Source organism: Notechis scutatus, chromosome 4, assembly GCF_049901735.1.
Source record: "Notechis scutatus isolate UNSWTSFEM ecotype Mainland chromosome 4, rNotScu1.2, whole genome shotgun sequence".
Lineage (NCBI taxonomy): Eukaryota > Metazoa > Chordata > Lepidosauria > Squamata > Elapidae > Notechis > Notechis scutatus.
Genome location: NC_142012.1, coordinates 101,212,854 through 101,357,032, shown reverse-complemented (window position 1 = coordinate 101,357,032; position 144,179 = coordinate 101,212,854). Strand labels below are relative to the sequence as shown.

Below are 144,179 nucleotides of genomic sequence, written 5' to 3'. Positions count from 1 at the left end.
TCTCGTCGATGTTGCCAAATTCCATTTTGTGCAGGGTCTTCTTCACAAATTGTACCATGCGTTCTGCACGTCCATTCGCCGCAGGGTGCGCGGGCAAGGTTAGCGCATGGCGGATGCCCCGATCAGCAAGATATTGTTCAAAGGGCAATGCAGTGAACTGTGGACCGTTGTCCGAGACCAACACGTCCGGAAACCCGTGTGGCAAATAGTCTGTTTAATTTATTAATAACTGAGTCAGTTGTAGTTGTGTGCATTCGATGAATCTCGAGCCAGTTAGAATAGGCGTAGACAGTAATCAAGAAAGTGTGACCTTTGGTAGGCCCCGCAAAGTCAATATGAATACGGGACCACGGTCCCCTCGGTGTTTCCCATTCGGTTGGGCTTGCTTTAGGTGGGGCGTTGCTGAGCTCCTGGCAATGTTGGCACGTAGCGACCCAGGCCTCGATTCTTTTGTCGATTCCCGGCCACGAAGCATAGCTGCGTGCGAGTGATTTCATCCGCACAATGCCCGGATGTCCCTCATGCAATACCGCCAACAAAGTCTGTTGCAATTTGTCAGGGATTACTACTCGATCGCCCCACAAGATACAGCCTTTTTGGGAAAACAGCTTGGTTTGGCGGGCTTTGAAGGGCGCCCATTCAGGTGCAATTTGGTCCGTCGGCCACCCCCTTTCAACCCAGCGTAGTATGTGTTGCAGAACTGGGTCACGTTTCGTTTCAAAAGCAATGTCTCTAGCCGTCAAGGGTGGTGCCTGTAGAGCTTCAATCTGTAGTGTTGAGAGGGTTGGGGCTGGATCCACAACAGCGTCTGGGAGCGGTGCTCTGCTCAATGCATCGGCGTGGAGAATTGATTTCCCCGGGCGGTGTTGCAAGGTGTAGTTGTAGGCCGCCAGGAATTCAGACCAACGGGTCATTCTGGGGGACAATATATACGGGGTTGGTTTATTACCCGCAATGATCCCCAGTAGCGGTTTATGATCAGTGATTATTGTAAACGCACGGCCATAAACATATTCGTGAAATCTTTTAACTGCAGCAACAATAGCTAAAGCTTCTTTGTCCAGCTGACTATAATTTCGTTCAGCTTTAGCTAAGGTTCGCGAAAAAAACACGATGGGGGCCTCCGCTCTGTTTGGTAACACGTGGGCCAGAATTGCCCCAACCCCAAAAGGTGATGCATCACACGTGATAGTGAGTGGCAGAGTCTCGTTGTACTGCATAAGTACTGAATCAGAAGTTAGCAATTTCTTTATTTGTTGGAAAGCATGTTGTTCCCGTTGTCCCCAAACCCACGTTGCTTTTTTGTCTAATAGTCTATGCAATGGTTCAGCTACTGTTGCTTTGTGGGGTAAAAACACATTATAGAAATTGATAAGTCCAAGGAACGCCTGTAGGTCTGCCTTGTTCCTAGGAGTGGGTGCCTTTTTAATTGCTCGTAATTTGTCTTCGGTGGGATGAATTCCTTGGCTGTCCAGGAGGTATCCCAAAAATTCTACTTTTTCGGTACATAAGTGGCATTTATCTTTTTTTACTCTGAGGCCTGCATTTTGGAATCTTCGTAAAACCTCTCTGAGTCGTTTTTCTAGGATGTCTTTGTTAGGTGCGGCGATGAGTACATCGTCGAAATATGGGACAACGCCTTTTATCCCTTGTAACAACCTTTCCATTAAACTCTGGAAGATTCCAGGGGCGACGCTTACTCCGAATTGGAGCCGGTTGCATTTAAATGCGCCCCTATGTGTTACGATTGTTTGCGCCTCGGCTGTGGTTGGGTCTACAGGCAATTGTTGATACGCCTGGGCTAAATCTAGTTTGGCGAAAACTTTCCCGCCGCCCAGAGAATGGAGTAAGTGTTGCACTACTGGTACTGGATAAGCACTTTGCTGCAGTGTGTGGTTTAATGTGGCCCGGTAGTCTCCGCAAATTCTTAGGGACCCATCAGGCTTGATAGGCGTTACTATCGGGGTTTCCCAACGGGCGTGGTCGGTGGGTTCCAGTACGCCCTGCGCTATCAGCTTATCGAGTTGTTCGTCGATTTTAGGCTTTAGAGCAACGGCACCCGACGCGGCTTAAGGCGGATGGGTGCTATTTCAGGGTTCAAGTTAAACGAGATTGGGGTCCCCTTATACTTGCCTAGTCCGTTCGCGAAAACGTCTTGGAATTCTTGCACGAGCGCTTCCTCCCAATCGATGCTTTCGGCCTTGTGGACTCTGGCTACAGTGATTCCAAGCGGCCTGAACCATTGCAGGCCTAGAAGACTAGGCCTGTCTCGATCCACGACAGTCAGTGGTAGTGCGACGGTGCGGTCCTTGAATGAGACCTGGAACCTGCGGGACCCGACGACGGGAATTCGGTTGCCCTGATAGTCTTTGAGTATAACCCTCTGAGGGTTAAGGTCTTGGCGGCGAATCGTTGGAATAAGCTGTTGGAGCGTTTTCCACGACACCATCGAGAGGGAAGATCCCGAGTCTACCTCCATCACGCAAGGTTTGTTTTCGATGGCGACTTTTACTCGGATTTTCCCGGCATCAAGGGATGTAGCGTGGCCTATGGTGATTGTTTGGTGGGTCTCTTCCCGCCTGGTTTCCTCACGCCTGGTGGAAGTGGTGGATGGTTTGTTTCTGTAGGAGTGGTTACTTTTTCTCGGTGTGTGCCAAGAATCCGGAAGACTGGAATTCGCCTGTCGGGGTTTGGAGTTCTGTTTGCTTCTGCAAACCTTTGCGATATGACGCGTCTCCGCAATGGCGGCAAAGTGCGTCAAGGAATTTGCAGCCGGATCGTGGGTGATTTGCTCCACAGCCGGCACACGGTCGAAATGAGTGTTGTGAGGACTGGTCTCTCTCCGTTCGAAGTCGGTTGACCTCTTCCTCATCGCTGTCGGACGGGGACTCTAGGTCTTCGTGGTGAGTTGATACCGGGTGTCTCTCTGAGCGAGGCGAGGTATCAGTGGCGAGTTTACGTTGCGGTGCGTTGGTGCGGCGCATTTGGGCTGCCGACTTCTTTGTCACCTCTGCTGCCGAGGCTTCTTTAAGGGCATTGGTGAGGCTGATGTGGGCCAACCGTGCCATAATTTTGCTCTGGATAGCGCCGTCTTCTAGGCCCAGAACCAGGCGGTCCCAGAGGGCTTCTTCCAAGTCGGCGAACCCGCAGAGGCCTCCTAGGTTCCGGAGGTCCGCGATGTAATTGGCAAGGCTTTCGCCCTTCCGTTGATCCCTCTGGTAATATTCGTGTCTTCTTACTAGGGTTGGTATGGAGGGCGCGTAGTGAGCCCGTAGTAACGGCTCGAGGACGTCCCAGTCCATTTCTTTTACCTCTGCTGGCTTGGCAAGCGACTTTGCCATTTTAAACACGGTTGGCCCACAATGCGTTAGAAAGATAGCTCTTTTTTTGCCGGTTGTTGCATCTTTCAAATTGTTAGTTTCCAGAAACATCTGGAACCGATCCATGTAGGCCTCCCAGTCTTCGGTCTCTGGATTGAATGGAGCGGGTGGTACGGCACCGCTGGCCATGTTGCCGTTGATGGTGTGTGTTTGACCACGTGCTCTGTAGGTTGCTCTGTAGGTTTAGTCAGCTCTTCGGTCTCCGCATTCCATCCTCGTCGCCAGTGTTAAGTTTGGAGAATAAGGAGACCAGACATCTGACCAGTGACTTCAACTCTTTAATAGTAACAGGAATCAGAATGGAACAGAGCAATGCTATGGGCAGCAGTAACCCTTTTATAGGGTTAGCTGCTGCCTTATTAACCAATGAAAATGTGCAACAAGTTCAAACCACTGACCAATAAGGACAGTCCCAAAAGTGGCCAATCAGGGACTGGTTCTGGCCCAATCCCAAGTTGTTGTATAAGGACCAATCAAGTGTGCAGATTTTCAACCCCTAATTTGCATTTAGGTTATTCACTTTTATTGATTCACAACAAGAAGCATATAAGTACAGTGTTTTTCCAATTTGGCAACTTTAAGATGGGTAGATTTCAACTCTCAGAAGTCTCCAGCCACCATGTTGGTTGGAGAACTCTGGGAGTTGAAATCCACCCATCTTAAAGTTGCCAGATATGACAAATTATATATAGTTTTATTGTAGCTCCAGTTAATATTTCTTTATGGGAGCTACTGTGTTGCTTAGGAGGGGAAAATAGCTCTTTTCAAGTATGATTGCCAGCAACAGAAATAAAATGTAGAATAAAAGCTTCCAATTACAAGTGAAAGCAAAGGAAAAAGGTAACCGTTTGTTGACGTTTTTCTTCCTTCAACTGTGGAAGAAACATTTTAAGGTCAAACATCTTCATTTCATGAATTAATCAAGTTAGAATTAACTCAGGATTTCAAACGGGCTCTGAAAGGAGACAAATCAAAGCCCAGCAGTGAGTGACAGCGAAAGTACATTTATGTAAAACGACTAGCTTGGGCTTCAGTATGAAAGCTGAGAAATGGGATCTGTCTTCCTTTGATTGCAATGCACAGAAGAGTTACCCAAACCCCAACTGCAAAACGATGGAGCCATGTTGGAGCACCCAACATCTGTTCTGCACAGCTGGAGTCTGACTAAAGGCAACCATTGTGCATTCCTTTGCCTGGTGTTCAAAATGCAACTTTGAAGAGGTTTCAGAGTGGCTGCATAGGCAGAAATTATTTATATAATTGGGTTATGTGTAGGACAGAGATAAATAGTCATGGGGGAAGGTCAGAGAAGAATAACAATGATACGTCACTTTACCCAGACTAAACTGTAGGCAGCCTCTTTTGCAGGGCGTGGACTCAGAAGAGTATTTTATGTTTCAGCTTGTCATTGTACTTCAGCCTGCAGGGAGAAAGTTGCGATTCAGTGAGAGACTATATATGCTTTGATTGCAAAATCAGGCAAAATGCCTGATCTTGACAGGCACCATCTTGTAGGATTGGAGAGGTCCTGGAATTGAACCTTTCAAAATGACCGTTGATGTTACAATTTGGTGTTCCTCAAACTTGGCAACATAGAGACGTGTGGATTCCAACTGCCAGAATTCCCCAGCGAAGGGAATTCTGGGAGTTGAAGTCCACACATCTTAAACTTGCCAAATTTGAGGCACGCTGCTGTAATTGAATGGGCCAGCGGACTGAGTAAACATAAAGCATTTCCTACCTTTGGTTCCTCTGGAAGAAAGCTTTTGCGAATACAGTTAAAGCAGACCCTGTAAGTACAAAGGGCATGAGGGACTGAATCCCCAAATCCTACAGGTTCATATTTGTGAGCTGAGCTTTGTGGTGGGATGGTGGAAGAAAAAGGAGAGCAGACTCTTGGGATCCAAGTGGAGGGGGAGAGGATGGATTCTATGTGTTCCATCCTATGTAGTCTTTCAGTGTGGTCTCCATTTTGGCAAATATCTGGGCCTGATGGTGAGAGGGGCATATCCAGGCATGAGAAAATTGGGGCAAGAGAAAATTGTCTATATTTGTAAACCCATTTTGTGATTTATGTATCAAAGAGTCTCACAAACCAGGTGAAGCTTCAAACTTTTTTTTGATTCTGAGGTCTCTTTTCCCCTTCTCCTATCTTGTATCAATGGAATACTTTTCCTGTTTTTTTCTTCCTGTGTGGGGTGTTTGTCCAATGAGAATAAACAGGTCAGCAAGAAAGTGTGTGACAGACACCAGATTCTGAAATAACATACCTTGTAAGGTTACTTTTACTTATTTTTATTTATTTGTATCCCACCTTTATTATTATTTTTATGAACAACTCAAGGCAGCAAACATATCTGATACACCTTCCTCCTCCTATTTTACTCACAATCTACCCTGTGAGATGTGTTAGGCTGAGAGAGACTGCCTGGCTCAAAGTCAACCAGCTGTCTAAGGTTGGACTTGAACTCATGGTCTTCCACTTTTAAGCCTGGTACGTAACTGCTACACCAAACAGGCTCTGTAAGGTTATATTTATTTATTGCCTTGATACCAAGCCATCCATTTGCAAATACTTAACCTATTTTAGGAAGGACCTAGAAAAAAAACCCTTCTCCAAAGAGACTATTGAGAAGCAGAGAAAAAGAGATTGATTACAGCAAAAGACTACTCTAATTATACTATACTACAGTATATACTATAATATAATATACCAAAATATAATATATGGAAAAGGACTACTATAATATACTCAAATCTCTGGCATCTCTAGTTAAATCTTGCCATTTGAAATGCTAGAAAGCAAATCGTGTTTGAGGTCCAAAGTTAATGGCACTGACTCTTTAACATCGCATGACCTACTAACCGCAAGGGGACAGGTTATATAGCTAGGGATATAGCTAAGTGAATTAAGGCCTTGGTCTTCCTTACTTTGCCTTTTCTTTTGTCTATGAAATTGCTAATCTGGGGTTATTTCCTTCTGCTTTTATTCCCAGCTGCTCTTGTGACTCAATTCCTGGCTGGGTGTAGCTAATTAGGTGTTAGCCTTTGCCTTTCCCTATAATGTAATTCCTGGAAATACATTTCCTTTCTGTTGCAGTTAGATCTGCTTCGTTGACCTTTGCCCAGGTCACATCCCAGCTGTCAGAAACCCTTAGAGAGAACTTTTCAAGCTGCAACAAATCGATATAGAAAATAAAGGACAGAGGGTAAAATAGTCTGGTTCGATAATAGAAGGCAGTGGTTTAAGCCACTCCCTTCTGCCATCTCTCTGGATTGGTCTGCCCTCTTGAAGTAGTTCCCAAGAACAAGCTTGGGATTTTAGCTCCTGGAATGGGCTGTTGGTGGGAAATTCTAAAAAAACAACAACCCTGTGTTCTAAATACATTTGAATGGTCCTGAGATGAGAATGATTGAGATAAATTAATATTCAATTTCAGCCGGAAGGAATATTGCCCAGTGACAGATATGGACTGACTAGGATGATTTATAGAAGAAAAGAACAAACCCGGCAACATTGTCTTTAAGGAAAGTGTGGAAGAACAATGGCATAGCGATCCCAGAGAGGTGTAACATTTAACACATGGTGGGCAACTTCCATGTTGGAGCTTGTGCAGAGGGCAGAGAAGAGCGAGAAAGGTGATTAGGGGATTGGAGGCTGAAACAAATGAAGAACAGTTGCAGGAATCGGGTATGTGATGTCTAGCTTAATGAAAAGAAGGACTAGAATAGAACAGAATACTTTATTGGCCAAGTGGGGTTGGATACACAAGGAATTTGTCTTGGTGTAAATACTCTCTGTATACATAAAAGAAAAGATACATTGTCAGGAGTCGAGAATCATAAGGTACTTAATGATAGTCATAGGGTACAATAAGCAATCAATCATACTAGGAAACAGTCAATATAAATCGTAAAGAAACCATTAGAGAGCATTTCACCGAGGCAGCCGACATCGGTGCCATCTGGGCACTAAAGGTGACATGATAGCAGTGTTCTAATACTTAAGGGGCTGCCACAGAGAAGAGGGGGGTCAACCTATTCACCGAAGGACCTGAAAGCAGGACAAGAAGCAATGGGTGGAAACTAATCAAGGAGAGAAGCAACTTAGAACTAAGAAGAAATTTCATGGCAATAAAAACAATTAGCCAGTGGAACAACTTGCCTCCAGAAGTTGTGGGTGCTCTAACACTGAGGGCAAGAAGATTTGTTAGGAATGATAGTCACCTAACAGTTGGGTTGGAAATATATAAACCAGGATAGTAATTTAATACTGTATCTTTAAGAGAATGCTGTAATTGTGATTGGCTGAGGTTCCTCCAACAGCCATAAGATGGAGCCAGAAACCTGGTTTCTTTCTCCTTGCATTTCCTGTTTTGCAGTATTGCCTGATCATTGTTCTGCTCGTATTGCTGTTAGCAAACTCCGCTTACTGAACTTTGTTTATGATACTTGACTTCATTTTTTGGATTATCCCTGAACTGATTGTATTGAATACTACCTGCTTTAACCATGTATGATTTGGACTGTTTGTTGGACTTTGTTTACCCGTTTAAGGAAGTAAAACCTACATTTTACTATTCAGTGAATCTGTATGCTGGTTGTGTGTTATTCCTCATCACTCTCACTACATTTCCCTGAGTGCGCTCATTTTCCTAACGGGGAATACCACAACAAGATTGGAGAACCATTTGTCTGAAATGGTATAGGGTCTTCTGTGAGAAGAGAGGTGAACTGCTAGAAGGCTTTCAGGAGCTCTTCCAACTCTGCTTTCTGTTTATGTAGTAAACAGATCTGGCCTGTAGAAATGTTGGATTTCTTTATTCCTTTGCTTCCATCTGGTGGTCATTTCATATTTTTTAAAAAAGACCAGCTATTGTTGTGTCTGCGCAGCCACAAACACAGAATAACCTGCCGTTAGTAGAGCGGGAAAATACAGTTATTTAATTGGCTAATGGCATAGCAGGCAACCGCTATATAAGGGAGCCCGCCCTTGTGGTGTTGCAGTTGGAATTAAGTACTTAGCAGTAAAACGTTGATTGCGGATCCATTGTCTCTGGCTCCTTCTTTCCCACAACTCAATAGCTATGATAGTTCTACTTAGTACCTACTAGGTTATATGCCTCTCCCAAACTTTTCAAAACCCCTTTTAATTCAAAATTAGTTTGGAAGCCACAATGCAAACTCTCAAACCCTAGCTTTGTTCCTATGTAAAATAATATATGTGGACCCTATGCAGTAGGAACTTTTAGAAATAATACTGATGAGTGTTGCATCACCTTAGCGATTTTTATTTTGTTTTGCACGTGCCCAGAAGTAAAAAAAATGGGAAAGATAAACTGGAATGATGGAGAGCCTGAAAAACATCTCTACTAATGAGTATATATGGCTGGCCATAATCCACATGACTGCCATTTTGTAAAATTGCTTACAATCTGTTATTATTGGCCAAAAATATTAAATACTTTTAACATAATGGCTAAATAGGAGCAACATGAGGATAGCAAGAAATATAGCAAGACAGTTACTTGCTTATTCTTTTTCTGAGGCTTCCTTAAACAAACCTCTGCTATAATTATATAGTTGAGAATTATTACACAGCATCAATTTTTTTTAACCAGCAAAGCCAAGGTTAATAAGGAGAACCCATATGATTGTCTACAAGAAGTAATTCGCAAACTGCTTTTGTGGAAACTTACTCAAATAGTTTAAAAGAAAAACAACTTGGGGTAGCAAGAATGACATCCCAAGTGTTTTGATTAGGCTTTAGCTCGTCTGTCCTGAATCAAAAAAAAGAAAAGAGATGCTTTCCTTATAGCCACTAGATTTCTGCAAACTGAATGAATAAAGCAAGCAACATTTCATTCACATCTTGTATCCTAGCAATGAGAAGGAGGATGTGTGCGTTCAATTAATTTTTAAAATGCAATAGCTTAAACAAGCTTAATTTCTTTTTATAAAGCTAGGAAGTTCTTGAAGGCTCACAATGTTTTCCCTTTTATTATCCTTCCTTCCTTTCTCCCCCACTTCTTTTCTTTTCAGCTTAACCAGGGAGAGAGTTCAAAGGGGATTTAAGTGTAAAGTTCTATCCTCATCTGTACAATCTTCAACTCCTTCCTTTCTGAACAGGTTCAGCTCTAGTTTTTCATTAACATCCTCCAAAGGAATGGATTTATAGACTCTCCAAACAGCTAATTAGACTCCTGCATTGTTCTAAGTGGAGTGAGTGGAATGGGCCCACATTTCAGAGACATTTAAAACCCCTCTGCTGTATCCTCCTCCTCTTCCTCCTCCTTCCCCCTTTCAATTTATTTATTTATTTATTTATTTATTTGATTTGCCAATTGTTTACAAGATAATAAGTATAAATGTATACATAGTTGTGAATACATGAAATGGTTACATATAAGAAAAATAAAAGAATAAGAGAAACAATAGGACAGGGACGGTAGGCACGTTGGTGCGCTTATGCACGCCCCTACAGACCTCTTAGGAAAGGGGTGAGGTCAATAGTAGACAGTCTAAGGTTAAAGTTTTTGGGGTTTGGGAAGAAACTACAGAGTCGGGTAGAGTATTCCAGACATTGACCACTCTATTGCTGAAGTCGTATTTCCTGCAATCAAGTTTGGTGCGGTTTACTTTGAGTTTGTATCTATTGTGTGCTCTTGTGTTGTTATGGTTGAAGCTGAAGTATTCATTGACAGGTAGGACATTGCAATGTATGATTTTGTATACCATGCTTAAGTCAGACCGAAGAGGCGCGTAATTCAAGGTTTTCTAGTTCTAGAATTTCAAGTCTGGTGGCATAAGGTATTCTACAGCGAGTAGAGGAGTGGAGAACTCTTCTTGTGAAATATTTCTGGACTTTCTCAATTGTGCTAATATCAGATACGTAGTGTGGGTTCCAGACTGATGAACTGTATTCGAGTATTGGTCTAGCAAATGTTTTGTATGCTCTGGTTAGTAGTGTGATATTACCAGAGAAAAAGCTACGTAGGATTAGGTTAACAACTCTTAATGCCTTTTTGGCTATGTAGTTGCAGTGTGCTCTAGCACTTAGATCATTAGAGGTGAGTATTCCAAGGTCCTTTACAGAGCTTGGGTCATCAACAAGATCTTGACTATTCAGCTTGTATTTTTATTTTCTGATTTTTTTTGCCAATATGTAAGACAGAGCATTTATTTGTTGAGATTTGAAGTTGCCATTTGTTTGACCATTCGGATACATAGTCAAGATCTTTTTGTAGGGTAGCAGTATTGTCTGTGGTATTGAACAGCTTTACATCATCAGCGAAGAGAACGCAATTGCTCTTAATATGATCACAGAGGTCGTTTATGTAGAGTATGAAGAGAGTTGGTCCTAGAACACTGCCTTGGGGAACACCACTATTGACAGGTACTGGATTTGATAGGACGCTCCCGATTTTGACCATTTGTTGTCTGTTTGACAGGAATGCTTCTATCCAGTTATTCAGTTGTCCAGAGATACCATAGGATTTTATTTTTAGGAGTAGTTTGTCGTGTACCACTGAATCAAAGGCTTTACAGAAGTCTATGTAGATTGCGTCTATTGTTTTGCCCTGGTCGAGTTGTGTCGTCCATATGTTTTGCAGTGTAAGAGTTGCAGATTACAGGATAGTTTTTCCTGAAACCAAATTGTTTATTGGAGAGTAGGTTATTTGTCTCTAAGTGAAGGATGATGGATTGGTTAATAATTGATTCCATGACTTTACAGGTGACGCAGCATAAGGAGATTGGCCTGTAGTTTTCAACTAGGCTTGGGTCTCCCTTTTTGAAGATGGGGATGACTGTGGCTTGTGACCATAGGTTAGGCAAGGAGCTGGTTCTGAAAGATTTTTCAAAGATTATGCTTAGAGGTTTGGCTATGGCAGTGGATAGCTTTCTTAAGAAGTAGGCACATATTCCATCCGGTCCAATAGATAGAGATGGTTTTAGGTTGCGTATTGCTTTTTCAACATTGTCTTCTGTGAAATCGATATGTATTAGATCATTGTTGTTATCTGTGAGTACGGCTAGGAAATATTGGGCATGATCCATTGCTGTTTACAAATACTGAGCGAAGAATGTGTTAAAGATGTTGGCTTTAATGGTGTCGTCGTTGCAGTCTTTACCATCAGGTCCTATCAAGGGAGGGATGGACCTTGAGTCTTTAGTTTGTTGTTTACAAAATTGTAAAAAGCGCGGTGGAATTGGTGCTTAGAAGGTTTTCCTCTTGTTTAATGTGATAATTGGTGCATTCGGTCTTTATCTGGTGGCATAGATTTTTGTATCGGTTTTTGAAATTGGCAACGTGACCAGATTTGTTTTTCCGCCAGAGTGATCTCTTTTTGGATTGAAATTTCCTTATTGATATGGGTAATCTGCTTTTTGTTTTGTTTTGGGAGTTGTTGTTGGTACATATAGTTTGATGACTCTTTTGACTTCAAGTAAAAATATGTTATAATGGTCTTCAACGGTATTGCATCCAGTGAATAGAGATTGCCAATCAAGGGATGAGAGATCGTTGTCTATAAGATCATAGTTGCCTTTTTGAAGTTACAATAGGGATTACATCATTGTGGTGATTTTTGTGTGGATGTATGTTGAGACAAAAGTCGATCATATTGTGGTCACTACTGGAAAAGGGTTCTTTAGATTGTATTCCGTAGATTAGGTTCAAACTGTTGCAGAAGATGAGATCGAGGCAGTTGTTTAGTCTAGTGTTGTTGGTTACTAGTTGTTCCAGTCCCAGATTTGTAATAGCATTGTAGAAGGTTGTGTGTATGATTTCAGTTGTACAATCATTTAGGGTCCAGTTAATATGAGGTAGATTGAAATCACCAAGAAGGATAAAAGGGTATGGGCAGGATGCAGCCCATGTTAGTAATGTATTTAGCTTGTTTACATGTTCGATGTCATAATCAGGTGCTCTGTAACATAGTAAGAATCAAATTGTGATATTTGAGGATAGTTCACAGATGATGGTTTCAGGAAGGGCAAACTCCTGGGTAACTTGGATATTTTTTAGATGTAAGGATTTTTATAGAATATAGCAACTCCACCTCCTCGACGATTTTCACGATCTGATCTGTAAACATGATAGTCTCTTACTGTGGTAATGGAGTCGGGAGAGATGCATTGAGCCATGTTTCACAGACAAATATAATGTCGAAGTTAGCCATATTTAGGAGGAAGAGAAATTCAGGTATTTTATTCACGAGGCTTCTTGCATTGAGTAGTTTGCATTTAAGGCCGGCAGTAGTTGGAATTGAGGTAGTTGGGGGCGTGCGTACCTAGTCTTGGGTGATGGTGGATGGGTTGAGGTAGGGTTGTGGTTGAGGGTAAAAGCTGAGTATTGGGTTGAGTGGTTTACTTTTGATACAGTCAGCATGGTAGTCAATGTACAGGTCCTTCTCTCCATTGTCTAGACGGTTTTTGAGTTCGATGCGGAGTGCACGGGGCGGGCACGTTGCTGTATGGTTAGGTCAGGCGGCGCGGAGGTTCTTATGGATGGTGTTGGTTTTGGCGAGTGAGTTTATAGTATAAATGAATTTACGTTTGCTTGATTCATTTTTGCAAATGACCCTGCACAAGCGTGGGGCCACAGAGCCATCTCTATTTTTGAGCTCTCGGTCAATGCGGAAATGTCAAGTATTTCATCAGCGGAGATGGTTGATGCTTGATAATTTCTGATGATGTTTCGGACAGTTGTGATGTCATCATTGACATTGATGTCTTCTAGACCAAATAAGATGGCGTTTGGGCGTTTCCGTTCACGCCAACGGCTTCTCTGATGAGAATTGGGATATCAATATTTGTCTGGGTTGTGTTTATTTGTGGATTGGGTTGTGGATTGGATTGTGGTTGATTGGTAGAGATGTGGTTAGTAGCTATTGGATGTTCAGGTTTTTGCGTTGTGTCCTTTTTTTCAAGGTTGGATATTCTTTCTTTTACGGCGTCCAGGGATGCTACTATGATGTTGAGGGATGTTGTAATGGTTTCGATGGTAGGGGATGTTTCAATGGTTTCAATGGTATCAACTCTTTCAGACAGATCCAGTTTGGGTCTGCATGATTTGCAGATATGTGGAAACTCATTGGATGATTTTAGGTATTGAATCATCTGCTCAGGTAATCCCAAGCAGTCATGATGAGTGTATTTTTTACACAGAGAACATTTGATGGAGTTTTCATTATCCTTTAGATCCTTTAGATTCAGTCCTGTCTTTTGGTAGTTGCACCTGAAAAATACCCTGCAGTTTTCTTGGCAACATTTTTTGGAAATGGTTTGCCATTGCCTCCCTCTTAGGGCTGAAAGAGAGTTACTGGCCCAAGATCACCCAGCTGGTTTTATGCCTGAGGTGGAACTAGAACCTAAAGTCTCAGAGTTTTTAGCTGGTGCCTTTAACTGCTACATCAAACTGATTCTCAGAATGAATGTAGTTTCCTGGTTTCTAGCTTGGTGCTTTAAAGCAGGGGTCCCCAACCACCGGGCCGCGGACCGGTACCGGGCCGTGGAGCACTCTCTACCGGGCCGCAAAGAATTTTTTTTTAAAAAATGGCGGCTTTCTTCACCTTCGGTGAATGCTGCTGGGATCGGGATCAAGGACACAAATGAAAGAAGGGAAGGGAGGAAGCAACCAAGCCTGTCCTTCTCTCTGGGTCAGCTCTCTCAGTCGCTCTCTCGCTCCTCCACCAGCCCAGGAAGAAACTGCTTCAAAGAAGCGGGGGCTTTTCCTGTCGCCGCAGCGCTCCGAGCGCCCGTTTCTCCCCACCCCACCCGTCCGCCCGCCCGCCCGCCCGCGCCCGCGTGCCACGGGGTTCAACCCAGTGCTCCGTTCTGCCTGCCTGCCTGCCTTCGTTAATGGTTGAATCGGAACAGCTTCGGCTGAGTAAAAGAGGCGAATAGTTATTATTCTCAGCCGAAGCTGCTCCCAAACAAGACCCCCCCGGTCCTTGCAAAAATTTTCTGCTTGAAACCGGTCCCTGGTACAAAAAAGGTTGGGGACCACTGCTTTAAAGCACCGGATCCAACCAGCTGTCATTATGAAATATATTTTGGGGAAGCTATTACCTCATGCAGGGAAAGGTTTAACTTCTCCAGCTTCACTCTCTGATTCAATCAGACATCATTCAGAATAGAGCTGGAAGGAATCTTGGAGATCTTCTAGTCCAGGGTTCCCCAACGTTTCCGGGTTGGTGGCCCGGAGCAATGGGGGGGAAAGAGGAGATGGTTTTATGGGAGGGGCAGGTGTGTGTTCATGCGTGCGTAAGAACTCAATGCTCATGTGAGTGGGGCCAAGAGCGCCTGTGACACTCTTGTGATTGGGGCCCGGGGGCACGCAACACTTCTATGAGGCCCCCAGCACCTGCAACTCATGTGACCCAGTGGCGAATAGGCTGCAGACTAGTAATGGGCCACGGCCCACAGATTGGGGCCCCCTGTACTAGTCCAACCACCTGCTCAAGCAGGAGAACCTATACCATTTTAGATAGGTGGTTGTCCAGTCTTTCCTTAAAAGCCTCCAGTGATGAAGCACCTACAACTTCTGAAGGCAAACTGTTCCACTGGTTAATTGTCCTCACTTAGGAAGGACAGTTAGAAAGGACAAGTTAGGAAGTTTGTCCTGAATTCCAGGTTGCTTCTCTCCTTGATTCGTTTCTATCCATTGCTTCTTGTCTAAATTCTCATTTAGTTTTTGTGCTAGAAAAGTTCGAACTGCAGATTCCCCCCCAAGTCATTTTGTCATAGACTAAAGCTCAAAATTTCATATCACTAGTGGGTACTGTGACATTATTGGGGAATCTACTTAGGACTTTATCTTGCTAGGTGGAAAAATGCACAGGAATGGTGATGAAATAAAGAGGTATATGCTGTTGTGAAAAAGGTAGTGACAAATCTAGAACAAATGTGCAGAGAGCTCACACTGGCAACCAAAATACATACAGTATTGTTTCCCCAACAATACAGTATTATTTCCCCATGAACATGCCATTGAAGCAGGATAATTGTGAAGATTGAAGAAAAACATATTCCTTTGAACTCTGTTATTGGAGAAGATTATTGAGAATTATTTAGGGCTGAAGAAAAATGTTCAGTACTGAATGAAGTAAATTCAGAATGATTACCAGAGATATTTTGGAGATACAACGCAAGGGCCAGAGTCATTGGAGAAGACCCAATACTTGGAAAAAATGAAGGCAATCAAAAAAAGATTTGCCTAAAACAAAACAGGAAGGTATTGCTGATGTCAGCAACAGACTTCTTCTATTAACAAGAAGTTAATAACAGATAGTTGAAACAAGAAGATGTCCATTCAATTATGGAGAGTTGGAAGCAACTGAAAGACTAACCAGAAAGAAATAATCTCTTTCGAGGCTCAACGGTTCTGCGATGACGTGGGGTGTGACACAAAAATAATACAGTCACAAAAGTAGAATAAATTCCCTTTAATGCCTTCAACTTGGGTCTCAATGTCCAAGTATGCTCGACTTGATATCAAACTCTTCCAAAAACAGTCTGCGAAGAGAGTAAATGAAGTCCAAACCAAGAGTAAAAATAATTAGAAATTAAAAAAAAACCAATACAAACCATACTGGAGTCATTAACACGGCAGGCCAGGATGATAAATTGCAGACTTCCACAAGATAACGCAGCAACCACACTTGGGAAGACGCCAAAACCCAAATAAGCCTTGAACCAAGATAAAGCACACTTTGCTTCCAGCAAAGAGCTATTTAAAATGCCCCACTTGTATTCTGTTCTCCCAGCTGCAACTAATGAAAAGGATCAGGGCTTTTCCTCTCCCATAAGACACGTTGCTCCCTTCTCCGTTCCTCCCTGCGTGCCCTAGGATGAAGAGGGGATGGCCCTGGGTCTTCCTCTGAATGCTCAGCCGGACTGTGTTTCTTCCACAGCCACTGGAGCCACACTCCCACTCCCTGTCAGCTCCTCAATCTCCCCCCCAGAATCAAATTCCAACAAGGGCATGACAAGTTCTACAAATGTGATCAAAAGACAAAATTAACTCCTATTAGAAGTTCTCTCATCTGAACTATATCCAACACATACATAAAGAGAGAGAGAGAGAGAGAGAGACAGAGACAGAGACAGAGACAGAGAGACAGAGAGACAGAGAGACAGAGACAGAGACAGAGACAGACAGAGACAAACAGACAGACAGACATCTTTTTAAAAAATGGAATCACTTTAACAGAGCTATTGGGACACAGAGATTACAATTATGTAGAACCTTCTGAGACACAGCAGGGTACCATTCTGATCAAAGAAAAAATATGTAAAATTAACCCATCCACACATTTTCAAGAAACGGGCGTTGTGCATATGAAGTGGATGGCTTGATTTAGGGATATGTATGACATTTACCAGCTCTACTTTACCGTGTTTTGGAAGAGCAATCGGTCTTCACACTTATGACCATCCCCAGTCGTGATCAAAATTTGGGCACTTGGCACCAGCATGTATTTAGAATGGCTGACGTGATCTCGGTCACGGCGATCATCATTTTGACCTTCCCAGCTGGCTTCCGACAAGCCAAGTCAATGGGGAAAATCAGATTCATTTCATGACTGTGTGATTAACCAGAGTGATTGCTTAACAACTGTGGCAAAAAATTATATCAAAGTGGGCATGACTCACTCATCAATGACTTCTCTCAGCAATGGAAATTCTGGTCCTGATTATGGTTGTAACTCAAAGTCTATCTGTAGGTGACGAAGGCTGCCAAACATCTCCTTAGACCAGAGGTCTCCAAACTTGGCAACTTTAAGACTTGTGGACTTCAGCTGCCAGAATTCTGTGGCTGTTAAGTGAATCACTGCCGTTGTTAAGTTAGTGAGCCAGTTGTTAGGTGAATCTGTTGTTCCCATTTACTTTGCGTGTCACAAAAAGTGATCACATGACCCCAGGACACTGCAAGCGTCATTAAGTTGAAAAATGTTCATAATTCACTTTTCAGTGCTATTGTAACTTTGAACGGTCACTAAATGAACTGTTGTAAGTCCAGAACCACCTGTATACTAAGAGTAGTTTTAGTATAGAAGATTTACTAAAGGCAATCTGCTACTATTTATATTTGTAAGCAGGTTGTTGTAGGCCTTGATGTAGAGATCTCCAAACTTGGCAACTTTAAGATTGGGGACTTAAGCTCCCAGAATTCTCTAGCCAGAATTGTGCACTTCAGCTCCCAGAATTGTGGACTTCAACTCCCAGAATTGTGGACTTCAGCCCCCAGAATTGTGGACTTAAAGTCCCAGAATTGTGGACTTAAACTCCCAGAATTCTCCAAGCCAGAATTGTGGACTTCAACTGCCAGAATTCTCTAACCAGAATTGTGGACTTCAGCTCCCAGAACTGTGGACTTCAACTCCCAGAATTCTCCAGGCAGAATTGTGGACTTCAGCTCCCAGAATTGTGGACTTCAACTCCCAGAATTCTCCAGGCAGAATTGTGGACTTCAACTCCCAGAATTCTCCAGGCAGAATTGTGGACTTCAACTTCTAGAATTCTCCAGGCAGAATTGTGGACTTCAACTCCCAGAATTCTCCAGGCAGAATTGTGGACTTCAACTCCCAGAATTGTGGACTTTAGCTCCCAGAATTGTGGACATAACTCTTAAATTGCCAAGTGTGGGGATTCCTGCCTTAGATCAAGCTCAGGAAGTACATTGTATCATCTTTACATAGAAGTTCAGATAGTCCTTGACTTATAGGGAGTTCATTTCGTGACCGTTTGAAGTTACAATGGCACTCAAAAAAGTGACTTAGGATAATTTTTCACACTTACGACCATTGCGGCATCCCCATGGTTACGCGATCCAAATTCAGACACTTGGCACTTGGTTCATATTTATGACTGTTGCTGTGGTCCTAGGGGTCATGTGATTGACTTTTGCGATCTTCTGACAAGCAAAATCAACGGGAAAGCCAGATTCACTCAACAACCGTATTACTAACTTAACAACTGCAGCAATCCACTGAACAACTGTGGCAGGAAAAGTCGTAAAATGGGGCAAAACTCATGGATTTCTCACTTAACCACATAAATTCTGGCCTCAGTTGTGATCGTAAGTTAAGGACTATTTGTAATGTGACAGCTCAATCATCCAACTTAGAATGTGTCTTGGAATGAAAATATTTATTATTAATATTAATTAATAATAATAATTAAATATTATTTTTTTTACTATTGGGATGATATGATTTAATGAAAGAATAGCCTAATGCCCTGATGGCGAACCTATGGCACACGTGCCAGAAGTGGCACGCAGAGCCATTACTGTTGGCATGTGAGACCTCACCCAGAGCAGGTCTACTGCACATGCACATGTGCCACCCGCCCAACAGCTGATTGTCAGCTATCTGGTGCACATGCGTGGGGGGTGGGGGGGTGATGCGGGAGATGCTCACGCATTGCAGAGATATACGGTGCACACGGGGTGGTTTTGCATGCATGCGCAGGGGCGTGCCTCCCCATGTGCATTGCCTTCTGGGTGCTGGCATGAAAGCGCATGCACAATTTTTGGCACAGGAGCCCCAAAAGGTTAGCCACTACTGGCCTAATAGCAATAGCACTTAGACTTATATACCACTTTATAGTGCTTTTACAGCCCTCTCTAAGCAGTTTTACAGAGTCAGTCTACAGCCCCTGGCAATCTGGGTCCTCATTTTACCCACCTCGGAAGGATAGAAGGCTGAGTCAACCTTGAGCCTGGTGGGATTTTTTAATGCAAACTGTATTGGATAAAACCAATATTCTACCAGTTCACACCTATTTGCTAGAACCAGTTGTTAACATTCTAAGCAGTTTGGAGAACCGGTTGTTAGAAAAAATTACTGGCCTAATCCTGTAAGGAAGGCAGGAAGGAAACATTCTGGTGTTGCTTACAGAAACTGCCTCTCTGTTAACCCTTATTACATTCTTGGCAGGACTAGACTTCCTGTCTCAGGAACTTCTCTGGAGTTTTATTCCCCTCCTTTGCTGGTACTTGGCTTGTGGGGAGTGACCATTCAAAGTTATAATGGCACTAAAAAAAGTGACTTATGACCCTTTTTCACACTTACGACTGTTGCAGCATCCCCACAGTCATGAGAGGCCAGGCGAGGAGATGCGTGCCTCGATGTGAGTGATATTGAGTTGGCCACACCCAGCCAATAACATGACCACCAAGCCATGTCCACCCAGTCACATGACCACCAAGCCATGCCCACCAACTAAGCCACACCCACAGAACCGGTTGTTAAAAAATTTGAATCCCACCCCTGATAAAACCGTAAAACCGGCTATGATCATTACATCTAACCCGCATTGAAGTATTCTTCTTCTTCTTCTTCTTCAATTTTTCAGTCTAGTGATGAAAACAGAACAATTAATTTGAACTGAAGTAAACTTCTCACCAAGGCATGCTGAAATTATTTAATATATGAAGCGCTAAGGAAAGTCAACAACTGGGGACGGCAAACAGAAAAAAACATACATCAATTCTGACCCACCAGACTCTTTTATTAAGAATTGATTCCTTGGTAACTTTCTGCACATTTGCACTCACCGGATTATTTAAACTAATCACCGACTGAGCAGGAAATGCTACTGTGGGAACTCTCGCAAGCCGTGGGATAGAAGCTCAGAAGTTAAAACTGGTTCGGAGAATTGGATTAAAATTCAATCTAAAGGATTTAGACTTGAAGGAAAAATGAGGCAAGCACAGTTCTGCTAAATATAATAGACTTCTCACTGACACTAGTCAGTTGTTAAAAAGAACTTATTCTCTCAAAAGTTTCTTGGAATTGCTGTGGAAGTAAATGGGTGAAGGCTCTTTTGATAAACCAGACTGATATACCAGTAATCCATCTAGACAGCATTCTTTGGAAGGTTAATTTCAGGGGAAAATACCAAAATAATTTAAAAAGATTTTTTTCACCAATGTACAAAAGCTTTATACAGCTTTGTATTGCTGTACCAGACAGAGCAGTGATGGCTAACCTTTTCAGCACTGAGTGCCCAAAGCATATATGCGTGCACATGCCCAAAATGCAATGCAAGTGCATCTCCTGCGCATGCACCCCACCCTGCACACATGTCCCCTGCGCATGCACCCCACCCCCTGCATGCACCCTGCCCCCCACGCATGAGCACAGAGACCTGAAGACCAGCTGGCCGGTGGGAAGCATGCCCGCGAATGTGTGGCAAAGCTGAGCGGGGGCAACAGTTCGCATGCCCACAGAGAGGGCTCTGGGTGCCACTTTTGGCAGCATGCCATAGGTTCACCATCACGAAAATAGGGCAATAGTGGCCATTGGCATGCCAAATCTTGGGAGTGCCTTAAACAGTTGGAAGCATTGTTACCGTACTGCGCTAAAAAGAGTTGGAAATCAATGCTTCTGTGATGACCTGTGGCGTGGTACAAAAGCAATAAAGTCACAAAAGTAGGTAAAGTCCCTTTAATTCCTCCAACTTGGCCCCCAATGTCCAGTTATCATCGGCTGGAGAAAAAACTCTTCCAAGAACACTTTTTAAAGGGAAGAAATTCAGTCTGAACCCAAAGTTCAGATAAATTATAAATAAAAACCAATACAACCCATGCTGCAGCAATTAATGAGACTGGGCAGGATAAGGAATTGCAGAATTCAAAAGATACCGAAACACACACAGTTGGGAGGACGCCAGAACCCAGATAAGACTTGACAAACAAAGATAATGCACACTTTGCTTCCAGTAAGGTGCTGTGCGCAAACACCCTTTATATCCTGTTTTCCCAGCTGAAGGGAATCAGGGCCTTTTTCTCCCCGTAACCCAGGTTGCTCCCTTATCCGTTCCTCCCTACGTACCCTAGGATGAAGAGGGGGTGGGCCTGGATCTTTCTCTGAATGCCCAGTTGGACTGCACCCTTCCCCAGTTTCCTCTACAGCCACCGGAGCCACACTCCCACTCCCTGTCAGCTGTCCGACCTCCCCTTTGGAATCAGATTCCAACAGAGGCATGACAGTTTTTCTCTCCTCCCCTTTTCTTTACACTTCTTTCTTTCTCCTCCCCACTCCCCCCCCATTTCCCCACTATTTTCATTTTCATTTGTATTTCATACTTTGATAACTTTAACACAATTAGTAAAAGAAAAACAATTGCAGGGCTGTATTCTGGAAGCATTGTAGAAAACACAGCTATCGGGAGCCCTCGACTTAGGAACACGATTGAGCCCCAAATATATGTCATTACGTGCGGCGTTTCTGAAGTGAATTTTTGCCCCATCTTATGACCTTTCAAGCCACAGTTGCTAAGTGAAGCATTGCGGTTGTTAAGTTAGTAACACGCCTGTTAAGTGATTCTGGCTTCCCCATTGAGTTGGTTCATCAGAAGGTCACAAAAGCTGTTCGCGTGACCCCAGGACACTGCAAACGTCGTAAATATGAAACCACTTGCCAATCATCCAAATGTCTACAGAGATTCTCAGTTGTCCAGGTCAACAAGAAAATCCAGTTGCCTCTTGGGAAAAAAAGCACCTTTGGGACAAAGCATTTTGATCACATGACCACGGGAATGCTCCAAGAGTCATAAATGTGATAAATGGTCATAAGTCACTTTTTTCCAGTGGCTTATGTAACCCTGAACTGTCACTACATGAACTGTTGTAAGTTGAGGACTACCTGTACAATAATAGAGCGAGATCACAAAGCAGCAATGGTAGTTCCTATCCACGGTTTCATTGCCCACCACTAAGTAATCGCAACCATTGCAAGAAGTCCTCGACTTAAGACTACAAGTGAGACATTTGTTAAGTTAGTTTTGTTATTAAGCTAGTAAGAAGGTTGTGAAGTGAATCCAGCTTCTTCATTGAGTTTGCATTGAGTCAGAAGGTCACAAAAGGGATCACGTAACCCCAGGACATCCGCAACTGTCATAAATAGGAGCCAGTTGCCAAGCGTCTGAATTTTGATCACACGACCGTAGGGATGGCTGCCATGGTTGTAAGTGTGAGGAACAGTCGTAAGGCACTTTCTTCTTGAATGAGAAGCGAAACGTCTTTGAAGAAAAACCGGAAAGTCCAGTTTGCCTCTTGAAGAAAATAGCACCTTATGATTCTGGATGACTGAGAATCTCCATAGACTTTCTTCAGTGCTGTCGTAACTTCGAAGAGTCACTAAATGAAGTGTTGTAAGTCAAGGACTACCTGTATTCATGGCTGGCACCGGTCAACCTACAGCACGGCTGCACTGTGTCACAGGACCAGAGTCCCTTTTATGTGATCACCGGAGCTAATATTTCCTTGGCTTTTCCCTATCTCTACCTTCTGGACATGTTGAATTTTAATTCCTGTTATTCCTACCTATTGTAGCCAAAAGGACAATGGTAGCCAAGCTCTAATCTTTCTGGCGGGTAGTATTTCTGAAGTTAGGAGAAATTGCCATCGTTCCTACTGTTTTGAGACATAATAGCTTTGACTCTGCCTCAGGCATGGGCTACGTTTCCTGGCAGCTGAGCAATGCTTTTTGCCCAGAAAGTAGGTTGCTTCAAATGAGATGTGCAACAACTGCAGTCATAATTACCAGGTAGTTCTAATAGCTAACACATAGGCTCAGTATAATAGCCATTGGTGACAGCTCCCTGGGAACAATGTTGTCTCAGTTATTAATTATAATTATTAGGGACCATAAGCTGCTGATTCAGTTCTACAGGGGAACTATTGAGTCTGTCATTTGCACCTCTATAACTGGTCTGGTTTGGCTCTGCAATCAAACAAGACAAACACAGACTTCAACGGATCATTAGAACTGCAGAAAAAGCAACTGCTACCAACCTGTATACTGTTGAGGACCTGTATACTGTACGAGTCAAAAAGAGGACTGTGAAAATATCTACAGACCCCTTGCATCCTGGACATAAATTGTTTCAACTTTTACCCTCAAAATGATATTATAGAGCATTGCATATCAAAACAACTAGACACAAAGAGTTTTGTCCCGCATGCTACCATTCTGCTAAACCACTAATTCCCATAACAGTCAAATTATTTACTAAGACTGTATACATTATTCTTCTCATCCTTCCTATTAATTATCTCCTTTGCTATAACCTTGTTGCTTGTATCTTTACAAGTTATATTGCTTTATTTAGTTTCCTAGTATGATTTGATTGCTTATTTAGTATCCCATGGCTATCACCAAGTGTTGTATCTTATGATTCTTGATGAGCATATTTTTTATGTAGAGAGAGTTTATGCACCAAAAACACATCCCTTGTGTGTCCAATCACACTTGACCAATAAAGAATTCTATTCTATTCTATTCTATTCTATTCTATTCTATTCTGTTCTGTTCTGTTCTGTTCTGTTCTGTTCTAACTACGAGGGACAAATAAGAAAAAATAAAGATTACAGTAATTTTAAATACTGCTGATCAGAAAAAGAAAATTCAAGACAATGCAGCCAACAATTATTGGATGAAATTCAGAAAGTATGAGGACCAATGCAGTGTAATTGCTTATTTTATTTTAAAAAAAAAACAGAATCAAGAAAGTAATCACACTTAAACAAGTAACGAACTACCAAATGGATCGTGTCATTGTATTCATTCTCTGCTTATGAGATTGTTATAGATTTCTTGGTGGATTTCTTTTTTTTGGCCCAGAAAGAAACAAGATGCTAGGCTAGAAAAAAGTTTTGATTGTTCTAGGAAGACTCCTATGTTCAATGGAAAAGCAGAAAACAAAGGGCTACAATCCAGCTATCCCAATCAATAAATAGGAATGCTCCAATCATATACCAAAAGACGACAAGGTGGTTCATGGGAAGGGATCTATCACAAGAGTTTTGCTTGACACTTTAGCAGTACAGGGTAATAAAGCCAACAATCTTAGCTGCGTAGTTCAGTGCAAAACTGCATCAAAATGATTTAGCATGTAGAAGGTGGGTTCGGGATACCAACACCAGGAGATCCAAAGTTCAAAACTTCCTCAGCAGTGAAGCTCAAGGGATGAGGTTACGTTTTAGAGTAGCTACTCAACAGGTGGTGGTGGGAAGTTTTTCTGCCCCAATGGCTCTCAGATCCTGTTTCTCGATTAAATGCCTAAATTTGAGATGTTTTATGAGGAGCTTCGGATGAAAACAGCCATCTACATATAAGTGATATTCAGCTTCATTTTCTTTTTCCTCTAATACCAGGGAAACATTGGACAAATGTCTGAAAAACAGATGTCTGAAAAACAATTTTGAGGTCGATGTGTTCACACAAACAGAGGCACAGCCCAGATAATAGAAGTTTTGTAATAGGGGAAACCTGAAGGAGCAAAACTGATGCGGGATGCAATTACAAACAGGGGTTCCATGTGCTCTGTACTTTCAGGAGGAGCTCAGATACTCTTATTAATCAGGAATCTGCCTTAGCATCTTCAATTAATTCACTGCTGGGCCTTATTTGGAAAAAAAGCAAATCCTGAACAACAGACTCAAAGTAGAGGAAGGAGCCATTTTGGTAATCATAAAACAATTTATAAATGTTTTTTTTTTATTACCAACTGGAAATCTTTTCTGGACTTTTTGCTGAAAACATAAAAAAAAACCTGGATTTGGTTTTTAGAAAGGGTAAAATATGAGAAGGGAAAAATGGATGATAAATGTATTTGTAACTGCTGTAAAGAAAATTGTAAGCTGCTTATTTATACATTCGCCTTTTTCCTTTCTTTATCTATTGTCTTTATTCTTTTTCATCTTTTTAAAAATTTGTACTGCTTTTATTATTGTGTAAAATTCTTCAGTAAAAATTAATGCAAACTGCTTTGTCAAAATGAAGATACATTATGTTTACAGTTTTTCACAGTCCACACAAAAATATATCCAATAATGGAAATGGTATCGGGTAACTCAGCAAGAGCTGTTCTTGAGCAATCCATGTTGAATTCTATTAACCACTGTAGTGTTTTCAAGATGATTTATCACCAATCACTTTATGTCTGGCTCTAGAGACTTCCTAAGTGCTGTCAAACTGTGATTCACCAATTCTTCTTCCTCTCCCTCTGAAGAGAACTGGCTTATTCTTTTCTTCTTCTTCTATGTGTCTGTTTTGATTTTCAGAACATTGTGTTTTTTGTGCAATTACATTGGTTTCTGCTATCTTTTATTTATTTTTTTGTCATTCAAAACCTTGCTACCTTTTTGTTGTTAAATTATTTGCTATTGTACATTTGGTACTTTTTTTAAAAAAATCCCATCCATTTTGAGATCTTTTTTCCAGTGGATCTCCTGCCATGGGGTCCTATTATCATTACATTACTAAAATTTGCTTTTTGAAGTTCAACATAAACTTCAAATGTTAGTTTTCTTTAAAGCATTATACAGTCAGTGGTGTGGCGTGGCTTGGTGGGCATGGCAGGGGAAGGATACTGTAAAATCCCCATTTCCATTCCACTCCAGGGGAAGGATACTGCAAAGTCTCCATTCCCTCCCCACCCCACTAACCTGCTTTCCAGCTCTGTTCTTCTGTGCAAGGCAACCAAAGAAGACCCAGCCGATCAGCTGGGACTCGGGAGGCAGAGAATAGATGGGGGTGGGGCCAGTCAGAGATGGTATTTGCCGGTTCTCTGAACTACTCAAAATTTTTGCTACCAGTTCTCCAGAACCTATCAGGACTGGCTGAATACCACCTCTGCCTTTAATAGAATAAAAGAGCAGGGAACCACATACCATTTCCAACAAATGGCTGTCCATTTTCCTTAAAAGTATTACCATTTTTATTTTCTAGTCTACTTGTTGGGAACAGATCAAGAACAACTGGTCCATTTATGCCTTTCTCCATTTTTGAACTACAAAATATCAGGGAACCAACTCAGGAATTTATTGGACACCCCATTCTTTGTAATGTTTTTTCCCCCTAGCAGATTCTGAGGCAGGGGGAAATTCTGAGGTTGAATGGCTTTACAGGCTGCATTCTACTTCTAGTATACAGTACGTTATATTTGAAGGATTTAGCTCTGATTTTCAGGATTAAGTTTAAATCCTTTCTGTTCATTTGAACAAACACATTCTTCCCAGTCCTTGTGAGATGCAATCCGGTTATATACAGTTTAACTGTTATAATGTTGTTTGTAGAACTTATTTAAAAGACAATTCAGGACCTTCATTGGTACCAAATTCCACTGTTTGCTTACTCTGAAGATCAAACTATCTAACACAAATTTTGCATCATCTGTATTGGCTGTATTTCTGGAGCCAAGTAAACTACAACTTATTTATTTTTATTTACTAGGCTTATATCCTAGTCAGGACATAATAAATTTGAGTGGACTTCAAAAATTAAATTTAAAACGTAAGCACATTTAACCATGTCTTGGGATTAGGGTTTTTTTTTTTTTTTTTGAAGGACTGCCTGTAATTACATGAACCTGCCTGGGTTTAAGAAAGGCAATTAAAAATCTGGTCAGGGGTCTTTTGGTGAGATCTTTTAGGCTGGAAGCCACAAGGACCCCCTCTTTCTGGACTTTTCCACCACAGGCTAAGGGAATGGCTTTAAAGGATTCTTTAAATGCCTGTATGTTCCCCTATAGTTCAATGTCATTAGATATTCATGTTCATTTTAAAAGTCTCACCAATGCTTTAAAATTCTACGCAGTGCTTCAAGTTTTTCTAAAACAAGGGTGTCAAACTGGTTGCCTCTGGGCTGGATGTGTCACGCAAAGGCCACGCCCACCCCAGCTCCGTGAGTGGGAAAAATGTCACGAAACATCATGTCACGGCAATGAGATGCAGCAAGTTTGACACCCGTGTTTTATTTACCGCATTAAGGAGATTTTGCCAGGAACAGTAATACAGAAATATTTTTGATTAGAAAAATATAAAGTTTATCTAGCAAAATGATACTTGCGACAAATCTGATGTGCTGCAACTTAACTAGAGCCTCTGAATGTACACAGTATAAAGAGATTGTAAGTTGCATGATTGATCAAAGTGTATACTGGAAAAGGTACTATGGACTCTTTGTGGGTTCTAGGTTCTATTTTGTATGTGTTCTCTACAGAGAGTTCCAACCAAGTTCTTTTGGTTCAGAGGCATTTTGTTAAATAAAGATAATAATAATGCTGATTAATTACTTTGCAGCATGACAGCTTCCATTTTAATTTAAGCTATCAATTAATGAAAATAATACTTTAATAGGATATATATATATATATATAGACTCATATCTCCAAAGTATCTTTTGTTGCACTGCAGTGCACTCTTTATCTGTAATGTAACAATCTCATATCTCTAAGTGAGGCATCTTTGTTCTTATTTATAACAAAGTATATCAACGGGTTCAAATTATAAGAATAGCAATTTCAAATAAGTACAGGTAGTCCTTGACTTACGAGCACAATGAGCCCAAAATTTCTGTTGCTAAGCAAGACATTTGCTGTTAGGTGAGTTTTGCCCCATTTTATGACCTTTCTTGACACATTTGTTAAGTGAATCACTGCAGTTGCTAAGTTAGTAACAAAGTTGTTAAGTGAATCTGGATTCTCCATTGTCTTTGCTTGTCAGAAGTTCACAATAGGTGATCACATGACCCCGAGGTATTGCAATCATCATAAATATGAACCAGTTGTCAAGTGTCCAAATTTTGATCATGTGACCTTGGGCATGTTGCAATGGTTGTAAGTGTGAAAAATTGTCATTAGTCACTTTTTCAGTGCCATTGTAACTTTGAACAGTCACTAAATGAACTGTTGTAAGTCGAGGATTACCTATGTTTAAAACATATTTAAAACCTATATTTAAAATATTGACATTACAAGCTGTTTAAATATTTCAGAGGTCTTTCGTGTGTTTCAGTTTTTAAAGGACCGTCTAGAATAGATAGCCATCCATCAAGGATACTACAAAACTGAATTTTCTACATTGACTGGGGATTGACTATGTGAGTGTTAAAGTATTTCTAACGACAATTTTATGCCCTGCAAGAAATTAGCATCCTCTTGCCTGCTTGGATGCTAACCAAACATCTTCATTTGCCAACAATGTGTGATAGTGATATGTGTTTATACCTCAATCTAAAAAAAACCCAGAGGCAGCAAATATGAGAAGCAGAGATGATTGTTACATTATCCAGTAAAAATGTATTATAAACAAATCCTAATGCATCCATGTAGATTTTATAGTTTTATAGATAAATCAGAAACCCATACTTGATTATTTTGAATATTGTGTGTATAGTATACAGTACCACATGAAGTTACTATGCACTTGAATACATCTGGTCTTCAAATAGATATTACAAAAATTAATCCACGCTTTGGAGAGCAGGCATTTTTTTTCTCATAAATGTGCCAAATTAACACTATTAATTAATAAACTTTTGGAACAAGTGATTACAAAATACAAACAAGACTAATAATTATGCATTTATGAAGGGTGGCTCATACAATTTATATGATTAATCATCTAATCATAATTTATATGATTATATGATTACATAATTGATATGTCTAAGAATACAGCTTAAAAATTCCTGATGTCTACTCTGTATAATGTGTTACTTTAGAGTCTTCTTGTTTCAATTGGGAATATTAAAACCTTAATAATTGTTTTTTTTAAAAAACCTATGTGAATAATAACTGTGTTACCGATTACAAATATTCCTACATAGAGGGACCCATAACATAAACCAAAACTGTTTAAACTCACTTTTGATATTTAAATGGCATATACTTTACAGCTATAATTTCACTGAATAAATAAAATGATATAATGGAACCACTAAGTCATCTTTTCTTCTAATATATAATTATCTTACAGTATGAAAAAATCTAAAAATCAGTCCCACTGTCATGGAGCTGGATAGAAAAATAACAGCAGCCAACAAAACCTGTAAGTAGAATAATAACATTTCAGCTATATGTTCTTAAAGCGTCAATTAAAGTGGTTTTCTGCTAAGCTTCTTTTGTTCGTAAAACTGAATAGAAACAGACAATGTAAGTGTAGTTCTGACATAACTCCACTGAGGTTGGGGGACTTAAGCTGGTGCAAAGTTCATTCCAGTAATTAAAAGCCAAAGTTAAGCCTATCTTCCTTGAGCACGTTAATGCACGCCTAGACTCTCTCAGGGAGGAAAATAATCATCTTCTTATCAAAATGAATGTAACCCGGAATTTAAGAGGAAGAACTTGAAAATAATTTATCCAAGGACTGTTTACAAGGAAACCCTTTTCTTCAAAATCGGAGTTACTAATGCCAGTCAAAAGAATGATTAATCATTCTATAAAATTTCTCGTTGTGCTCTCTGAAGTAGGAGTAAAGTTGTCCTAAGACCGTACTGTTGACCACAGGATGCGGGCGCCCTTTGGATTCATGCAAACATCTTTCTCTTCCATCGCTCCTAATGCAATAGAAGCCCTTGGTCTGGTTAAAATAAAAATTTGAAGACAAAATTTTGGAAGGCAGGTTAAGGAATCTTTCCACTTTTTGCAATTCAGGAAGAGGGTCTCTGATCAAGGTATTCCCATCAACTATGTGAATCTGATCCAAGTGGAAATATTTAAGCCATCTCCCCATATGGACGTCATACAGACTTCTCTGGATAGCCTTGTATTTGGTATTAAGGGCTCCGTTTTTTATAACAATGTCTTCAAAGGGCTGAACAGGCTTGTGGTTTTCCAGCCTATTGTAATAGACTTGGGTGTAATCAGAGATAACTCTCTCTGTGGGGTCTCTTAGAATAAGCAGCAGTTTAATAGAGCTATTCATATCGTGAATCCTTTCAGGAGCCTGTGGCGAGGTAAAATAGCCTGGCGTTTTTTCAATAGTTATTTGATTTTCATATGAAAATGGCATCAGGCTTCTATACCAGTCTATGCCTTTCACGTAGTTTTCATCCCAGTCAAAAAAATGGACTTCAGTAGCTGCTACCACAATGTTTGGGTGAACATCCAACATTTCAAGTAAGGCCCTGGTCCCTCCTTTACGCACGCCGATGATAATTGTCTGAGGTATTTGTCTGCTTGTGCCAGGAGGTCTCACTTGTGCTAAATAGTGTTCACTCTTATTGCTGAGTAGGACTTGCGATGTCAGTGTCTCCATGACAGCCCCATTCTCAACTGGAGCTGCCTGAGCAGGGGTCAGCAGAAGGTATGCTGACACTAGTAGAAAGGCCATGTGGAGAGGAAGGAGCAATCAGTGCAAAATGCTGTTGTGCTTGGCTGATGAAACATTCCCTGTGGAGGAAGCAGATGTTGGAGCTGGGACCAAAACAACAGTGGATTTCTCGGGCATCTGGAGGGTTAGGAAAAACAGAAGGACAATAAAGTTATTAGTAGTGGTATCCATTTGCCTCTTCATCTTAGCTGAAGACTTAAGATACAAAAATCTCCTATATCTTGGAACAAAGTAACAGGGGAAAACTGTAGAACTAATTAAGTTATTCATCTGCAAGGTTTCAAAGCAAATGAGATTTTAATTTTAATTCCGTTTCTAAACTGAGTCACCTAATGGAAAACAAGCCAGTGCCTCAAATTGTATCTCTGTCTCCCTCCCCTCTCCCTGCCCCTCATACATACACAAACACCCCCTCTCAGGAAATAAGCCCAACCAAATGCCAACAGATATTATCAATTATTTATTGGAAATATATGCATATATGAATACCCCTCATCTATTCCTTTTTGGAGTAAGCAATTCTGCAAAGCATAGAAAAAATATAAGAAACGTAAAAATAAATTAGAACACAAAGAGAAAAAAGAGAGAAAAAAAAACCCCTTACTAAGTCTATTTATTGCAACACCATCAGCAATACTTTTTTTTATCCTTCCAAACCATCATCTTTTCCATTATGTCCATACATAATCTGTTAGCTTTCATGTTGTCAAAAGATAACAACCTTTTGTACACTAGACTGGTACCAAATCCAGAAACAGACATATAAAATACATATCCCCTTCAAAAGATGTTGTTCTTCATATAAAACCAGTAAGAGAAAGAAGTACAAGAAATCTGAATATCGGTCATTATATACAAAGCTTGTACTTGATACCCAGCAGTCACTCAAATTCTTTTAAGAATTCTTTTTAAAAGCTTCTTAGCTTTTCTGTAATAAAACTACCTTATCAAAAGTTCTTGGATCTTCTATGCTTATTTAATTAGCCTGTTGGGAGAAGTCTGGTACAATACATTTTTTTCTTTGTTAAGCTTCCTACCTCTTTCTTACTGTGGATCTTATCAGCTTCACCCAACCACAGTTGATTCAACTTCCCCTTCCTTTCCCATTCAACTCACTTCCTTTATGTATTTGTTTTGCACTTTGATCCCCATTTAATTATCTCTGTGTGATTCAAATGCCACAATAGAATTCTTTCACACTGGTTTTTCTAGGCAAAAGCATATTTTTATATGTAGATATTTTCACATATTTTGAAGGAAAAAAACAACATTTCCACAGGACCCACTGTCTTTCTAACAGCATGTGTATGTTTTAAAATTTCTCCATTTTTAATGAATGCTAGTTGTTCTTGGTACTTAGGCATACATAATTTGCAAATTCTCACTTATTGATAAATAGCTTAAATATATTAATTTTCAGATCCATGCTCCTCAAGGCATCATACAATCTATTTAACAGTCTCTACAAATCATTTGGGTTCTCTGCTAACAACACAGCCTCATCTGCGTAAAATGTAGCTAAACATTCATATTCCTGAATTACATCTCATTCTACTGCCCTAGATTCCACATTCCATAATCAACCTTCAACTCCATATTGCTACAAAATAGTCAATGCTCAGGCTATATTTTGCGATTTTGCTAAGTAAACAGATGCACATTAAACTTTCTTTCTATAGTCATATATTTTCGAATAACTGTTGAAGACAAAACTCCTGAGTGCAACTTTTACTTACCATAAGATCACAATACTTGTGGCAAATAAATTTAATAAACAAACAAGCAAATATACTTCCCAAATATTTTCCATTAATTCTTTTACACTATCATAAATTTCAGCAGGAAAATCTCAGGCATAATAATGCGCTTAATTTAAGCTAATGCCCTTATTTTCTTTTGCATTTAGTCTTGTGGTACCTTTCTATTTTTATAGGGGAACAATAAGAGAATTCATCCAATTATCAGGCACAATTAGTCTTCACATGCTAAGCTATTGTAGAATACTTTGCAAGTACACCACATCTCAAATTGTATCACTACACCTGTGGCGGCTTTGCCATTTTTTTTTTCAAGATTGTGAGAGAAATTATGATTTCAACATTTTTTCTTGTTTACTAATGTTATAATTTTAGTCCACCCTTGACATACCACTGCTACTCCCAAACATCTTACACTTACCATTAATATACACTCAACATATTTCTGTGATATTTTGTATCATAATTCTTTTCCCTCTGTTCTGAGTAGCTCCCATATTCTATGATGATGGTGCAGTGGCTAGAAGGTAGTACTGCAGGTTATTCACTCTAGAGTTCGATCCTGACTGGCTCAAGGTTGACTCTGCCTTCCATCCTTCCGAGGTCAGTAAAATGAGGACCCAGATTGTTGGGGGCAATATACTGACTCTGTAAACTGCTTAGAGTAAAGCATTGTGAAGCGGTATATAAGTCTAAGTGCTTATTGCTATTTCCTTGTGTTCACTTTCCATTCATTCTATTGGAAAAGTAGTCTATCTATTTGCATACTGTACAGGATTTGTATATTCTTTTTCTATAGTTCTACTTGTATGCTTGTTTCTTGTTTCTTCTATGTCCATTTCCCCAATATCTTTTTATTTTTATAATTTTATTCATAAACATTATGAACCCCCCCCCCAAGATCTTTATACTACAAAATAACAATGTGTTGGTCATCCAGAAAGCCTCATCACCTTTGAATTTTACACTTACTTTCTAAATCTTGACCATTAAAATAAAATCAGACATGCTTTTCGGTTCATTCTGTCACAGATAACCATGTAAACCAGTGGCCCCAACCTTTTGGGCACAAGGCACCGGTTTTGTGGAGAGGTTTTTCTGTGGACCGGAAGGGGTGTGGTTTTGTGTGCTGCCTGCATCTTGCAGATGGGACTTTGCTTGTTTGCGTGGCCCAGTTTCTGGTATGCTGCGGCCTAGTACTGGCCCAGGAACTGAGGGCTGGGGACCTCTGATGTAAACCATATACTTAAGCTGCAGGCTTTTCCTAAGCAGATGCTGACTAGTCACCAAGACTCCTGACACACAAGACATGATCAAGAATTCTCAGCTTCCTTTCTAATTAAAGAGCTTTTCACTTTCCATAATGAATTTTTATCCTTGTAGTTTTGAAAGCATTTATTGTGTGGCATGAGGGGATGGCTGCTCTTCAGATTAACTGTTCTGTTGCAAAGAAGCAAGTTATGTTGTTCTTTGAACCCCACCAAGAATTTGCAAATGCATTGTTTATATAATTGATCATGAATGTAACCTAATCTTGGGGCATTTGAACCTTTCCTAGATTCACTTGTTTTCTAATTGTATCATTATTTTATTGTACTGTCAATTATGTTTGATGCTTTTGCAGGTCTTGTGAGTTTGACTTGTAAAGTTTTGAACAGTTTGAATGTCAAAACAACAGTCTTAAGTTATTTACAGCTGTGCCTCTCTGTTCATTTATTCTATTATTTTCAACCTTTGTGATCATTAAAATTAACACTACAAGTGAAGATCAACGGATCTAGGACCCCACTGGGAGAATATAATTATTACTGGTATTGCATGTGGGTAGCTTGTAGAATTTCTGCATGTGTTAGGTCACAGGCTTAAAGAAAAAGCCCTAAACAAGATGTCAATGTAGTGAGTCCCCCATTTATTATTTGGGGAAGGTTACCTTTTCAATTTCAGTAGGTCATGTTGAAACTGAAGCTCTGTTAATGGTGTGAAGCAAACAATAAAATAGCAGTAGGTAAAAGTTAACTTGGTTTCAACCACCTGAACAATAGTGTATAGATAATGTCAACTTGTCAAAAAGGAAATCTTTTGTCACTGCAGCTTGAAAAATGTGATTATTTATGGAAAAATAAAAGGGCGTATTTGAAATGAAACAGAAGTTGTGTACATATATGTGCATTTTAAATGACAATTTTCTAAAGAAGGATGAAAATGTTCCAGAAAAAAAATGTTCAGGCATTGATTTTAACTATAAATAAGATCTAATATCAAGATGATTCACAAGTTTTAATTAACAATATATAGTTACATATAAGAAAACAGTTCCTTTTCAACATATGGCATTACGAAAACAACCAATTATTCAAATCATTACTTTTTTCACTACAATAAAGAATATTTTAAATTCAGTTCACAGGACAACGTGCATTTTAGCAATTGAAAGAATTACATATTACTATGAATGTTAATGCAAAATGTTGTCCAGTCATCATAAGAAAGTACAGTTGACTGGCAAATACTATATAAATATTCTTTAAAATAATACTTGATCTTTACTAAAATTTCTCTTCACATGCACCCAAAGTTTCTGATGTGATGAAGTCACAAAACTTGACAACATCAGAGAAAGCTAGAAAGGGCAAGTTATACGGGCCTCTTCCCCTACTTCCTAATATCAACATTATAAAGATTCTTACAGTTTCAATATTGAATGTCTACAATAGTTCACACTCATCTTATATAGTACCACATAATTATATTCCAATGAAGTTTCTCTTATGTTGATTACTAATGTTTAATGATTCTAGGAGAACCAGGGTAGTGTAATGATTAAAGCAAGAATGTCCAACTTTGGCAAATTTAAGATTTCTGGGCTTCAACTCCCAGAATTCCTCAGCCAACATGGCTGGCTGGGGAATTCTGGGAGCTGAAGTCTACAGGTCTTAAAGTTGCCAAGGTTGGACATCCCTGGATTAAAGTGTTAGATTTTGACAGAAAATAGCTCTTGACTCTAGAGAGACTTCAGGCCGGTTCTCTTTCTCAGCAGTGTTACTGTTGTGAAGAGAAAATCAGGGAGATTTTTATGTATGTACTTTTGACCTGCAGGAGAAAAGATGGCAATAAACAACATTATAAATAAATAATAAATAAAACACTTACATTTTTCTCCCTAAAGCCCTGCATATCCTTTCCATGAATTAAGTTGGATTGCATTTTCCATAGCTTAAAAAGTCTGCCTTTTGACTCTTGCTCCTAAGATAATAGACTTCACATCAAAAAAGGCAGTAAATCTCAACTCTTCAGACACTTAGCTACATGCCCAGAATCTTTCTTCTCAGAAGTCTCACAGACACAGCACAGCTAGATTAGTTTTTTTATTGCAACATAGAATGTAACCAAATTCACGCAGAGGTCCTTTCTATTTGAATATTCATTCCTTTGACAAATTTATGTAGCTGCCTACATAAAGAACCCTAGGCAGCTAATAAACTCACAAATAATAAAAATACAAGCGTAAAACTTTAAAAGCATCAACACCATGACAGTACCTCTCTCTCTCTCTCTCTCAAAAAAAAAGCAAACAAACAAAAAAGTTCACAAAAATGCTGGCTCAGTTGCCATCTTGACCCAATGCCTTTGAGAAGAGTCAGATTTTAATGGATTTCTGGAAGGAAAAGAAGTTAAGGCCTTTATATTTCAAGGGGAAGTTAAGACAGTTCTGGCCAAATTGATCTTATATCATGTTTAACTTCATAGTATACAGTCATCAAACTGTAAAGATGCTGTATGTGCTCGAACGTTTACATTTTTGCACTTCTTTCTTCCATGTTTCTAAGTCAATGGATAAAGGACAGCAGCTATGAACAAGTAATTTTGTAATGGCTGCATTTACAATCTTTGCAAGTTTGAAAAGCAAAAGAAAGGTGAATTAAGATGGTTAAGCATAGCTGTGGCTTCATTTAGCGTCTGCTTTCCGTAACAGCTGAATTGCCAGTCCCAATTGTAGTTGCTAAATGAGAAATACCTGTAATTTTTTTTAAGGCTGTGGAAAATATCTGATTTGTGTGCATATAACTACTCTTGATCCTAGTTATTGCTAGTTCTTGCTCTCCAGCTCCATTCCTAATACACGGCTTTCATTTTTTGTGTGCCACCTTGTAAATAATTAGTTTTTTAACAGTTACATCCAGCTGTAAGCAGATACCATATACCATCATAAATACCTAGGATGCTCACAGTGCAACATTCCTTCTTCATAATAGTATATCCACCTTTTCTTCATCCCATTAAAGCTTCTTTTAACTCTGCTACTTAGCATGCTTTAGCACTTAATTGACACTTGGATCTTTCGTTGGCCATTTATTTTTACTGGTCCTCCAAATACAAAGCACAAGCCTCTCCAAAATGAATAGGAGAAACTAAAAAGGCAATTTCACTCCTAGTGATTACCTATGAGAGAAATGAAGATCTGAAGTTTGAATATAAACTGTTCAGACTAAGAACAAATGTATTCCTACTTAAACAGTCTACCACTCCAGTTGATTGTGCAACTATCAGCATCTAGCATCTGTACTGATAGCTGCAAGTGACATGTTTACAAAATAACATAATACAACTGTAGGCTCAAGGGTAGGAACCCCTAATCAAATTGAATATTTTGATGAATCCCTAAATGACCTGAAGCTGACATAACTGCTACATGGTATGAAAGTAAACATGACAAAAATCAGTTTGGCCAGGGCTGCCTACACTTTGTATGTAGCTATACAAAATGTATTTTCAAAACACTAGATTTCTCCCAGTCCCTGACCTCCACAACTCCATTATATTAGACTGCAGCTGAATGAACACACAAATCTCCATCCATTTTCATGGTTACTTATGCCTCTTCACTCTCCAGCTCATCCTTAGTACATTTCTCTTCTCTTTCTAGAATAGATTCAAGTGTAGGAAGAACACCCATCTCATCCCTTGACCTGACCGCCAAAATGTTCTACTTAGTTCTCTTTCCCATTCTGGGTATTCACATTTTCAATAACCCTACAGACTGTGTATCAGCATGTATAATTTAACTAAAAAGTAAGATTCCTAATTCCTGCTTATATGTGTTAACCATGAAAGAGAGAGAGAGTATGTGTGTTTAGATAGATAGATAGAGATAGATAGAGACAGAGATACCTTATGCCACCAGACTTGAAATTCTAGAACTAGAAAACCTTGAATTACGCCGTCTTCGGTCTGATTTAAGCATGGTATATAAAATCATACATTGCAATGTCCTACCTGTCAATGAATACTTCAGCTTCAACCATAACAACACAAGAGCACACAATAGATACAAACTCAAAGTAAACCGCACCAAACTTGATTGCAGGAAATACGACTTCAGCAATAGAGTGGTCAATGTCTGGAATACTCTACCCGACTCTGTAGTCTCTTCCCCAAACCCCAAAAACTTTAACCTTAGACTGTCTACTATTGACCTCACCCCTTTCCTAAGAGGTCTGTAAGGGGCGTGCATAAGCGCACCAACGTGCCTACCGTCCCTGTCCTATTGTTTCTCTTATTCTTTTATTTTTCTTATATGTACCCATTTCATGTATTCACAACTATGTATACACTTATACTTATTATCTTGTAAACAATTGGCAAATCAAATAAATAAAATAAATAGATAGATAGATATAGAGATACATGTCTCTGTCTCTGTGTATACTTGTTGCTCTAGATAAATCCAGTACATTTGCAGAATTGTTGATGGTTCTATATGGCAGAAGTTTCTACCAAAATAAAATGTTGCCCAGAAATATATTACAAAGGATAATCAGATTCAAAATGCATTATAAAATTGAAGTCTAAATGTATCAAAGTTGCTTTAGGGAGCAATTCTACTGGAGGAACATTCCAAGTTTAGTCTAAGAAACTGATTGATTTTGATGAAGCTTGGATTGTTAGCACATATGGTTATGCTATAATTGGTCAATAAAGCTAAAGAGGGTTTAAATGATGCACAGAGTAGATCATTGGGAAGTATTATCTAAATAATATCTGCATTTTGCTATCTTTGTGGAATTAAATGCACACATTTAGAAACATCACGAACAACTTTGCATAATGAAACTATGGATCTGAAATTGCAACACTTCATTTTTCCTATCTCATAGAACATTTGCAATAGCTTCACGGTGCATAATTTAAAAATTAGTTCTGTTCTTTCTTCCACAACTCCCCTGTACGGCATCAAAATTATAGCATCCTATTACAAGTTATGTGTTTTTATTATTTGGCCATGTTGGTTGCTGGGTAACGAAATGATATGGCATGCATTAGACAAAAAGAAAAAAAACCCAGCAGCTTGTTAGAAAATTGAGGCTTCTGAATAAAGATTCTAAAGTTATTTTAAACAATAGCCAAATTTGACTCAAAATATTTATAAGAATAGTCTAAGAAGTGATCTTAACTTATTTAATATTACAGACTAGTTTTGTGTTTAAACATATTCTGGAAGACAGTCTGGAATATATTATAACTTTTACTGTTTCAGGTCAAAATTTGTTGATCTCTAATTTATTGGTACTTTTTTTGCTTATCAGCTGTCTGCCTGAATAAAGTCAAAAAGCACTGGTTACAAATTGGACAAATATGCCAATTTTTAACAGTATTATCTGAATTCTCCTTCTTTGAATGTTATCTCTGTTAATTGGAGACACAATGTTATAGATCTTGGTGTCTTATCTGCATTCATAATTAGTACTCACACATGGTTCACAACACTAGATTTAATCACTGCTCCTAACTTTCTTTTTCACTTTAGGTACAACCCCCCACCCCACCCCCAAATATAGTTTGGATACTTTACAAGTAATCCTTGACTTACAACAGTTCATTTAGTGACTGTTCAAGTTACAACAGCACTGATAAAGTGAGTTATGTCAATTTTTCAGTTATGACCTTTGTAGCATTTCCCATGATCACGTGATCAAAATTCAGATGCTTAGCAACTGGTTCATACGTATGATCATTGTTGTGTCCCAAGGACATGTGATCATCTTTTGCGACTTGAACAGCAAAATCAATGGGGAATTCAGATTTACTTAACAACCGGGTTACGAACTTATCAATTACAGTGATTCACTTAACAACTATGGCAAGAAAGGTTGTAAAATGAGGTAAAACTCACTTAACAAATGTCTCACTTAACAACAGAAATTTTGGGCTCAATTGTGGTCATAAATCAAGGACTATTAATTAAGATTTTTGCTTATTTAACAAATACTAAGTTGTTAGACAAGACTGTCTGTCTGTCTGTCTGTCTGTCTGTCTGTCTGTCTGTCTGTCTATCTATCTATCTATCTATCTATCTATCTATCTATCTATCTATCTATCTATCTATCTTCCATTAATCTTTTTAACTGTGCCGGTCTTTGACTGTAATAGATATTCTGTATCTGAATCATCCATCCAACCATCCATCCATCCACGGAGAGAAATCAACATGTTGTCCAACAAGCTGACCGAGTCAATTTCTGGGGTGGTCCCTAGCAGCAGAGGGAGTGTCATCAAAGTTTTGACAGACTCAGTCCAGTCACAGGCAGAGACTGATCACCCAATCCTGAATGCTATCTCCACCACAATGGAGAACTTTGGGTTTTTTTACCCAGTGCCAAGGCCAATCAATTATACCTAGAATTGAGGACTATTTCTGATGTGAAGCAAAGGGGCTCTCCATTAGCAAACAAAGGAGCTGTGGGGAGCCCTGAGCAAGGCTGGCATTATGTTTTTATACCTCAGAACACAGGAAATTCAAAACAGCAATACAATGATTGGTTACAATTTTATTATTGTCATTAAAATAGCACATGTACAAGTCAAGCTGTTCAGCTTGGAATAGCACATGTACAAATAGTGCTGTTCAGCTCTTCCTAGTATGACCTTTACGACCTAGACGTCAACCCAAGCTGTAATAAAACTTCTAGGTACAGTCCTAACTGCATCCTGCAGAGTTAAGTATAATACCTTACTTTGGTTTAGCAAAGTGTTTGGTAGTTCACCTGCTTCTGTGCAGACAGGTGAAGTGGAGCAAAAGCAGTGGGGGAAAGAGTCTGTCTAAGAGGCAGAAGTTTGGCTTGCTTCTTAGATCTTAATTCATAGGGTTTCTGAGTAGCCTTGCACGCAGGCTCACCATGTATAGGAGGATTTGGACTATTCAGTAAGTCATCAAATCCAACCAATTCAATCAAATTCTCTTCTCACCTATAATACAAGCAGCTGCACCTCAAGAGCCACCTTCGGGACCATCATTGGTGGCTGATAGGGAAGGAGCCAAACCTTCCCATCAGCTTCAAAAACAGCCTGACTTTTCTGCATCATCAAAATCTTACAATATTCTGCAAATCTGGACATCTAGTCAAAGTCATCAATAATTCAACATACATGTGTTCTGACTATTTGCCAGTTATTTTACAAAACAACAACTGCAATATCACATTGCTATTTAAACTCCCTTCTGGTGGTCACCTTACTTGATCTTATAGGGGATATTGAGGCAAATCATCCCTCAAAAAGATAAATCAATTTCCTTTTAATAAATGGATCACCCCCAATTAATTCCCTGAAGTTCTTAAAAACACAGCTCAAAGGGGTCATTGTCCAAGGTTTTGCTAGGACCTATTGCCATCATCTATGGCTGTAACCTATAACCACTGGAGCTAGACCGGTTTACCAGCAATACCTCTTAAGGGGCCTCATTAACAAGAGGGTTCTTAGGGATTTCCATCAACACCTCCCTCCCTGAGACTCAACCCTTGAGACCCTGCAGCTGTTGTGGTCCGCTGGTGGCCTGTGGAGCTGGCAGCAGAGTCAGACAGTGGGGAGGAACATGGGCCAGTCCTGAAGTCTGGGGAGAGCTTGGACGAGGGATTTGCGTCTGACAAAGAAATTGGGGCCAAGGCCATCTGAGAGTTATGTGCGGACTCCGGAGCCTCCAGAATCTGACATCAGCGAGGCAGAGGAACAGAGGGAGCCTGTTCCCAATGCGCGCTTGTGCAGAACTGCCAGAAGGCAAGAACAGTTAAGACAAAAGAGGCGGCTCAGGAGTAAGGCCTGGAGATGATTGGCTCCTTCCATAAGACATAAATGAGGAGCAGGAAGCAACTTTGTTCGTTCTGGTCAGTTTAAAAGCTGAAGCTCCGTGTTGACTTTGTGTGCTCCGTTTGACTTTCTACAGCTAATTGGCAATTTAGTCATTGGCAGCACTTCAAGGGAGATAAAGGTGGGTGCTTATCAGCCTTATTCCGAAAGACTCTGGCAGACTTCTGTTTGACTATTCATAAACTGTTTGGGACTCATTACGGGCTGTGAATGCATATAATTCACAGCTGTTGAAATAAAACAAAAAGGGTTTTGGGAACAGTGTGTGATTGTTACTGTCTCAGGAAACCTTGGTCAGAACACTTAAGGGACTCAAGTCCCTATTGACTTTTCTTCACAGGGGGAATAGGAACCAAATTTATGCAATGAGTATCCAACAAGGGCTTTTGGGCACCTCAAGTGGACATTATGGGGAATTTCAGAACTGATTTACACTTATCCCTGCCGACTTGGGCTCTGAAGTTCTTGGAGAGTCTTGATTCCATATCATCAAGTTTTTTCTGTTATTTGACCGTCAACTTTGAGCTCAGGACAATTTGAGGCACAAGACCATGAGAATGATTCTACTGAAATCAGCAGGGTATGTGAGAGCGTAGTGGCTCAGGTGGTTAGGGCATTGGTTTGGAAGTAAGCAAGCCTGCATTTGAGACTCAAGTGCTGCTACGTGGCAGGGTGAGCTCCCATTATTCACTTCAGCTTTTTGACACGGACATGAAAGGAGTCTCACAGGCAATCTCCTGGCAATGGTGATGTCACCAGCTAATCCTTTCAACCCAGATGTGCCTTAAATGGTGCCTCCGACATGAATGGGATGGGGAGCTGGGTGTACTTAACCAGCCTCTGTGATTCTGTGTTTCTCAAGAAGTCACCTTGAAGCCAAGTGGAGGATATTGGTGGAGTCGCTATTGATGGGCAAGAGCCAATCTGTGGTTCATTTACGTGGCACAATCAATTATACAGAGTCAAGGAAAGTGAAAATTTGTCACTTTCTTCCTGATCAGAAGCAAAGGGGCTCTCCATAACCAAGCTGCTGGGAGGAGCCCTGAGCAAGATTGGCATTTTATTTTGATACCTCAGGATACAGGAAATTCAAAATAGCAATATAATGATTGGTTACAAATTTCTTATCATCATTAAAATAGCACGTGTACAAGTACTGCTTTTCAGCTGTTCCTAGCGTGACCTATTCAACTAGACTTCGATTCAAGCTGCAACAAGCTTCTAGGTACTGTTCTAACTACATCCTGCAGAGCTAAGTATAATTTCTTGCTTTGGTTTAGCAAAGAGTTTAGCAGTTTCCTGTTTTATGTTTCTGTGCAGACAGGATGAAGTGGAGCAAAAGCAGTGTGGAAAGAAAAATAGAGGCTTCTGTAAAAGATGAGGTTTGGGGTCCCAGGCCTTCAGTTAAGGGAAAAAATGCTGCAATATGTTGAGCAAGTAATAGTATTAAATAATATTCAATAACATTGAAAGGGTAGCTTCCTGATGTAAGAGAGTTCGTATTTCTCTCTGATCTAATTCTGCCTGCTCAATCTTGCCTCTCTTGGTCTTGCTCTTGCCTCTTTTGACATGGAAGAAATCCAATGTGGTCTTAGATTATTAATCTTATGAGAAATATAATTTAATTTAATAATTTAATTTGTTTGATCCAGATTCCTGAGGGTTGAACGGTTATACCAAAATTTGTCCACTGAGTTCACTGATATAGGTATTGAAAAGGGCAGTTTGAGGGATGGAGAGAGGTAACCTCTCTTGATTGAGATAGCTGCTGATTATAAAACAATGTGGGAGGAGGAAAGGAAGTGGGAGTAAACATGCTTGTATTTCTTTGCTAAAAACTGCAGGATGGGACACTAATCCACAGTTGATTTGCCCTCCCTATCATAGGCTTGTTCATCAATCAGGAACTTCTGTTCTAGTCAATCCAGAAGCTTATAAAACAGAAAGAAATCTTTCCTTGGAATGTATAGGAGACTAACTGGATGGTAATTGGAAAAGTCCACCCTTGTAATAGTATATGGCAGTGATGGCTAACCTTTCTGTCCTCGTGTGCCAAAAATGCATGCGTGCACATGCGCGCATGCATGCATGCCAGCACCCATAAGGCAATGCATGCGGGGCCCCTGTGCATGCACGCATGACCCCCCCCCCGTGCGCACAGCTTGCGTCTCCGTCTCTGTGCATGAACGCATGACCCCATGCACACTGTGCATCTCTGTGCATGCGTGTGCAACCCCCCATGCACGCCGTGCGTCTCTGTGCATGGGTGCATCTCCTTCGCGCCCCCCCACATGCACGGCAGCTACCCGACAATCAGCTGTTGGGAGGGTAGCGCTCGCATGCCATAGGTTCCCCATCATGGATATGAGGGAATGGCCTTGGGAGATCCAGCAAAGATGCCGCCTAGAGTCCTTGCAGAACATGCAAGAGTTTATTAATGTAACTTTATAATAAAGTAAAAGTAGGTTATCTGGCTTTGTTTCCTATGTGGTCTGCCTGCTAAGGATGTCATCAATCTTGCAAGTCTGCAAGTATAATTCTTCTGCACCACTCTTACAGTTCAATAATTTAGGGAGGGTCCCTCAACGAGTCTCTTGCTCTGCTCTGCTCACTATGCAGCTTTGGGCTGTGCTCTCTCTTAACCCGACTGTTCCCTAGGCAGCATTTCTTTGCCAGGTCATCCAAGGTCGTTTCCATATACCTTTATATCTCTTTCTTAAAAAGTGTGACAGTAATAGAACAATTCCAGTCTTTAGGCAATTGGAATGTCTTATTAGTATCTGTAAACAAAAGGTCAGAGGAGGATCCTACCAATTGTTTAATAATTTAGTAGGCATTAGATCAATGTTGGAGGCATTCCAGTTTTTTTAAAACTGATTGATTATTTTGATAATTTGCAAATGAGAAACTGTTGATCAGGGAGGAATACTGTTTAAAATGTAGGTTGAGGCAAAAGGTTGGTAAGAGAGAGCTTGTACAGCTTACCATAAAACTGTTCTCACCTCTTGGGAAAGATCTTAGTTTCTGGCAGGTCCTTCCTATTGCTTTGGGAGATGCTTGTAGTTATCTTCCTACAGAGAAAGATTCTTCTTTTCTTTGTGGCTTAAAGCAATCACTCCTCATTGGCTCATGGAAATGTTTTTAAGCGTTAATTTTATAATGCAGGTAGTCCTCGGCTTACGACCACAATTGAACCCAACACTTCCGTTATTAAGTGAGACATTTGCCAAGTGAGTTTTGCCCCATTTTATGATATTTCTTGCCACAGTGGTTAAGTGAATCACTGCAGTTGATAATTTAGTAACCCGGTTGTTAAGTGAACCTGGCTTCCCCACTTATTTTGCTTGTCAGAAGGTTGCAAAAGGAGATCACATGATCCCTGGGACACAGCAAAGGCATAAATGTGAACCAGTTGGCAAGCATCTGAATTTGGATAACATGAGCATGGGGATGCTGCAAAGGTTGTAACTGTGAAAAATAGTCATAAGCCAGTTTTTTTCAGTGCCGTTGTAACTTTGAATGGTCACTTAATGAACTGTTACAAGTCGAGGACTACCTATATAAAATAACTAATTCTTAATAATGGAATAATTGCTAGATTTTAAAAGTCGACGCTAAATGTGACTTGGCTTGCATACAACCCTTGTCAACTTGGCTTGCATACAACCCCCTAACACAGGTTGCACTGTCCAAAGAGGTCAGCTGGTGAGTGGCTGTTATCCAACTTTAAATTCAACTAGCAGATTTAAAAGGCCATATAAGGTTGAGACACAATAGCTTTTCACTGACCGCTCTATAGGTGAGTTCAGAGTTAAGGTTACTGTTTGCTACTCCAATTAATATACAGAGTCTACATTTTCCAGTGTTGGACATTAAGGGTCAACCTCCTAGGTTAATACCCTGATCCTTGCAGTAATGCGGGTAACCTTGAGGGTGGTTTTTAAGAAGGGAAATATGACTGTTAGAATCAGAAGAGAAAGCCTTATTGCTAGTTTCAAGTCTGATACTAAAGTTGCCAGCTGGTATAAGACCAGCATTTGGAATAGACAATCTTCCAGTTTATTCCATCCAACATTAATTAAAGAAAGCAACCTGCAAAGGGGAAGGTAGAGATTTATAATTAAAACTTTAGTCTAGCTAAATTGAGCCTGGAAACTAATGCTGTGGGCTCACATGGCTTCAGCCGTGTGATTCGAAGCAGTAGATTATTTTATATGAATTTATAAATGCCTCCTTCGATCCCATTTCTGGTAGTGCAAAGACACCATAATGGGAGTGACATTTTTTTTAACCTAACCTGGTGTTTCTCAACCTTGGCAGCTTTCAGACATGTGGAATTCAAGTCCATGCTCTTGCCATGCTTCAGTCTTGCAAGAGTCTCTTAATCCATTTCTGAATCGACAAACAATTAACACAAGCCTAATACCCAGGCATCATTAAAGCAAATCTGAGGAACAGCATCATGAAGCAAGTATTTGCAGCTACAGTAGCTGGAAAGACATAGAAAAAAAAGTTCTCTTTGGATCTGGCACAGCTCCCATGCCTTTGTATAATTTAAGCATTTCTAAATAATTTTGAGAGGTGTGCAAAATGTTCCATTCCAGAGAAAATGAACCCTGCCATAGACCAGAGTTTCTCAAGCATGGCTGGCTAAGGAATTTTGGGAGTTGAAGTTTACACATCTGAAAGTTGTCAAGGTTGAGACACATTGATCTAACATGTTTCAATGATGTGATTTCATGTTAGGTCTAATACTTCTCATACCGACCAAAATGCAATTGGAAATTCTAGCATATGATATCATAAATGGAATTATGGTCACTTTGAAAATAAAATGAATTGAGAGTCCTGGATCTATAATCACCTAACAATCAGAACATTTCAAAACAGAATTCTCTATACAACTGTTTTGGTTGAGAATATTAGCCTCTGAAAATAATTTAAACTAGGCTTTATTACTACTCAGCTAAAATGTCCAGAATGGTTGTGAATCAGAGAACACATCTAATGGAGAAAGCAACAAATGATTTCAATTGTTTACATATAGATTGAATAAATGCACATAATTTTCATGACAAAACAGTAAAATCTTTAGATACTTTTATAATTCAGGACAGTCATTTAGGTCATGAAACTGACCCAAGGAGAGTGACCGCCAATTTAATTTTAGGTAGCACCTAAAATGTGTGTGCAGTTAACTCAATTAGAAACAAAATACCCACAATTGATGATGTACAGGACTAATGAAATGGAAGATAAAATGAAAAGTAAAAATGGCAATGACACCAAAAAAGATTTATTCACCTTTATGGCTAATAAACAGTGAAAAGAAAACTGCTGGAGAAATGAGGACAAAATCCAATGCAGTGAAACAATTAAAGATTTTGATAGCATAATTAATAATACTAAGAACAACATAAATAATTATTTTATAAATACATTTTAAGTAAGAAGAAACCTACCAGGAATGACAGGGTAATTAGCTAAAGAGACTGCAGAGAAGTAAATGAATTATTTGAATTCTGCGTCTGAAGGGAATTTTAAACAGCTAAGGTAAATAGAAAATAAAATGACTGGATCTAGGTAATCTGGACATTCTTACTCAAATTTAACATCATCTAAACTCAGTCTCTCACTTCCAAAGGCCAATATAATGGCAAGAGATTCGGGATATAACAGATTAGTTAGCTTAATTCTGGTTCTAGAAAATGGAAGGAAAATGTTCCTAAATAAGTTTCAAAGATATTGAAAGGCAAGGTAGCTGTATTAAAGCAAATCAGGCAAATAAGTTAAGATGTTAGATTGAGGCTGAGAAGACCCACGTTCAAATCCATACTTAGCTATAGAATTTTCTGGAAATCTCAAGCCCAACTGATGTTATAGCATTGCTGTTAATGGAATAAAATAGGGTTCGCCATATTTACTGCCTTGAACTCCTGGAGAAAGGCAAGATGTAATTTCAAGAAATCTAATTTACATTTTGGAACATTCCAAGGAAAGTTTTGAGAAAGAAAAACAAGAAGACCTGTATCACTTTAGACCACTGGTGCTGAACTTTGGCAACTTGAGGAGGTGTGGACTTCAACCTGGCTGTGCAATTCTAGGAGTTGAAGTCCACACCTCTTCAAGTTGCAAGGTTGAGAAACCCTGCCTTAAGATAATTTTATTATAACATTAACTTTTTGGATCACAGTCCATTTCATTGAATATATGGAATATACCCTGAAGGAAGAATATGTTTTAAATACAAAGTTATTAGAAGAGAAAAACAGAATGTTTAGGAGAAAGTCAAAAGACACAATTACTTTAAAGATGGGAACAATAATAAAACTTTTGTTTTCTGGGAAATAGCCATGTCAGCCTATTGCAGCAAAAACCAAGAATCCTATGGAATTTCAGAGATCAATAAATCTTTTTTTACTTAAGCATATCATCTGGAGAAACAAGTAATTTTTTTGCTACAAAAGAAGAATGGAAGTGGTAAAACAAAAAACATAAACATCTGATGTTATATATAGATGGTCTTGAATAATCTACAGGTGTAGTTTTAATAAGGAGCCTTGTTCTATGTCAAATCCACGGGAAATGATTTTGAAGCTTTTAATGAATTTCTGCTTAATCTTTAAGTGAATTAATTCATCTTTGTAATTTTTCCAAATAATGCCATCTTATTTCTTTGTTAAATTTCTATTATGTCTTTCTTCTGCTCCCCTGATTTTGCAGATGATGCTGAACATTTATGGAGGCCATTTAAAAAAGATACAATAAATACACAGGAGCATATACATCATTCCAGACATTATTATGTGGAACTTCAAGATACATAGGACAGAATACATAACACCACAGGGAAAATAAAATGGTAAACTTCAGCAGAAAATGTTTCCTGCGAAGTTACTAGGCTAATGCTTGTGTTAATGAAGAAGCAGTTTCATTTCCATTAAGGAAGTTGGAGTCATGAACTTCAAGAAACAAAAAGAAATTGGGGAGGAAAAGCATACCAGCTACTAGAGGTCTACAAAAATGAGTAATAAAGCAATTGCTTTGGCCTCAGGCTGTCTTCCTACCTGGTACACAGAAAAGGATAGATTAAAAAGCAATGCTATGGAAGGTTAACATAAACTGTAAGTATATTAAATGGTTGGCAGGTGATATATCTAGATAGGCATTTTCAAAAAGATTATTTTGCCATGGCTAGAATTACTTTTTTTCTAATTCTTATTTCTAATAACTTTAGTAGAAAATTCTCTGATCAAAGTATGGCTTTGAGGTGTATTTCTTCATTCTTTCTACCACCTCTCTCAAAATGTGTATGTGTACCCAAAGTTATGCAGACAACTCCTTACAACATGCGCATATCTATCAGATTATTTTGCAAACATATTATTAAAATCAAACCATTATCGTAATTGTTTGAACATGGAACTTCTTTTATACTAATAATATTCTAATAAAGCTAAACCAGGAGATTAAATCCTGTAAATGGTATCAGTTTTCAGAGTTTTGGCTGTTACCATATTCCCACAGTCACACGATCATTTCTGACAGTCCCTTCTGGGTTCCCACAAGAAAAGTCAGAGGGGAAGCTGGCAGGAAATCCAAAGCTACCATCATGAGAGGTCCTCACTTAATGACCTATGTTAGGATGGCAATTGGGACTGCTGGAATTGACATCTCTAAGTGATGTGATCCTGTGCCATTGTACTTTAGGTTGTTGCTTAGCGATGGAAATTACAGCCCCAATAACCTCAGGTCCATAACCTGAGACACTGGTATCCTTTCCTTTCATTTAACCTCTCATATGTAGGCAACAGTACAGGTAGTTCTTGACTTACAACCGTTCATTTAGACCGTTCAAAGTTGACAGTGACTTATGACTGTTTTTCACACTTACGATCGTGGCAGCATCCCCATGATCATGTGATCAAAATTCAGATGCTTGGCAGCTGACTCATCTTTATGACAATTGCAATGTCTGGGGTCACGTGGTCCCTTTCTGAGACCTTCTGACAAACAAAGTCAATGGGGAAGCCGGATTCACTTAACAACTATGTGAGTAACTTAATAAGGGCAGTGATTCACTTAACAACTGTGGCAAGCAAGCTTGTAAAATGGGGCAAAATTCACTTAACAAATGTCTTATTTAGCAACAGAAATTTTGGGCTCAATTGTGGTCATAAGTCAAGGACTACCTGTACAGCAGACTCTTCACCAATTTCAGTTCATTGAGATACCATTGCCTACAAATCCACACAGCATAATTAGTGGTCAGGGATGGTACTATTCTAGGTAATTCTTGGATGTTTATAAACTGGAGAAAGCAAAATTGGAACCCATTTTCCCTGGAAGAAATTGTCCAAACTCAACTATTTAGCATATCCTCAAAAAGAAGTCCTTCTAATCGCGTTATATCATTTTTTTACTTGGATGATTTGCTGACCATCTACTTAAACATATTGGCTTTCTTAATTATAATGATTAGAAATGGCGTTTTTTCCAGCAAAGAGGGGAAAATGTCTAGACAAAATCAGGCTGAACACTGATAATTTGAAAATTAGTCATAGATATTTTGATCCATTTATTTTTGTACATGTTTTCAGTTTAGTAAGTAAAATGAACAGATGGATAAGAGGATGCATAAAAAACAAAATAAAATTTATATCTGGTGTAATTATGTGGGTGCATTTCTATCTTTGACAGCAAGGTGCTTTACCCTAAAACAATATAAAGCTGATGGTTTTAGTTTACAGATTCCATTCAGCATCCAATTTTCTGCTTACTATCTATTTTCTACTATAATTAAAATGAACAGATGTGTACATACGATAGAAAGGTTATTTTTATAACCACTGTGGTATAAACTCTGGCAGAGTTTAGTCATTAATATGGCTACAGGTTTTAGAAACATTATATATATCATTCAATTTGGAATATGTTAAGTGTAGAAGGTTAAGATGAAAATAATATAAATATATATGAAAATAATATATGAAAATAAACTCAGCATCCTGAAAGTAGTGTAAAGAAAGCCACTGCTGCTGCCAATAAATCACATTTAAAAGTATGCTTAACTCTCTTCTTCATTTTTAAAATTATTTTTCTTAATCACATTTTCAAAAGAGTCGAAACTATTCTATGCACTATATCTTATAATTATTAGCAGACTTGACTATAGATCAAGGGTCTTCAAACTTGGCAAGTTTAAGACTTGTGGACTTCAACTCCCAAAATTCCTGAGCTAACATGACTGAAGGAGGAATTCTGGGAGTTGAAGTCCATAAGTCTTAAAGCTGTCAAGTTTGAAGACCCCTGCAGATAGTCCTTGACTTACGACCATAATTGAACTTGGCAATTATGCTCATAAGTCATGACGATAGTAAAGTGGTTCACTCATATGACCGACCTGATTTTATGACCTTTTTTCCGGTGGTCGGTAAGTGAATCCACGGTTTGCTATGGTATATTTTTGCTGGAAATGACAAGTAAATGCTGGTTTGCAGCAAAACTATCATAATTTATGATCATGTGATTGCAGGATGCAACCAATGGTTGTAAAAATGCAGGCTGGTTGCAGCCATGTGACTGCAGAGAAGGGGCCCTGTTTTAGAACTTCAGGCCTAGTTGTAAGTACCTTTGCCTGCAGGTGTTTTGTTACTATTACCACAGAAAATTAGTTTGTTATAACTTCATATGGTTGCTAAGTGAACAGCAGTAAGTTAAGGACCTTCTGTATAATGGCCTGTTCTAGCAAACTGAGTTGACAGTTACATAGTTCAAGCAAATAATAATAATAATAATAATAATAATAATAATAATAATAATAATAATAATCATACAATTTATTGATATCGCTTTACCAGGAGACACCAGAGTCGAAGAAACAGATCTGGAAAAAAATCACGAAATATCACAACCTGGCCATTGAAACCACGCAATTATGGATGAAATATTTAACAGTGATACCCATTGTCATTGGGGCACTTGGCACTATGTCCAAGAATTTTGCAAAACACATCAAGAAATTGGATCTTCCTGCAATAACACCAGTGGAACTGCAAAAAACTGCACTACTCAAAACATTGTACATTTTAAGAAGATACTTGGATACTGGGAGCAACCCGTATCAACCACCAACACCAGTCAATATTTGTGTTACATTTTTAAATGTTCAGTTGACTGAGTTTCATGTGTAATGAATAAAAGAGATAATGATGATGATGATGTGACTTCAAAGATAGAGGGGAAAATGATGTTGGTTCTCAGCTACTTTAGTTTTCAACACGATTCCTACAATCCAGATTTCTTTAAGCCCAAAGGTGAAGCCAGCATAGTACTGTTGACTTGACCTATCTTTATTACTTGGTGATGGATGGACACCTCACTCCTTTCTCTAATGAGATCCATGGACTATTGGCAAACCTTTACATTTATGCTCCATGAAATTGCTTGGAATAACATTTCTTTCTTAAACTAGACTTGATGTTTCCACAGAGATTTTGCTGATTGGATTTTTCTCTGAGGAGAACTCTTGTCTATCAGTCAGCTGTCAGCTTTAACTGACTAAGATTAAGTAGTTGCTGAGTTGCGGATACATACCACATAGAGTGTAACTGAATGGACAAAAGGATACATGAGATTTTAAAAATAAAATCCAAATATTTTTGATACAGTGCCATTAACCATAAATCTCTCTGCTGGAGGAAAACAAGAGGGAAGAAATAGAGTTTTGTGTTGAGTTGCTTCAAGTAGCATATGGCCTGATCCATCATTAGAATATATAATTACTTTTTAAAGTATGCAAATAGTGAAAGCACTGTGAATCATATCTATAGCTTATATTGTACATGGTGTTATGAAAATGAGATGCATGATATTGAAGAAACAGTTTTTAACATATTTTTCTGGCTTGGTTCACATTTTGGGCAGCAACAGTATAGTGCTTCGACTTAATTGGATTTAGTCTAAAGTATAAATTAAGCCAACATGGTTTCTTGAACAGATCATAATTAAAACCTAAGACTAATAAAACCTAGGACTAATACAGTATTGCTATTACCAGACTTCAGTAATGATGATGATTTATTTATTTAGGATGTGACAGATCATACATGGACTAGCAATATAAATTAACATTTTAACTAGATTAGTAGAACCCAATAAAATATAAATGTCAAAAACATCTATGTTCAAATATTAATGTTTAGGCCATCTAACCATTGAAGTGCAGCATTGTTTATATTAAAAAAAATCAGATACCAGACCGGTATATGCCCTCAGCTTACAGCTGGTCACAATGTGATCTACAGTTTGAAATCATATTGAGGGGAGGATATGCCCCATTTATGCAGAGAGTCCCAGCAGATGTTTTGTGAGGTGCGAATCCTATTCAGGATTGTCTATTGTTGCTGCTGATGGTAACAATTGTCTACAAGCAAACAACCAAGTTCAGAGAGCACCAAGAACTCCGTAAAATGAGGTATGGATTAGAATATTAATTTTTAATTTAAGCATTTTATAATGTTTGTTTGAATACCATTAAAAACAGAAGTCATATTTGTATGCCCTTTAAATGTGGGGTATCAAATGCTTAATTTCTCAGAATATTCATGTTAAAATGCAAAACTGGTTGGGAGAAATGAAGTATGATGTCAAGATTTCAAAACTAATGCTAAAAAGCAATTCTTCTAATATGGCACATTTCCCATCTGTTGATCTACAACTTCTAAAACCTACATGATCGTTGCCTGAGGATGATATGAATTGGAATCCAACATATATGGAAAGTTGTTACACTGGAAAAATGTATGTTAAGGAAAAAAAATCCACCAGATTCTGTAATTATTTACACATGAATTTATAGACATTGTAGGAAGATGACAAATTCTATTAAAAGGCAAAGGCTTTCATGAGCTGCAACCCCCTAAATCAGCTGTAATCAGTCTAGCTACTTTATGCATTGCATGAAGCTCATGAAAGTGTAGGACTTTTAATAAAATGTGTTAGTTGGAAAACATGCTAAATCTCATTTGTATACAGAGACGGTATAGGTCAAAAGAGCAGCTAGTTTTTTTTTTAAAAAAAGCAGTCAATAAGATACTATAAATGAACAATAATTAATGCATCTAGGAAATGATGTGCAGTAACATATGGTATTTTTTTGCTAAACTGGGAGAACAGTGCAATCTGCCAGGCACTGTGCCAAATTAGATCAACCTTTAAAATGGGGAAAATGTATGCAAGCTGTTTCTTTTTGCTCTTTTTTTTCACTTTTTCTTCCTAGGGTTCTACTGTTTAGTTACAAAGGTTCAGTTAAAATGTATCTTTTAGAAGTCTTGTTGAAGTTTTACTGTAGATTCTTTTTAATTCCAGCAGTCTCCTCCCTCTTTCCAGATCCTGCCCTTTTATTCTTTTTCTCTCCCTTCCTGCTTATGAAAATTTTTTTTAGTGTCCAGAAATCATTGTTATCCCTTTGACATTTTGTTTATTTTCAGCTTAATTGCCTATTGATGTCAAAGTGGATTTTTCCGATTTCTTATTTAAGTCTCTTAGTTGTCAGTGTAGGGAAAGGGTGAGAAGAAGAAAAAACCCCAAACCTTTCCCTTTTCACTTTCCTTTGCTGCTTCCGACTCTTCTTTGGGAGCGGTTATTTTTTTGTAAGTTTAAATTCCAGGGTACCTTAGTTGTTGCTTTTGCAATTTAACCTGGTCAGCCAAAACTTTCACTTCTTATCTTCCTCCTGCACATTCTTTTCCAGTCGAATTCTTCTTTGAGGTGGCCATTTCTGACCACCGCTGCAACCGCCTTCGGGAAAGGGAGTAATGGCCAGCTGAGGAGGAGAGATGCGGCTCTCCTCAACCCTGCTGGCAGTCTCCCTCCTCTTCACCACCTCTACGGGGTGGCTTAGCCCCGAAACCAGCCAGCTCAGGGCGCTCCAGCAGCGAGCCCGGACCAAAACCACGCACGATCGCGGATTTCTGTCTGTCGCCGAAGGAACTCAAACCGGAAGACCCCATGACCTGGATGATTGAGAATCTCCATAGACATCTGACACCTGATCTTCAAGCAGGGGCTAGGACAGGGGTGTCAAACTCAAGGTCTGGGGCCAGATCTAGCCCGCGAGGTGCTTAGATCTGGCCCATGGGGCCGCCCTGGAAACCGCAAAAGACTAGCCTGCAGTGCCTCTGCCAGCAAAAATAAAGCTTGAGCTCCGTTTTCACTGGCAGAGGGTTGCAGGAGGTCGTTGCAGCCAAAAATAGAGCTTGGGAGACCATTTTCTCTGGCAGAGAGCTCATGCCACCACAAGCGCCCCCCCAACACGAGTGACGTGAACACACGCACCCGAGCCATGCCCACTCTGCCACCCACGAGGTCAAACACAACCCTGATGCGGCCCTCAATAAAATCGAGTTTGACAGCCCTGGTCTAGGAGAACTTCCATCCCAGCTCTTGAGAGTATAACCCCATTCCAAACCAAGGATAATATTTTCTTAGAATTGACAGGCCCGTAAGTCCTTGTCATTCTGTCCTGGAGCAATTTGTTTAATCTGCTCATCCCCATTAAATCTTGACAGTCTCTTTGCTTGTGCAGCTTGGGGCTGACTTATAGAACAGGATATCATTGATAATATCAAATTCTCTGCTGAAAAATACCATCTCCTATTTAGAAGGGAAAAATAAATAGTGACAGGAGGGATCGTTGAGGTACAATGCAAATCAGAAAACTTTGGGTAGATCTCCTACCAATGCCAAAATATATCATCTGAAAGAACCATCATAAAACAGTCCAGACCAAGGGTGTCAAACTCATGTTGTCACATGATGTATCCAGACTTTCCCTTTTGCTAAACCAGGCATGGCCGTGGCTAGCATTTGACACATCCTGCCTGTGGTCCGCAAGTTTGATAACCCTGGTCTAGAAAGATATCATGATTGATGGTATCAAAAAAGAATCAAGAGATTAGAAATGATGAGAATGGTTGGACTTCCCTGGGCCTGGTCTTTCCAAAGATCATCAGTAAGTATGTCCTCATAAATTTCTAGGTTCTCTGTAATTATAGGACCTCCACTTTCTCTACAACCATTCCTAAAATGAAAGGTTGGAGTCAGGTCTAAAGTTTTCTAGGCTGTTAAATCAAGTGAAGGCTTCTTAAGTGGGGGCAGTACCACAACTTTCTTCTGAGGCTCAAAGAAGTGTTGATAATTGCTCATATCCATCTTCCTGTAACTTTATGAATGAAAAGGAAACTATATTTTGACAGTGTGATATATCTTTAGGACAGGCTTGGGTTGTGCAAACCACATTATTCATCTTCAGCAAATCTTAGAAAAATATATGAAAGTGGGAAAGTTTATTCATGTTTTTGATTTAGAGAAAAGTTAGATAATGTTAATAGACTTAAATTAAGACATGCTTTGTATGAATATGGAATTGGTTACTAAATATGTAAGATCAATCAATATATGTTCAACACTGACCAGGGATTAAGACAAGACTATGTGATATCCCTCTGTTTAATATTATTCATGAATAAATGTATAGTATGCTTCTACTTATATTTTATAATATAACTCTAATCCTAACTTCTTATATTAAGAAGTTTTGTTTGGGAATGTGAATGACAGTGTGATTTTGTATGCAGATCTGGTGTATTGTTGTTTGGACTTCTCAACGATTGGCAGTGAATGTTATATAGATAGTGTAATGCAGGGGTGTCAAACTCAAGGTTCTGGCCCGCAGGGTGCTTAGATCTGGCCCGTGGGGCCGGTCTGGAAATAGCAAAGGACCAACCTGCGGTGCCTCTGCTAGCAAAACTGGAACACAGGCAGGGCGTCCTCTGGAGTCCTCCAGGAGTCCTTCCAGGCCCAAAACGGAGCCTGGGGAGCCTTTTGGGAGGCCTTCTGGGCCCAAAATGGAGCCTGTGGAGTTGTCCAGGAGGCCTTCTAGGCCCAAAACAGAGCCTGTGAGTCCTCCAGGAGGCGTTCCGGGCCCAAAACGGAGCCTCTGGTGTCCTCTGGGAGGGCTTCCAGGCCCAAAACGGAGCCTGCGGAGTGGTCCAGGAGGCCTTTCAGGCACAAAATGGAGCCTCCAGAGACCTTCCAGGCACAAAATGAAGCCTGCGGAGTTGTCCAGGAAGGCCTTCCAGGCCCAAATCGGAGCCTGTGGAATTCTCCGGGAGGCCCAGGTCCAAAACGCAGCCTCTGGAGTGCTCCAGGGGGCCTTCCAGGCCCAAAATGGGGCCTCCCGAGTGCTCCAGGAGGCTTTCCTTGACTTAGAAGATTATAAAACGGAGGAAAAGTAAAATATTTTATCTTTCAGGCTTGTAGGATTCTGCTACTGTAGTCTATGTCAACAATTTTGTAGTTCTAGTCTTCCTATGGAGTCAGTTTCCTGATCTGATCTCTTTGTCATAAGGTGATCAAGTAAGTATTAAAAAAAAACAAAATCACAGAAATGTACACCTCCCTATTTTTATAAGTTTATAAAACCATGTTTGTGGAGGTGCGGTCTCGTGTCACACCCACCATGGCCATGCCCCCACTGGCCCTCCAAGGTCAAACCCAATCCTGATGTGGCCCTCAAAGAAATTGAGTTTGACACCCCTGGTGTAATGCAACAAGAAACACATATCTGAACATTACCAAAGACCAAGGTTGTTGTGTGTGTTTGGGTTATGCTTGCAAATTAAACATAACTAGCAAAACAAAACAATAAGACACCCCCCCCCCCCAAAAAAAAAGTTAAGACAAAATTGTATACTATGATAAAATATTTATAAATATGTGCTAATGAAAGGCAAAATAGCTGAGTGTAAGCTCTGTCCACTTTATTATACAGAAGTAAGGACTGGATACAACAAAAGAAATATAAAACTAAGTTGAATGCAGTGAGAATTGGTTACTTAAGAAATGAGTTTTGTGAAATAAACAGGATCAAGAATGGATGGGGGATGAATGAATTTGGATTAAATATACAAGTCAGTGAAAAGAACAAAATAAGTAATTGAAGTGCTTAAGTTATAAAAAGATAATGCAGGATAAAACATTGAGCAAATAAATGAATTAAGAGTGAATGTAGTAAGGATTGAAAAAAAATCACACCTCAATGGAATGAATAAAATCCACAAAAATAAAGACCTGGAAAGATTAGAAAAGTAAAGGCCACTTTTGTATGGACATAGTGGAAGCAAGAATGGTTTCAATAAAAGAAGATACTTGTAGCTGTGGGGTTCTTAGTTAACTGAGCTTGGTGGTTTTCTTGCAGATGTTTCATTATCAAACTAGGTAACACCTTCAACAGAGTTATTAGAGTCATCATTCATCATTGAATTCCTGAAAGCCTGGCACTCAGATAAATTAACCATCAACAGATACATAGACATAAACAACATCTACATACAACTCAAAAGAAGCAATCAAAAATCCAAAAAGGAAACATAAAAGACCAAACCCCTCCTCACCAGCAGTCAACATCCAGATGAGTAGAGATTAACACCAAGACTAACATGAGACTAAAAAACAAGGGAAGCAGTGGCTCAGTGGCTAAAATGCTGAGCTTGTCAATCAGAAAGGTTGGCAGTTCGAATCCCTAGCACTGCGTAATGGAGTGAGCTCCCGTTACTTGTCCTAGCTTCTGCCAACCTAGCAGTTCAAAAGCATGTAGAAAAATAGGGACCACTTTGGTGGGAAGGTAACAATGTTTTGTGTGCCTTCGGCGTTTAGTCATGTTGGCCACATGATCAGAAGAAGTCTTAGCCACTGAGCTACCGCGTCCCTTTAGATAGCTGCAAAGCATTATGAAGTGGTATATAAGTCTAAGTGTTATTACTAGTTCCTCCAACTACTGGAATGCATTGGAATTGAAAATGCTGAACAAGTTTTATTTCTTGCACTTTTCAATTGAATTGGACATCAGATTTTTTTTCTCCTCAAATTAAAACCAAATGCTTGCATGAAATAATGAGATAGAGAGTCTGTTTTTGTCTACAGCAATCTTACAAATTATTCTACAGATGTCATCATCCATTAAAAACTGATGGAGTTGATGCCCACCACCTGGAGATAGTTCATATTTGCTATGGAAGAGCAATGCATGGCTGTTTACGACACACCAGATATAGCATGTCTTTGTTCCTCAGGAAGGTATTTGTATCTATTTTAGGATAATAAACAGCTGAAGGATGAAAACTTGCTAGCTCCCCCTCTGCTGTTTTTATGCTCCCACCTTTAAATCTGTTGTGCATGAACAAACTAATACATAGACACTGCTCCTTCGTGCAGGGAATCACTTATCTCAAGTGACTTGCCATGTCATTTCCTCTTGTCACTGTCACCTCCATTTGGATTATATTATCCATTAAACCCATTTTAGGATGTAAAGGTCTTTGCAAACTTCCACATTCAACTTCACAAAATCCTGCCTTCTCAGTATTTTTTTAAAAAAAAACAATTGCAAGCTTTCATAATGTAAGAAAGATTTTTACGAATGTAAAAAGGATAGCGGTAGTTTTATTTGCCATATCTCTCAAAGAATAAGTCATGAGAAACAGGACCTTCCTATCTGAAATCCTTCAGTGGCATTTGTGTTAAGAGACAGATTCAGGCATCCTTCTATCGTAATACAAAAAATGTCACAATGATCTTTATCCATGTATATATTGAACATTGCATTTGCATTTAAATGTTTGATTTCTTTGAAGATACATTAACCTCTCTTGGGAGTTAAGGCAGATTAGCTTGGAATAATTTTGAATTAAAGTGGATCTCCCTCGAGAGATTTGTGTTTTCAAAATAATCTGGTGCAGGAGAACAATCATAAAAGCATCTCTCTCTCTCTCTCTCTCCCTCTCCCTCCCCCTCCCCCTCCCTCTCATATAGTAACACTGAACTGCCTCACATCTGATCCTGCTGTGTTGCTTCAAGTGTATGCCGAGACTATATAATACCAGCCTGGGTTACCCAAGGCATGAAAACCATCCTGGCTCCTCAGCTAAAGAAAGCAGGTATTGGGTAGCAACATATTGAATGAGGACAATCGGCGAAAGCTTCTGATTTACCTTTCTATGTGGTAAGTCATTCTGGTATTGATACGATTGTAGAATATGGTCAACAATATAAGACCAGGTCACGAGACCCTCAAAACTTGGATAACATTCAACATCCTACTGAGAAAAAGTCAAGGCTCTGATGGTGTTTCCGAAGATTTCCTGCTTTCTAGCTAGTCAGAATCTCCCGGCACAGCAGAACAGCTGATGGTTGGAAAAAAGAAAAATAGCAACTTAGCAGGCAAGTTTGCCAGGTGAGGAGTGGGCGGGGAGGGTGGCACAGCCTTGTGTTCCTGTGCAGCCTGGATTAATTACTTTGGTTTAGTTTAGTTTACTTTATTGTCATTGCACCTTGTACAACGAAATCAAGCACCATCTTCAGTGCACATCATGACCATAACCATGAAAATAAACACACACATCCCTCATCCTTCTCACATTGAACTGAAAACCCCCGACACCACACCAACACTACACTATACAGTAGAATTCAAAAGAGCTCCTGCCTTGGGATAGAAGCTGTTTTTCAGCTTATTTGTGCTTGTTTTTAATATTCTGTACCGTTTGCCAGATGGTAATAGTTCAAAAAAAGGGTTCCCAGGATGAGATGGATCTTTGAGAATGTTTTGAACTTTCTTAAGGCAGCGGGAGCTATAAAGCTCTTCCAAAGAGGGGAGAGGGCAACCAATGATCTTCTGGGCAATGACGTTAACCCTCTGGAGTGCTTTCCTATCTGCCACTGTGCAATTGGCAAACCATACAGAGGTGCAGTAAATTAAGATACTCTTTATGGTGCAGCGGTAGAAGGTCATCAGCAGTATTTCATTCAGTTGTTTTTTTGAGAAGTCTCAGGTAGTATAATCTCTGCTGGGCCTTTTTGACCAGGGCTGCAATGTGGACACCCCAGGTCAGGTCCTCTTTTAGGGTAACACCCAGAAATTTAAAACTGGTCACTTGCTCCACTCGGTCTCCATTGATAAACAAGGGCTGGATGTCTGATCTGTTCCTTCTATAATCCACTATAAGCTCCTGGAGGGTGCTCTAGGGGTGACATTTCTCTGTGGACCACTAGTGGGCCACGGTTGGCAACTGCTGATCTAGAAAGCAGGAAATTGTTGGATTTCTTGCTTTCTAGCTAATCTTTAGATCTTTGGCTCTGCTTTTAAGAACCTTCCTTAGGACTGAAGCAGTGCAGACTCAGCTAGCCGATGGCAGAAAGATAGATCTCTGAATGAATCTGTGATTCTGTGAGCAACTCAATCTGCCTGCCTGCTCTGCCTGATTTTGGGTAAAAGTTGCTCTTTTTTAAAATAAAAAATTCAATATTTAATACATGGTGTATTGTGAGTTAATTTTGTGAGTTTTCTTGCTAGCAAATTTTATGGGTTTGTTTGCAAGCAAATTTTATGTGACAGGCTCATGTAGCTGATCTCACAGATCTCTGAATGAAATCTGTGATTTTGTGAGCAACTGCCTGCTTTGCCTGATTTTGGGTAAAAGTTGCTCTTTTTAATAAAAATAAATAAATATTTATAATATTTACATACAAGCCATGCCCAGCCAGTCACATGACCACCAAGCCACACCCACAAATTAGGCCACATCCATAGAACCAGTTGTTAAGAAATTTGAATCCCACCCCTACCTCTGTGTGTGTGTGTGTGTGTGTGTGTGTGTGTGTGTGTGTGTGAGAGAGAGAGAGAGAGAGAGAGAGAGAGAGAGAGAGATAGGTTCTCCCCCCAGTGTTAGCAAGGCACTGTCAGTCAAAATTCATGTTAGTGGTCCCCAGGATTTAAAATTATGAATTTGGTGGTCCCTGAGGTCCAAAAGGTTGGCGATCCCTGGACTAATTAATCTAAATCTCCTGGCACAGCAGAACAGTTGATGGTCGGAAAAAGGAAAAATAGCAACTTAGCACGCAAGTTTGCCAGGTAAGGAGAGAGTGGGTGGGGAGGGTTACCGTGGGCCATGTGCGCAGCACAGCCTTTTGTTCCTGCGCAGCCTGGATTAATTGGTTTGGGGGGGGTGCTCTGGGGGTGACATTTCTCTGTGGACCACCAAAATTTTCTGGTGGACTATCATTGGGCCACGGCCCATCAGTTGGCGACTGCTGATATAAGCCACACCTGGCCTTTGGCTGGTAAGTTTTATGAGAAGGGTCTCTCAATTCCATTGGAAAATGCTGAAAACTGATCTCGGACACACCTAGTAGATATGAAACATGCATTGTATCTTCGTATCTTTGTATCATTTTTCTCTCTGCTACCTGGCTATTCCAGCCATTTTACTTTCATTTTGCTAAAGGGGTTGAAATATTTCCGTTCATTTACTGAAATGGATATAATGTATATTTTTGTCTAAAGTGCTCTGATTGGTAGAAGATTACTTTGGTTAGTTTCTGGTTTAGTTTTGATCCAACATCTTCCCAGTCAGTAATAGTGTCCAGATCAGTGCAAGCATACACAATGTTCAGTTGAGTATGTAATAATATTACTTGCTTATTCTTAAACATCATCAAATATGGAAAAATAACCTGCAAAATGGGGCAAAAAGAAGGCAAAAACAGGGAGGAAGGCAAGAAAAGGATAAAAAGATAAAAAGGGCAGAGAACTTAAATAATCCATCAAAAGGCAGAGTATAGAATTGAGCCACTGGAAATGATACTGTAGATAATTAGCAGAGATAGTACCCAAGAGAGAAGCCTTTGGTTATTCCACCCTTAACCCCTTTTTGTACATAATGATGGCAGAACAGAGGTAGAAAGTAGGACACCAACTGATCCTGCCTCTATTCTGCACTACAAAGGAAACAAATTGATATCCAAAACTTATTTCATATTTTAGTCCACATACTGGACATCAAATCTTGATGTGCCATTGGACGGCATTTAATTTCAATAGATAGGAAGAAAACCTTTTAAGGTAACCCATTTGGTGGCATCTGCTTATGTCATTTTGGTAAAATAAAATGACCCCCCCCAAATGATGGTACAATGATCATACACCCCTACAGCCCCCCGCCTCGACTCTCTCTGCGGCCACCAGAACTTCAGAGGCCAAATAGATCACTTTTTGTTCTCAACATACACCCAAAATCACCCAAGATGCCCGTCTATTGATTGGCATTATTCCCATGCAATCGTTGAAGACCAATAACAAAAGAGTCAGGTACCAAACAAAACTAAACAATGAAAACTTAATTCTTAATGAAGACATCAAAAATAAAAATCTTCATATCTCCCTTGGACTCCATCTGCACATCCCCAACAGAGGTACACTTCATGGTTTGGGGACACCTTGAATTAGAGGCTATAAAAAGTTGAAAATTAATCAGGTCAGACAAAAATGTATTTTCATCGCTTTTCATTCAAGAAGCTTACATTTAGAACCGAAGAAGCTTCTTGAACGAGAAGAGAAACATCTTCAAAGGAAAACACAAAGAGTGTCCAGTTGCCTTTTGAAAAGCACTTTTGGGACAACCTGGATGACTGAGAATCTTCATAGACATGAACCATGCTATCCATTCATGAACCTGCACAGCACCTCTCGCATCCCTCTAGACCAGTGGTGGGATTCAAATTGTTTTACCACCGGTTCAGGTGGGTGTGGCTTGGTGGGCGAGCTTTGCCTAACGCTGCTGTGCAGCTTTCCCCACACCAGCTGAGACCTGCAGCGCCCAATCAGCTGGAGAGGAGAAAGAAGAGAAAAGGGCAGGGGCGGGTGGGAGGGGCCGATCCTGCGGTTTTTCTCTCTTTCGCTTTCCTCCTCTCAGCTGATTGGAGGATTTTTTTTCCTCCTCTCAGCTGATCCTCAGCTTTGTTTACTTCTGGTTAAGTTGAACCGGTCCAAACCCTCCCCCCTTTTTTTTTCTATTGTAACGTTTATACCACCCGACTTCTAGACAAGTGGAAACAAAAAAAAAAAAAAAAAAAAAAAAAAAAAAAAAAAAACCCTATAATAACCCAAAAAAACCCCCCCCAAAAACCCAAAACAAAAAAAAAACAAAAAAAAAAAAAAAAAAAAAAAAAAAAAAAAAAAAAAAACCAAAAAACAAACCCCCCCCTCCCCAACCTTTTTAGCTTGGAGGCCTGGCTGTTGGGGAGGGGTACCAGGCCATGTGAGCCGCAGTAGTTTTGGGGAGTGACCTCAGACATGAACCGGCATGACATGCAGCCTGGTTCCAAATGTTAGGTTCATGGCCTGGTAGTGGCTGCGGCCCCGCGGTTGGGGGACCCTGCTCTAGATCACTCTCTCCCCTCATGCCACTCTCCCCCCCCCCCCCCCCCCCCCCCCACGTAATCTTCTTGACTTGTGCAGCATCTCTGGTGGACACCTAACCCCCTTTTCCAATTCATGCAGCTCCTCTCAGCATCCCAACATACCATTCCTGACCTGCACCCCCCCCTTTGCTCCTTCCCCCACCTGGCATCAACCTTGCCTGCCGGCCTTGGACTTACAGTTTCCTGCTGGTTTCCCCACTGACTTTCTCCCTGCAAGCTTTTCAGAATCAAACTAAATGTGGAAACTGGCAGGAATTTGAGGGAGGAAGGAAGATTTCTGATGCTCCCTCCCCACTTTCCCACAAGGAAACTCTATGTGGAAGCCAGGAACTGCCCACTTGTGACCATTCTGTTTCTCAGAGATAAAGAAATCTGAACTGATGACCCAACAGGTTACGAGTTGTCCAGCGTTAATTAAGAATGGGTCAAAAGGTCAAAAGGCTTCTCTGCACTTCAAGAAGTTTGAAATTTTTACTAAGTAAAGATTGATGTTCTAAAAAGCAACTTTAATGATCTCCTCATAGCAACTTGTTTATGCATATCAAACTTTTTAATTAGCAAAATGAACTCTCTGGAAATGAATAAACCATAGCAACCATCCAATGCAACAGAGCAAGTCAAAATGATTTAGTATTGTCCTCAAAGTGGGCAACTCAACATTTTTACCAATGTATGTGGCTGCACTGCTTACATGATTGTGCAATAAATAAAGACCAAATAAAAACCGCAAAATAAGCAAGTTAATCAGAGATGGTGCCCAGGCCATTTGTTGGCTCAAAGTCAAACAGAATGACAAGATGAAATTAAAAACAAAAATTGAACACTGACGGGGATATTACACGCCTGAAACTGTTAGGCACACTCCTAGGCTTCTGCAGTACAATCTGATCCTCAGGATCTCTGCAGATCTGGGCCTTATTTCCAACAGGCTTCTGGGCCCTATGCTCCTCCCCCTCCCTCCAGGCCTCGAACCTCTTCTCAATCTAGGCCTGAAGCCACCTTCACTCCCACAGCACTGGGCCTTCTGCCTTCTGCCTCTACCTTTGAGCATAGACCAGGGGATATCCAAGATGCTGTCTCATTGGCCATTAGGCAGGGATTGGCTGAAGGCTTCAAGCAAATTCTTCAACCTCTGGAAAGGGTTCAGGCCCTTCTCCCTTCTCAATCTATAAGTTGCCTCATCACCTTGATTTACACAGGCCCCAGGACCTCAGGGTCCATTCTTCTCTACCAGAATGGGAGGAGGTTGATGAGGAGGGAAGGGCTTCACCATCTGAACACAGTTACCCCTCTCGTTCAGAGCGTGAAGAGGGAGAGACTTTTGATCAAAATCTTTCAGAGGAGGAAGATTCTCGCCCAGAGCAGACATCCTCTGCATTGGTTTTCAATCCTTCTCTCTTCAGGCCATTGCTCAGCAAGGCCTTGGTCACTGCCAAGCTGTCACCGGAGGAAGTGGCTCCTGAGCCACAAGGAAATCCCTCTAGCCAGGGAGGCTCACTCTTCTCCAAGCCTGTAGTGCATGCAGAGGTTTTGCCTTCTCCCACTTTTTTCCTGGACATGGTCAAGGAACAGTGCGCTTCCCCTTCGGCAGGTCCTCACCCATCTTCTCTGGATAAGCGTTTCTACAACGTCAGCACAGCCCTTGACAATGCCCTGGCAGTGCCTTCTGTTGACATTCCGGTTCTGGCCTCATTTTCATCTTCTGGCATTCCCACGGAGCCAGAAGATATCTGGAAACCGGATGATAAACATTCCAAACAGGCCCTCCAGCGCAATCACCAGGCCGCTGCATGGACTGTTCGGGCTTCAACAGCAGCATCCTTTTTTTCATGAGGGCATTCATACGGTGGCTGCGGCAACTCCAGAATAGATTGCTTGCTTCTGACCTTTGGTCTCACCAAGACCTTAATAGGATTATCTCAGCGGCGGAATTCACTGCAGATGCCACTCTCAATTCCGCCAAAATTTGCATCCAAAGCCATGGCATCTTCAGTAGCAGCAAGATTTATTTATTTATTTATTTTTATTTTATTTTTATTTATTTATTTGATTTGCCAATTGTTTACAAGATAATAAGTATAAGTGTATACATAGTTGTGAATACATGAAATGGGTACATATAAGAAAAATAAAAGAAGAATAAGAGAAACAATTGGACAGGGACGGTAGGCACGTTGGTGCGCTTATGCACGCCCCTTACAGACCTCTTAGGAAAGGGGTGAGGTCAATAGTAGACAGTCTAAGGTTAAAGTTTTTGGGGTTTGGGGAAGAAACTACAGAGTCGGGTAGAGTATTCCAGACATTGACCACTCTATTGTTGAAGTCGTATTTCCTGCAATCAAGTTTGGTGCGGTTAACTTTGAGTTTGTATCTATTGTGTGCTCTTGTGTTGTTATGGTTGAAGCTGAAGTATTCATTGACAGGTAGGACATTGCAATGTATGATTTTATATACCATGCTTAAATCAGACCGAAGACGGCGTAATTCAAGGTTTTCTAGTTCTAGAATTTCAAGTCTGGTGGCATAAGGTATTCTACAACGAGTAGAGGAGTGGAGAACTCTTCTTGTGAAATATTTCTGGACTTTCTCAATTGTGCTAATATCAGATACGTAATGTGGGTTCCAGACTGATGAACTGTATTCGAGTATTGGTCTAGCAAATGTTTTGTATGCTCTGGTTAGTAGTGTGATATTACCAGAGAAAAAGCTACGTAGGATTAGGTTAACAACTCTTAATGCCTTTTTGGCTATGTAGTTGCAGTGGGCTCTAGCACTTAGATCATTAGAGGTGAGTATTCCAAGGTCCTTTACAGAGCTTGGGTCATCAACAAGATCTTGACTATTCAGCTTGTATTTTATTTTCTGATTTTTTTTTGCCAATATGTAAGACAGAGCATTTATTTGTTGAGATTTGAAGTTGCCATTTGTTTGACCATTCTGATACATAGTCAAGATCTTTTTGTAGGGTAGCAGTATTGTCTGTGGTATTGAACAGCTTTACATCATCAGCGAAAAGAACGCAATTGCTCTTAATATGATCACAGAGGTCATTTATGTAGATGATTGTTATGGCTCTGAAATTGGCAGGCGGAGTCACGCCGAAAATGGAAGCTGGCTTCACTTCCATTCACAGGCGATAAGCTTTTTGGTGATGCTCTGGGACCTTATCTCATCGAAACCAGAGATAAACATAAATTTCTCTCTTCCTCTGGAAGAAAGCCAATTATTGCCCAGTTCCTTATCACCCTCCTGCCTTTTGAGCGGAGACCTCATCTTGCTTCCCCCGCTCTCAGAGGCCGTGCTCCCAACACCAAGACCAACGTGCAGAAGCATCTGGCAGGCAACAACCTTCTACTGGTAAACGGGCCCTTTTGGGGGGGAGGGGGTCGTTCCTTCTGTCGCTCTAAGTAATCCCTCGTTCTCCCCACCCATCGGAGGTCACCTAGCCTTCTTTGCCTCCAAATGGGAGAAGTCAACGACGGACGCCTGGGTGCTCAGCACTATTAAGTCAGGGTTACAATTGGACTTCCTAATGCCACCCCCAGAAATATTTTTGATTTGTCCTGTCTCTTGGGACATGTCAAGGCAAGCCCTCATGAATCAGGCCATTCAACACCTTCTTAAAATCAGAGCTATTCAACCTGTTCCCTCCTGTCAACGGGGACGTGGGCTCTCTCGCCTTTTAATCATTACCAAAGCCTCAGGGGGGGCAGCGAGCCACCCTTGATCTAAAATTTCTCAACCAATTTGTAAAATACAGGTGATTTAAAATGCAGACTCTGCATTCTATTTTAAGAGAGCGTTCGGGAGGGCGATCTCCTTTCTTCCATTGATCTCACGGAGGCTCCCCTCCACATCCCCATTTGGCCTCATCATTGCCAGTTTCTCCGTTTCTGTTATCAGAATACCCATTACCAGTATCGAACACTTCCCTTCGGCCTCTCATTGGCTTCAAGGGTCTTCACGAAGGTTCTGGCAGCATTGATGGCATCTCTGCGTTTTGTTCCAGTGAGGATCCAGTGCTACTTGGATGACATTTTGATTCTGTCCTCCTCCATCCATGCAGCCCATCAGGATCTGCAAATTACCCTGTCATATCTCCAGAGCCACGGATTTTTCCACTCCGTCCACTCCAATGGTTCCTGCTTCTCTACCAATGAGCAGGAACCAGCCACTCATCCATCAAGGTTCCACTCCCACCACAAATACAGAGATCTCTCAATTGGTGGCGTTCCCCATTAATCTGGAAGGGACTTCTGTTCAGGGTCCCAGACAGGCTAGTGATAACCACCGATGCCAGCCTCCTGGGTTGGGGTTCCCATATGCAGGGCCGGATAGCTCAGGGCGTTTGGTCCAGGTCAGAGCAGACCCTTCCTATAAATTGGCTAGAGTTCAGAGCCATTTTTCTAGCTCTCAAGCATTTCAGGCACTCAGTGACCGGCTCTCATGTTCTAATCCTTCGGACAACATGGCAATGGCTCATGTCAACCGGCAAGGGGGGACAAGGTCCAGAGCCCTCTTGGGAGAGGCTCTACAGTTGGGATTATGGGCAGAGAAACACCTGTTGTCGATCTTGGAGGACCACATCTCCGGGGTCGACAACTCCCAGGCCAACTGGCTCAGCAGGAGCCTAGTTGACCAGGCAGAATGGTCCATTCCTCCATCTCTATTCAGGGATCTTTCCCTAAGATTCGGTACGCCGGAGGTGGATCTCTTCTCCACTCCTCAAAACGCCCAGGTCACCAGATTCTTCACCAGGTTTCCTTGCCAGGGAGCAGAGGGGACCAATGCTCTTCGGTGCAGATGGCCCAAAGGTCTCCTCTATGCATTTCCCCCGCTTCCCATCATTCCAGCAGTAATTCGGAAGATGTTGGAGGAACGAGTGGAGGTCCTCCTCCTGGCTCCCTATTGGCCAAGGAGGCCCTGGTTTGTGGACCTGGTCAACCTATCGGTGGCTTCTCCTTGGAGGATCCCAGCCCATCTAATCTCCCTTCATCAGGGGATTCTGCTCCATCCAGAGCCCCAGGGGCTCAAGCTAACTGTGTGGCACTTGAGCGGCAGCGGCTAGAGGAGGCTGATCTTCCAGAAAGGGTCATCATCACTAACCTGGCATCTCACAAACCTTCTATAAGGCGCATCTATGATGCCACCTGGAAGGCCCTTTCCGAATGGTGCCTTAGGGAGGGTCTCTCTCCTGCTTCAGCTGAGTTGGCAGAGGTTCTTAGATTCCTTCAGCATGATCTGGAGAAAGGTTTGGCCCCAAAAACCTTACGCAGGCAGGTTGAGGCCCTCTCCTCGGTTCTTGCATGGGGTTCACTTCCTTCCTTATCCCATCACCCTTCAATCAGGAGGTTTTTGAAAGGGGCTTTCAACCTGCACCCACCAGTGGTTCACAGGTATCCTTCCTGTGATCTTCATGTGGTCCTTAATGCCCTTACAAAGCCCCGCTTTGAACTCCTTAGAACAGTGTCTCTCCGTTTCCTGACTCTGAAGGTAGTGTTCCTCGTTTCCATCACTTCAGCCAGGCGGGTATCCGAGCTCGCTGCTCTTTCCATCAGACAGGACCTTTGTTCCTTTCACAATGATAGGGTTGTTTTCTGTCTGGACCCCTCATTTATTCCAAAGGTTAACACCTGGTTTCACAGGTCCCAGGACATTGTGTTGCCTGGCTTCTGCCCCCTCCCGCTCCATGACTTAGAGCAGCAGTGGCACACGCTAGATGTAAGAAGGGCTCTTAGAATATACATTAAGTGCACTTCATCGTTCAGGAAGTCGGAAGCCATGTTTGTGTCTTTTTCCCTTTTCACTTGGGGCACGAGGCCTCTTCTCCTACTATTAGCAGGTGGGTCAGATCTTGCATTGAGCAGGCCTACAAAGCTGCGGCCCTTCTGGTTCCTCGAGGTCTAACAGCACACTCTACCAGAAGCGTGGCCACTTCTGCTGCCTGGCCAACCCAAGCACCCTTAGAGGAGATCTGTCGTGCGGCCACATGGACTTCCCCATCTCCTTTTATCAGACACTACTGTCTGGATGCCTTTGCCTCGGCGACTGCAGCCTTCGACAGACGGGTACTTCAACGAGTGGTTTAACAGTCGGTGTGATGAGTTGGACGAGGACCCGCCCATGGACATGCAAGCTTTGGTATGTCCCATCCTGGGCTCTCGATGTAGCATGGAGGAGAAAGGGCGTTGGTAGAAGTTACCCTGAACGCCCTTTCTGTCTATGCTGCGAGAGACCCCAGCCCCTCCCTTGATTCGTCCAGAGAGGGTAAGACATATTTCTGTATTCATTTTTTGCTTTCAGAGACACCTTTCAGTCTGTCAAATGTCTTCGCCAAAGCTGGGGTCTCTCCCGGGGGCTGGCTTTTATATCTTAGTACAGACTCAGCTAAATGACGTCTTGGGAAGGAGTCAACCCATCCTGGGCTCTCTCGCAGCATAGCTAGAAAGGGCGTTCAGGGTAACTTCTACCAACATCCACTTTCATATATGTATCTCAAAAGCAGTTAAATACAGATATTCCTCAACTTACAACCATTTGTTTAGTGATTGTTCAAAGTTAGAATGGCACTGAAAAAAGTGACTTATAGTTGGCCCTCATACTTACGACTGTCAAGAGTGTCCTCACTGTCATAAACATGAATTTAATTGAAGTCCATATAAAGAGAGGTAATCTGGGGCCAAGCTACTTTCTAAAAAGAAGTTTTATGTTTTTGTGTTTTGTGTGTTTATGTTTGTTTGAGAATTGATAAAACCTTGGAGGAATATTGGATGAGAATAATGGTAAACAAGTCAGAGAGAAATGAAGATGATGACTATAAAATGGATAAACATAGGAAAAAATAATAATAATGAAATTGAATAAGAGTAAAGAGAAATAATGAGAAATTTGCTAAGATATTTATATGTCCATATGGAAATGGGGTAAAATAGAATTATGTTCTATAAAATAATGTTTTATCTGACTTGTAAAAATGTATAATGGAAAGAGGTTTTATGTACTCAATGGTTAATGATGGTTTGTTTGTCTTTAAAATTAATAAAATTTGTTTCAAAAAAAAAAAAAAAAAGAGTGTCCTCACTGTCACATGATCAAAATTTGGATACTTGGCAGCTGGCATGTATTTTTGATGGTTGCAGTGTCCTGGGGGATCCTAGCTTTCCCAGATAGTGTCTAACAAGCAAAGGCAATGGGTGAAGCCAGATTTGCTTAAAAACCATGTGGTTCATTTAACAACTACAGCAAAAGAGGTTGTAAAATTGGGCATGACTCATTTAATAACCATATTGCTTAGCAATGGAAGTTTCAGTCCCAATTGTGGTCTTAAATCAAGGAATACTTGTAAACATTTTATTCAGCAGTGGTTTTTTTTTCCATTTGAGCCTTTAAAAGCAGCTAATATTAGAGGGAGGGAGGGAGAGAGAGAGAGAAAGAGAGAGAGAGAGAATATGAATGTAAGAGAGAATATGACTGGTCCAAAACTAACCAGCTGGCTTTCAAATCTAAGAGAAGACTAGAACTCACCGTCTCCTGGTTTCCAGGCCAGTAACCATTACACCGAATTGGCTCTATTAAAAATATACCTCTATTAAAAAATATTTTATGTAGAAAATACACACCAATAATTATCAGGGTTCATTTTTAGCCATAGCATGTTCCCAGCTGGAGTTCTGCAGATGTATTGGACTTCAATAAATACAATTTCCAGCCAACATTGCGATACGAAAAGAAGCAGTGCAGAAAGACGGCTTTATTTTAGTTCAAGACATTTTTACTACTAATTTTCCATATACAATAAAGCAATTATTAGCACCTCATTGGAGTTGACTGTATTTTTTTCAGTTTCATCAAGTGACCTCAACCAAGTGAACAATAAGCAGCCACTATTCTGAAAAATACATATTGAGCTTTTCTTTATTAAATTAAGTCAGAATTAAACAAGCTTGACAGAGTTGCTGATAACATGAACATTTTGGGTATCAGCATTATTAATGCAAATTTACTGAAATAGTTTCTTTTCAGCAAAAATGTCAACTGGCGTTTTACCCTTTCCCAAATGCCAACAATGCATTTTGTAGAATTGCAGCACTGAAACCACATGTGCATTGGTACACATGCCAATTATATTACTCTAGAATAAAATCCCAAACATAAACCAAATGAGATGAATTCAATTTTCAAATGCACTGTTCAAAATACAGCAAAGCTGTATATTTAGTATTCAAAACCAGACACAAAAATTAGATCAGAGTTGAGTTTCAGAATATATTAATATGTAATTGTGCCAATGGGTTCGTGCAGATGGCTTTTAATTCAAGAAATAGAACAGAATTATCAAGCATATTGAATAAATATTCTAGTTATTTGCTCCTTCAAATACCAGAGGATTTTTCTTCCCAATTACACCAGTATAATTGTTTTGATTTTTCTATCCCTTCTGGATTAACTTTCTGCATGAAACCCAATCATTCTGTTTCAAATATAGAATTTTACTTTTTGAAAAATCAGAACAGTATCCTAACTCTAATAGTGTTTTAATTATGTGCTGTCAGTATGGAAGATAACAGTTTATATTTACCATTCAGGCTGAAGAAAATAGGTCATGTGAAACACTTTTACAGCTGAAAACATTTATTTTCTTCCTAAGTAATTATAAATGTTCAAAGAATATAGAACAAATAGTGTACAATTACTGAAATTAAATTGCAATCAGAAGCCAGATGTCTCTCAGCACTAGTCACAGCCTTATCAACCAGTTAGCACCCATACACGCTTTTCTCTTTTGAAAAATAGCAACTGTTATAATTTATAGATGAATATTATAAGGGAAATTGTTTATTCTAATTTATTTATTGAATTTATGCCCTATCATTTCTTCTGTAATATAGGAGCAGCAATAATAAAAATAAAAAATAAGAAAAAAACAGCTGCACCAAATTATATCCATTCTCTGCAACCAAATCAGCATACATGTCAAAATTGTGCCCGACTTGTGATTGAAGGATAACATGCTGTAAAAGGTTAGCCAAACTTCTCTTGCTGCAGGGAACATTTGCTCAGCAAAACAGCTTCAGTATGGAACATTAAAAAAAAAAAACTTTTTATTTGCCACTTTTTTGAGCACATTGTTTTTCCTGATTTAAGATGTATTCTTAGATTCTGTTTACATCCAGAGTGATTTATTGTTAAAACGCTCCAAACAAAAGAAGGAAACTGACACACAATGACAAGAAACGCAAGTCTGATAAAAGAATTTAACTGAAACAAAAAATATAGTCTAAATGGAATGATCAGCCAAATACAGTTAATAATTTTAGCACGAAGGCCACCATATTTTTAGGTAGCTCTTTTTCTGAAACTATGCTATAATTTATCATTAAAAACATGGTTGTACATGAACATGTTCAAATATGAGATACCATCTATCATAGAATAGAATAGAATAACTTTATTGTCATTGCATTCTATAAATACAATGACATTTGAAAGCTACTCCAACACAGTGTCCCAAACACCATGTCACAATCACACTACAGAGTATTTAAAAATTAAAATAATTAAAATAATAATTAAAAACCTAGTCTAAAACCTATCTAAAACATATAATAAGTTAGTTTAAAAATGCCACTAGATACATAGGGCTAAATCACATATGTATTGTTTGATTCAAGACAATTATTGCCTTGGAAAAGAAACTGTTTCTCAATTTATTAGTCCTCATTTTAAGACACCTATAATGCTTCCCTGGTGGTAACAGTTCGAAATATGAATGTCCAGGATGAGAACGGTCTGTGGAGACTTTTAGTGTTCTAGAGAGGAGTCTGGTCTTTGCAATCTCTTCCAAAGAAGAAAGAGAGCAACCAATGATTTTTTTTGTGCTGTGTTTATAACTCTCTGGAGCATCTTCTTATCCACTACACAGCATCCAGCATACCATACCGTTACACAGTATGCCAAAATGCTCTATATGGTAGAACGGTAAAAAGTAACCAGCAACTTCTCACCCAAACCACTCTTTTTCAGCAGCCTCTGAAAGTGCAGGCACTGGTGGGCCTTCTTTGCAGTATCCATAGTGTGGACTGACCAAGTAAGGTTGTCAGAAATATGAGTTCCTAGAAATTTAAAACTATGAACTCTTTCCACACAGTCTCCATTGATATATAGTGGGAGAGGCTCTGCTTTGCATCTTGTGAAGTCTATAATCAATTCTTTGGTCTTTTTGATGTTCAGGGTGAGGTTATGACTCTTGCATCACAAGACCAGTCTGAGAACCTCTGACCTATAGGCTGTCTCTTCTCCTGATATGAGTCCCACCAACGTGGTGTCGTCTGCAAATTTTATTACAGAGTTAGTGGAACAAGAGGGAGTGCAGTCATAGGTGTAGAGTGAATACAAAAGGGGGCTCAGCACACAACCCTGTGGAGAGCCAGTGCTGAGAGCAAGAGTGGAGGAAAAATAGCTGCCAATCCTAACAGTTTGGGGTCTGTTAGTAAAAAAAGTCCTTTATCCAACAGCAGATGTGAGAGGAGAGGCCCATTTCCAGCAACTTCTTAATCAGTATATCTGGAATGATGGTATTAAAAGCTGAGCTGTAAACAATGAAAAGCATCCTTACATAGCTCCCACTATGCTCCAGATGGTTCAGTGAAACATGGAGAGCCATGGCAATAGCCTCCTCTGTGGATCTGTTATTCCAATAGGCAAACTGGTTTGGGTCAAGGTTTGATGGGAGGCAATCCTGTATATATTTTAAGACCAGTCTTTCAAAACACTTCATAATTATGGGTGTGAGAGCTACTGGTCTATAGTCATTTAAAGTATCAGGCTTTTTGGGAACTGGAATAATAATGGAAGTTTTGAGACAAGATGGAACAATAGCTTGTATAAGAGAAAGGTTAAAAATATTTGTAAACACACCTGTGAGCTGGTCAGCACATGCTTCGAGTACCTTCCCAGGTATCCCATCAGGGCCAGCAGCCTTTTTCACATTCACTGCTCTAAGCACCTGCTTCACATCATACTCTTGTACTGTGAACAGTTGAGTACCGGTGGTTTGTAGAGGCAGTGTGTTCAAAGACCTATTCAGTTCGAATTGGGCAAAGAAGCAGTTCAATTCTTCTGCCAGTGATGTGTCCTTATTGGTCAATATGGGGTTGCTGCCCCTGTAATTAGTGATGTGTTTAATTCCCTGCCAAGCCCGTCATGGATCATTATTTGTGAAGTTGTCCTCAATCTTCCTTTTATAGTCCTTTTTTGCCTCACTGATGCCCCACCTCAGTTCCGCTCTTGCCTTGTTATACCAAACCCTGTCCTCAGACCTGAATGCCATATCACGTGTCTTGAGAAGTAATTGCACGTCCTTTTTCATCCAGGGCTTCTGGTTTGGAAAAATCCAGATGCGCTTATTCACAGTAACCGTATCCACACAGGTCAAGATGTAAAACAGTACAGTTTTTTGTATATTCCTCCAAATCCTCTTGTTCAAATAAATTCCAATTAGTATTTGAGAAACAATCCTGCAGCTGATCAAGTGTTCCCTCTGAGTTTGATTTCAGGCTTAGTTTTCCTTCTGAGGGGGGGTGTATGCTGGTATAAGGAACAGTGATAAATGATCTTAAAGTCCCAGATGTGGAAGGGACACTGCTTTATATGCATGCTTTACATTAGAATACACATGATCAAGTGTGATGTTTCCCCTGGTGGCACATGTCACATTCTGAGTAAATTCGGGAAATACAGTCTTTAAGCATGCCTTATTAAAATCACCAGTTATTATATGAGCCGCATCAGGATAAGCCTTAAGTTGTTTATTTATTGTAATATGCAAATATGCAAGTGCAGTACTAATATTTGCATCAGGAGGTATGTAAACAGCTGTAAAAATCACCACTGTCAGTTCTCTAGGTAGATAGAAGGATCTGCACATGACTGTCATCACCTCTAAATCAGGACAGCAGTATCTGTTTATAACACGGCTGTTGGTGCACCAGTTATTATGAACGTATAAACAAAGTCCACCTCCTTTAGTCTTACCAGAGTCCTTATTACGGTCTTGTCAGTGGATGGTACGACATGTATGATCTATCACCATTGGACAAGCAAATCTTTTTCTGCTAAAATGGATTTAAATATAAAATAGATTTGAAATATATTCCTTGGCTGCCCAAATGTATCGCAACAGGCTTGCAGGTAACATGAAAAAATGTTATTTCTACAACATTTTATAATGATTCTAAAGGCTCCATTTCCTTCCATGCTTATCATTTTCATAAAATTTTGTACATTGAGCCTGGAGAAACAGCAGTATATTAAATCAAAGACCCAATGGGAAATCCCTGTTGTAAACAAAGAAGGGTCATGCCCTTATTTCCAATTTGCTCCTGCAACTCTGTTAGGTTCAACAAATCTTATTACATGTTATGATAATATTCCACAATAAAAACAAAACAAACTTTGAGTTTTAATGAGAGTAAAAGATGCTTGTAATTTAACTCATGCTCCGAAACTCACAGGAAACTTGCACTTATTAAATTTCTGCCTGCCCAGGTCTTATAATATCTGGAATAAGGGGAAAATACAAGAGTTTGCCTGCCACCCAATTTTTTTTTGAACTGTTTTTATGGGACAGACTGTTAGGGCTTCTGAAACAAGAGTGATCATTGGAAAGCAATATGAGTAAGGTGGCAGTGGGGGGATGGTGAGTAGGGCAATGGGGGGCAGTCAAGGGAGGGGGGCAGTGGCGGGAACAGTGGTTGGTTCGGCCTCCCACAACAATCTCAGTTTTGCATATGGTCCCTAACACTACTGTATGTCAAGCTTTCAAATGGGTTTTTTGCTCTTATCAGTTTAAGCACAATCATGATTCTAGTAGGTCTTAGTAACAGCTTCTGAATTTTCACAACTAGTTCCAACTTCAAGAAATGAAAAGCAAATAAAATAAAAGCAATTCTTGTAAAAAGAGTTGTCAACCTATGATGTCTGAAACTGAAGTGGGAGAATGATAGTGACAAGCTGAATAAAATGGAAATGGATGGTATAAATGTTATCACCCAAGAAAAACAATTCATGGAATGTATGTTATATGATGGGGGACTGAAAAGATTGAATATTGAATTCCTGTGGACAGCCGGGAAAACAAAGCAATGAATAACGAACAAATTAATAAATTAATCCAGTAATTCTCACTCAAGGCAATCCTAAAATTCTGTTTCCTTCACAACAACCCTATGAGATAGGCTGAGCTGAGAGAGTGTGACTGGCCCACCCATCTGGCTTTCATGCCTAAGGCAGGACTAGAACTCAATGCCTCTGATGCCTTAACCACTAGACCAAAGTGGTTCTAACTCAAGGCGACAAACATACCCAATACTCCTTTCTCCTCTTTTTCACCACAACAATCACATGGTTGTTGCAAATCCAGCACCTTTTGGAAGTGCTGGATTTTTCCCTCGGAAACTGCCAAGGAACATTGAAAATCATGGTCATGTTGTAAATGTGAGCTGGTTGTGAAGCACCCAAAACATGATCACATGACTGGGGTGTGTGCAGCACTCATAACTTCTGAGTACGGTTATAAGCTTTTAAAAAGGCTGTTGTAACGTTGACTGATCGTAGGTTGAAGACTTCAAAACAAAAAGGGCTCAACAGCTTCTAAGTCTTTACTGTACCAAAACACAGCACTGAAAGGGTTTAAAACATGTTAAAGTGTTTAGTCTTGAATTTTAATAGGTGTCCTGGTTTTCTGTGTTTATTTAAATTATATACATATATTATATTAAATTTTATATTTTAACTAGTATTACCTGAATTGTATCCTTACTCTGTTTGCAATAAATTTAGGAATGTTATGCTATTGTAAGGCAAACAAATATTCATTTCAAGGCTTTGATGTTTGCTTTGGATACACAAAGTTTCAAAAGTTGCTGTTAATACCAGTTTCCTTCAGAGATCAAAGAAGAAAATGTAAAAAGCATAAGAGCATCCTGTGATGGCATCTTAATAATTGCATACATTATTCATAGAATTATTCATAGATGTTCTAAGAAATGTTGTTATTTTGCTTTAGATATTCCACAATGCTATGTTACTGCATATTTGTAAATTAAATTTATATTTCACAAGTATAAATGTAGCAGATTGCTATGGAAGCTTACTTAAGTTCATTAAGGACAGTTGAGGCATGTAACCCTCCCTCCCTCCTTCAAGAACAGTTAAGGCACATAATGTCATGAAAAATACATGTTATTTCCTTCTTTCCTCTTCCAGTTTTTTTCTCTTCCCAAATTGAAGGCCGACAAATCTTCCATTGCCAAATTTCCTTCCTTTTTGGACTTTCGCTTGCCCTGTGATTCATTAAATATTTACATATAAACCACATCAAACTCCATAAACCCAATTCCCAGTTCCAATTCATCATGTGTGGTGGGAGATTCTTAACTTTGAGCCTGCTGTCGGTAAGCTAATACATCTGAGAAGTTTTTCTTATGTTTACATAGAGAACATGTTATTCCAAATTCCTTTATTTCTAAGCATAAAAGATAACAAGTGGAAAAAATATCAATGGAACATTCTAAACAAAATTGTATACAGTTATTATCATTTGCTAATGGCTAATCTCTCTCTCTCCTGAGCATCTGGACACAATAAGATTTGTTTCCCCAATACCTGAAATCCAGGCGTTTGTGACCTTTGTTGCCATGATTAAGTGAGTCATTGCATTTGTTAAGTAAATTATACAGTTGCTGTCAGAACCTACTTGGGAAGGTCACAAATAGTGATTACATGGTGCTAGTTACTAAGTGACCAAATTTTGATCATTGGGCCGTGGGGGTGCTGTGACAGTTATAAGTGTGTGGTCTGGTCATAAGCCCCTTTTTCAATGCCATAGGTTTGAACCATTACTAACTGAATGTATGTAAGTCAAATGCTACCTGTACACATCCTCTGAACCCATTTAAGAGATTCCTTCTAAATTTAATTACCAACAGATGAATTAAATTATTGTCTTAGGGTGTTCACTGGTTTTTATGCCATTGCCAGAATAGATAAGATGAAAAACCAGGCTCAGTGGTTTTCTTCTGCCCTCTGTCCAATGGGCATCCAGTCACACTGGTTATAATAACTATAATAAAAATCACTACCAGGTATTACCTTAATTTACAGTGAAGATACTTTCACTTTCTAGCAGTTCAAGAAAAGCCATATAGTGGGGAAGGGGGCAGGTATGGGGACCCTGGTTTGCTCTGGGTCCAAACGATATCAAAGTAAAGGCTTCCCTGTCCAGTCATGTCTGACTCTATGGCATGGTGCTCATCTCCATTTCTTGGCCGAGGAAACCAACGTTGTGTGAAGACATTTTCTGTGGTTATATGGCCAGCACGGCTATATATGCTAAAGGCTCATGGAATGCTATTACTTTCCCACCAAAGTGGTACCTATTAATCTATTCACATTTGCATGCATTTAAACTGTTAGGTGGGCAGGAGCTGGGTCTGGAATGGGAACTCACCCCCTTGCATGGTGCCCGAGTCTTGAACCAGGGCTGTCCAGCTGACAAGCTCAGTGTCTTTAACCACTGAGCCATTGCGCTCCCTCCAAATGATATAACCAACTGCAATCTTATGGATATTTTCCCTTAAGATTGTAGACTTAAATATATTGTATATATTCACTTATAATCATAGTAAAGAAAACTACTATGTTTTCAGAATTTAGTTCTCCAATGAAATATTCATATCCTTAAAAGAGACTGGTTGTTATTATTGCTTTAACTAAAGAGGCGGCTGAGTAGTAGATACCATATTTTATGGTTCTGATTCCCCTAAAGGAAAATGAAAGGTCAGAGTTAGCATAATTCTTAATGGTGGCAACAGATTAACGATCTGCAGCCTTGCCAGCCAACTAATCAAAGATTAGTAGTGCCTTTTCTAAAGGAGAATTTTGGCTCTTTCATAATTTGCCCAATATCCAGGTAAGACTATTGTAAGCGTTAGTTGTTGAAGTAGGAGCTGACAATCGCCTTTAAAAAATTTTGAGGTTTGAATGAATCCTTGCCTGCTGATTCACAATTATTAGCAAGTTGTGTTTCCGTGCTGTTCAGGTCAAAAGTGCATCTTTTATGTCTTCAAAATGAGTGGAAGCTCTCCATATCCTGATTATAGTAAAGCAATGCTATGTTTAAAATGTTCCTCTGTTTTATTTATTTTGTAAGCCAAAGAGAAGATACATAACAATTAACAGTATTAATTAACTCTGCAAAGTAAGAACTTCCCTTTTGCAAGGGGCAGCTTGTTCCATGAAATTATTCTTGAGAATTTTCATTGTGTTTCAGGATAAGCTGTGAGATCATTCCTTTTCTTGAATATATATTTATCAGCAACATTTTCAATTTGTTGTACATAAAGCAGTAACGATCTCTCTTTGGAGCTGTAGCTGATATTTGAAAGATTTGCAAAGAGACAGAACTGAAAGAGGGATTAAATAGGAGATGCACAATACAAAGTGGGCTGCTGAAAAGAAAAGCATTAAGGAGGTTTTTTCAAGGGATAAAAAGAAACTACCTTAAATAGATATGCTTGACACAATCAAATGTTAGGTGGGAGACATGGAAAAAGTGAGAATGTATAGAAGTAATCAAGGTCAAAAAGAAGATCTGGCAGTTACCACAAGGATGATAGAATGTATCGTGGAAACATCAACAAATAGTTGATGTAGTATATTTTAAGTATTTTATAATAGTTTTATATTATAAGTATAATACTTATATATTACTTGATAAAGTGGAAACCATACCAACAGTAAGCAGATAAGATTTACATACCAATAAGAAGGCTGCGATATATAAACTGCAGCTCCAAGCAGTTTACGAGAGAAAATCAATTTGTACAAACAAAGAATCACAATAATGCAAAGTGAAGTTTAATATTATTTCATATTTGTAGTTGAAAAGACCTTCAGAGTAAGATTTTAGTGCAAGTTCTTATTTCTGGAAGCCTCATTTTATTTCATTATTCCCTGTTCCTAATGGGTCAAAACAGTATAATCTAGGTTAACAATAAAAGCCATTAAAAACTGCTAGCTCATTTGGTGAATATGTGGAATCACTGGTGTTTATTTTACCACTTGTATTACCTGACTGAAACCTTTTTCATGTTTAACCCCCTCCCCCCATCCCAGCCTCATTTTAACTACCTAATTCTTGCTTAAACAGAGGCTTTCTGTGGGCCAGAACTGATAGAACAATTTAAGATTGAATCCCTGCCCCTTACGGCTTGCAGGCAGCAAAGTGCGAATGAGAGCTAATGGAAGATGCAGCTGACTAACCTGGAATTTGGATGAGAAAAAAATGAAGGTCATGTAGATGAATGTGATTGCTGTGTAGTTTGTGATGGCTCAAACAGATCTAATGCTTTTATTAAAAAGAATTAGCGCTATGCCATGCTTATGACAGCTGGTAGTGGTAAATCGAAAGAGATGGAAATCTTCACATGCTCATAAATCAGGAACTATCAAGAATTTGATAATTTCTTATGTTTCAATGATTTATAGGGGAGGCTAGGCAAGAGGCATTTAGAGAATGCTAAACAGACGGTGCTATAGTAACTATGTTAATTTTCAGGGGCTGACACTTGATCATGCTGCTGTACTGTAAACAGCTGAAAAGATTTGCATTAACTTTATCCTGATATTACTGTGGGCAAAGGCTTGATATGAAATCCTGTATTTAGAATAAGGACCTATATATTTGCCTTCATTCTTGAGAATAAGCACTTTTCTGGAAATATGCAGGAAGGGCCTTCCTCAGCTCCAGTGATTCTAAGAAATAGAATAGAATAGAATTCTCTATTGGCCAAGTGTGATTGGACATACAAGGAATTTGTCTTCGGTGCATAAGCTGTCAGTGTACATAAAAAATACATTTATCAAGAATCATAAGATACAACAACACTTATTGATAGCCATAAGGATACTAAAAAAGTAATCAAAATCGGTAAACGAACACTATACAGAAGCCTGATGATGGCAGATGAGATTCTGCCAAAGCGTTGCTACAACTTTAAAAGCACAACTATAATGACGTGGGAAAATACCCGAACAAAGCTGAATACCACACACACACACACACACACACACACACACAATTTTTTAAATACTGAATTTATATTTAATATAAATAAATATAAAAATAATTTTATATTAAATATATTAGTGGTCCTCAGGATTTAAAAGTATGAGTTTGGTGGTCCCTGAGGTCCAAAAGGTTGGTGACTCCGGGACTAGAAGACCTCCATGGTCTCTTCCAACTCTATTATTCTGTTAAAGAATGTAAGAGCTGTGGTGACACATTGGTTAGAATGCAGTACTGCAGGCTACTTCTGCTGACTTCCGGCTGCCAGCAGTTTGATCTTAACTGGCTCAAAGTTGACTCAGCCTTCCATCTTCTGAGTTCAGTAAAATGAGGAGCCAGATAGTTGAGAATCAATATACTGATTCTATAAACTACTTAAGAGAGGGCTGTAAAGCCCTGTGAAGCAGTATATAAGTCTAAGTGCTATTCCTATTGCTACTACATTCAACAATACTTCACTTCCGTTCAGGTGAAGAAAATAAGCATTGTACTCAACCTATTTATTCCACTTTCATTTAATTGATTTCTCTCATTGTTGTCCAGGAATGATATCCAGGAATTTCCTAAAAGGACTTGTGCTTGGCAGAGTTTGCTCTTACAGATGTTAGGGTAATTGAAGTTCTCCAACATTACTATTTTATGTCTCTCTCTCTCTCTCTCTGAAATATCTCTAATTTACTTCTGAAAAGCAAAATCTATATCTTCCTTTTGGCTGAGCAACGTTGCTTTTATTATTTCCTCCTCTTATTTTAGCAAAAAGTCTGCCTGTAATATTGCCAGGATAACTCACTAGGATTTCTGAACAAATGTGATATCGTTTAACATGGAATGCTTTTTCCTATTGTTTCTGCTAGATTGCTACATTCCAATCAACTGAATAATCCCACATGGATTTAGCAAGAAGGGATACAGCTTTCAAGTTGTTATAGTTTGTATTTTTATTTGTTATAGTTCAATGTTAAGTAAGATATTGACTAAGCAACATCATCCAGAGTGAATTACATAAAGTTTCTAAATAAAATGTTGATGGTCTTGACTAGTGTTGAAGAAATTCTATCAAATCTTTTGTCCATGCTCCGTATGAAGCAACATAAATCAAAATCTGAGGGCCTGCCAGCATGTATAAGCTTCTGTTTTTTACGTTAGTAAGATAGTGAGTTGCCAACTATCATAGCACTTTTTGTAGGGCACACATCACTTATTTTTGATTTTGCGGGATCTACCTTCTTATGTTTTGTTTAGCAGTGCCTCTTTTTCCTTCTATCTGATATTCCTGTACGGACATCTAACATATTCTGAGTTCCAGTGGAGAAAAAAAAATGTTTCATAGTTATTGATGGTCACCCTCCTCTACTCCATACTTTATATTACAGTTTCCCAGTCATCTCCAGTTTTAGCATCTTGTTTATTTGGTTTAATAAACATACTCTTTCTTATCAGCCAAAGTGTGGTCAATTGCTATTCCATTCCTCATTCATGGTCTTCAAGAATTAGTGAATGTTTCCATTTGCTGCACAGTGGTGTTTAAAAGTTTCTAAACACTTCTGAATTTTTACTATGTCTGCATAAGATTGACCTAAAACGTGATCTGTCCTCACATCCCAAAACTAGATAACCTAATTAAACATCGAATCAAAGACATTGTACTTGTTCATTTAGTTGAAAAAAATAATCCGAAGCTACATATTTATGTGTACTTAAAGGATTATCTATCTCTAGGATTATTAGTTCATTTGAAGAGGAAATGAGAATCAGCTGTTTCAATCAAAGGGTTGATAATGAGGTGTGAATATGGGAGCCCCTGCCTTATTTAAAGAACATAATTCTGGGTATGTGTCAAGTGCTGGAAAATCAGGAGATCCAGGCAGTTCAAATGAGTATAAATATTTATTGAAAGCTTAAGTTCTTCCTGCAATAATCTGAACTACTAATAGTCCAAGCAAATTGGCAGTAGACAAGCATCCCAAGAATTTAAGATCTCTTGTGGTCAAGAAGTGACTCTTGACTGATGATGTGTTTGACTCCTCCTTTGGGCTCAGTCTGCTCATCTCCTACATATCCACTTCTTCACAAAACAGGTATGTGAAAATGGGTCAGGGCTCAAGCAAAGGAGATTTCTGAGACTTATGAAAAATACAGGGAGTCTCTGACTTACAATCATTTGTTTAGTGACCATTTGAAATCACAACGGCACTGAAAAAAGTGAGTCATGACTGTTTTTCACACAACTGTTGCAGCATCCTCCCATGATCATTTGATCCAAATTTCTATGCATGGCAATTGGCTCATATTTATGATGGTTGCAGTGTCCTGGAGTCATGCAATCAACTCTTGCGACCTTCTGGCAAACAAAGACAATGGGGAAGCCAGATTCACTTTGTAACTGTGTTATTTACTTAACAGTTCAATGATTCACTTAACAACTGTGGCAAGAAGGCATAAAACGGGGCAAAATTTACTTAACAACTATCTTACTTAGCAGCAGAAATTTTGGGCTCAACTGTGGTTATAAGTCACCTGTAGTTCTTGATGCTCACCAGCTAGAAAAGATTACAAAACTATATCCAAAGAGTTTGGACTTCATCAGTCCTCTGTTAGGCAGACTGTACACAAATGGAGGCAATTCAACAGCAAGATTATCCTCCCTGGAAGTGATGGTCAAGCAAGATTATACCAAGACCAAGGCATGTAATATTGTGGGAGGTCTCAAAAAAAAACAACAACCCAGGATAATGTCTAAGGAACTAAAGGCCTTTTTTTGCATTGGAGAATGAACATTGGTTCATAAGACCACCAAAGAACACTGGATAACAATCAAGTGTGTGACTGAGTTGCAAGGGGAAAAACTATTCTTCAAAAAGAACATTGCTACCTGTCTACATTTTGAAAAAGATTTATGTGGAAAAGCCAAAAGCTTATTGGAAGAATGTTCTGTGGATGGATGAGACCAGAATAGAAGCTTTTGAATTGAATGAAAAGTGTTATGTTTGGCATAAAGTATTGTACAAGTAGTCCTCAACTTTCGACCTCTCAGTTGAACCCAAAATTTGTATTGCTAAGTGAGAAATCTGTTAAGTGAGTTTTGCCCCATTTTATGACTTTTCTTGCCACATTTGCTAAGTGAATCATTGGTTGTTAAGTGAATCTGGCTTCCCCATTGACTTTGCTTGTCAGAAGGTCACAAAAGGGTATCACATCACCCTGGGGCACTGTAACTGTCATGAATGTGTCAGTTGCCAAGCATTCGAATGTAAATCACGTGATCATGAGGTGTGAATGTTAAGCCTGGATTCCCCAACGGGTGTTAAGGAAAACAAACTAAACAGAACGTGCAGCGAAGTCAGATAGGAAGACAGGTAAATGTGTGAGATAAGTTTTCTAGTTAACACGCAGTAAAAATACAGATATGCTTGTGCTATCAAAAATATTGTTTATTCCATTTAAGAATTATAGCATAGTCATAATAAACAGTCCAGTAGTCATATATCATATCAGTCAAGTCTTGTCAGGGATACTCTATTTGCAAAGTCCGTGTGGAATAGCCAGTGTCAGTACACATATAATAAATCTGTCCAAAACTTATCTTCTCTCCGTTGAGAAATATCTTCAAAGTAATCCAACACTTCTTCTCCCCCGATCCAGCAAGAATGCAGTCTTCAATAAGCCAGCCAGTAAGAGCCAGAGAGTGCCTTGCTGCTTATATAGTACTTTTACAGCTGCACCCTTAATTACATTCCTTTAGCTTAAAGTCACATACACTTTATCTGAAAAACCATGATTCATCATTTTATTATCTTTACCCAAAACAGTTAGGGTAAAACAATGTTATCCCTAACAGTGAAAAACCATCATAAGTCCCTTTTTTCAGTACCGCTGTAACTTCGAACAGTCACTAAATGAACTGTTTTAAGTCGAGGACTACCTGTATTTCAATACAACTTATCCCATATGGGAAATATGATGATGGCAGTATCATAGTTTGGCCTACTTTGGACCAGGACATTGCCATCATTGATGGACCTATGAATTCTGAATTGTGCCAGCAAATTCTAAAGGAAAATGTCAGGAAATCTGTCTGGGACCTGAAGTCAAGAGAAAATGGGTCAAACAGAAAGGTGATGACCCAAGAACACACAAATTGTACGATCAAAGGATGGTGAAAGCAGAACTAAATACTATTGTTTTGGAATGGCCCAGTCAAAGTCCTAACTCTAATCTTATAAAAATGTTGTGGAAGTACACCTAAGAAAGGCAGTTCATATATGGAGTTCAACTCATCCCCGAGTTGAAGCTGTTCTGTGAGAAGGAACAGGCTAAAGTTCCTTCAAGCCACTGAGCAGGACTGAACAGTCATTATTCTAATCATTTAGTTTGCAGAGTTACAGTGTGCCCTAAGGGAGATACACCAGTTATTGAAAGCAAAGGTTTTTATACTTTTGCCAAACAAATATATAGCTTTGGATCATTTTCCTTAATAACTCAATGAGCAAATATAATTTTTGACTCATTTGCTTAATTGGTTCTCTATCTATTTTTAGGACTTGTGTGGAGAACAGATCGTGTTTTAGGTCATACTTATGCAGACGTATTGAAAATTTGAAAGTCTTACAAACTTTTAAGCACCACTGTAAAATAGATGGAGAGTTCTTTTTAGGTAGGTACACGATCACACAATAAGAAAGATGCCACCAGTAGATAACTTTTATTCTTCTCATGTTAGTTGAATATATATTGTCTGTTAGGGATATACACCCTAGCAGAACGTGCAACGGCAGTCTAGCAGACAGGCAGATATGTGTGAGATAAAAACGTTGTTGTAGCTTACACTCAGTAAGACAGATACACTGTGCAAGTTAAATAGTTTTTATTCCAGCAAGAGTTATAGCATAGTCAAAACAGTCCATATATCATACACTAAGTTCAGTCCATCCGGGGTTAATCAGTTTGCAAAGTCCAGTGTCGAAAAAGAGGTCATTAAACTTACAATCAATCAGTCCAGTGATATATCTCTTTTGCAGTCAGAGATATGAAGAAAAGCAAACCCCTTTTCTTCTTTCAGCAAACAAGCAGTTTATCACCATCAATCCTTCATTGTCAGCATTCCAGTAAAAGCCGAGCAAACAGTGAGCTCTCTTGCTCCCTCTTATGGTGATTTTACAACCGCACCCAAAAACTTGGTTTACAGTTTAAAGTGATACATACACTTAAACTAACTAACATAGTTTATATATTATTCTACCCAAACTAAGTTAGGTAAACAATGTTATCCCTAACATTGTCAACTTAAAAAAAATTTGTAGGGACTCCCCTTTGAATTCCCCAATTGAGCTTTGATGCCAATCCATAAATACACTTTTTGTATCTCACGGTTGCTTAGTTGTTTTCTTGCAGATGTTTCATTACCAAACTAGGTAACATTATCAATGCATGTTATCTAATTTTGTAACGAAACATCTGCAAAAAGACAACCAAGCTCAGAGTGTAGCAATAGGAATAGCACTTAGACACCGCTTCACAGTGCTTTACAGCCTTCCCTAAGCAATTTATAGAATCAGCATATTGCCCCCAACAATCTGGCTCCTAGAGTTAGCCTACAATATAATGCATTGTAACCACTGCGCCCACATGGGTCCTGGTTCTGTACCAAGGACCTCACACATTTTTAAAATTATTTTTAAGTCACGTCGCCGCGTTACAGCTGTAATTTCGGGGCTCCGAAGTTACAGCTGATATCTTCGCCCCTGGTCGGTCCCAACGGACCTAAACCGTCCCGTAGAGACGGTGATAGTAAGGGGCGCGTTCTGCTGATCACAGGGACACCGCAAGTCCCTGGTGGATCCAGAAGAAGCCCCTTTACCATTGGCGGAGAGGCAGCCATTAAGCTGCTGAAGCAGGGACAGCTCCGAAAGGAAGAGAAGAAAGAAAGAGAAAGTGTATCGGCTGGTGAGATTTATTTATTTTTATTTGGGATAAGGACACCCTAGAAGAAGAAGGAATCTGTTAGATTTTTGACAGAATTTGATAAGATGGACTTAGTGGCGATTTTTTAGGAGATGTCAAAATGAGGCTTGGCTTTTTACTTTTTTTTTTCTAGCGAACTTCTATTGTGATTAGTAATTGTAACCAGACTGGTTTTTTTTTTCTTTCTATAATTACCTTTCCTTTTTGACTGTTTATATTTTTAATAGAGGCTTCCTTTAGTAATTTTTTCTTTTTTTAAATATACACACATATATATATACATATTTTCTTTTTCTATTGGTTTTTGGGGGAGGAAGAAGGGGAGTGGAGTTGAGAAACTTTGTAACTCTGCAACACTGCCAACTAGAGGCTTGAAAATACTTTACTTGAAGTTGAAAGAACTGTGAGAAACTCTCTCCCAAGGACACTGAGTTGATAAGATAGAGAGAGGAACTCTGGAGAATGTTTTCACAGGTGTCTCTTTGGGATTTCTACAATCAACTGAATGTTTGAAGCTTGGCTTTGAAACTTGTGGAGAAGCCATAATAAGAGCCTTGGATGTTTAAATAAAATGCAGTGTGCTTTTTGCTTTACTTGTTGTTAGCTTTTATCCCTCCTCCTTAACCCTATAGTATTTTGTAATATTTGTACACTTTTGCTTATTACTATTATTATTATTTTTCATTTTTTTTTCTCTAAAGGAAAGCCTCAGAATATTGTTTCTTTTTCCTTTTTCTTTTCTTTTTGGGGGACTTTTGCTTTTTTTACCTTTGTATGTATATACTCTTTTTTGTGGCCATGTTTTTTTTCTTGAGATTTCGCAATTGGATTAAGGTGTGAAGAACCTGAAGAATTTTTCTTTTTTTTTCCTTTTATTATTATTGTTATTTTTAAATATTATTGGGTTTTATTCTCCTTTTGACTATTGCAACTGAGGATTAAGGTCTAGAAGAACCTGAAGAAAGAAATTTTTCTTTTTTCCTTGAAACTTTTTTCCTTTTTTAAATTTTGGGTTTTTTTTTTTTTTAACTGATTTTTTTTTTCTTTTCTACGTTTTCCTTTCCCTAATTGGATTATAATTGTTACACTGCCAACTGGATTAAAAGAGTGGGAAGATTCTGAGCTATTCAAATGAGTAAGAAAGTTCTACCTTCTGGCGCATCAACTTCTGCTCCTGCCTCCCCATCAACTGGAGGACGACTTTCAACAATGGCGAAGCAAGATAAAGGACAAACGGATCTAACGACGGTTATGCAAGGAATTCAAGAACTTAAAATGAGTATTGAACAAAGGATGGGGAGTATTGAACAAAAAATTGAAAACATCCAACAGATGATGGCGAAGTATGATGAGAGACTGCAAAAAATGGAAGAGAAAGACAATCAAAGAGATGAGAAATTGCAAAAATTGGAAGAGAAAGACAATCAAAGAGATGAGAAAATTGGAAATATTGATGACAGAGTGACAACGCTTGAACAAAACAAGAATGAGATGGTGAAGTGGGAGATGGATAGATCAGAATATTACCTCAGATTTCAAAATATAGAGGAAGAAAAAGGACAAGATCTTGCTGCAGTAATGATAGAAATCTTGGCTGGAGCTTTGGAAATAACAGAGGAAAAAATGATGGATGGAATAGATGAGATATACCGAAGTTTTTACAAGATATGCATCGAGGAATAAGTTACCAAGAGAAGTTCATGTTAGATTTACTAAAAAATCTATCAGAACACAGATATTACAAGCGGCAAGAGAGAAGACATTGAAATATGGAGATAAAGAGATTGGGGTTTTAAAACAAGTACCCAGAAAAATTAGAGAGATGAGGAGAGAATATCGTTTCCTGACTAAAGTATTATTGGAAAAGGAGGTGAATTATAGATGGTTGATTCCAGAAGGATTAATGGTTACATGGAAAGAACAGAGATACAGAATTGGTTCAATTGATGAAGCAGAATCGTTTTATAAGGAATTTTTTAAAAGAAGAGAAACAGAGATAGAAGAAGAGACTACCTTAACTGAATTTCAAGAGGACCAAATAGAGATGGGAAAAGAAGAAGGTGCAGTAGGTGGACAAGTGGAGACTAAAGAACAACGTGAAGTAAGATCAACGAGAGCCGTTAGACCTAAATATAAATCATAACTATGGAGGAAAAAAAATTGATTTCTTTGAATATAAATGGACTGAATTCAGCTACTAAAAGAAGGAAAACTTTTCATAAAATAGAGAAATTAAAATTTGATATAATTTGCTTACAAGAAGTACACATTAAAAAACAACATCAACAATTATTGGTGCGACCAAAAATAGGGAAAATTTTTACTTCTTTGGCCCAGTGTAAGAAAAGAGGAGTGGTATTGTATATTAAAGAAACCATCTCAGCAAAATTGATTTATACTGATGAAGATGGAAGAGTACTAATGGTTGAAATAGTGGATAACAATACAAAGATACTTTTGGTTGCAATCTATGCTCCGAATGATAAACAAAAAAGATTTTATAAAAAATTACATATGAAAATAATTGAATTGGACTACGCTAATATATTTATAATGGGAGATTTTAATGGAATTGTAGACAATGAATTGGACTACACAGCAAAAAATAACACGACAAAATAGGAAGATCCTCCCTAAATCCTTTTTTGAAATGATAGAGGAACTAAAACTAAAAGATATATGGAGAGAAAGAAATACTAAAACTCAACAATATACCGTATTTGCCGGCGTATAAGACGACTTTTTGCCCTAAAAACATGCCTCCAAGTGGGGGTCGTCTTATACGCCGGTAAATACATTGTCACTCGGTGCAAGAGTGACGGGGCGGAGCTCCGCAACTGCGAAGCCCCTTCAAGCCCAGCCGAAGTCTCTCTTCCTCCTCCTCCCACCCACCCACCCACCCTCCGCCCGGCTCGGGCGCTTGAGGCCAATCTGGAGGTGGGGTGGGGGTGGAGCGGGAGGGTCTCTGGCGGGCCGTCGCCAGCCAGCCCCGAGCCGCGTAATGGCCCGGGAGTGGGGGGGAGAAGGTGGTGGGGGTGGACTGTGGCACCCCTCCTTCTGGGCAGCGGGGCGGGGGCGGCAATTTGCTCCTCCCGCTTCTCCCTCCCTCTTTGAAAGACCGGGAGGGCTGTGCTTGGGGCGGGGTGTCCTCAGGAAGTTCCTGATGGGACCCCGCTGGGCAGGGCCACCCAGCTCCCGAGCTGCTTTCCAGGGTCCCCTTGGAAAGAAAAGGGTCCGGTGGGCGGTGGAAGAAGGCGAGCGCCCTCCTCCGCCCCCTGTCCCGTCCCGTCCCTCCTCTTGTCCCCTCCTCCCCTCCCCGCTTAAGAGAGAAAGATCTGCCTCCCCTGCACCGAGCTTCCACCCGGCACCGCGTCTCCCGGCCAGCGCGCTTGCGACTTGGGAACCGGCCAAGCGACTTTAAAACCGAGCGGAGGCCAGAGATAGCCGGAATTACCCTCCACACCACACACACACACACACAGAGAGAGAGAGAGAGAGAGAGTTGGCAGCTGTCCATCCCCCACCCTTGGAGTCCCGATGGCACGCACGCGGGGCTGTCACAAAGAAAGGGAGAGGAATTGAGTGCCAGCCTGAGAAAGGCGAAGCTGCCTCTCTAAAGCATTTTGGTGGCTTTGTAAGTTTGGGGGAAAGGGGTTGGGGGTGTCAATCAAGAATTATATCCAGAATACCCCAAGTGTTACAACTTACCGTATTTGCCGGCGTATGAGACGACTTTTTTGCCTTGAAAAGCATGCCTCCAAGTGGGGGGGTCGTCTTATACTGCGAGTATATAACAAAAACTATATTTTGAGTGGAAATGTTGGGGGCTCGTCTTATACGCCCAGTCGTCTTATACGCCGGCAAATACGGTACTTTCTACTCGAATAGACATTCATCATGGTCCAGAATAGATATGATGTGGACGTCAACAGAATTACTATCTAATATTCAAGAAATAAATATTGAAACAAGTACATGGGCAGATCATAACCCAATGACAATTAAATGGAAAGGACAAAAAAGAAGATCTAGATGGACATTAAATAATACTATTTTAAAGGAAAAAGATTTTACACAGTGGATGGAAAAAGAACTGGCCTTCTTTTTTAATGAAAACAGAAAAGAAGATACTTCAATACAGAATGTTTGGGACACAATGAAGGCATATGCAAGAGGATTGATAATGGAATACACAAAGAAAAAAAATATTAGAAAGAGGCAAATGATTAAAACTTTAGAAGATGATTATAAAAAATTGGAAAAAGAATTACAGAGAATGCCACAGAAAAAAGATATTAAATTTAAAATGGACATAATTAAACATAAAATGGATCAAACAGAGAAAGAAGAATTGGTGCAAAAAATTGGAAGTGCTAAACAGAACTATTTTGAGGATGCAAACAGGCCAGGTAGATGGTTAGCATACAAACTGAGAAAAGAGAAAGAATCAAGGAGAATACTACAGTTAATGGATGAACAGGGTCTAGTCTGTCATGGTAATAAGGAGAAAAAGAGAATTATTCGAGATTTTTATGCACAATTATATAAGCAGGAGGATTTTGATGAGGGGAAAATTAAACAGTATTTACAAAATGCCAACCTACCCAAGATATCTGATGAAACTGGGAAAATGTTGGAAAATCCTATAACAATGATGGAATTAACTGAAGCACTTAATAGACAGAATAACGGGAAAGCACCAGGACCAGATGGTTTCCGGCAGAATTTTATAAAACATTACAGGAATCATTGAGTATTTCATTGTTAGAAATTATGAATGAAGTTATGATAAATAAGAAAATACCTAAAACATGGTCAGAAGCTTATATTACGCTTATTCCAAAAGAAGGGACTGACCCATTACAAATTAAGAATTATAGACCTATTTCTTTATTGAATGCAGATTATAAAATATTTGCTTCAATTTTGGCAGAAAGGCTTAAAAATACTTAAATAATTTTATTCATTCTGATCAGAATGGATTTCTACCAAAGAGACAAATTAAAGACAACATGAGAGTAATTTTGGACACTTTGGAATATTATGAGGCACACCCTGAAAAGCAAATGGCTTTGATATTTTTAGATGCTCAAAAGGCATTTGATAACGTGAATTGGAGATTTATGTTATTATTATTGGAACAGATGGGTTTTGCTAGAAAATTTATTCAAGCAATAGAAGCTATATATCATAAGCAAACAGCAAAAGTGATGATAGATGGAGAATTTACAGACACTATTAATATTAAAAAGGCACAAGACAAGGATGTCCACTATCCCCTTTGTTATTTGTATTGACTTTGGAAGTATTAAATAGAAATATTAGAGAGGATACAAATATAAAAGGAATGAAAGTTAAAAAGGAGGAATTTAAATTGCAAGCCTTTCGGACGATTTGGTCTTTATTCTGGAAGACCCTCTAGAGACAGCTTTAAAACTACTGGAAAAGATAGAGACGTATGGTGAGATGGCTGGCTTGAAAATAAATAAAGACAAAACAAAGATTCTGACAAAAAATATGTTATTAAGGCAAAGAGAAGAGTTGGCAGACTTATTGAAAATTCAAGTTACGAATAAAGTTAAATACTTGGGGATAATTTTGACGTCAAGATGTACTACACTGAAAGAGAATAATTATATTAAACTTAAACAGCAGATAGCATCTGACTTGAAAAAATGGGAAAATCTACAATTATCTTTGATAGGTAGAATCTCAACAATTAAAATGAATATTTTACCCAGAATTTTATATTTGTTTCAAACAATACCAATTAGGCTTGGTAAAGACTATTTTGATGAATTAAATAAAATGGTGTTGAAGTATATATGGCAAGGTAAGAAAGCGAGAATAAAACTAAAACTTTTACAGGATGCTAGAATTAGAGGAGGATTTGGCCTTCCTAATTGGGAGTTGTATTATCAAGCTGCAAATTTAATGTGGGTTAAAGAATGGATAACGTTAAGAAAGTCTAGATTACTGGCATTGGAAGGACATGATTTATTATTGGGTTGGCATGCCTTTTTATGGTATAAGGGAACTAAATCGCAGGGTTATTTCAGAAGGCATTATATACGGGAATCGTTATGGTTGAATTGGGAGAAAATTAAGAAACAATGTTATTTGAAAATTCCAGTTTGGTTATCAACTATTGAAGCTTTTTCCTATCCCATAATTTATAAGAAGGAACAAACAGTTACCGTATTTGCCGGCGTATAAGACGACTGGGCGTATAAGACGACCCCCCAACATTTCCACTCAAAATATAGAGTTTGTTATATACTCGCCGTATAAGACTACCCCTCTTCCACACACCTTCCACTTTTGCACTTTTTTTTTTTTTTGACGCACTTTTCTGCTTTGGACAATTTTGAAATGAGCTAATCCAATTTTGAACCAAGAATATGCCAATAGCTATGGAGTTTAGAAATGAGTTTTAAAAATATTTTTCATTGCTTACCATTAAGCGTAAAATATGTTGTAAATAAAATGAGAACACAGGAAATGTTCTCTTCTCAATACAGCTGATCTCTCTCTCTCTCTCTCTCTCTCTCTCTCTCTCTCTCTCTCACACACACACACACACACACACACACACACACACACAAACACACACACACACACACCAAAAACCCGGACACTGAAAAGGCTGCCAAGGAACAGTATATTCAATGCCTTCTCTTTAATCAAGAAACAAGGAATTCCTTAGAATCTTTTTTTTCCCCAAGTGGCCCTCTTTAAAAAATATATGGAGGTAACACTTTCATTCAAAAAGTCTTCCAGTATCTGGAGTCGCTCAGACATATTGAAGTGAGGCAGGAGAGTAAGTGAAATTTGAAATGATCCAGCTACAGTTTTCTTCCCCTCCCGCTCGAAGGCCATTATCTCCACATCAAAACGAACGAGGGGAGGCAAAGAAGCCAAACACGCTAAAAGGATCTCTTTATTTTCCTACACAAGGTCACACCTACTTTTCCGCATTCAAAGGACAACCTCTCCTCACCACCACCACACACACACACACACACACACCCCAATACCCGCAAACAATGTTCTGGGCATTAATCACCATTGCTACATTAACCTGGTAAATTTATACCCTGCCTCCCCAGTGTTGCTTTGACGGCAGGATTTCACAGCGGGCGCCGCTCGCTCTCTTCTCCGCTCTCCCACCGTTCGCACATGTTGGAAGCACCGTAAAACCTGATAACCCACCCGGGGCTCCCCATCCTTAACCTACAGCCGCCCGCATGCAAAACCTGCGTGCAAAAAGAAAAAAAAAAGAAAAAGAAAAGTACGCCGCACGTGAGGATCTTCGAATCCTCTCCTCCCCACACCGCTAAGGAAGGAAGAGGGGGAAAGGTTGCATGAGCGCGTGGCGAGTGACACCCGCCACACACACACACACACACACACACACACACACACACCGCTCCCCCCAGCCTCCCTCCCGGCTGCAACTCAAGCTCAAGTGGGAGTCGGAGTCCTCCCGGCGTATAAGATGACCCCCCCACTTGGAGGCATGTTTTTCAGGGCAAAAAGTCGTCTTATACGCCGGCAAATACGGTAGATATGGGGAAATACTGGATGAAAAGGGTGAACTTAAAACGATGCAAAAGCTAGAAGAACAAGATATAAAGATGAATTGGTTTTCATATGCGCAAATACACTCAAGGTATCTTAAAGATTCTAAAACAGAAGGATTTTATGATAAATTGACTGATTTAGATGGGATTTTGACAGGTGCTGATGAAAAAGTGATTAAAAACTATATAGTTATTTGTTGGAAATTAAATTAGAGGAAGAACAAGTCAAAGAAACAATGATTGTTTGGGGGAAGAACTTTGGATATGGGATTGATTTAGAAAAATGGCAAAAATTGTGGTCTCAAAATTATAAAATGACAATGTCAGTAGCATATAAAGAAAATTTGTATAAGATGTTTTACAGGTGGCATTTTCCCCGACAAGAATAGCAAGAATGTTCAAGAATAAATCCGAAAAGTGTTGGAAATGTCATCAGATCCCTGGCTCATATTACCATATGTGGTGGACTTGTGAGGAGGCCAGGAAATACTGGACTAGAATTCGCATATGGTTGGAAGAAATGACAAAAACATATAGATTTGAAACCAGAGATTTTTCTATTGGGAATCTTACCTGATACATTTAATAAAAACTTAAAGTATTTGATTGTAAATGTGTTAACAGCGGCTAGGATTGTATTTGCTAGAAATTGGAAGAGTGAGAAAATACCATTAGAGGAAGAAATTATTAGGAAAATACTGGAATGTGCTGAAATGAGTAGATTGACATTTGAAATTAGAGAACAAGAAGATAAACAATTCTATGAAGTTTGGGATCTTTTTTATCAATGGTTAGATAAAATAATATAATAATAGAATATATATATATTTTGGTTTTGATAATATTTTTAGAATATTATATTAAGATAGATTTGGTATGATTTTACGATTTGTTATAAATTAACTAAATTATAGTTATCTCGCTTAAGCATGAATTAGTTAAATTATAGTCAAATGATTGTTTAATAAGGATATTAGGATATATAATTGTTGATTGATAATATGAGTTATTATGTAACATAATTATTATGATGACTATGAAATAGATGCACAAAAAGGAGTGATAAACCAACCGATACACTGTCTGTAAATTTATGAAGAATGATGATGTTCTTATGTTATGTTTTATGTTTTATGTGTTTTTATTTGTTGTTAAAATCAATAAAACTTTTATTAAAAAAAAAAATTATTTTTGTAATATTTACAAATAGGTGCCCCTCTTTTAAAAACTCTGGGTGGCTTGCAACCAATAAAACAGTAAAAAAGTATAACATGATATAAATGGTATAGAAATACTATTTAAAACTCTCGTTTATGTAACATTTAATTTGATAAAGGGCTGCATCATAGGATACATTTTTTCAACCAAGGTATCACAAATGAGCTAATTTACAGAATGCTTCCAAAATCAGGAATACATGATTCATAAGGAACTGAAATTTGGCAAATTTTATAAAACATTTTATAACATAAAAATTATCATAAAGCATTTTATGACACAATACAAAATGTCATAAAACATTTCCTGTGGTCAACTCTCGACGTTTGATGGTGCTATACAAGTTCAACAAGGGCTATTTTCAAGGCAGATACACCCATGAATTTCTTCATGAATTCTCTAATGAACTTTTCAAGTACATTAGAAGATCTGCTATTGTTGAAGGCACTGAGGAATCCAGTAATGACATGATGACACAAGTGGGTCACAGGTTGATTTTCTAGTTAAAATTCTAGTTGAAAAAAAAAAAAAAGCATGGTGGAGCAGCAACACTTACTTCTCTGATGCACCCACATTCTCATCCCACCCTGGGCTTACCTATCCCCACACCTGGGAGAAGACCTGGGTTTTAAGTGTTCTCCAGAAGGATAAAAGGGTAACAGAGTCTGTCGGATCTCAGTGGGGATGGTGTTCCATAAGGCATGGAGTCCAGCAAAAAAGGATGCTTCCAAGGTCCAACACATTGCAATATTTATGTAAAAAAAAAAAAAGACCGGAAGTGTGACCACTCTATTTGCTCTTGTAGGATGGATAGATATCCTCAGGGAGAGGCAGTTTTGCAGATACTTGGAATGTACAGCATTTTTGGTCACTCTTTCTCGGCTCTTTCTTCTGCTAAACTCTTATTGTCAAATTATTGTTAGCTCTGTCTGTTCACTTACATTACTCATATCTGTGTTGGATCTGTGTCTCTTACACATACTACTTATGAGCAAAACAAAAAGTGTGCTTTTATTTTTCATATCTGCAGCATAGGTGGTACAAAGAATATATTTAAAAAAGCTGCTAGAAGAGTGCTATGATCCCTGTCAATTTTATTCTCTGTAATTTGTGATTCAGAAGGTATAATCACTTCAAAGTTATATTTTAAAACAATTTTGTTTTTATTTAATGAAAGGTTTACCTTAATTCTGTAGAATTAATTAATTGTTTTAATTTTTTAATATAGCAAAATATCAAGGTCTCCATAAACTTTTATGAAGTTTTAAACATGGAAACAAAAAAAGTAAAAGAACTGTTTGACAGACAAGTATGTGCAGGATTTTTATTTTTTAATTATTGTTTGTAATTCCTGTTAAAGATTGACAACACTCTTCCTGCTACCTATTCAGTCCAAATGTGATTTTTTTCCCCCATGGCTACCATAATTTGTCCAGAGTTTTCCCTACTGAAACTCTAGATATTCTTGTATATCAAATTACCATTCTACACTTGTCTGAATTGCCTAGATATGCATTCAGATAACATACAACTTTCCTAGACATTAGAAAGGGCAAGCACAGCTGAAAGGGTCTGGCTATATTAAATAGAGAAAAAGAAGTATACCACAAATGGCCTGATGGGATAAGAGCTTTTAATGACTTCTGGGGCTTCTGCCAATACTACTTTGTCCCTGCCTGCACTTGGCATACTCTGCTTCCATTCCTAAACTTGTACAATTTTTACATGAGTATCATAGGTCATTTCTGCTTCATCTTTCCAGAGAAAATATTATCTGAATAAGCTGCTTTATTACATCATTTATCTGAGAACTGAAGAGCTTGTGACAGATTTCTGCCAGACTGGTTCCTTGGAGATGTAGATATCTGAGTAATATACACTTAAAATCCTGAAGTTCAACAGCTGAAGGAACCAGGTGATGCTAATCTTGAAACTTAAGTTTAGAATAGTAGCTCATTCAGAATCCTGCTTTTTGCTAGCTCCAAAACACAAGACATGCTGCATGGATATAAAAGTGACAACTTGTGTGTCATCATACCATTCTGCAAAGGATATAACTTGGAATTTACATCATGATGTATGTATTTAGGCCGTGTCACCATGTTATTTGTCCCTTTGCTTCTCCCAGAGACGCCCTTCAACATAACTTTCATAACATAACTTTCATTTTGATCAAAGTTTAAACTCGTAACCTTTTAGCTTCCTGACGGATGTTCTAATGAACTCCAGAATAAATCCACAAGAATTCAGTGGCAATTTTTCAAATGAACACATATTATAAGGTGTATACATTCTTGTGAATAGCTCATTTTATCAAGATACATGGAAGGGTTCAATTGATGACGAATTTAAATACATCGGGTGAGGAAGATGATGACAAGAAGAAAATTTCCTGGGGTGGGGGAGATTATAAGTGTTTTGTTGATTAAAGAATTATATTGTGTTAAAAACTTACTAAGTTTGTTCAAACTTTCTGAGAAGACCTAAAACCTACTAAAGTACATAAACTCCATTCAGGTAGTCCTCGACTTACAATAGTTTGCTTAGTGACCATTCAAAGTTACAATGGCACTGAAAAAAAGTGAAAAAGTGACTTATGACTATTTCAGCATCCCCATGGTCACATGATTTACATTCAGATGCTTGACAGCTGACTCACATTTATGATGATTGCATGTCCCAGGGTCATGTGATCCCCTTTTGCGGCCTTCTGAAAAACAAAGTCAGTGGGAAAGCCAGATTCACTTAACGACCATGTTTCCAATATAACAACTGCAGTGATGCACTTAACAAATGTGGCAAGAAAAGTTGTAAAATGAGGCAATACTCACTTAACAAATTTCTCACTTAGCAACATAAATTTTGGGCTCAATTGTGGTCGTAAATTGAGGACTACCTATTCAATTTTCTTGTTCTAGAACCGCTACTCTGAGATCAGTAACTGAATGTCCAGACAACTTTAATAATTACTTATGCCAAAATGTTACTTATTTTGAATTCTGATATTAATTTTGTGTCCACTGATTCTTTTGTGCAAAATCTGATCTGATTGTCGTATCTGGAGTCCAAAAAGGATGGTTGACAGATACTGACATAGATCACTTGAGACAAAGAGAAGGTGAAGGTATCTCTAGCCTTTTTTGGGGTGGGGGTAGATATGACACTGCTAGGGCTGATGGCACTATTGGTGTAAATGTGAAGGAAAGAAGATCTGATTCTCATATTAATGTCCCTGTCCTATTTGTTCTCGCTGTTTGTCAGAATCTGCTCAGGTTGGGCTGCTCTCTGTATGCAAGTATTGGGCTGCCACCAAGTGCCTGAAAAAGTGCATTGCTATTGTCCAGTGTGGGCTGCAGTTTATCCCTAATATACTTGAGCGGCTAGAGCTGTAAGATGTAGGTAGCCACCTGTTCTGTTTCATGGTCTGCCTTTCTGTCTAGAAAATCACTCAAATATAGAAGTAGTCACTGAAGGAAATATTCAGTATGATATTTAGCTTCTGAGATATATAAATAAAAAACAAAAAGAGATGCATTTGTGTAATCAATATGAATTACGTTTATCCACAACCTGCCCAGGTTTATTATCTAAAACTTACATCAAAATCACCAGATCCTTCATTAATTCCATTTTGCATAGTTACTTTGTGCTACTTTTTTTCTTGTTTCTACTCTGCTTAACTTTTTATAACGATGAGCACAGATTCCAGATTAAGGTTGCTAGAGATTTGCTTGGATGTGCAAGGATTTAATTAGTTCCTGACTGGGCTGTGATTTAATCAAGTTGCAAATTTGGTGGGGAAATTAGTAGTCTATAAAATATGAAATGAAAACAATGGAAACCTTGATCTGAATGAAGTGCAGGTGCAACCCAAAAAGTAAAATTTCAGCATATTACATTATCGGGGGAAAAATGATGATGAGAATTTTATAGACATTCCTAATTTTATATATTGAAAAAGTTATAGTCCATAAGTCAGCTGGTTATTGTAACAAAATAGTTATTGCTGTTTATTACTTGTAGTTACACATGCTTATGGAATTTGTATTTTGTGATTTCCAATGTAAATGGAAGTGGTGTGCATCTCTGAACATAGTTAACCTCTGGATTTTCTCTATGCAGATTTCCTTTAAAATTGTTTTTTTTTTTTTAAGAAAAAAAAGACATTAGAAATATGTATTACCGTACAATACATCCAAACATATCCTTATTAAAGTGAATTTTCCTAGAACAAATTTAAAAATACTTACACATGTGACCTGACTTAAACTAATGATACACATCATAGAAAAAAAGTTCATATAGATAAATCGTAATTGTGCATTAGACAACCATGACACATGCTATCTAACAAGACATTCATGACATGGAACCTAATTAATACATTATTAAATGCCTCAACTTTATCTTAATACAGTCAGAATATATAATAAGACTTTGGTACAATCTTATATATGCCTATTCAAAATAAACTCTAACAAATTCAGGGCATCTTAATCTCACATTTGAAGCCTTTGAAAAGGAGTATAATTCTGTCAGAAGACAAATCTGCTTAACTCTGTTGCTAGTTTGTTGTATTTCAATATGTCTTCCCTTCAGCATGGAAGCCAGTTTGGAGACTCTGGGCTAACTGCTCTCTGAAGCTGCACCCCAGGGTATGTTGTTGTGGGGAAAATAGGAGGAGAGACCACTATCACCTTGAAAAAAGGCAGGATACAAATAAAATAAATAAATATCCAATCTGTTCTATCTCTTGTGGTTGTTACATTAATGATTCCTGATTTTATAGAGTAACATAAATTGCTTTGAAAATATTACAGAACAAAAGCAAATGGTCTGTATGTGATTCTTAATATTCTTAAGAGCTTTTCTTAAGTTACCCCATACTTGGCCGACCTTATTGGAGATGATAGTTATCTAGTATCCTGTTTTTCACAAGGACCAACCAGTTCCCTATGGGAACAGACAAAGAAGACCTTGTCCTTCTCTGTCACCCAGCTATTTGTATTCAGAGGTATGCAGGTGTTGTTTTGGAGGGAAAAAATGGAACCACTGTAATTATTAAACAAACATATTCTCATCCTCTATCCTGAATTCAGTCAAATTAGTCAACAAGATGAAAGGCACAGGAACCATGCATAATACGTGTTCAGCAAAGTCAACCGTCGGCTAATTAAAATTAATTACTCTTAACAGCAATGTTCAACCCACTCTATGAATAAGAGACTGAATGTTTATCCTTAATGTCATTAAGTTATTGTGTTTTTCTTTTATCAAGCTCTTAATAGCCTTATCCTAGTCATTTCTAATACCTTTCAATTAAGCATGTAGTTCATATTTAATCTTTAGCCCAAACAACTACATGTCAGCTATTTGCCTGAACCTAACGTCTTTAACTCAAAACGTGACTGCATCATTCTTTCTAATTTGCAATCAGTAATTTTTAATACTCATCTAAATTTCAGAGTCCTCAAACTCAAAAATCTATGGGGATTTCAAACATGCTGGGCACGAAAAGAGAGTTAAAGATATTTTTGAGCTAGAAGAGTTCTGTAAGCAAAAGTAGGAAAAAGATTCCAAAAGCCAGAATAAAAAGACTTAGTTACAAGAAATATTGGGAAGCTATTTTTGCCAAAAATGCTATCACGGAGAACTGAATGACAGGGTGTTCAAAACTTCAGCACTTGCCATATTCCAGGTTTCTTGTTTTGAATTCATAAACTGCACATCAGTACCATGTATGGACAATGCTGGCTAGGAAATGGAGATGAGCACTGGCCCCTAGAGTCAGACACGACAGGTCAAGGAAACCTTTAATTCAAATTTGCAGACATATGTCATATTTAACTTTGTATCTAGTTAGATTAGATTTAATTCTCTACCTGGTTGTGCCAGCTTCATTTCAGAGTTTCACTGAAACATATTGTGTTACCAGGGCTGCAAAAAGTTTGCACATAAAACACCAACATCTATTACACTTTTTGAATCCTCAAATTTGGTGCTTGAAGAATTAAGGAATAAAAAAAGCAAGTTTGCATCTGGAAGTGATATCTGCAAGGTGCAGCAGCAAATCAGAGCAATAGCTGGAAATCCTCGCAAAAATGATGAATCAATTAAAAATAACATTTTGATAATCATTGATAAGACAGGAACAGAGTGTACAGAAGAGGAGAGCAGTACCAAACTCAGGATTCAAACATGGAACAAAGCAGACTGCTAAGTAAAATCCAGGGTAGGCCAATGGACTACTTGCTGCAAAGTATTATAGGTAGTCCTCAATTTATAGCCATTAATTTAGTGACCATTTGAAAGATGCTAAAAATTTACTTACAATTGGTCCTCACACTTACAATGTTGCAGCTTCCCCACAATGACACAATCAAACTTCAAGTACTTGAGTGACCTTCCCAGCTGGCCTCCAATAAGAAAAATTATGGGGGAAGCTGGATTCAGGTAATGATTTGGGCAAAAAAGGTCAGAAAAATGGGTACAACTCACTTAATGACTGACTTGCTTAGTGTCAGAAGTTCCAGTCCTAATTGTGGTTGTTGAGGATTCCTTGTACTGGATTGCAGCCCAAATAAAATAAATACTGCTGTGAGACCTTGTGAAGGCATGGGAGAAGGAAGAGGAAAATTGTGATATGAAACAAAATTATGAGATGTGATCCCCACCAGCTTCATTAGAGGAACAAAGTAGATCAATTCCCTGCAGATCTGAATGTTTCCCAAGTGTATCACTATGCAGGTATGAGGAAAATGCAATATCATTTTATAACTGTCCAGAAAGTTGTATTACACTTATTTTCTGATGAGAATTAAAATTGTTAGCTCATCAAGAAAGCAAAATATAACTTTACAAGGGAGAAAATATAACTAATCTATAAATCTTCTGTGGAAGAAACTCATATTGTCACAGAGAATAAACCTGTACTGTCCCAGAATGTATGGAATAGCAGTACGTCTCAGGGAAACATGGGACTTGGACTGAATTTTTTATCTTTCTTTAGGTTTTTCCTCACAGTCACATTTGCTGCTTTTCTTCTCGTTTCAGATAAAAGAGGAACTCCTGTCAACCTAAATCTTGATGTGCCCAAAGTAAATTCTTATTATAGTGGCACAGCACAGCCATTATGTCAATAAACAGTGCTATAAAGGCAAGGGTAGCTGGTGTTTCCTTCCTGCAATTTGAATATAATCAACAACAGAAGAAGTTTCTGCCACCAAATGCACTACATTTGCAGTACATTGATCATATATGAGCCAATCAAAAATGGCCACCAGATGGCAGCGGAGAGTCTCAGTCTCCCTACCATGATGACAGAGTAGTAATTTTGATTTGTGCTGCCAAAATATATTTCCTGTATTTCTGTATGTGGGAGATGAATTGTGGGGTTCCTCCAAATATCAGAGTCATAAACTCTTCCTGGACAATTCCTTCTGTTAGTCAGAGCAGTTACAGCATATAAAGGTATCTGATGACTCCTCTGCTTAACTTGAAATGTCTTTTGTTAACTACGTGCTTAGAAAGGGCGTTGGTACTTACCTGATACGCCCGTTCTCTGTGAGCTGTGAAGAGCATCCAGAAGTGGGAGGTGCTTCAGTCTCTTCTGGAAAGGCTGGGCTTAAAACTCCGGGACGCGCTCCTCCTCCTCCACGGGACACCTCCCCAGCGTCCCCCAGTTTTGCGAAGACTGAGTACCAAAGTCCGGAACTCATCACCTAATCTAGATCCCTGACCGGAATGGAACCACACCAGACAGAAAGAAATGGGTGGGGCTGGATGCTCTTCACAGCTCACAGAGAATGGGCGTATCAGGTAAGTAACAATGCCGTTTCTCCCATGAGCTGTTCAGAGCATCCAGAAGTGGGACATACCAAAGTTTGGCCTGTCCTTAGGGAGGGACTCCGTCTGGATCGAAATCCACTCCTAAACTCTGTGGACCCTCGGCAGGACTCTTCTGCCAAATGAAGCGTCCGCTGAGGTATAGACATCAATTTTATAATTTCTGACAAAGGGAGATGGTGAAGCCCAAGTTGCCGCTCTGCAAATTTTGTCTATGGAAGCCCGTGTGGCCCATGCTGCTGATGTTGCCACACTCCTTGTTGAGTGGGCTGTAATGCCCTTAGGAACTGAGATGGACTGGTATTCGTAACTTTTAGCTATGGTGGCTCTCAACCATCTACCAATGGTCGTCGACAACACCTTGTGTCCTAAAGTGGATGGGTTGAAGGATAGGAATAGAGCCTCAGATTTTCAAAATACCGCCGTGCGGTCTAGATAGATGCTTAACGCCCTTCGAACATCAAGTCGATGCCATTGATGCTCCAGTCTATGAGATGGTTTCGGACAAAAATTTGGGAGTTGAGGGGATCAAATGGCTTTTATCCCAATTTATGGAAAAGCCATGACCCTGAAGGGTCTCCAGAGTAATCTTGGTATCCAATTTTGCTTGATGTCTGGAAGATGACAAAATTAAAATATCATCCTGATAACACTGTAAGCGAATAGATTTGATCCTGAGTGAGGCAGCCAAAGCCGTGAGGACCTACTGGCCCGGGCGTCAGAAACATGTGCCCTATGGAGTGCCAACTCTGCTCTCTTTTCCTCCGGTCTCAGGGCTTCCTCGGCCTCATTGGGAAAGGCTGAAGAAGAGGCCAGTGCCACAATGGGCTCATCCACCTCCGGCGTTTTGAGAAAATTTGAAAACTCTGGTGCCAAATTATAATATCGTTTATTGTACCCTGTTGGAGCTGGGTAGGATGCTGCTGATGCCCATTGATTTTGTACTAATTCAGCAAACATACAAGGGACAGGAATAGTTTCTGCCTCATTAGCTGGTTGTGAGAATATCAGATCCTCGCATTCGTCCTGAGACCCTGTTGACAATGGATGAGGGCTTGATGTGCCTAGTTTAGCGGTGTTCTTTGCTTTGAAGAGTAAAGATTTAAAGAGGTGCGGACGAAAAAAGCCAGAAAAGGTAGGTTGGTCCGGAATGAGGCCTTCGTCATCCGACATTCCTCGTTCTAGTGGGTCAGCCTCTGACAACACCAAGTCCATCTGATGGATCGACCCCACCTCCATGGGAACATCTTGGTTATCTAATTCCACCTCCTCCCGAAGACCTTGGACTGGTATGTCAGGAATATTGGGGAATACCTGAGTTTGATGATGTCCCATATGCGCAAAGGATCGAGCAGACAGGGATCCCGCTTCTGAAGTAACCGAAAAGTGTCTGGTCCAGATGGATTGCTGCACTCCAGCTGCAATGCCCTTTTGTATGGCCATCTCCATCCATTGCCTCATTTCGATGGGAATAGTCTCAGGTAATCCCTCCTCCTATCTTAAACTGGCGGTCTTAGGGGTGAAGGTTGCCTCTGGGATTCGCTGGGCAGTGCTCATTGGAGGAGATATGCCTGTGGGAGGCTGTCCAGAAATAGCCTGTCTGGGCTGGGTGGATAAGTCCAAGGGCCCCAACAATGTACTTGGTCCCTGATCCGGTTGTTGTGTCATAGCCATCTTGTCCGCCTCCCTGGCCTGTTTCTGCAACTGCCTTTCCAAGGCTTGGTGCCATCTATGGGCATCCTTATCCGCCGCCTTAGAGGCCTTTTTGGGGCCCACTGACTTATCTCGGGACTTATTTGCCTTGGAGCGGAAGATGTTGTCACCTTCCATTGTGGAGGACTGATTCTCATGCCTCTAACTTTATTTTTTTTAAAATTATTATTATTGTTATTATTATTATTATTATTATTTGTACTTAGGGGAGATGCCTACCCCTGTGGTTGAAAGTATAACACTTCTCCAGGAGTGTAAGTCTGTGTGTGTGTGTATGTGTGTGTGTGTGTGTATATATATATATATATATATATATATATATATATATATATATATATATATATATATATATATATATATATATATATATATATGTATGTATGTATGTATACACACATATATATATACACATACACACACACACACACACACATATACATATACATGTAAAACTGTGTATATGGGAAACAGTATCTAAGGGTCTCCAACAAGGGAAACCCCCAAGCGCTCCAAGCAAGAAATATTCTGGATCCCTGGTCCCCAACAAGGGAAACCAGCTATACAGGGCCTGGATGGATCCTTTCCTGTCAAAAACATCCCGCTGTTTGAAATGGCACTTGCGGCTTCACTCCAATGTAATGATCCAAAAGCAATTGCAAAAAGAAAAAAATTCCTGTTTAAGGATTAGCCTGCTTATCCAATGCCAGCAAAAGAGAAATAATTCCAGGGAAGTGGAGTGGGAAGGTACTTGCCCCAGTCCCCAAGAAGGGAAACCAGTGGGGAATGGCGCCTGTGATATTTAGGCGTGAACTTGAAGCCAGCCATTGAAAATGGCGGGAAGACAGAATCTCCGATGTTAATTGCCTGAGCAGTTTAACGAGCCGCTGCTGCTGACTCTCTAAATTGTCAGATAAATGATCCTGTCAGTCGAAACGGCAAGGAGAAGTGAGCCGTGGCTGCGAGCGCTCTGCCAAGATCACAGAGATAAGACGATCGGGGGATTAGATAAGCTAATTGCCTGAAGCGGCCGTCTCAGGCTGCCTGCAGAGTGGCAGGCTCCGCCAGCCACCAAGAACTGCTCTCAAACTGATCAGGGGGATGACCTAATAGAGCTACAAGCCTTGAAATCGCCAAATTAATTGGGGAAAAATTTACAAGCCGAATTAACCCAAGAGCAAACCTGAATTTTGACTAGCTGAATCAGAAAACCGTTCCAGTCAGGGAGTGCATAACCTCTTACCACGAAGGCTGAGCTAAAACTGGGGGATGCTGGGGAGGTGTCCCGTGGAGGAGGAGGAGCGTCCCAGAGTTTTAAGCCCAGCCTTTCCAGAAGAGCCTGAAGCACCTCCCACTTCTGGATGCTCTGAACAGCTCATGGGAGAAATGATCTGGCACAATTGTTTTCTTGTTTACTTGACCCCAGTACTTCCAAGATAGGAGCTGTTGGCTTCAGGACCAAATGACTAGGAAATCCTCACTTCTATGGTTATTTATTTACTAGTTTGGTGAACTTAAGAATGAGTTTTGCTTTGCTATGTTACTCTTTTCATCTCTACTCAGATCTGAAGTCTTAATTGAAGTCATTCAGAAGAAATGGCTATTTTCCTTCCAATTGCAGGAGGAACCATCTAACACCAATCTTTTAGGATCAGAAATCCTTGCACAAGCTGCAATATTATCCATGGCTTTTCTGTGTTATCCAGAAATATTCTATTTATTTCTCCTTAAATGATATTTCTGCATAACATGTGCCCCACTAACTCATGTAGGTTTGTGAATGTTACTTCCTTTAAATCTTTCTCACTCTGTTTACAGCAGGAAACTTCCAAAATCCTTCACTGAACCCAGAATCTCCATGTTTCTCTTTCTCCCTTCTTCTACAGTTGAGCACTGTATAAAGTGAGCCACTTCTATGGGTTTCCCTATCTCATGCTTCTATCTTTGAAAACCCAATGCCTTACTCCCAACCACATGTCTTTTTTAGCCATTAAATGTTACTCGAAAAAAGTTCTGCTTCTCCCCCATTGAAACAACTCTTTGAACTAGTTCTAATATTCTAGTCCTAATCCTAGTTCTATTTTGGTCATACTTTAGGCATGAAAGCCATCTGGCTCATTTTGGGCCAGTGACTCATTCTCAATCCACCCCACAGGATTGATGTGATGGGGAAAATAGTAAGAAAAAGGAATATTGGTATCAGAGGTGGTATTCAGCAGGTTCTGACCAGTTCTGGAGAACCGGTAGCGGAAATTTTGAGTAGTTTGGAGAACCGGCAAATACCACCTCTGACTGGAGATTTTACAGTATTCTTCCCCTGCCACACCCACCAAGCCACGCTCACAGAACTGGTAGTAAAAACATTTGAATCCCATCACTGATTGGTATGTTCACTGTTTTAAGTTGTTTATGAAAAAAACAAAAAATAATAATCTAACTTCCCCTTTGTCTTTTTCTCAATGAACAATGTCCTTAATTCTTATAGATTACAGTTTCTTGTCTGATTACATTGCATCTTAGATAATCAAGATCATCCTTAATTATTATTTGTATAATATTCCCTCCAAATTGCTAATTATTATTACTTGTTTCCAATTTTGTGAGCCATAATTATGGCAGCATAGAAATTTGATAAATCTAATTGTGTTTATATTATTAGTCTTAAATATAAATAGTTTGATTATTAATTGCAGTTTTATACTTTTGGACCTCTGGACACACAAACCTCTTTAATAACTCATAGTGTAAAGATCCCAACAGAAATGGCACTCTTGCAGGCTTTAGTGTGAAATTAACTATTAGATAATAGGATAATTGTCCTACTGATACAACATAATTATGAAATATTTACATAGCTTTAGATAAGTCAATGAATCTGTTATTCACTTAATGGTCTATATAGTATATTCATACCACTGTAGTATATAAACATGTGATAAGACTGCAAACGAACAATGGAGAAGGAGTCCAAATTTGATTTACATTTTTATTCTCCTTAATCAGTGGTGGGATTCAAATAATTGGACAACCGGTTCTCTGTTCTAATGATTTCTTCCAACAACCAGTTCACCAAACTGCTCAGAAAGCTAATAACCTGTTCTCCCGAAGTGGTGCGAACTGGCTGAATCGCACCACTGCCCTTAATATAAAAGTATCTCTTTCCCCTTCACCCGAGGTGTATAAGTCCATTAGACTGCCTTGAGTTTAGCATTCCTATAGTAAAGTTGTACTTTTGTAACTTAGCAACAGCAAGAATATATTAACCTTTTATTATCATAGGTTACCTTTAAAAAATAGACTACACTTGAATTTCTGGAAGGGATTCAGTCTTTATAATACATTATACTGTTTTTTAATAAAATATTTTTACTACATTTCCTAGCACCACATGATAGAGATAATACAATATATATCCATCTCCACCTCCCTGGACAAAATAAAACTCAGCTAGATACTTTCAAATCCCTACTGACTTTCATTTGATTAAAGGAAACAGCTTCATTAGAGAAACAAAGTAGATCAATTCCCTGCAGATCTGAAAGTTTCCCAAGTGTGTCACTATGCAGGTATGAGGAAAATGCAATATCATTTTATAACTGTCCAGAAACCAAAGTTGTACTACACTTATTTTCTGATGAGATTTAAAATTGTTAGCTCATCAAGAAAAAGTCAGCAACAATAAAACAACAACAACCAGTTTCCGCATTCTGATCTTTCTTCACTCTCTTTTTCTTAAGTCAGGAGTATACAGCTTTGAAGTTTTCTTATGCTATCAATGGTGTATCATTATTTCTATTGAAGATATGCTAAACACACATGAACATAGCATGCAATATTCAAGTATCTATATTAGTTTTATTTTTGTAATTTGATTGTATTGGATGCCACATTGCTAAGATGACATTCAGGGACCATGAGTATTTTCCTAACACAACATCCCAAAATCTGATTAGAATTGAATTATAAAAGAACAACCTTTTTTCCTCACTGCATATTAAAATTGTTTAGATATTCATGGAATTCCGCATTATATACATATTTAAATCTGTAATAAAATGTAAGTACACTTGCCAATATTTTCTGAGATACTGTGAATAATAAGATTTATCCCAACGGGAAAAAAAAAAGAAATACACATTCATACTCATCATAGTATTTTCTTTGGGGGAAAGGACTATAATACACATTGAACAAGAAAGAAATGGGGGGGGGGATTAAAGAACTGAGATATGCGAAAGATAAGGAAACATACCTAAAACTAGTTACCACCAAAACCACACAAGACCGCTCCATAACTTTCTCTCCTTGGAAAATATCCTGCCACTACACTCATATATTGCTTTAGATACAGCCTTCTAGTCTCTCACCTCACTCTTTCTGAGGATCTACCGTATTTGCCGGCGTATAAGATGACTTTTTGCCCTAAAAACATGCCTCCAAGTGGGGGTCGTCTTATACGCCGGTAAATACATTGTCACGGTGCAAGAGCGACGGGGCGGAGCTCCGCAACTTGCGAAGCCCCTTCAAGCCCAGCCGAAGTCTCTCTTCCTCCTCCTCCCACCCACCCACCCACCCTCCGCCCGGCTCGGGCGCTATGGAGGCCAATCTGGAGGTGGGGTGGGGGTGGAGCGGGAGGGTCTCTGGCGGGCCGCTTCGCCAGCCAGCCCCGAGCCGCGTAATGGCCCGGGAGTGGGGGGAGAAGGTGGTGGGGTGGACTGTGGCGCCCTCCTTCTGGGCAGCGGGCGGGGCGGCACTTGCTCCTCCCGCTTCTCCCTCCCTCTTGAAAGACCGGGAGGGCTGTGCTTGGGGCGGGGGGTGTCCTCAGGAAGTTCCTGATGGGACCCCGCTGGGCAGGGCCACCGGCTCCCGAGCTGCTTTCCAGGGTCCCCTTGGGAAGAAAAGGGTCCGGTGGGCGGTGGAAGAAGGCGAGCGCCCTCCTCCCGCCCCTGTCCCGTCCCGTCCCTCCTCTTGTCCCCTCCTCCTCCCCGCTTAAGAGAGAAAGATCTGCCTCCCCTGCACCGAGCTTCCACCCGGCGCCGCGTCTCCGGCCAGCGCGCCATGCGACTCTGGGAACCGGCCAAGCGACTTTAAAACCGAGCGGAGGCCAGAGATAGCCGGAATTACCCTCCACACCACACCACACACACACACACACACACACAGAGAGAGAGAGAGAGAGAGAGTTGGCAGCTGTCCATCCCCACCCTTGAGTCCCGATGGCACGCACGCGGGGCTGTCACAAAGAAAGGGAGAGGAATTGAGTGCCAGCCTGAGAAAGGCGAAGCTGCCTCTCTAAAGCATTTTGGTGGCTTTGTAAGTTTGGGGGAAAGGGGTTGGGGTGTCAATCAAGAATTATATCCAGAATACCCCAAGTGTTACAACTTACCGTATTTGCTGGCCTATGAGACGACTTTTTGCCTTGAAAAGCATGCCTCCAAGTGGGGGGTCGTCTTATACTGCGAGTATATAACAAAAACTATATTTTGAGTGGAAATGTTGGGGGCTCGTCTTATACGCCCAGTCGTCTTATACGCCAGCAAATACGGTAATTAAGTTTATCCAAGCACCACTTTCCTGATCCTCCCCTTTTTCTTGCTTTTTTCATATTTTGTCTTGCAAGCTTACTTCCATTATATTGTGTGTTATCTGACCAACCCACTTCAGCAAATTACTGTATGCTGGCTGCTTATTTCTGTATTTAACCTCCCCCCCCCATCTCCTGCACTGCCCTCCCTACACACATACACCTTTACTTCCCCAAACTATTTTATATTTTCCAGCAACTCTCAATTTCATTTAACAACGTGGACAGGGACAATTTTATTATTATTAGATTCTTGGTCTTGCGGTTAAGGTACTGGCCTAGGAACCAGGAGACTATGAGTTTTAGTCCTGCCTTAGGCATGAAGGCCAGCTAGCTGACTTTGAGCCAGTCACCCTCTCTCAGCCCAACCTACCTCATAGGGTTATTGTTGTGGGGAAAATAGGAGGAGGAAGGAGTATTTTTGTTGCCTTGAGTTATTTAGAAACAATAAAATAAATGAATTTTCAGATCCATACTCTTTATTGCTTCATATAACTTATCTAACATCACTGCAAATCATTTTGGTTTTCTGCCAAGAAAATGGCATTAGTGCATACAAAAAAGCCACTAAAATGCTCTTAACATCCATACAAGCATTCTGGAACAAGCAGGGAGCCATCCTAGAACAGCCCAGTGCACCCATTTTGGAGAGGGAGAAACTCCCTGAGGATGGACTCCAGCAGGAGGACTCCGAAAGCTTGAAAAATAAACCTCTAGTCCCGGTGATGAACTCCGATTGGATCCTGCAAAGTCACCCAGCTGATTTTCATGGCTAAGGTGGGACTTTCGTTTCTTTCCTTTTTCTTCCATGTTATTTTCCCCCCCCAAGAAGAAATGGTCTTCTGCATATTCAGAACTTCTCATTATCCTCATCACTAACTTCTCATTGGGTTTTAACTAATTATCTCAATATTTCATCATAAACAATAAAACCACTCATGCTTTTAAATTTGTATTCATTCTTTTAAAGGTTAAATATGGGTTTGTTTTTACTTAAAACGCGCATTTGAAACACATAGGGGATTTTTTGTAAGCAGAGATATTCTCTATAGTCATCCTCTTATTTTTAAGTTCATGAATGACCTACTCAATTTTCTTTTTTGTAGTATCTCATCACCATCCATCAGTTCATGTCACCTAGCAGAATAATTTCCTCCCGAGATCACATTTATTCAGAATCTTGCATAATTTTGCTAAAAACTCATTGCTAGTTCTTCCATTATCACAATTCAATCAAGCATATTATGTACCTATCACTAGCCTATGAATTCTTACTTTTGTATGTACCCATAGTAATCACGATTATGGTAATTCATATTTTCTGACATATTTTAGCCTTTCATTCATAATTAAATTTACCCTGTCAGTTCCCCGACCACAAGATCAAGCCATTTTCATTTAGATCGAATAGAAGAGAATTAACCCATATATATATATATATATATGGCTCATGGTTGAACTCTGGAGTCCTTGATGCTCTTTGAGCTTGGTTGTTTGCTTGCATATGTTTCATTATTCATTAGACCAGTCCTAATGAGTACAAGGTTTGCTCCCTGTACAAGCCTGTCATGCCAGGGTTGGTGAGGGTGTGATTTTTCTCTTTGGTACTTCCTTGATCACTGTTTTCTGCTTGGCTGATTGTTTAATTCCTGCTTATCTGGGTGCTGGTTGCTGCAGAGGAAGTGATCTTTTGTTTCCTCCTTAGCTAACGCCATATTAATTTAGATCTACTAGATTATTTCCCCTTTTCTTATTTTCACAGAAAATGTATTATACATTATCTTTCTCTAATGTATTATTTCATATTCTCTTACATTCCTAACTGCAATCTTTGTTATGCCATGGTTATCACTAGATGAGCCCATATCTGTTAATCTCGGTGTCCATCGTACTTTGGGTTATTTGATATTTTCATATTAATTTTTTTAGTAAAACAGAAAACTTGCAGGTTATATATCAACCTGTACATGATATTACCAGCCTTAGTTGCACCTGAATCACACCCAGCACTCCCTGATAATGATAAGGACATTTGGGGCAATTTTACTCCAAGAATACACATGTAAGGTACCATCCTTAATGTAGGGATTCCTTTGCAAGCCAATATGATGTTCATGTTCCATTACCTAGGAGATATATGCTCTGTGTTGATACAAACTCGGAATGCCAACTCAGGAAAAGAAAAATGTTTATGGAGTAGAGCATAATAATAAGTTTAATATGAATAAGTGAAATAATGTTTTTTCTTCAAATTGTGGAAAATCTGATACCTGCATAGAAATTTCAAAAGTTGATATTCCTTTAGAATAGTGCTGCTAAAAATTAAAAGTCAACTATCCCCAAAATGTCAATATTCTTGTTTGTACTTTTACTCATCATGTCGGTAATGTAATGCCTATTACATACATATAAATAATAGGTCGACAAAGATAGAAGATTCATATTTTATTTAATTAAAATTATAAATCACCCATCCACATGCTAAATACTTGTAAAAATATACAATTCATAGATAATATTATAAAGATTTATGAACGAAAACAATGTAGCAAAAATAATAAACAGCAAATTGCATTGAAATGAGAAAGCAGAGATTATTGAGTGCCATTAAAATCTCAATCGTTCCATCATTTCTAAAAGAAAAGGGAAAAAGCGTCCCGGAGTTTTAAGCCCAGCCTTTCCAGAAGAGACTGAAGCACCTCCCACTTCTGGATTTTCTGAACAGCTCATGGGAGAAATAAATCTTTCCTTAAGCCTTCAAAATACGCCTGCGGGCCCCAAGGTGGAAATTTCAAATGAGGCTGAGCTGAGCATCACTGATCTTTTACTTTTCCAGACACAGCAGGAATGCAAGAATTGACCAATTGATTCAGTTCCCCATAATGCCAACAATGTTGTAAGCCTGCCAGTGTTGTCTGCAATGAAATGTTTTCATACTCATAATTAAAGGCAAATGTGTTGCCTCTGTGATATATAACATATGAAAATGTTACATACCTTATTACTTACTCACTGACCAGGCACAGAGCAGAAATACAAGCTGCTTCTTTTAAATTACTAGATTAAGCACTTGTTCAAATGATATATTTACTTATGTAACATATTCAAACATTCTGCTCTTGCAAAAGGTAACAAGAGTAAGTCCTGCTTCAAGGGATTTGACAACCAAAGGAAGTTCTATTTCAATGCATAAATACCTCTACATCACTATTTATAAGCCCATCTATTACCATGGATCAGAATGCAACAGCTACAAGGGCTGTGATGAGTAAACTCCTGGCCTCTGATGTAAGCAAAGGCTGATACTCTGTAAGTCAGTATGATATAGTGGTTAGGGTTTTAAACTAAGAGTAAATGGGCTGGGTTCAAGTCACCCTTGGCCCTGGAAGCACAATGGGAATTTTGGAGCAGTTGCTTTCTTTCAGGCCAACTTTGTCCAAAGCAGGGGAGAACTGAGAAGCAATGTTTCTAAGACACCTTGAGCTGTTAAAGATTGGATGGAAGTCTAATGGGCAAATTCTTCAAAGTTGCAACTTAGGGTAAGATAATATTTAAGATAAAAACATTAAATTATATATACTATATAAAATATAGTATAGTATAATATATATAATGGAAAAAGTTGGCCTGAAAGAAAGCAACTGCTCCAATATACAATACATGCCACTGTTAGTCCCAAAGAAAGCATATTTCCAAGTAGGGAAAAAGAATACAGAATATTTGGGAGTTGTGATAAAGATCATCAACAAAGCCTTCCGACAAAGCAAAATCTGTAATTCTAGGTGGCACGTAGGTACTCCTTGACTCCTGACCAACTGCTTAGCAACCATTTGAAGTTATGGTGCCCCTACCTGGGGGCTACTTACAACCTTGATTTGAAGTTACAATGGTCGGAACCCTTCCAAGCTTATATGGCTGAACTGGGACACATTTATGGACATTTGCAGTGTCCCATGGTCATGTGACCATGTTTTATGATGGTTTTGCAAAACATTGGCATTTACTTCCATTTTTGACAAAACTGCAGCCAAAGAGAACCACTGGTTTGCTTAGGAATTGTAGTGGCTACTTTACAACCGCAGCATTTGCTTAATGATTGCTGCATAAAAAGTTGTAAAATCAGGTCAGTCACGTGACTGATCCATTTACAACTATCACGATTTACGGCCGTGATGGGTAAGCTCCATTACAATTGTAAGTTGAGGACTATCTATACATGGCATTTCTTCCAAAACAGCTACTCTGTGGGGTACACTGAGCTGAGGGAGAGGATCTTTATTTCAATCAGAATAAATCAAGGGAAGGGACCTTGGAGGTCTTCTAGTCCAACCTCTTGCTCAAGCAGGAGGCCTATACCATTTCAGACAAGTGGCTGTCCAGTCTCTTCTTGAAATACTCCAGTCATGAAGCATCCACAACTTCTGAAGGCAAGTCGTTCCATTTGTTAATTGTTCTCACTGTTATGAAGTTTCTCCTTAATTCCAGGTTGCTTCTCTCCTTTATTAGTTTCCATCCATTGTTTCTTATCTTGCTTTCTGGTACTTTGGAAAATAAGTTGATTTTCTCTTCTTTGTGGCAGTCCCTCAAATACTGGAATAATTGCTATCATGTCACCCCTTGTCCTTCTTTTCTCTAGTCTAGTCCAACCCAGTTCTTGCAATGGTTCTTCATGTTTTAGTCTCCAGACTTTAATCATCTTAGTTGCTCCATTCTGCACTTTTTCCCAAGTCTCAACATCTTTTTTGTAACGTGGTGACCAAAACTGGATGAAATATTACAGGTGTAGTATTACTAAGGATTTATAAAGCGGTACTAATACTTCACATGATTTTGATTTTATGTTTTTGTTTATACAACAAAGGATTGTATTAGCTTTTTTGGATGCTGCCAAAAAAGCTAATAAATAAATAATATAATAAATATAATAATATATTATTATAAATATAAATAAATATAATACATAAATAACAAGAAAAATTGGGGTTGGGCCCAAGTTACCCAAGAAAAGAAAAGAAAGGTAGAGAGAAGTTTTTCTTGCTTGAAATATATGTGGTTTGTGAAAGCAATGTTAAAACATCTCATATTTCCTCATTGGCTTTTTCTGTGTTTCTTTCACATTAGCCTTAGCTTTTAGGAAGCTTAGTTGTTCAAAGATATTCTCCTCTGTGTCTGATTTTTCTTATGGTAAATTCTGGCAAAAGAGTAGGTTGGGAAGGACAAACCAAATCTGCCAAGGTAACTATTTTCCCTCTCTCTATATATACACCCAAATATCTCTGTTCAATAAATAGAATGAAAAAAGATACTGTGTTCTCTTATCAAAAAGAGCATTGTCAAGATGCCTTCAAATGATTTTAAGAAGATTACACTTTTCAAGTTTGGCAAAATAAAGATAAAGATCAAAGAGTAGCAATTACTTTGTTCTAAACTGTTAGGGATATTTCTCTTCAGCCTTGATTGTCACTACTGACAACCATATAGCTATTTTCTCCAAAATTCTGAATGTTTCAAGGTTCCAAAGAGGCTTGTCAGCTATACAGAACAAACATTCCGAGGTTCTTTGTTCTTCCCAAAGGACAATCTATGCATCAGTTCCTTGACATTTAAACATCAGCATTCTGATATGAAGAAATTAAGGATTTGCAAAATGTTCTGGGCCAAACTATTCCATGTATAGAATAACAGCGCACTGACATGGCCCATGCCTAAACTTAAACTCAGCAGAACAAGCTAAGTTGGATTTGCTCCATGCACAGAATGAAAATGAGGCTGTTTGTCACAGGCCAAATAAGAGGAAATGAATTAAATCCAAATTCAGTAACTGAAGGAGGGAAAAGGAGGCTAGGCAGTGGGAAAGTGGTGGGATGAAATGATGGAAGATGCTTTTCCCCACTGGGGAAAATGGCTGAGTGTAGAAAGGGAGGGAATGGGCAGGTAAGAGAAAGAGCAGAGGCATTATGTGGTAGGAGCTGTGAAAAGGAGAATGGGGTGATGTCAGCCAGTTTGACTTATTTTCTCCATCTGTACTTTCTTTCAGCATTCTGGGTTTTGTAACTGGCCCAAAACAGTTTATCAGTTCCACTTAAATTTAGTGGTTTTTTTTAGAAATACAGATACAGATAATCAGAGTTGGAAGGGTCCTTGTAGGTCATCTAGTCCAACCCCCAGCCCAAGCGGGAGACCCTACACCATTTCTGACAAACGGCAGTCCAATCTCTTCTTGAAAATCTCAAATAGAAAATCTCAAATAGATAGAAAACACATTGGTAGAAGAATTCAATACCCCCTTTAAATTTATTCATAATTTGTTTTCATAGACTTTCATGTATATCTTTTATTTTTAATTATTTTTTCTAGGTTTAGCTAAATCTTACTACTTTTCCTTCAGGAATGCAGCATAACATACATAATGCCCTTTCCTTCCATTTCGCCCCAAAACAGCATTCCCAAAATCACTTAGTAAACTTCGATGGATGATGACAGACTTGAATATGGGTTTTTCTGATGTCTTTCCAATTACCCTAACCACAAACCAAGGTGGGCCTCATTTTTCTTCTCAGATCTTGGCCTACTACAATTATATGTTACCTTTTAAAAATAGCATATTTTTCCACTGTAGGGGTAAAATACATATATACTGTTTTTCTCAACACATCTGAATTGAGGCTAATGAAATCTTAAGCTTCCTTTCCACTAGGGGATTCTTAGTTTACAAGAAACTCAGCCATGTTGGTCATACCAATCTTCCACCTTCCACCTTTGAATTCTTGAAATTGTTAGGAAATATCAAAGGCAAAAGGCAAAGGAGTCCCTTTATTCTTCTAGTTGTTGCCAACTATAGAGGGCGGTATTCATCTCCATTTCAAGACCATTGAGCCAGTACTGTTCAAAGACATTTCTATGGTCATGTAGCCAGTATGATACCACGGAGAGCTGTTACCTTCCCACGGAGGTGGTATCTATTTATCTACTTGCATTTGCATGTTTTCAAACTGCTAGGTTGGCAGGAACTGAGGTGAGGACGGGAGCTCACCCTATCTTGCAATGCTTGGGTCTCGAACCTGGGTTGCTAGCTTTCCAGCATCTTAACCGCTGAGTCACTGTGCCACCCTAGGAAATATTAAGGCCCACCCATAACCCTTGAAGTGATTACCAAAAAAATTCACCAAGTAGGTACCACTCAGCAGCAATTTTTGTTTGTTTTCTGCAATTCACATAAGAAATAATATAAAGTAAGTATGTTATACTTTCACTAGGTTAACATACCTATTTTGTCTTTAATCCAGCCAAATGCCAAGAAAGAACTAAAAAGCTCAACCACACTATAACACACTATAAATTCACTGATGCACCTTGTACTATTCAGTCACAATAACATTGTCAAGAAGGACAAGAAAAGGGAATTATTTTGGATTATCCTTCAAGGACTGGGAACAAATGAATCAATAGATGTTCTAGCTTGTTTTTTTAATCAGACTGGAACAGATTTACTTTATCTAATGCCTCCTGGAATGCAAAAGTCAACCACCCTCAGAATTTCCAGCTAGGATTTTAACTATCAAGAGTGTATCATGCTGGCAAAAGCTTCCCAAGAAATCTTAACTCTTTGGACTTTTGTTTGAATTATCTGTTGGTTTTCTTTTGCATAAGCCTGTTATTACAGCAGATTAATATAAAACAAATTCAGATTTTTAAAAAAACAAAGTAAAGAAATTCAAAAAGATAGAAGAAAAGATTAGGAAAACATTCCTCATGTTCACTTTTAAGATCTCAATTATAGTTCAGTAAAAGACTGATATATACTGAAATATATTAACAATTTCTACAATTTATAGGAATCTTTGAAAATAAATTTTAAATTTAAAAAATTTAAAAGTTAGTATAATACAGTGAAGATATGAAAATTTAATACAAATACTCCAAGAGAGGTGAAAGTAATGAGAACTCTAGCAAAGATCTGCAAATAACATTTTTAATATTTGGTTTTAAAAAATAATCTGAGGCAGTATTTTAAATGAAAGGTTTTTGATTCACTGCTATGAAAATTCAACTAAATGTTGCAGCTATAATTTTTTAAAAGGTTATATGTCAATAACACATAAACCATTGAACTTTTTAGGGGAACTCAAAAAGGCAATAGATACTCCGTCTCCACCACCATTATATTTCTCTGTACAGACTGCAGGCCATTACACAGCATTTAAAGTTCATTTAAATTTCCTAAAGTACTACAACATCCATCCCTTTTTCCCCTAGAGACTCAAAATAAAAATTAATGTAAGTTATTGTACTGCATTAAAATTTGTTCACAAGTCTACCAAAGTCATGACATGACTCCATGAAGGCAAGATTATAAACAGATGCAGTAAGTAAATTTTTGAAAACAGATACTGTAGCAGACTGTAGCAAACTCTTGGACATTGGTCTTGCTATCAATGAAAATTATTTTCATGGAACTAAGAAACTTGAAAAATATTGTAGAATATTTCTACAATAAATATCTTTATCACTTTTATAGCAGTAAAAATGGCAAAAAAGAGAACATTACAAGATTCAGAATAATTTACTGCTGCCTTTTCCTCTATTTTTCAGTGTTATATTTTAAACCTTAACTTCATTACAGATCTCTCCTTATACATCTAACAAATATTTCTATGATACAATTTCCATTTTTTCCCCTTAGCTTCAGCTGGTTTCATCCCACCAAAATAAGTTTCAAAGGACTAACGCATCGAACAAAAACTTCTAGGGACCAGAGGATATCTGAACCAAAAGTGAAATCAATCCACTACTTTAGTGCTATTTTTATATTTGATTCCTTATTAAGTTTAATATTACAAGTACTCTTTGCTTTACAACTAGCAACCATGTGAACTTATGATGGAGTTCCCTATGGATATTTATGACCTGCTTCTAAAGTTCTGACACTTCCCCTTCCTGCAGTTATCTGACCGTATCCAATGAAGTATCACATGATCACATTTTACAATGGTGTTGTTGTTGTTTTTTAACACAGGCATTTACTTCCAGTTTTTGATAAACTGACCCATAGTGAACCACTAGTTTGCTTAACAACCGCTGCAAAAGAGGCTGTAAAATTGAGTTGGTCACGTTGGCCAATTTTTGACCTTCACAACCTACAGCTGTGATGGGCAGCTTTGATATGGTCATAAATCAAGGACTATCTATAATGATTTTCTTCCTACTTTCCTGATTCTCAGGATAGTATGCAGAGTTGCTGAAATCAGCATAACACAAATTGTTTCAGTATTTGATTATTCTTAACAAAACATAAAAATAGCTATGTAAAATGTGTTTGTATTATTGAAAACCAACAAATTCTACTTCAAAAAGTGGGTAAGAGTTTACAAACATTCTTAAATCAGTAATAAACCCAGAAAGTAACTGATCCAAGTCTCCAAAGATACAGGGTTATACAGGAAGCCACCACTGTGAAGGTCTATTTTGATCAATATGTCCTCAAAAGAAGGTAGAATGAAAAAAAGTGATGACAGCTTCTTTCTTCTGCTGTAACAAATTGGAATCAATACACTGTCCAGACAATAGGCCTAAAAATTCTGAAGCTGTGTCTTACATATTGCATTATTAGCACTGATTATATTTTTATGCTGTTCTCCTTCCAATACCATGCATATGTTTGTCTCCTCCCAGTTTGATGCAACCTTTTCTATCAAATATTTATAAAAATATTTTATATTAACAGGTGTCTAAATATATATTTTATGTTGCTAATTCAACTACATTGCAAGTTTCATGCTTTCCCTATTCCATGTACAAGGCCTACAAATAAACCCTTTGCAGAAGTAACATGGTCACAGATTTAATATATTTTGATGGAAATGTCTGCCACTGCAACAAATTCACTTTGTTTCATAAGTTAAACCTCAGAGAAGAAGGTCATTAAAGAGCAAATAGCTCAGCTTAGCAAACATGAACTGTCAGATTTGTAGTCTGAAGATTGATAATGCCATCTAATAAGATTCTGTGCACACAATTCTTTAAAAATTTACAGTTGCAGTTGAACCCTGCAAATATATATATAATATATATAATCTGACATCTTAATCTCTAAACAAAGTATTGTATATTTATGGTATCAAACATTCTTGAATAATATTCAATTGATTAAGAAGGTAAGAGAGTACATACATGGCTCAGCTCCTTTTAAACCATGTGTCAATAAGAATCATATAACACTGTGCTTTTAAGATTTACAGAGACAAACACTTCATCCTGTTACAAGAGCTAAAAAACCAGATGGGACTGTCTTGACTCACCTCATTAAGCACTGGGCACATTGAGTTACAGCGAAGTATTGGTACAGATTGAGCAATAAAATAAAAGGAATATATGTATCAAGAAACCCCTGACTAGCACAGGGAGAAAGCAGAAAGGAAGAAAAGAAGAAGAAAAAACCACAAACACCTAAATTAGACAGCTTCATTTATGACACGGTAATGTAGAAAGTCAACTAATTAGGGTAACCAAATAAAATAATATAAGCTACCAAAATGATAATTCTAACAGGAATATGCACAGACCACAGAAATTTAGTTTGGAACCCAATTAGATAGTTTGCACAGTTGCCAACTTGAGTGGTCTGTGGGCAGAAAAAGAGGATATAAATTGGAATAATAAATGCCCCGTTTCAAGTTGGATAGTTATTGCCCACTTAAATCAAGATTCAAGCCTCCCCTTAATGAAAATAAGAAAATCATGAACAGTTGAAATGTCAAAAAATAGAATATTTTAAGATACAATAAGTACTTCTGAAGCTATGAAAACCATCTAATTGACAGAAACAAATGCAGGATTTTTGGAATCAAGCTTCTATGGGTTCTGCTTTTTATTTTAGAAAAATGTCTGCACTGTTGCTTAGTTTGGGAAATATTTAGATGAAATGTCCATGAATAGCTGTCCCACTTGTGGAGATAAGTCCTACTATATTTCATACAAATTCTGAGATAAAGCTAGTATTTGAAAGGACAAAAGATTTAATTAAATCATTTTCTCTTCCACAAACACTGTTTAACCAAATATTTCAATGTAAATTGCTGAAATTGGTTTATTTGGGTAAGAAATCTGTAAATTACAAAACAATAGGAGCACAGATCTTGAGATTCTTTTTAAGACAATTAAATTATATTTGTTGGGAAACCAATGGTTTAAGAAAGCATTTTGATTTGAGCATGGTTCTTAACAATATAATACAGTGTTCATCTTAGCAATTATTATGATTTGGTGAAACTCTTCAAGCAGTTTTCTATAGCCATTTGAAATAAGGACTTTATCAAGTCTCTATGATTTGGAAGGAAATGTTGCCAGTGATGAGAAGGTCAACCTGTCAAATCAACTGGCTCAATTTCTCTATGAAAATCTGAAGAGAGTATTGTAGTTTTTGCAAACATAGTTTTTGCAGGGATCCAACCCTTCGAAACATTCATCAATTTCTCAGTTCAGTTCAGTTTGGGGCATTTGTTATACCACTACATATTCCAAATTCAGTCTAAATTTCCTCCATTTTGAAATATTAGCATAACTCTTTATATACTATTTTCTGCATTGATATGAATAACAGAATAATCAAAGAACATTCCAATTTGTGGCAAATTTCTGTTACTTGGAAGGTCTGAAGTCCTGTCACTCTATGCTTCCCTAAAAAGGCAAGAAATGAATGACTTCTGATCTTTAAAAGAAAACAAAACAAACTTAACTGAACATATTGCATTCCAGATGCTAGGGCAGGGAGATCAACAAAGAAAGGGAAATTGTTGAAAAGCATACGAAGAAAGGTACAGTATGATATATTCCAAGTGCAATTCAACTTCTTCCAAGCATTTTCAAATATATAGCATATATTTTAAAACATAAATAGGGATCTTATAAGGTCACTCATGTCACATTTATTAGAATATGATGTGGTGCTTTTTTAAAATCCATTCATAAAAAACCAAGAAGTTGAGTAGAGGCAAAATGAAAACTGTGCCCTTGATAAGGGATCTGCCTCATTCTTTATGAACATAAAGGATGTGTCTTGCAATAAATTTCTGACTCATTAAAAGTGTGAAATGCAATAATGCCAAACAAGACACATCATTAAAACTGACAAACCATAAATCTCACGCCTATTACATCTCATGTGCTCTGAATTATTGTGAGATGAAGTTGAGTGTTTATGAATAGTACATACCAAAATTTACAACAAAAATGTTTCCCTGGAAATACACTGATTGGTATGTTTAGATGTTGGACAAAAACCTTTAGACCAATTGTTAGGTCATTCCTTATATACTGAGGGCATAAAATACTGTTACAGGCTCCAATTCCAGAGAACGTCCATCTTCAAAACCTCCTTTCCAGTAGTAGAATTAAACACATAAATATGAAGTTAATAACCCTCATTTCCTATGATAGATTTTTATGGGTGTGAATCAGAGCAAAGTACATAGTAACCTGGAGTAAACCAATATTCTAATAGCATGATTGTTCAAAGCCTGGAATCAGGGGAATTGTTTACTCTTTCATTAAATGGATTAATTGTAAAGTAACCTACAAATTGGGAAATCAGTAAAAGTACACAGAATCAAATTAGAAGTTTTCTTACTGCTAGACTTAATATTAGCTATAGCAGGATCCTTATTTGCACAATTCCTATTCTGACATAGAGTCCTGGAAGAAAACAATAAGAGTGTCATATTGTTTGGATTACATTAAAAGGCAGTCAGAAATTCATTAACACTTCTGGAGAGTCAGAACCAGAAATTAACATGTAAGAATTCAAACAGGAAAAAAAAATGGTGACGGGAGTGGGTTGGGGAGAAGAACAGAGTTGCCATTTGCCCCTTTGAAATAAGTCTTAGGTATTCAGAACAGAACAGAATCAGAGTTGGAAGGGACCTTGGAGGTCATTTAATCTAACACCCTGCTCAACCAGGAGAACCTATTGCCATTTCTGACAAGTGGCTGGTCCAGTCTCAATTCAAACAACAACTACAAGCAGAGTACTTTATAGGCTCTGGGATTTTTTCATGGAAGATGGTAGGTTAAGCATATATTTTGCTATCATCATCAATGGCAACCTAGGAACCACCAGCAAACTATACATGCCTTTGTAGCTGGAACTATCTAAACTGCAGTCTGTTTGAGTCAAGCTTGACTCAGCAACTTCAATAACAGATCTGTGTAGTTTCCTTGTGAACAAGATTTAAGTGGTTTGCTATTGCCTTATTCTGAAATCTTTTCTTCAAATTCCCACTTTAGCCTACAGCCTTCCGATGCAATTATTAATCTCTCATGAAAGTTCTAATCAGATCTGGCCCTATTTAACTGCTTAAAATCAGTTAAGGTTGGTTAGATACTGCTGCTAGGCAGCCACAAATTAAATGGAGGGTTTGTCACAGCACAATAAACACCAAATTCATTTAAATCCTTTCTATGTTTACTAATGATATGGTTCACAGAATTAAAAAAAACAACAAGTGCAACTGGCTATAGCATTAGTCTTCTAAATGTGAACATCTTCCTGAAATTAGGAACAATTACATAAGCAGAGTCTGATAAATTTTTAACAGATTAATACTTTATGGTTCTCTTTCAAGAATGATAAATGACTGCAACATAAAGTAATATATCAGATTTTTTTTAACTGAACGTGATATGATGTTTTTTCTGTCCCACAAAGAACTGCTATCTTTGCTTCTCATTAATAGTTGATTTTATAACACAAGGAGAGAACTTTTAGTCACTAAATAAATAGTCATTACACATTAGACAAGTAACTTGAACAATATTCATTTTAGACAACTTTAAACAACAAATTATTTAAAGGCATTAGATTTCTTTAAGGCATTTCTTATTTTGTGGGATCTATTTTCCTGGATTCTAAAATCCAAGAATTAGCTGCTGAATGATAGTTCTGATTGGTGATTTTTACCCCAAGCATTGTTCATTGCAACAGGTTCATTTAGAGGAAGAAGGAATTATTGTTAATGTAGCTCCTGTTCAGGATTCAAGTATCCTCATTGAGTGATTAAAATAAAGCACTTCCAAATCTATCAGATCCCTTTCTATGGTTCACCCATACTACTATGCAGATTGCTCAGTTAAATAGATTATTCTTTTAAAATATAACTTGGCTGGTTTCCAATTCCATTCATTTCTCCCTTTCTCAATATTTGCATATTACAACACATTTTTTTAAATAAATGATGAAATCAGAAAGCTAGATTTAAAAAAAAGTTCAGCTATTCTGTCCACACAAAGAAGATGAAATTCAATTACAGTAATTTTAGTCCCACTACAAACTATACTATCAAAAATGATTTCAAATATGAATTAACTTAGTACTATATTTGTAGGATTGGAATATTAGGTCAAACCATATAGCTCTATTAAAGTATTTCTACATTCACCCCAAAGTTGTTAGTCATTATACTTTCTAAACAGGTTAAGTGGCTGTAATTCCTTGTGGGGGGAAAAAAGCACATATGAATTAAATAGTGGTGACCAAGATTAAGATTAAACCAATTTTGGTCTAAGCATTTATGTAATATTGGCTAACGTAATGAGCATTAGGGGGTTCGTACCGACCTTGCTCAGTTACAGAATCTGTATAATGAGTATAATCAGTCCTGGAATAATTTGAAGCAACAAGCAGAGAGCACATCTAAATACATGCAGGTTCTTTCTCTCAGACATGCAAGTTATCAGTGATACCAGCCAATCTTCCAGATCAGTACATGTGACTACTAGACAAGTCTGACCCAGGGGCAGTTGGCTTGTAAAAAATGACGCCACAAGAAGTGAATTATCTCTAGATTTCAAAAGGCAGCCCCCTCATGCAATAAATAACTGCCACTCACTGTAAGTTGAAGTAGTGAACTTCCAGCTGATGGCAATTTAAGTGACCCTCCTCAGGTATGAACAGTTGAAATGTCAAAAAATAGAATAGTATTTTAAGATAAAACAAGTACTTCCGAGGCTATGAAAACCATCAAACTGACAGAACCAAATGCAGGATTTTTCTGGGCTCTGCTTTCTATTTTAGAAAAGATCCCCCAAGTCTTTCTCTGAGGCAAATTTAAATGTGGTACTGAGGAGGGGTAGGAGGAAGAAAAAAAAAGTGAATTTGGCACAGCCGTCTCCCTTCAAAGGTAATGTTAAGTAGCCAAATTAATCCGCAAGTGTTCGTTTTTGGGGGATAAGAAAAACGAAATCAACGCCTTATACCCGCTTTTAATATTTCACAGGTCTCCTTCTCTCCGCCCGGCTTGCCAACGGCTTATTTTTTTTTATTTTTTTTAAAGTCACAAATATTTTCCTGAAGCATCCGCTGAGAGGAGTTCCAACTCAGCCTGTAGGTCTTTTGGCAGGAGAGGCGAGGGGAGCTTTGAGCCGCCGAGGAACTTCAGTGACACAACATTCAGACGCGCACCAGATTTACACGTGGACTTCACTTCCCAAAACCTAACAGCGCTCAAAGCTCTGGAAAGCACTCGGCCCAGATACCGGCCCCAGGACGAGTATCCTTAAACCCCCCAAAGCCTCCCCTCATTTTAACAGCTTCTTATTTTTTTTTTTATTTTTTTTTTTAGCTTTCTCCCGAAAGAGAGAAAGTGGCTCGGCTAGCCAAAACAAAACCACTTCGCGGGTTTGTTTTTTTTAATTGGGTTACCTCCTCAGGAGCCATGGAAAGCCGCGGTTCTTCTGCTGCAGGACCCAAAGGGGTTGGCGGGCAAGGCTGGCACAATGGGTCGGTGGCAGGTCCCGGAACTGGCCGGGGGAGGCGGGGGAGAAAAAGGAGGTCGCTCGCTCTCTCTCCCTCCCGCTTCACCCCGCCGCGCGAAGAAGGCTGAAGGCTGCGGTACCGCCTGCCCCAGATAAACGCCTCACACCACCAACAGCAGCAGCCACCTCATGATTCATTCGTTCAGTCAGTCAGTCCCAGGGACCAGAACCGGCGGTGAAGAAGAGACACGCAGGTGGGGGGGTGCTTGGAGGAACGCCAGCCGGGCCGGCCTCCCCCTCCCCGCTCGCTGCCACTCCCGCGCGCGGAGTTCATTAATGGATGCATGACTTCTCGCGCTCCCTTTCTCCCTCGGCGGGGAGGGAGGCAGGACCGAGCAGAGTGGGAGAAGAGCCGGCGCGAGCCAGCGGGGGGAAAAAAAACAAAACCGCCCGTCTATAAGCCACAGGGCGACCCGCCGCTCTTCTCTCCCTTGCCCGGCTCTCCCCCCCCCGCCAGCCTTTCAAACAGGCTGGGCTGGAGGGAGGAGCTTAGGGGAAGCAGGTGACTTCCTCGACAGCTCGAGCCGAAAGGCGGGCAGGTAGAGGCGGCCGCTCCTGCCCTCCTCGCTCAGTTTCGGGAAGCGTCCCCGGACTACGCCTGAGGCGGGGAGGGAAGGAAGAGGAGGGGAGCGGGATGGCGCCTCGGCTTCTTGCACGCGAGGCCGCCACTTTTGCACCGGGCGGGGGGAAGGTTGGGTGGGTGGTCCAGGGTTCACGGGGACGCGGTAGGGGAAGAGAGAGAGAGAGAGAGAGAAGGGCGGTTCCAATCCCTGAGCTGCGTCTGCAAAGGGCGTCCTTTGGGGAAGAGCTGACGAGTTGCAAAGGAGTAGTGGTTGTAGGAGCTTGGAAAGCGCCGCGCCGGGAGAAAAGGGCGGAGAACTCGAGGTGGGGTGGGGTGGGGAAATAGTTCTTAACGTGCGCAGCAGCCTTCTTGCACGAAAGCAAACTCACCTCGTGGCGTCAGAAGTCGGTCCCGCTCCCTACGCGTCTTCCTGTAGTCGTGGGTTTGCTCCCGGGTGGCGACAGGCTTAAATATTAAAAAAATAAAAATCAGGAAACGTTTCGAGGTGATGCCGGTTGCCTCAAGAGCATCCTTTGCAATGCGCGCGGGGTCTTCTCCACGGCCGTCTCTTTTTGCAATTTCACTCGGGAATAAAATGCTCCAGTCGTTCCAAAGGGGGGCGAAGGTTCAGTATTCGCGATCAATCCCGTATCGTTGCGATTCCGACCAAAGCAGCGTTTGACTTAACACAATCGGTAGGTCAGACTTTTCTACACATCCAAAAGGAAACTCCACCGCCCCCTTTTTTTTATTGAGATCCCATTTCCTTGTTCCGAGAACAAGCCGGTAGGTGGATAAAAGTTAAGACTCTCTTCAGTCTTGCTAAGCTGCCAGTGGCTTCATGACACACAAGCATAGTTTTGTTTTTCTTGGCAACGATATAGTTTAGGATCCCCCCCCCCCCTTCAGCCTATAACTCGGGTCTGATTCTGCTTAACTTTTTTCCCCCTTTGAGATCAGACAAGATCAGTTTTTAGAGGCTGCCATCCAGCCATGCGTGTTAAGCCGTGAAGGACGAAAAGGGAGGGAGGAGAGGTTTACTGGACAGTCTTTGGCTTTCTTGGTAGGTAGGGAATTAGGTAGGTAATGAACATTTCGATGCTGCCAAGTTCAGGTGGCAAACTTGTTTCTTCCAGGTAGGTGGAATTAGGACCTTTCTCTGACCTTAAGCTGGGCATAAGAAGTATTGGCAAATAACAAAGGGCCTTGCTATTTTCAGAAATGGCCCTAAAATTGAGCATATGAGAGAAAAAGGAACACCCACCTGGTATTTCTACCATTTGTCCTAAGAATTTCAGAATGCCATTTGTTGCATCTCATCCATATTTTGTTTACCTGAGAGAGAAGGTGCGGTTACCTTTCAGTCCAGCCATGATCCCTTAGGGAAACTGAATATGCTTTTTTTTTTTTTTAGTCTTCTATAAGTTCTTAGCTTTCAGGTGTGGCATTAAAAGGGTAATTCTCTTGGTCTTCAAAATCACTTTGATGGTTAAATCAGCATTCTCTTACAAGATGAATTACCTCTGAAAGCACAAGTGGTAGCAGCTAGATTAAACATACTGGAGAGAGTACAAATACTTTAGTACTGCAAAGTGGGTGAAACCATGTGCCGTATTTCAAGGGGTGGGTTTGGTTAATGGATTTTGCAGGAGTTTCCTTGGTATTTCATTGTGATGCTTAAGCTTTTTAAAATTTTATTTTTACCCCAAAATAATGAGAAATAGTGCCTTCTGTTGCAAAGGTATACAAAATCAGTTGTGGATGTTGGCAGCTCTGGCATTTCTTTCTTTCCTCCAACTACATATCTGGAAGACACCTGATCATAACAGTGTGAGAACAGCTGAAAAACATGGACAATTTGTCAATGATACATATTCTTCCTAATTCAAAGCTAACCACTAGTCCCAGACATACATTCTAAGCTACATTTTGTGTGACATCATAATGGAGACAGGAAAGGGCCTTAGCAAATTCTTAAGGATTCCTGGATCCATCGGCTTTGATATTGTCAAGATGGTGCCATGTTAGCCACAGAGAAGACTATACCATATCATCTTTACCCTGCCTAGATTCAGTCTGAGCAGACTTTCAGCCTACAGTATAAGAATCTTTTATTCTGCTAGGTTCAATTTCTTTATATTGATAAATGGTGTATGCTGTTCTAATAAACTCCAGCAAATGCAAGGAAACTATTACCTCCCTTGGGCTAGTATCTTCAGTTATGGGACAATGACAATCATTTTTTTTTATGACTAAGCATAAAATAACACATTTTAAGGATTGATTATTGAGTAATAAACTTGAATTTATTTGAAGTGGGGGGGGGAATGTCTCCAATGTTGAAGCAAACCTATGATTTCAAGAATCTTAAATGAGAGCAGTAGAGTTTACCTACTGCTTTAAAATGCAACAAAACATTTTTCACCCAAATCTTTAGAGATGATTAAAAATGCATGAGATTTGAATGATCTCATAGAAAATGTGTTTATAAGGGATTACTGATCCCCTTGGTGAGGTGTTCATGTCCTGGTGTAAGATATTGGTAATCGTGTGAGACCATAAGATTTCGCTTACTTTAGGGAAGGAGTACATGCAGCCATGATATACATTGTATATATGTATGTATACATTGTATAAGAACAGATTGCTAGTGTCCTATCTAATATACATTTCTCTTCTTTTAGAAGTAAACTCTATATAGAATAATAATGTCACCATCTTTCATGGCCAGGTTATCTGCACTTAGGACTTTTAGGACTTTAAAGGGCAAAAGGCCCATTGTTTGTGCAAATTTTGATTTTTTTTATTAAGAAAAAAACTATCTTGGCATAAATGTGCATTTCTTTGGTAACCTTTTTTGTTATAAAGAATCTTACCTCTATTCATTTAGATGAGAACAAATAAAAAAACAAATTTTAAGGTACCCCTTTGGGGGAACTTGAGGTTTCTGCCTATTAGATCACATTTGAAAGCTATTTATACAGCTATGGAAAAACAGTCTAAAAAAGGAGATGCAGAACCAGGAAAATAACTCAGGAAATTTGCTGTATGCTGCATGAACAAGTTGAAATAAAGCGGTAGATTTTTCCCGTGTCTGTTCAGAAATAAATCACTTTATTTTTTGGGAAACTTCCTTTCCAAAAGTGGACTTAGAATCTTTGTTTTTCAAATGCTGGAAATAAAACATTTGGATAAATAAAACTTTCCAGGTTGATAACTATAAATTAAGAATGTTTTGCTGGCAGGTTTTTGATTTAATGCCTTATAAGGAATGTCATCCATCACTTGCAAACAAATTAGATGGAAGTCTAATTTCTCCATGAAGAAATTTCCTATCAGAACAATGGCAGGATGCCACCAATTACATTTAGTTATTATCAGCAAAGAGGTCATTGGCAGAAATTACTTTCTCCACAATGCCATGATATTGGATAGAACATAGGTAGCCATAAGGGTTGTTCCTTCATCCATCACTACCCCAACAGATGAGACATAGTTGGCAAGGAAAATTGTGATTTTCCACTCCCACCCCTGATCCTCTGTAGCCTTACTTCTGCCACAATTGTTATGTATAATTGGATTCCAATTGGCTTGCCCCGGAATGTGATTTGTTCTGGTAGGCATAGATAGTGGTGACCAATTACTCCATATCACTCCATTTTTATTTGGGCTTGAGTTCTTATTTTCTGATCCCCCTGGTAAATAATTGTATTTCTGCCTGGTTTTGAGGATGCAGCGTAAACTGTTGTTAATGAGAGTTGCAAACTTGGCCACTTTTGGAGATTCAGCACCTTTCCCACAATCTAAAAAAATTATCTGTTTTAATCTACTATTCTATCCCTCCTATGCTGCATCAACAGAGGGAAAGAATCAAGAGCATGTGAAGAGTTAATACCATTTTATAATGCCTTGATAAAAACCACACTTGGGATATTGCATCCAGTTTTGGTTGCCACCATGTAGAAAAGATGCTGAGAACAGAGAAGAGCAACAAAGATGATTAGAGGACTGAAGGCTAAAACATAAAGAATGGTTGCTGGAACTGGGTATGTCTAGTTTAATGAAAAGAAGGACTAGGGGTGACATGATAGCAGTGTTCCAATATCTAAGATGCTGCCACAAAGAAGAGAGGGTCAAGCTATTCTCCAAAGCACCTGAAGGCAGGACAAGAAGCAATGGATGGAAACTAATGAAGGAGAGAATCAACCTAGAACTAAGGAGAAATTTCATGGCAGTAAAAAAAAATCAAAAAAAAAAAATCAGTGGAACGACTTGCTTTCAGAAGTTGTGAATGCTCCAACACTAGAAGATTTTAAGAAGAGATTGGACAACTATTTGTTTGAAATATTATAGAATTTCCTGCCTGAGCAGCAGAGGTGGTATTCAGCAGGTTCTGACCAGTTCTGGAGAACTGGTAGTGGAAATTTTGAGTAGTTTGGAGAACCGGCAAAAACCACCCCAGACTGGAAATTTTACAGTCTCCTCCCCCTACCACGCCCACCAAGCCATGCCCACAGAACTGGTAGTAAAAATTTTTTGAATCCCACCACTGCTGAGCAGGGAGTTGGACTAGAAGACCCCAAAGGTCCCTTCCAACTATTATTCTGTTCTGTTACTCTTGTTATTCTCTGAGATTTAACTCATAGAATAACAGAGTTGGAAGGGAACTTGGAGGTCATCTAGTCCAACCCCCTGCTCAGGCAGGAGAGTCTATTCCAAATATTAGCCTCTACCTAGGATTGAACTCATAGCCTCCTGATGAACTGGATATCTTTTGTATCCAGTGCATTCTCCTTGTACCAAATCCATCATTGGATGTTGGTGATGGCAATTCCATTTTTTATCAATAGCCGTGTGAAAAAGTGCTGCTGAGTTTTGTCCAAACCAGTCCCTCAGATTTTGAAGCCATTATGTTCTTTTTCTGCCTGGACCTCATTTGCCTTCAATCTTTCCTTGGAAGATTAAGCGAAGTATGCCATATTCTTCTGGGTGTCACATCACATGTCCAAAATATTCTAACTTGAGCTTCTTTATAGTTTTATCCAGAGCATATGCTTATAAAATGCTCTGCAGAAGCTGATCTGTTATTACATTGACTATTATATTGAGTCTCTGGCTGTAGTGGGACATTAAATTAAAAAATAAATGCTAATAACCTGGGGCGGGGAAAGCTCTATAGATCTTAACTTGCAATGTTTTCGCATAGCCAAGTATTAGAAGCTGTGAGAATCAAGGATATAGCTTATTGATCTGTTAGATTTAATAAGTCCTATGGATAATAGTAGGCCCCAGAAGAAAGAGACATGAACCAAAGTTTTCAGCTAGGATGGTTTCAAAATTTACCAGAACTATTTGTAATCCTGCTGAGCCCTTGCTAAGTGTGAAAACATATTTTTGCAAAGTATTCACCTGGATGGATAAGTTTAAAACAGGAAGATTGAAACTGTTGGAAATGAGGAACTGAAAGTAATGTACACAGGTGTTTAAGGAAAGTGACAGAGAAGTTGTGAAGCATACATGTGGTTAGAAGAAAAGTATAAAGGATAGGGTTGGAGATCACCCTTTGATTTATGGCAGTCCTTGCAGGACTGCTGTATGTTATTGGACCCTATTGCAATAGCTTATTAATGTAACTGTATTACTACTATTATATCTTTTATATCTATTCATTTCTTATGTTCCAAATTATTACAAACAATAAACCTCTGATCTTAAAGTAAGAATTTTTGTTTGTCTTGCTGTCTGTTTCCTATTGATATATATTTTTTTTAATGACAAAGCTTTACGTTGCTAGGAGACTTAACCCATAATAATCGTCTGTAGATAGTCTCTGATAAACTGAAACACTCTGGCCTCAGAACTGATTTGTAGTTTTAATAACTTGTCACTGTAGTTCAAATTAGCAGGATCAGCCCTGTACTCGCTGGTATTACTTTGCACCACTTTCTTGAATCTTCGATCCATCCGTGAACGTTACAGTTCTTCCTACCTTGGGATTTCTGCCTTGACCATAACCATGATCTCTTGATATGTAAGAAAAATGAACAAATCTCAGGTGACATGAAATGCATTTCTGACAAACTAGTTTTTTGGTGTGACTTTAGCTTTTCTCCTGAAATGCAACTTTTTAAAAATGGCACTCAACCTTTATCATATCAAATAAAAACTTGAATATACATAATTGTAATGACTGCCTATTATCTGGGTATGCACCAGTGGCGGGATTCAAATTGTTTTACTACCGGTTCTGTAGGCGTGGCTTGGTGGGCGTGGCAGAGAAAGGATACTTTAAAATCTCCAGTCAGAGGTGGTATTTGCCGGTTCTCCAAACTACTCAAAATTTCTGCTACCGGTTCTCCAGAACTGGTCAGAACCTGCTGAATACCACCTCTGGTATGCACCTTCCTTTTATATAAGTCATAAGAGCAAAATAAAGAGATACACGGGAACCACTGCTCTCCAAGGATTTTTACCTTGTTTTAATATTTTATCATTTTTTTTTAAAAAAAAGAACTTATATAAAGGAAATGCATAACTAAATATCTTACAGCTCAGTGTTCTTTTTATTTATATCATTAAAGTAGAATTTAGAGCTCAATATTGTAACACTTGAATTGTTACATGTAATCCCACTATGGGAAAGTTACTTTGAGGAAAATTAGATGCACCATCATTTTTAACTTATTCAGTTTTACAGTTTTAATCTATTTTGCTATTTGTCTCTATTTCCTTTGAGTATTAACAATCGATATAACAGAAATCTCTGGTCTGTGCCATCCTGCTCCAGAGAAACCTAGCTATTTCTATTAAACTGACATACACCAGCTGTGTCATAAATAAACCCTTGATTTGTAAGTCTGGAACTTTAACAAAACTGATTTCCCAAAAATCTCAATTCATGCCTCTTATAATGTATCTTGAAAATAAATCAATTTAATTTAGTAGGACTTAATTCCAAGTCCTTAACTTTGAACCATATTAAATTCAAAAGGAACTCTGACCCGAACATACTGTATATAACCTGTCTTATGCACCTTATATTTCTATATCAAGGAATGATTCACCTAGGTTAGAAATGCATGTATGTTTTAAATAGAATATCTTGTGATTCAAGGAAGGACTTCAGAAGCAACAAAAGGATGGTTTCAGAATACTGGAAGAAATAATATTTCACAGGAAGAGAACTAGGAATGTGCATTAGGTTCAAATTAAGCTCGGATATGGAGCAGAATGATATTCACTCCATCTAGACACGTACCAATTTACAATTCAACTTATTTCAAGTTGAGGGCAGGGGTGGGATGCTACCGTAGCTCCGAAGAGCAGCAGACCGTGCTCTGAAGAGCACAGACACCGAACTGATGTCTGTGTTTGCTGCTGTTTGGCCCACCCACCCGCCTGGGCTCTTACCTGTCCTTTATTTTCTGCTTTTTCAACCTCATCTGCTTTGCACGGCACAGGTGAGGTTGAAAAAGCAGGAAAAAAGTGGCTTTTCAAATGCTGCGCACCTGCATGCAGTGCTTTTCAGCTGTCCGGGCGGCGCAGCTTAAGGTTTGGTTTACACACGCGTGCAGCAAAACGTAGTCACCAAACCAGTAGTAATACCGGTTGAATCCCACCCCTGGTTGAGGGTCAACTTATTTTCCAAAGCACCGGAAGGCAAGACAAGAAACAATGGAAACTAATCAAGGAGAAACTTCCTAAGAGTGAGGACAATTTACCAGTGGAACAACTTGCCTTGAGAACTTGTGGTTGCTTCATCCCTTGGGGGTTTTAAGAAGAGACTGGGCAACCACTAATCTTAAATTGTACAGGGCCATGATGGCGAACTTATGGCACGTGTGCCGGAAGTGGCACACAGAGCCATCTCTGCTGGCACGCAAGCCGTCGCCCCAGCTCAGTTCCACTGCTCATGCGTGCGCACCTCCCTCCAGCCAGCTGATTTTTGGGTATCTGCCATGCATGCGAGGGGGTGGGGTGCATGCAGGAGATGCATGTGCATGCATGGGGGAGCACGGGGTGTCACACCAGGGGTGGGATTCTAATAGTTCGCACCTATTCGCTAGAACCGGTTGTTAACATTCTAAGCAGTTCAGAGAACCGGTTGTTAGAAGAAATTACTGGCCTAATCCTGTAAGGAAGGCAGGAAGGAAACATTCTGGTGTTGCTTACAGAAACTGCCTTTCCGATAACCCTTATTACATTCTTGGCAGGACTAGACTTCCTGTCTCAGGAACTTCTCTGGAGTGTTTTTTCCCCTCCTTTGCTGGTACTTTGCTTGTGTGGAGTGACCATTCAAAGTTACAATGGCACTGAAAAATGTGACTTAGGACCTTTTTTTCACACTTACGACTGTTGCAGCATCCCCACAGTCATGAGAGGCCAGGCGAAGAGATGCGTGCCTCGATGTGAGTGATATTGAGTTGGCCATGCCCAGCCAATAACATGACCACCAAGCCAGGTCCACCCAGTCACATGACCACCAAGCCACACCCACCACCTAAGTCACGCCCACAGAACCAGTTGTTTAAAATTTTGAATTCCACCCCTGGGTCACACGAATGCGCAGGAGGTCGGGGAGCACAGGGGACTCACATGTTATGGGTGCAGGCATGTGCATACACACACTTTCCATACCCGATGACAAAAAGGTGTAGGGTCTCCTGCTTGTGTAGGGAGTGGGATTAAAAGACCTCCAAGGTCCCTTCCAGCTCTTATTCTGATTGGTTGATCCTTCTTCCACAAAACCCTGTCCTGACCGATTCAGATATTTTCCAAAGTAACATCCCACCAGCAAGGGGGATGAATATAGGCTTCCCTTGTCCAGTCATATCCATTTCCCCCATATAAAAACTCCCTAGGGGAATTCCAAAAAAAACGGAGTGTCTGCTTTATCCTAGCAATCTGGTTTAATCCATAAGGATTTCTTTTTCAAGTTGCGTTATCTGGCCTTGCTGCAGAACTACTGTATCTCCAAGATGGTTTAAGCTTTAAGGTTTCTGCAGGTGTTTGTTCTGTCCTGAATGCATTTTATCATCACTAAGTGAGCTCATCTGGGAATCTGAAGTGGCTAGTGACACCCAGCTGCGCTTCTCTTTTTGATACTTTCAGCTGAAGTGGAGGCAGAACAGTTCTTTAAAATACTGCTTCCAGCATTCTCTCACTTTAGCTGTATCCAAAATATTTCATCACTTTTATTTTTAACCCCATTCCCTCTGCTGGAAGCCTCTTCTTTAATCTACTTCAACCCCTACCTGAAACATTTTTTTTAGAAAAAAAAATCCATCAAATGGCTCTGCAGGTTTTTTTTTTTTTTTTTGCTTCTTTTAATCTTAATTGTTCCTTGCTCTTTTGCACTTTGTTTCTTGCAAATATCTTTTTTACATCTCTCACAGCAATCTTTCTTATGTACCCACTTCCCCCCAGACCTCATCCCAGGCCAGCCCCTCCCTTTTTATTCTTATTTTTATTCTACTATTAGTATAACTCCACCCACTTTTCACTCTGTTCCAAGTTCCTCTTTAGTAGAATCATTTTATTGATTCTGTTGGGAGGATGTATCCATCTTCTAAAGTTTTTGATTCTTTCCACCCTAAGCAGAAAGAAATTGGAAATAAATTATGGGATGGAGTTGAGGATCAGCAAGATAGCTGAAAAGAGAAGAGAATGGAACCAACTTTCATATAGCAGGAGAAACCCTCAAAAGAAAGATTGAGTTAAAAAATGGGTCAGATTTGGGCAATGAGGAGAAAGCAGGAACATGCACAAATGCCTATGCTCCTACCTTAATTAGATTCTCATAATCACACATCCACATACACTCAAACAAATCACATGCAGAAGCAATGTGTATACAAATATCCTGGGCAGACACTTTGGAGAAAGTAGGAATACATGCAGACACCCTCAGATAAAATATTGTATTTTACTGAAAAAAATACAGATGCCTTCGATAGCTGTGGCTGGTAAACAGACTGGAAATAATTGAAGCTATGCTCTGTATTATTTTTTTAATGTTTTAAAATCATAAGATTTTCCTTAAATGGCAAGCATACGAATGTTTTAATCCATCCTTTTTCCTTATTTTACCACGAGTCACTTTGAAATTCTATCCTACATTGGTTGCTCTAGTTTCTGGATTATTTTTTAGATGCATATCCCAACTTTTGTTCAGGAGCTTAATGACATAGATCAGTGGTTGCCAACTGGTGGACCGTGGCCCACTGGTGGTCCGTGAAAATTTTTTGGTGGTCCACAGAGAAATGTCTCCCCCAGAGCACCCCCCCCAAAGCAATTAATCCAGGCTGCATGGGAACACAAGGCTGCGCCGCCCATATGGCCCGCACGAATCCTCTCCGCCCACTCACTCCTTACCTGGCAAACTTGCCTGCTAAGTTGCTATTTTTCCCTGACCATCACCTGTTCTGCTGTGCTGGGAGATTTAGATTAGCTGGAAAGCAGGAAATTGTTGGATTTCTTGCTTTCTAACTAATCTTTAGATCTTCGGTTAATTTTGTGAGTTTGCTTGCTAGCAAATTTTATGTGACAGACTCAGATAGCTGATGGCAGAAACACAGATCTCTGAATCTGTGATTCTGTGAGCAACTCAATCTGCCTGCCTGCTTTGGCTGTTGGGTAAAAGTTGCTCTTTTTTTAAATAAAAAATTCAATAATTACATAAATATTTATAATATTTACATACAAGCCATGCCCAGCCAGTCACATGACCACCAGGCCACAATCACAAATTAGGCCATGCCCAAAAACAGGTTGTTAAGAAATTTGAATCCCACCCCTGCCACTGTGTGTTTGCGTGTGTATGAGAGAGAGAGAGAGAGAGAGAGAGAGAGAGAGAGAGAGAGAGAGAGAGAGAGAGAATCTCCCACCAACGTCAGCAAGCCACTCTCAGTCAAAATTCATATTAGTGATCCCTGGGATTTAAAATTATGAGTTTTGTGGTCCCTGAAATCCAAAAGGTTGGTGACCCCCTGACATAGATAGTGGTCCTCCCTCCCATTTTGACCCACACAGCTACCCTCTTGAGTTAAGATGGGCAATCAAAACTAACTGGCTCAATGTCATCCTTCCATAGCTGAGGGTAGACTTAGATTTCAATCTCTCTGCTGTGAATGCAGCTTTTTAATGTCTACATTACACTGGCTCTAAAATTTCAAGATACGCAGATCCAAAACCATTTTAAGCATATAAGTGAACATTAATAGTCCTATAGTTTATCTGCAGGTTTAATTCCATTTTATTGATATACCAAAACAAAAAACAAAAAACCTGCCATGCGAATCATTTTGTGTTTTCTCATGTTTTCTCATCATTTCTGAAAGGCTGAAACTCCACTTTAACAAATCTATTTCTTATCTGGGCAAGAAGTGAGATCAGATAACCCAGCTCAGTTCAGAACAAATCAGACTGATTTATGATAAGACAAAATGTTGGCTAACTAAGAATGAGGCAAACACATCAAGATAATGCTCAAATGTGATGAAATTGATGCTAAAGAACATTCATTGGCAGAAAGCAACAGTAAACATCTATTTCTAAGTAAGCATATATAGTATTATGGTGTATTATTAGCAGTGGTTAGAATGCAGTACTGCAGGCTACCTCTGCTGCCTGCCGGCTGCCTGCAATTTGGCAGTTCAAATCTCATCAGGCTCAAGGTTGACTTAGCCTTCCAGTCTTCCGAGGTGGGTAAAATGAGGACCCAAATTGTTGGGGGCAATAGGCTGACGCTTAGAGAGGGATGTAAAGTACTCTAAAGCGGTATATAAGTCTAAGTGCTATTGCTATTATAATTCAAATTTGAAGTAGACATGGCAACGTTGGTACCTTTCCTTTATTCACATGTATTTGAAACAGAATAGAACAGAATAAAAGAGTTGGAAGGGACCTTGGAGGTCTTCTAGTCCAACTCCCTGCTCAGCAGGAAGCCCTATACCAGTGGTGGCAAACCTATGGCATGTGTGCCACAGGTGGCATGCAGAATCCTCTCTGTGGTCATGCGTGCTGTTTTTCCAGCTTGTCTCTCAGCCGTGTCAGTTCTGACTTCCTGTTGGTGAAATACCCTTCCCGGAGAAACAATAATGGTGTCCATTTTTTTTCAGTGTCAGATTAAGATATTCCCTGATGATTTTATAGCCAATTTTGGTATTTACATTATAGTAGGATTTTTACTTTTATGCATTCTCTTTTTTGTTCTACTTATTAATGCATTAATGGTCATTTATTTGATTTGATTCGTAAGGCTTCCTAAATGCAGGTGACTCAAGGCAGGAAACCATATTAAGAACATTGTAGAAGAACCGGTAAAATAATAATAGTGCACTGTGGAACACAAACTGGAAAGAATAACATTCACTTGGGCTCCAAATCACTCCAGCTCAGGACTTGCTGGGAAAGCCAAATTTGTAAAGCTTTACTGAAGGCCAGCTGGCTCAAGACCAAACAGACCTTAAGGGCAATGTTCTTTCCAAGAAAAGAAGCAGCAGCAGAGAAGGCACGCTTCCAGTGTCCAATAACATGGGCATGGTTTATTAATGGAAATCCAGATTATGTGCGGTCAATATTATTGGTAGGGCAGAATTATTTGGCCAGAGGAGGGCTTGTAAAGATTCAAGTCCAGAAGGATTTACAGATGACCACTAACATCTGAAAACCACATGATAGCCAGTACAATGTGGAAGTAGAGATACCCCAAAGGTGGACCAAGTCATGACCATGACTACTTATCCTGCTGCATTCTGGACCATCAAATACTTTCTGAGTAGTTTTCAAAGGCAGATCCCTGTATAATCTACTGTAGGAGTCTAACTGGGAGTTGACCAAGGCACGAATGACAATGGGAAGGGTGTGTTGATCCAGGAAAGGGTGAAATTGGCCCACAAAATGAATCAGTGAATACAGTGAATACAAAATGAATGCAGTCAATGTCAGCTAGTTCTGCTTATTGTGCACATTGAAAGTATAAAAAATAGTTAAGAATGTTATAATCCTGACATGATTTATATTTCCACTTCTATGTACATAAATTCAATATTTGAAAGATCAGTCAGTGGGTTTGTAGAATTGGGAGGTGGAGGGGGGTTGTTGTTTAAAAGTCCAAATGCCACTTGTGTTATTTAATATAACAGATGATGACTAGCTTTGCAGATAGCAATATTTTAGCATGATGCTTAAAATGCTATAAAACCGTCTCTGTAGTAATTATAAGTACTATTATCCCTGACCTCTGATTTATAAAGAAATGCTTTTCACCAAACAAATGCAGCCAGTTAGAAAACTTATTAATATTAAAATGACAGACTGGAATAACTGGGAGCATGCCAGTGCAAACACATTTTCTGAAATGATCTATGCTTGTCTCGAATGGTTAATGTTAATGATAAATAATCTGACATTCCCTGTCAAATCAGGGACTGTTTTAGAAATGTCACATCATTTTTCAATTAGTCAGCTCCCATTTTGAAAACAATTGTTTGTCAGGCCATCTCTGCCTTATGAGGAAAGTAATACGTTGAGGTTGTGTTTCTGTGGATCCTAGCTGAGTCTAGCATTCACCATATAAAAGGAAATACAATTGTTTCAGGGCGTGTGAAGCTTGTGACACAATCTGCAATATATATTTAATGCATTAAGTCAGTTTGTACAACATGTTGCCTTTGGAAGTATTGGGGATTAGGCTTAGCTGCTACCTTTTTCTAACTACAGTTAGAAGATGGCAGGACTTGGGGCCCAGAATATCTGGAGATCAAACAAAACAGATATAGGTATGGTGATTAAGGTCTGATCTAGAAACCAGATCATGAATTTTAGTCTCACCGTAGGCATGAAAGCCAACCGAATGACCTTAGGCCAGTCTTTCTCTCTTAACTCAACCCAACTCATAACATTGTTGTTTGGGAAAATAGGAGGAGGAAGGAGTATTATGTATGCTCTCTACTTTGAGTTACTTATAAAAATAATAAAAATGGGACAAACATCTAATAAGTAAATAAATTAATTAAAAATACATTTACTTGAAAAATATCCTGGCTTACTTTGCCAATTGACAGTCTTATTGGTGCTCACTATTAAACATGTAGATCAGTGGTGGGATTCAATATTTTTTACTACCGGTTCTGTGGGCGTGGCTTGGTGGGCGTGGCAGGGGAAGGATACTGTAAAATCTCCAGTCAGAGGTGGTATTTGCCGGTTCTCCAAACTACTCAAAATTTCCACTACTGGTTCTCCAGAACTGGTCAGAACCTGCTGAATACCACCTCTGATGTGGATGTAAAAAACAACATTCAAAATAAAAACACTGCTTAGTTTCCCCCGAATGATAGTTTTAAATATTTATTTGCAAAAAAAAAGAAAAGAAAAAAAGACACCCCCTCCACAGATTGACTTTATTTTACCATGCCCTGTTTCTCGCTGCAGCAAACAGAATATTGTTCCATCAAAAAAAGCAAAGCAAAATTAAGTTGTGAATAGATTTGAAAATGTTGAAGTTATGCTGCGTGATTACTGTGAGACTAAAGCAGAGGTGGTATTCAGCAGTTTCTGACCAGTTCTGGAGAACCGGTAGCGGAAATTTTGAGTAGTTCAGAGAATCAGCAAATACCACCTCTGACTGGCCCTGCCCCCATCTATTCTCTGCCTCCCAAGTCCCAGCTGATCGGCTGGGTCTTCTTTTGTTGCCCTGCACAGGAGAATGGAGCTGGAAAGCAGGTTAGTGGGGTGGGGAGGGAAGGGAAGGGAGATTTTATAGTATCCTTCCCCTACCATGCCCACCAAGCCATGCCACGCCCACCAAGCCACACCCACAGAACCGGTAGTAAATATTTTTGAATCCCACCACTGGACTAAAGGCATCCAGGATTAACTAATGAAAACTGCCTCGGCACCTTTACACATTGCCCAGTCCATATTCACAATATTTCCATTCCCTTGTGCAGCCTCTTCCTGGCTGCTGAATGAATCTAAAAATGAGCAGAATTCTTGAATTATATTTCTTGTTTCCTCTGCTGGTGCTGCTGGCACCACCTTTGCATTCCCTGCCTATGGTAATTAACTTCATGATTCTTTATATCATGATTCTTGCTTTAATAATATCACATGTTCATGCTTAATCCACAAGTCCCCAAAATACTGCCCACATTAACATATAAATAACTATTGCGCAGCTTTTCCCCTGGAAGAATCGCTCCTTCAAGAGTTATGCTGTTGTACGGTGTGAATATGAATCCTTTGCTCTACTAGGTAATGACAAGGAAAGGACTTGTTTAAAGGACCAAATGCCAATGCTGCTGCATAGAACAGTCAACAGCTAGCGATGTAGATAGCAATACTTTTAATCTGATTACACTATTAAAAATGCTACACAATTTTTCCCATTCAGCACCTTCAGAGAAGTTGCCTCTCTGTCCGCATTGTCAGCTGGAATTAGGAGCAGCAGGCAAACATATCTGAAACATCCTACCTTATGCTATTAATTAAACCAGCGGTCGCCAACTAGTGGGCTGAGAGAAAATTTTGGTGGGCTGCAGAGAAATCTCACCCCCAGAGCACCCCCCAAAGCAATTAATCCAGGCTGCGCAGAAACACATGGCTGCGCCACCTATATGGCTCACGGGAACCCTCCCATCCCACTCCTTACCCGGCAAACTTGCCTGCTAAATTGCTATTTTTCTGACCATCAGCTGTTCTGCCGTGCTGGGAGATTTCGATTAGCTAGGAAGGAGGAAATGGTTGGATATCTTGCTTTCTAGCTGGTCTTTAGATCTTTGGCTCTGCTTTTAAGCACAGCCGAACCTCCCTTAGGACTGAAGGTTCTATTATTCAGTGTAGACTCATGACAAGCAAATTTTATGTGAAAGACTGAGCTAGCCGATGGCAGATAGATAGATCTCTGAATGAATCTGTGATTCTGTGAGCAACTCAATCTGCCTGCTTGCTTTGCCTGATTTTGGGTAAAAGTTGCTCTTTTTTAATAAAAAATTCAATATTTATATACATATTTATAATATTTATATACAGGCCATACCCAGCCAGTCAC

The 144,179-nt window shown here is 39.3% G+C and overlaps 1 protein-coding gene and 1 long non-coding RNA gene across 4 annotated transcripts; one reads left to right on the top strand and one right to left on the bottom strand.

Annotated features, from left to right (window-relative positions):
- Positions 1-24,000: 24,000 nt before the first annotated feature.
- Positions 24,001-129,006, bottom strand: LOC113414036 (heparan sulfate glucosamine 3-O-sulfotransferase 1-like). 2 transcript variants are annotated; one of them, XM_087964250.1, is made up of 2 exons: positions 128,518-129,006; positions 24,001-30,630 (listed from the first exon to the last, which is right to left on the bottom strand). In XM_087964250.1, exon 2 carries the CDS (start codon positions 30,511-30,513, stop codon positions 29,587-29,589), a length of 927 nt encoding a protein of 308 aa, XP_087820376.1. In that variant the 5' UTR covers positions 30,514-30,630; positions 128,518-129,006; the 3' UTR covers positions 24,001-29,586. The 2 variants fall into 2 exon arrangements, with proteins under 2 accessions (XP_087820376.1, XP_026526498.1); XM_026670713.2 differs by lacking the exon at positions 128,518-129,006 and adding an exon at positions 127,454-128,171.
- Positions 43,264-51,629, top strand: LOC148130846 (uncharacterized). 2 transcript variants are annotated; one of them, XR_015749634.1, is made up of 4 exons: positions 43,264-43,396; positions 44,577-44,641; positions 48,135-48,535; positions 51,272-51,629. It is a non-coding gene; the product is annotated as an uncharacterized LOC148130846 (long non-coding RNA). The 2 variants fall into 2 exon arrangements; XR_015749633.1 differs by lacking the exon at positions 44,577-44,641.
- Positions 129,007-144,179: the final 15,173 nt, after the last annotated feature.

Excerpts from the sequence above, each read along its gene's own strand:
- LOC113414036 (XM_087964250.1), bottom strand. The coding sequence starts at position 30,513 with ATGGCCTTTCTACTAGTGTCAGCATACCTTCTGCTGACCCCTGCTCAG.